At 31.7% G+C, this 143,000-nt stretch overlaps 16 protein-coding genes, 2 long non-coding RNA genes and 1 pseudogene across 27 annotated transcripts in view; 13 read left to right on the forward strand and 6 right to left on the reverse strand.

Annotated features, from left to right (window-relative positions):
- Window positions 1-1,507: 1,507 nt before the first annotated feature.
- Window positions 1,508-8,875, forward strand: LOC100785057 (embryogenesis-associated protein EMB8). The gene is made up of 13 exons (XM_003536330.5): window positions 1,508-2,067; window positions 2,201-2,262; window positions 2,687-2,787; window positions 3,977-4,066; window positions 4,759-4,881; window positions 6,070-6,147; window positions 6,658-6,743; window positions 6,903-6,951; window positions 7,381-7,437; window positions 7,533-7,663; window positions 7,756-7,839; window positions 8,068-8,137; window positions 8,341-8,875. The coding sequence occupies exons 1-13, from the start codon at window positions 1,706-1,708 to the stop codon at window positions 8,782-8,784; spliced, it is 1,737 nt and encodes a 578-aa protein (XP_003536378.1). The 5' UTR covers window positions 1,508-1,705; the 3' UTR covers window positions 8,785-8,875.
- A 5,783-nt stretch (window positions 8,876-14,658) lies between these two features.
- On the forward strand, window positions 14,659-16,456 carry LOC100809458 (GRAS family protein RAM1). Its single transcript, XM_003535492.5, has one exon. The coding sequence runs from the start codon at window positions 14,842-14,844 to the stop codon at window positions 16,237-16,239; it is 1,398 nt and encodes a 465-aa protein (XP_003535540.1). The 5' UTR covers window positions 14,659-14,841; the 3' UTR covers window positions 16,240-16,456.
- Window positions 16,457-25,951: 9,495 nt separating this feature from the next.
- Window positions 25,952-31,337, forward strand: LOC100809992 (FHA domain-containing protein PS1). Of its 4 annotated transcripts, XM_006589387.4 has the most exons (7): window positions 25,952-26,466; window positions 26,705-26,892; window positions 27,429-28,779; window positions 29,035-30,146; window positions 30,239-30,374; window positions 30,480-30,838; window positions 31,081-31,337. In XM_006589387.4, the coding sequence occupies exons 1-7, from the start codon at window positions 26,217-26,219 to the stop codon at window positions 31,267-31,269; spliced, it is 3,585 nt and encodes a 1,194-aa protein (XP_006589450.1). In that variant the 5' UTR covers window positions 25,952-26,216; the 3' UTR covers window positions 31,270-31,337. The 4 variants fall into 4 exon arrangements, with proteins under 4 accessions (XP_006589450.1, XP_006589448.1, XP_003535541.1 ...); XM_006589385.4 differs by having other exon boundaries at window positions 27,429-30,146; XM_003535493.5 differs by having other exon boundaries at window positions 27,429-30,146; window positions 30,242-30,374.
- Window positions 31,338-32,702: 1,365 nt separating this feature from the next.
- STOP1 (C2-H2 zinc finger protein) lies at window positions 32,703-35,468 on the reverse strand. Its single transcript, NM_001250770.2, has 2 exons — window positions 35,283-35,468; window positions 32,703-34,392 (listed from the first exon to the last, which is right to left on the reverse strand). Exon 2 carries the CDS (start codon window positions 34,365-34,367, stop codon window positions 32,844-32,846), a length of 1,524 nt encoding a protein of 507 aa, NP_001237699.2. The 5' UTR covers window positions 34,368-34,392; window positions 35,283-35,468; the 3' UTR covers window positions 32,703-32,843.
- A 1,751-nt stretch (window positions 35,469-37,219) lies between these two features.
- On the reverse strand, window positions 37,220-41,455 carry LOC100785939 (tetratricopeptide repeat domain-containing protein PYG7, chloroplastic). 3 transcript variants are annotated; one of them, XM_014763323.3, is made up of 6 exons: window positions 41,144-41,455; window positions 40,539-40,626; window positions 40,376-40,427; window positions 38,554-38,837; window positions 38,169-38,315; window positions 37,220-37,781 (listed from the first exon to the last, which is right to left on the reverse strand). In XM_014763323.3, the coding sequence occupies exons 1-6, from the start codon at window positions 41,347-41,349 to the stop codon at window positions 37,494-37,496; spliced, it is 1,065 nt and encodes a 354-aa protein (XP_014618809.1). In that variant the 5' UTR covers window positions 41,350-41,455; the 3' UTR covers window positions 37,220-37,493. The 3 variants fall into 3 exon arrangements, with proteins under 3 accessions (XP_014618809.1, XP_014618810.1, XP_006589453.1); XM_014763324.3 differs by having other exon boundaries at window positions 38,554-38,803; window positions 40,376-40,431; window positions 41,144-41,437; XM_006589390.4 differs by having other exon boundaries at window positions 40,376-40,431; window positions 41,144-41,197.
- A 1,425-nt stretch (window positions 41,456-42,880) lies between these two features.
- Window positions 42,881-47,304, forward strand: LOC100786455 (dihydrolipoyllysine-residue acetyltransferase component 5 of pyruvate dehydrogenase complex, chloroplastic). Its single transcript, XM_003536333.5, has 7 exons — window positions 42,881-43,773; window positions 44,108-44,377; window positions 44,875-45,066; window positions 45,177-45,264; window positions 46,466-46,536; window positions 46,653-46,736; window positions 46,851-47,304. Exons 1-7 carry the CDS (start codon window positions 43,174-43,176, stop codon window positions 46,953-46,955), a joined length of 1,410 nt encoding a protein of 469 aa, XP_003536381.1. The 5' UTR covers window positions 42,881-43,173; the 3' UTR covers window positions 46,956-47,304.
- A 5,132-nt stretch (window positions 47,305-52,436) lies between these two features.
- Window positions 52,437-53,749, forward strand: LOC100786996 (uncharacterized). Its single transcript, XM_006589391.4, has one exon. The coding sequence runs from the start codon at window positions 53,083-53,085 to the stop codon at window positions 53,566-53,568; it is 486 nt and encodes a 161-aa protein (XP_006589454.1). The 5' UTR covers window positions 52,437-53,082; the 3' UTR covers window positions 53,569-53,749.
- A 4,493-nt stretch (window positions 53,750-58,242) lies between these two features.
- Window positions 58,243-59,640, reverse strand: LOC121172902 (uncharacterized). The gene is made up of 2 exons (XR_005886709.1): window positions 59,504-59,640; window positions 58,243-58,533 (listed from the first exon to the last, which is right to left on the reverse strand). It is a non-coding gene; the product is annotated as an uncharacterized lncRNA (long non-coding RNA).
- Window positions 59,362-61,445, forward strand: LOC100787536 (isoliquiritigenin 2'-O-methyltransferase). The gene is made up of 4 exons (XM_003536335.5): window positions 59,362-59,907; window positions 60,361-60,674; window positions 60,794-60,858; window positions 60,998-61,445. Exons 1-4 carry the CDS (start codon window positions 59,474-59,476, stop codon window positions 61,292-61,294), a joined length of 1,110 nt encoding a protein of 369 aa, XP_003536383.1. The 5' UTR covers window positions 59,362-59,473; the 3' UTR covers window positions 61,295-61,445.
- Window positions 61,446-62,110: 665 nt separating this feature from the next.
- LOC100810524 (uncharacterized) lies at window positions 62,111-69,922 on the reverse strand. Its single transcript, XM_006589392.4, has 7 exons — window positions 68,970-69,922; window positions 67,775-68,548; window positions 65,800-66,152; window positions 64,209-64,420; window positions 63,088-63,344; window positions 62,824-63,002; window positions 62,111-62,701 (listed from the first exon to the last, which is right to left on the reverse strand). The coding sequence occupies exons 1-7, from the start codon at window positions 69,244-69,246 to the stop codon at window positions 62,618-62,620; spliced, it is 2,136 nt and encodes a 711-aa protein (XP_006589455.1). The 5' UTR covers window positions 69,247-69,922; the 3' UTR covers window positions 62,111-62,617.
- A 4,096-nt stretch (window positions 69,923-74,018) lies between these two features.
- Window positions 74,019-76,846, forward strand: LOC100788068 (uncharacterized; annotated as a pseudogene).
- A 470-nt stretch (window positions 76,847-77,316) lies between these two features.
- On the forward strand, window positions 77,317-81,188 carry GASA15 (gibberellin-regulated protein 15). Of its 3 annotated transcripts, none has more exons than XM_006589393.4 (4): window positions 77,317-77,334; window positions 78,688-78,764; window positions 79,738-79,786; window positions 80,866-81,188. In XM_006589393.4, exons 2-4 carry the CDS (start codon window positions 78,705-78,707, stop codon window positions 81,045-81,047), a joined length of 291 nt encoding a protein of 96 aa, XP_006589456.1. In that variant the 5' UTR covers window positions 77,317-77,334; window positions 78,688-78,704; the 3' UTR covers window positions 81,048-81,188. The 3 variants fall into 3 exon arrangements, with proteins under 3 accessions (XP_006589456.1, XP_014618322.1, XP_014618321.1); XM_014762836.3 differs by lacking the exon at window positions 77,317-77,334 and adding an exon at window positions 78,318-78,439 and having other exon boundaries at window positions 78,695-78,764; XM_014762835.2 differs by lacking the exon at window positions 77,317-77,334 and adding an exon at window positions 78,336-78,439 and having other exon boundaries at window positions 80,866-81,187.
- Window positions 81,189-82,359: 1,171 nt separating this feature from the next.
- Window positions 82,360-84,049, forward strand: GASA16 (gibberellin-regulated protein 16). Its single transcript, XM_014762838.2, has 3 exons — window positions 82,360-82,483; window positions 83,269-83,317; window positions 83,503-84,049. Exons 1-3 carry the CDS (start codon window positions 82,424-82,426, stop codon window positions 83,682-83,684), a joined length of 291 nt encoding a protein of 96 aa, XP_014618324.1. The 5' UTR covers window positions 82,360-82,423; the 3' UTR covers window positions 83,685-84,049.
- Window positions 84,050-85,118: 1,069 nt separating this feature from the next.
- On the forward strand, window positions 85,119-91,201 carry LOC100788598 (uncharacterized). Its single transcript, XM_003536336.5, has 11 exons — window positions 85,119-85,673; window positions 85,869-86,203; window positions 86,285-86,362; window positions 86,466-86,568; window positions 87,243-87,331; window positions 87,845-87,956; window positions 88,330-88,383; window positions 88,454-88,502; window positions 89,331-89,431; window positions 90,507-90,622; window positions 90,742-91,201. The coding sequence occupies exons 1-11, from the start codon at window positions 85,347-85,349 to the stop codon at window positions 91,097-91,099; spliced, it is 1,722 nt and encodes a 573-aa protein (XP_003536384.1). The 5' UTR covers window positions 85,119-85,346; the 3' UTR covers window positions 91,100-91,201.
- A 2,840-nt stretch (window positions 91,202-94,041) lies between these two features.
- On the reverse strand, window positions 94,042-102,057 carry LOC100789138 (actin-related protein 2/3 complex subunit 1-like). 3 transcript variants are annotated; one of them, XM_006588378.4, is made up of 16 exons: window positions 101,977-102,057; window positions 101,767-101,856; window positions 101,189-101,274; window positions 100,229-100,305; window positions 100,006-100,100; window positions 99,361-99,430; window positions 98,617-98,686; window positions 98,115-98,188; window positions 97,988-98,030; window positions 97,476-97,557; window positions 97,072-97,160; window positions 96,874-96,959; window positions 96,590-96,653; window positions 94,683-94,789; window positions 94,397-94,452; window positions 94,042-94,294 (listed from the first exon to the last, which is right to left on the reverse strand). In XM_006588378.4, exons 2-16 carry the CDS (start codon window positions 101,834-101,836, stop codon window positions 94,233-94,235), a joined length of 1,131 nt encoding a protein of 376 aa, XP_006588441.2. In that variant the 5' UTR covers window positions 101,837-101,856; window positions 101,977-102,057; the 3' UTR covers window positions 94,042-94,232.
- A 13,678-nt stretch (window positions 102,058-115,735) lies between these two features.
- Window positions 115,736-120,946, forward strand: LOC100811057 (NAC domain-containing protein 30). The gene is made up of 4 exons (XM_006589394.4): window positions 115,736-116,042; window positions 117,446-117,620; window positions 117,818-118,089; window positions 119,957-120,946. Exons 1-4 carry the CDS (start codon window positions 116,022-116,024, stop codon window positions 120,527-120,529), a joined length of 1,041 nt encoding a protein of 346 aa, XP_006589457.1. The 5' UTR covers window positions 115,736-116,021; the 3' UTR covers window positions 120,530-120,946.
- A 9,465-nt stretch (window positions 120,947-130,411) lies between these two features.
- LOC100789661 (uncharacterized) lies at window positions 130,412-133,739 on the forward strand. The gene is given in 4 exon segments (NM_001254160.2): window positions 130,412-130,824; window positions 130,934-131,204; window positions 131,307-131,477; window positions 133,160-133,739. Coding segments are annotated over 4 exon segments (816 nt in total). The 5' UTR covers window positions 130,412-130,582; the 3' UTR covers window positions 133,292-133,739.
- A 961-nt stretch (window positions 133,740-134,700) lies between these two features.
- On the reverse strand, window positions 134,701-137,751 carry LOC100527321 (uncharacterized). Its single transcript, NM_001251219.2, is given in 5 exon segments — window positions 134,701-134,938; window positions 135,906-135,980; window positions 136,068-136,169; window positions 136,994-137,074; window positions 137,416-137,751. Coding segments are annotated over 5 exon segments (642 nt in total). The 5' UTR covers window positions 137,704-137,751; the 3' UTR covers window positions 134,701-134,842.
- A 3,409-nt stretch (window positions 137,752-141,160) lies between these two features.
- Window positions 141,161-143,000, forward strand: part of LOC102666628 (uncharacterized) — a 2,378-nt gene continuing 538 nt past the window's right edge. Inside the window, exons 1-3 of the long non-coding RNA XR_416518.4 lie at window positions 141,161-141,437; window positions 141,925-142,011; window positions 142,385-143,000. The exon at window positions 142,385-143,000 is cut by the window's right edge and continues 538 nt beyond it. This is a non-coding gene — a long non-coding RNA (uncharacterized lncRNA). The remainder of the gene's footprint in view (window positions 141,438-141,924; window positions 142,012-142,384) is intronic.

Consider the following 143,000-nt stretch of genomic DNA (forward strand, 5'->3'; position numbering starts at 1 on the left):
AAAGTTCATTAAGATGATGAGCTTGTGACTAACTAATGTAATTGTTGGTGTAAGTTATATGAGTGTAATTGATTCATTCCCTATATATTTAGGTATATTTTTTTTGAATTAATAGAAAATGAAACTTAAAAATCACATCGTTGTTTCGTAAAACACTGAAACTTGTGCTCCGGTCTCCTCGGGACTTGAAGTTCTTATGGGCACTAACGGCATGTTCTAATCTCATTGCATCACCAGTCAATGAAGCCATAGACAGATATCACATTGTTGGTGAAGATTATGGTCGCAACTGTAGTAAAACTTTGACGATAAATTAATTAATAATTATACAGCACAACGTTGACGTTTTACAAATTACGAAAATGCTAATCTTCACTAAAGCACCAAATCGTTATAATTCCAATGCCTTTGATTTCCATCAAAGGCTTTCTTTTATAATTTTTTTGAAGTTCTTATTCAACTGATATTTTTTTTTTTAAAGATGAAAACAATTTATTAAATAAGAGCAAGGTTTGAACACAAGGTATGCCAAAACCAAGCCAAACCAGAGTTACGTAAGATATATCAGTTCAAACAAAAAAATAGTTCACCTATCTCATGCAGATGAAGCCACACGTTAGCAAGGTAAATAAACTCTTCCTTAACGGCAATATAAACACTAAGAAAAATGTTCACACGAGTGACATGATTTTATTTAATAAAATAATTTGTATTGTATGTAAATTTTTTTAGGTCAATGGTAGTTCCATATCATAAATAAAATTAATTTTTAACTCAATGGATTTAAAAACTTCGGTAATCTTTAATTCAGGGAAAAAAACACTAAGAAAAATGTTAATAACAAATAATATATTCTTTTTAACGCATTATTATGATTTTTAAGACTTATACTTTTTACATTTTAGATTATTGTAAAGCAAACAATTACTTACCGAAGTTGTGTCACGGTAAGTTTGTATAATTCATTTTGCTAGATAAAAAATTTAAGGGTGACTTTATTTCCACTCGCACCAATGAAAATGGCAGCACTGAAACAGCTTATGAATTCTCAAGTATCATCACCTGTTAGAAAATACTTTGAACATATTTAGTTTTCAGGTATAAAATCATGTTTGTGGTAAAAGTAATTTTGTCAACGGATAAAAATTCTTATTTTTGTATTAATTTTATCTTTATCAGTTGAATTTTATGTTATAACACACATTATAATATTATTCATAGCAAATCAAACATGCATTTTATCTATGATCGAAGTAGATGCTGCGTTGGTTACTTGATAATTAAATTTTATATTAAATGAAGATACTTTAAAGTGATTGCAGTATTTTACAATTACTCGTATTAAACTCTATTTAATACGTGCCTACTAACTTTAAATGCTGATTATTTTACTTTGTAATACTACTACAGGGCATCTTTTATTACAAAGTCTGAAAAATAAAATTTCAACGGTTTGACCTTTGACATTTGACATGAGGTTGTAGCCGGAGTAGTATTTATTGAAGACGGCGATTCCCATTTCCCATTTTCACTAGAACGGATTCGAATTCGATGCGGTTAGGATTATAAATAGTAAAACGACGACAATGCGATCAAGAAGCGTGGTTGGGTCACGTGGACGTAGCAGAGAGGTCTCTGATTAAACTTTCACGCTCACACCTCTCATACACAACGCAATCCAAATTTTCCTTGCTTCTTTTCTTCCATGGATTTGGATTGGTCGTGTTCTTCCACCACCACCACCACCACCGGCAACCCCTACTGTCTCCTCTTCCAAGCGCTATCACTCATTCCAATCTCGCACTACCTCCTCTTCTCCTCCTTCGTTTTCCTCTCCTTCCTCTACCGTTTCCTGGAGCTCCATTTCCTCCAAGACCTCTTCTCCCTCTTCTCCGGCTCCTCCGTCACCTTAACCTACCATCCCGCTTCCCAATTCTACGACGCCGTGGTTTCCAAATGCAGGATTCTCCACGGCACCTACCTCGCCACGCCCTGGCTCTCCAGCCCTCATCTCCAGACCGTGTTTCTCAACTTCTTCGGCAGACCTCCCTTCTTCAAATACAGAAGGTCGTTAATTAACAATTTAACATTCCTCGATTCAATTGTTTTACCAACTGATTCTCGATATGTAGTGTGTGTGATTGTGGTTGGTTTATTCGATTCGTCTAACGACTGCGCTTGTGTTATGTTTCTCTTTCAGACAACTGTTTACTACTCCTGATGGCGGAACCGTTGCTTTGGACTGGCTGTTGAGTTCTGACGGTATTATTATTATTATTATTATTAATACTAGTTGAAAAACTCTATCTTTATTTGAGTCGACTCATCTTTGAGTTTGAGTGACTAAAATCAAACATTGCTCTAATTAAAGACACTAAGCATATTTAATTCATAGTTTTATTAGTCCCTTTGGATTTTTCATTTCTGTTTCTCTATCTAGTGATCTCATGGCTAATGGAGACTAAAATGAAAATCTCCTAATTGGAAAAATAATAATTATAGGGGCCAAAATCAGGATTTTTTCTTCTTCTTAAGAGAATCAAAACGAAACAGTCCTTTATTATAGGTACTAAATATTTTTTAAGTCTTAAGTTTACAATGGCTATCAGATTAGAAACCTCTAGCCTAAGTACAAATACAATTCCACGGTTGATCTTTCGGACTTATGTGTCTAATCATGGTACAGTTTCTGCTGGTGCTATCCATATGGAAGATGTTGTTTCTACAGATGAATCCACTCCCATTGTTGTAGTAATTCCTGGTCTAACAAGTGACTCTTCATCTGCGGTAAGTTATATTATGATTCAGTTTACATGTATGCTTAATGTTGTTATTTTCCCCGGTGCTCACTGTACAACTTTTTTGGAATTTGGAAAAAGCACATTACTTATCCCCCTCCCTGTGAGCAATTACTTGACTGCTAGGTCAGGGCTTGTAAATTTCCTAGCCTATTGGCTTGGTAGATGGCAGTTATGTCAAAGACTTATGTTGTGTTACTGCTAGTGTTATCAACTTAGCATTGCCTATATACATACTAGTCAAGATAGGATTTTGAGTGAATGCATTTAGCGGAAAAGTTGGGGGTAGCTCCTATTATAAAAAAGATGGTAGAATCTCTCCTTAGTCCTTAGGTGGTTTGGTCATGTGTGGCAAAGTCTTGTAGAAGCCCTAAAAAGAAGAGTAGATCAGATGGAGGATAATGTAGCCACTAGAGGCAGAGGTATACCGAGAAAAACTATAAGCAAAACAATCAAGTAAAACTTAGAGGTCAATAATTTGTCTATAGTTATGATTTACTGCAGAATATTATGACATCGTTTTGACTCATGTTGATGACTCCACCTAATGAGAAAAAACACTTGATTGTTGTTGTTGTTGTTGTTATCATTGTCACAATAATTAAGTATGCAATCTCTATACACATTTTTTTGTTGTTTTGTATGATTTCTCTCTTCTAACCACATAAACTACTTTGCAATGCATGTTAATGGGACTTACTGTGCCGTTGATTTGATTTTTGGTGGAGGTTCTTCAATTTCTCAAATTCAGAATATATGTTCACCTTTTTGATGCCTGTATAATACATATTGAGAAAACACACAAAATAATGGCACACATTAAAGTTCTCCACAAAGCCTGGGCCTGCCATTAAGTTTTTCCAAGTGCAAGTGGAAGGGGAAGTGAGCCAAGAGCGATATTAGCCTGATATTTTATAGATGCTGAGGAATTAATACTAAAAAGATTGTTTCCCTGAATGATACTAATTGCCAAAATGGGGGAAAGTGTCTCACACCATCATTTTACTTTATCTATTTATTCTGTTAGACTTGAAGTATGCTAGACATTCCCTTGTACCCTTATGAAATTTTATTAATTTCTAAATTTTCACTTCTTTTGTTGTTTAGGAGTTTCATTCATATTATATTGCTGTCTTACAGTTTATTATTCCTTTTTCCTTTCCCCCCTTTCTTTGTAGTATCTCAAACATCTTGCATATCATACAGCAAAGTGTGGATGGAAAGTTGTTGTCAGTAATCACCGAGGACTTGGAGGTGTTTCAATCACGGTTAGTTTTACTGCAAGATGGAAATATATAGATTGACAAGTTTGATTCGATTTCGAGATATGAATACTGTCAATATACTTATGAAGACTATCAACATCTATTTATTGTACTTACCCATAATCATTCTAAAATTTAAAGTTATTAGATGATGACTTGGATTGGTCATATATCTCTAAACTTAGGCTTGGCTTCCTACCAATCAATTACTATTACCAATATAAAATTTAAGGTCAGTAGGTGGGCAAAGCTTGTCAATCAAATTGCATGTCAAGAAAAAGAGCTCTTGAAATAGTCATTGTTTAATAACCATAAAGAGTTTAAGGATCTGTTCAGTCTGAGGAAATGATTTCTATTTGCATTTCTTGTTTTCAATACGACTTCACAATATGGTGAAAACATCAATTTCCTTTTAAACAGGGAATAAGATGACATTTTGTAATTATTAGGGAAAAGTGGAAATGAAAATAAATATAAAATACTAAAAAATTTCCTCAAACCAAACTTGCCCTAAGGAACCCAATTTTTCACATGGGAGAGGCAACAGCTGAAAACTGTCCTTAAATTTTTTTTGCATTCCTTTTTGTCAGAATATTAGGATTATTGTGCATATTAATACTGTGATCCTGTTGTGGTTTAATGGTTTTCTTGTTTTGTTCCTCTAGTAATGCAATTTCTCATTAAAACCATTTCAGTCTGATTGTTTCTACAATGCTGGATGGACTGAGGATGTCCGCACAGTGGTTAATTATCTACACAAAGAGAACCCAAGGGCACCTTTGTTTGTTGTTGGGACTAGCATTGGAGCTAATATTCTGGTAAATTCACTGCTTGAGTTTGTTTAAACTTGAAAAAAAGGATTTGTTATGTATATAACTCTTTCTGTAAGATATTATTTTCAACTTTTTGACAAAAACACAAACTTTTCTTTTCTGAGGTTTTTGCTTTTTTACCCAAAAAAATTTAACATAAAAGGAGACCTTGTGTGCACAAGGCACCCACCAAATAAGGTCTAGAGAGGATAGATGTATGTTGCCTTACCCCTGCAAGTGGAAAGGTTATTCCCAGAATCCCAGGATTTAAATGTCTGACCTGAGGTCACAAGGCAACGACCTCGCTATTGCACCTAGGCTCGCCCTCTATTTTCATCATTGTTATAAATTAAAAAGGTTCTTTCTTTAGAACAAGCATAAACAAATACAACCTTGATTAATTAATTTAATTGCTCACTTCATATGATAACCTATAAATTTCCATATCACATATGTCTCGAAGTGCCATTTATAACAAGTACCAAGGAGCAATTGATTCTCTCCTGGTTTCTCACTTCCTCATACTGGTTTAGGATCTCATATTTGATAAAAACTTTTTACAGTCATGGATATAAATGTTTCACCCTATTGACTTTTATTTTCCTCTTAAATATGCTTTCTCCTTGCTGGAGATGATGAATTTTTCTAATTTCTTGTATTGGTTTAGCATAATCTTTGATAAAAAACTGTTCTCAGTGGTAGATATTCTCATATTAATCTCTCATCCCTGTTCATGTATATGCTTTATTAATTTTAGTGAGATCGGATATTCAAACTTGCTGTGATTCATGTAAATTTGTTGACTCACTGCTTTAATCCATTTCTCTGTTAGCTTCAACAATTTTGAACTATTCTTTGTAATAACTTTAAATGACCCAAACATATACCAATTTCTAAGGTGTAATACATACTAATCTAGAGAACCACTGTAAAAAATATTTGGGAAAAGATAAAGAGAAAAAAAATAAAGAAGGAAGGAAAACATCCTGCTGGTTCCCTAGCTATATTTGATTGATAAATTGCAACTCTTGTGTCAATGCTTAAATTTTTTACTTATATTATGAGCCATTGGTACATAGTCTGCTGCTTTTCAAACTTCAGAAAAACTTGGAACTGTACAATTCTTAACTTATTCTCATATGTTATGAGCTTAGTTTCATCACTGCACTGTTTGATTTGGAAGATTGCTTGCAGATAAAATATCTTGGTGAGGATGGTGAGAATATTCCTGTAGCTGGAGCTGTGGCTGTTTGCTCTCCTTGGGACCTTTTGGTTAGTATTTTGATTTGAAAATCATAAGAAATCTAGTTAGTTAAATTTTTAAATTAACATGATTATATAACATATCCTACAAGATAAAATCAATAATAAAAGGCTAAATGTTGTCCAGCTGTATGTGGACCTTATGCATGTGAATTTTTTTGTTCTGTAAAAATATTTTGTTCAAAAACAAAAGGATGATTGGTTCAAACTGGTTTTTATGGATTTTGAACTGGTTCTCAACTGATTTTTTATTTTTATCGATTGTGGTTTTTGGGTTGTCTAAACCAGTGATGTAATTGGTTTGGCCCTTTTTTTGGACGAACTGGCCAATCCTGTTTGGTTTTATATCCATTGCTTCAAGGATTTTAGCATACAAGGTGTATATGCTTTTGGTTCAATTTTTTTATATAATCTATAATTTTTTTTAAACATGATCAATAGAGTTTAATTGAATTTGCACCAATTCAACATTACTGTAAGAGAAAGTTTGATCACCTGTTTATTGTTTGCACTTTGCAGATAGGAGACAGATTTATAACCCGTAGGCATGTGCAGAAGTTTTATGATAAAGCACTTGCAATTGGACTTCAAGGTTATGCAAAATTGTATGTCTTTATCTTTCCAGTAGAGTTTAAATATATTGTTGATAAGATCTTGATCCTTCATCTATTTAACTCTTCATATGCAAACAGTTACTGCAAAATTACAAAATTTCTCTAGTTCGCAATGTGAGAATTTATATGATTACCAAATATTCATTGCAGACATCAGCCTCATTTTTCTCGCCTTGCTAATTGGGAAGGGATTGAAAAGGTGCCTTTACTCTCTAGAATTCGTATTTACTACTACAAAGTATAAAAACCAAGACATGTGGTTATTTAAAATTTGTATGATTTGGACGTGTTTAATCCAAGTTTACTGTTATTTGATACTCATTTTTATTGATTTGTTTTCCAATGGAAAATAAAGTCATGTTTTTATTGTGGTATCAACTATCAAGGCAAGTTACTAGTGTGTACTCTGTACTCTTTAATACTTTCGATTGTGCCATGTTTTTAGAAGTCATATAGTTGTTACTTGCTACTTGTCAATTACCTGTTTGGATATAATTTTTTCCATAACATATAGGGCTTCATTATTCTAATTCGTACAACCTATTAAATGTTATGTGCCACATTTTCTTATTTTAAGTTCTTAAATTTTAACCTATTATGTGTGCATATACAATCTTGTGCTTTGCAGTCAATTTCCATTCGAGATTTTGATCATCATGCCACCCGCATTGTTGGGAAGTATGAGGTTTGTATCACCTAAGATTTTTAATATTCTATTTTCTTGTCTTATCTCTTGTTTTTGATTCATGTAGGTTAACTAAAAGCATTTTGTTTCCTTAGACTGTTGACACGTACTATAGACGCTGCAGCAGTTCTACTTATGTGCAATCTGTTTCGATTCCACTTCTCTGTATTAGTGCTCTGGATGATCCAGTCTGTACCAGGGAAGCCATTCCCTGGGATGAATGCAGGTACACTGCTTGATTGTTTTTCCTTGGTTCTAATTATTTTGATTTCTCTTTCATTACTTCAGCATCAATTTAATGTTCTATTATTTTGATAGGGCGAATAAAAATATTGTCTTGGCTACTGTAAAACATGGAGGACATCTGGCATTCTTTGAAGGGATAACTGCATCTGGCCTTTGGTACTTGAGTCATTTTGTTCATCTGATTCTTCGGCATTTTCTTACATGATCTTTCCAACTTATGCAGTTTGCTGTCCCTCAATTATTGCAACATTTTTTTTTTGTTTGCAACATTCTAATATCATCTATATCATTCCTTGGCTGGTTCAAGTTGCAATAGAATATTCACGACATCAACTGAATTCTAATTATAAAGAAAATGAAGAGCAATTTTCTTCCATCTTGCAGGTGGGTAAGAGCTGTTAATGAATTCCTTGGTGAATTACGTGCTAGCCATTTTATGCATGTACAGAAGAAGGTAAACATAAGCTACTGTAGTTACTTAGTTGCCCATTGAATGTTTATTCATACTCTTGTTCTGTACTATTTTAAAAAGTCGTAAACGTTTGGGTATCGCATTAAAAGATGCAATTTAGGATTGTGGTAGACTAAGTAATATTTACGTGGAGCACCAAGCAGAACATTTCTGGTGGCTGAAACTGCTGTTTTTTTCTGTTGCAGATCACTAAACCAACCATACCATTGGACTCGTCAATTGATCAAGGCCCTTATGTTAATGTTAAGGAAGATGGAATGGTGGCTGCATTGAACAATGAGCCAAAAACTGACAACGTGGAAGAAATACAGGTAATACAGGATACAGATAATGACGGTCTAGAGATGATTCCAGAAGAAAAAGTGGTTAAACAAGATGAGCTTGAGACTAATGCAAAGATTCGAGGTTCTCCTGGCATTGCTCAAGCTTGTGTTCATGATGCAGCAGTGCATGTAATAACACCTTTCAAAAGAGACCTAGGCCAGTTATCTCGACAAAATCGATGGTCCATCTGGTTGCTAGTTTATATTGCTATTACCACAAGTTGGCCTCTGGTTGGTTCGGCTCTATATATTGTGTTTGGGAAAAAGATAAGGGATATCCTACCAAATGGATTAGTCAGAAAATAATTTCTTGATTGCTAATATTATTGTTGTATTTGTCTGTGTAGATGTATAAGAATATACACACATCATTTCTTTGCCCTGCAATCGGGGGAAATCTGCATTTCTAGGCTTGTGGAGAACTTAATTCTCACTTTCAGTGGTTTCTTGTTTTTCCTTAAACCCAAAAGTAGACGATTCATTGATGGAATAAAATATTATAGTCAGAAAACTAACAAGTGACTAGTCATAGAAGAAAAACAAAAAAGAAAACCAAAGGATGTTAGACAATTAAATGTCTGAGATATATAACTCATCATATATGGATTTGAAATTATACAACTATATACTGGCTTTTCAAAATCAAATATTCACTCATTTACAAGATATTCAATCGAGCACCGTTTGATGTCAGCCAACTATTGGAACCACGGAATAATAGTCATTGGTTTGAATTGGAACTTCTATTTTAGGTAAAAGAAAGGATAGACTCTACTGTATCAAATTGGCGTTTTAATTTTACAATTGCTTGGAGAAACATGACATATATATGAAGTATCCGATATATATTTGCTCTTTGATTCTGGACAAAAGTATTTGGTAGGAGAAGTGACGTATTTCTTATAAGGAATATTATCAAACCAGAGGAAGACAAATATGACATCCAAGTATTTAATAAAATCTTATGAAAAAATAGAAGTTTCTTAAATAAGAAGAGGACCAAGAAAATTCAACAAACTAAATAAGAAAAGCAAATCATAAGATAGATTAGCGTCACATTGTTTTCTCAGCTTGTGTCCCTTGTCTAAGGCTTAGACATACATTGTGCTTTTATACAGAGAGTGAGGGAGGGAGGGAGATTGGTAGAGCACATATCTAAGATTTTTATTAATTACGAGAAAGTGAGAGGAATAAATTTTTAATTATTAGATCAAATTATGAAGTATTAAGATTGAAATTTAGATAAAGTCATTTAATTTTTTCAGGTGATAATTTGATTATCAAATAAATTTTAATTTTAACTATTTATGTATGATTATCCAAATCACTTTTTTCGTTATCTTATATATAAATATTCGTCTTAATTACCTAATTACCTCGTTAAGTGAAAACTTTTCAAGAGGAAGATTGTAAGAGGTAACTATTATCAATCAATATAAGTATGAAAAAGTAGACATTTATTTTCATTAAAACTAAACATTCAATATTTTTTAATATTTATCCACATGTTGCCTGACAGGATCCAAATGAGACCTTCCACTCAAAAATATTCTTGTACACATTCTTATCCTACATATTAACTTAGTGACCACTAGACCAACCCCTTAGGTAAACTAAAATATATAAATATGATTTAAAATTAAATCTAATTTTAAATATTATCAATTTAGTTATGAGAGATACTACGTACTGTCAATATAGAAACTAGTACGACTCGTTTTAAATAAATACTTTACTCATGTATTATTTTATGAAATATAATTTTGTTTCTTTAATTTTGAATGTTGTAATTGTTGCTCTATTTTTTTTTAATAGAAGGCAGATATGTGTCTTTATAAAAGATAATTATGTTGGAATAAGATTAATATTAGATATAAATAATAAAATTCTTCTTTTAAATATTTAGTATAGTTACATACAAAACTTTAAAAAAATTTAGTTAAATTAAAGAACTTTGTACTAGTTAATTTACACTTTTTTGATATAGTACTCTTCTACAGTTATATTGCTTTCAAGTAGATTGATTTACTTTTACCTTTCTGCTACCTTTGATCCTATTTTGTAAAAAGACGACGAACTCGCTTTCTTCTTTGGCCACCTGCAATATATTTCATGTAGTAGTTTTAAGATGTAGACAGATTTTGAGAATCTTTTAAACACATTAATGGAAAACGGATTGACAAAAACTTCAATGTGTTAATGTGCATGGCAATTGAAAGTGTGCAAGAGTGAGAAATAACCAAAGTGTTCTGAGTGTTTATTAAATATTATTGCAATCTCCAAGATAACGATCGAGAGAACAACTCACTACTCTTCTCCTCTTGCACAAATATATAGCATCTTCCTCGCTAATGATAATTATACAACATACAAAGTCATCATTGCTATTTAGAGAGTGTCAAAGATGCTAAAGAGTTGGAGTGCAAGAATCGTAATACCTGGAAGATCCCCAAACGTATTACAGTACTGTTCATATATAATTACACCCACGATATTCCTCAATCAAAGTAGTATTAATGTTTTCGAGAGAAGACAACAGCTGTAGAAGCGAAACGTTTGCATCTTAGGATGCAGACAACTAACATCTAGATGCTGGTGTCTCTAATAAAATAAAGATATTCCCTGTACTCAAAAAACTACATAGCCATGATTTCACGGATCATGTCAATATGAATGTGAGGGTCTCACAAGATAGATAACATTTTTTTGTGTGTGTGTGCTTAATGCTATTATTTTTATTTCAATATGACTTTTAAAATTATATTATATAAATAAGGATATTTAGTTTCTTTTATTTTATTTTACTTTCACTTTCAAGTGAACTCGGGTAATATGTCCTGGTCATATATATATGGAAAATTGAAAGACCAGAAAGAGAAAAGAAAACATCAACGAGTCTTGAGTTTTTGATATATAATGAAGATAATGAAATTTGAAAACCTAGAATAATTTTATACAACTTATTTAAACTCTTCATTGCTAGATTGGTGTGTTATATGTGTGTTGATTTGAGTAAAATGATGTTTAGATTCTTTAAATATGTAGTTTTAAATTCATTTCAAAATCCATGTGTATGGTATGATAAAATGCTACAAAGAAGGATCTTTAATTTACAGCTTTAACACATAATTATATTTTGAGAAACTAATCTCTCTTATATATGCCAAGTGAGAATATATATAATATTTATATAGGAAATAAAAAAGGCAAGTACGTATATATACCTTGAAATAAAATAATAACATTAAGCACACACAAAAATAAAAATACAATGATCAAGACAACACGTGCTACGGATCCATGGATGCACACGTATATTTGTACATATCTCCAAACTATCATGATTCTACTTAGGACTCCTAAATTATTGAAAGAGAAAAAATATTCTTATCATTTCATGCAATGGCATGGCAATAAGTTACCACCATACTCTATATTTTATCTATTTCCTTAAATTTTTGCAGGTGTGGTGATGAATTATTATTATTTTTTTGGGGGGGGAATGAAAATGACTAGTGGATGAGTCTGGTTGATGAGTGATGACTTACTTACTCCACTGCTCTTTCCCCATCCATCAATTTTTTCCTTCTGATGACTGACACGATTGCTATGCAGAACCGACCACACCACCTTTCTCTCTTCAACCCCTCACCACTCACTACTTCCCTTCTTTTTCATCTTGGCACGCAAAGAGGGTATGCTCACGCAAAGGGGAAAAAGGAAATTAAAGAGAAAAAAAAAACATATATAGATTTAGGAGGGACGTGTTTGTTTCTTGATAAAAGAGAGGTATGAAAAAACCCTCACGTGGGGTTGTCTGACAAACCCCATTTTTTTTCCACTAACCCGAATGAGAGATTGAGGAGAATGCTTGCCCTATTGAATTGATCAAGTACCTGTCCTTGCATGGCACCTTTAATTGTTTCTAACACACACACCCCATCCTTTCTCTTTAGTCCACTTCATGCTATCTATTACACGTACCCTTTCGCCTTTGTTTTTCTTTTTTTTAATTTTTAATTTTATGTTCCTTCTGATTTATTTTCTCACGCAAAAGGGAATTTAAAAAAAAAAATGATGCAGAGGGGCCTCACGTGGGTTTATCTGACACCAAAGCATGTTTTTTCTACCTTACCACTTTTCCTCCTTTCCTTCCTCGTTTTACCTTTCCATTCATCAAGTTGAGACAAAGAGGTTTCTTGCATTTGGGTTTTGGTCTTCTTTGTTATTGCTATTTTTCTTGTTTTAATATTCCCTCACTCCTAGATTATTTGTTGTGGATTTATATGCAGAATTGGAGGTTTCTTACTTTTTATATTAATAATAATAATAATAATAATAATAATAATAATTAGATGCTTTCTCTTTTTCTTCAGTTATCAGCTGCTCAGCTTTGGATAACATTATACTTAGTGTATCCAACAAACTGCCATATGTCAGCCTCAAATTGCACGTTCATTGTGTGTGTCCTATTTGGAGCATATTAATAGTAAGTTATGTGTCCACCATTAACAAGACAATCAAGAATTAAGAACTTTCCCATGTTTGATGTGACCTTTAAAGGATCCAGCACTGCTACCTATGACTATTTCAATCACCGATACCAACGCCGATTAATATAACTCATTCTCTTCCTTTGTACACGGGAAATCATCTTATATTTTTGTTTTGTTTGGAAAGTGACTGATAGGCACACAATTATATATTTCACAGATTCTTCATAGATAGAACTATATATAAATTAATTTAATCAAATAATATAATTGATTGTTACTAAATTATAACCATTATATTCTTGCTTAAACTCACTGATTATGTATACGTACTTATTAATTAGTTAATACAATATTTGACAAACAAATTACTAATTAATTATTATCCCTTACATTAAATATACATCTATATTAATTAGTCAACAGCATTTAATTGATTATGTATGTATTTAAAAATATATAAAAAGAAATATAAATCTTATATACATCATTGTTCAAGAGATATTGAATGAAGTGTGAAATCATATATATGGATATAGCACATGCTATATTGTCTTCAATGAATTAATATATGCTACAAAAGTTAGAGATAGCGCAGAACGTTGAAATACATTGCCTACGTTGGTCAAGTTCCTAATAAATGTTCCCCATGGCAGATGCCTTGTGGTTTAAAGTAAACCTTTTCTCTCATTCATCCTACATTTTACTGCCAAAAGGAGAAAAAAATGAAGTTGAACAAGCATATATTGATACAGTGCATCCATATTCATAAAAAAATATAGTCTATCACACGGGTAAAGTGGTGTCACTTTTTGTTAGCATCCATTTGTCTTCGCATATTATGACGAGAAAGTGTCAAAAGTTTCCTTGCAGAAGATCCCAAAGTACTCGAGGAATATATGCAAAGAAAGCCAAATCCTTGTAAATCCTTCTAAATCGTGCCAATTAGAAACCATGCTGAGAAGACTAGGATCCAAATTTCTTTGTTTCCATCACAGCCAATACAAATAAAGTATCAATTAATGTTGCTTATAACTAACAAGCTACTTGAAATGCATGTCATTGACTAATGTATTTATTTTTAAAATATATATGACCGAAATTATATATATTCAATGGCTTGACAGCAGATAGAAATAGAATATAGCCCATGTATATATACACAAATATAGCGTGTATTTGCATTAATTCCTAGTTCAATCACCCATATGGAACTCTAAGTAGGTAATTGATCAAAGGGAAGGAATATGTATGGGGGAGAAAAGGAATAGGATGATGAAGGGTAACTTGTTAGGGCAATATTTATTAGAAGGAAAACTGTGTAAAGACAATTCTTTCAAGGACGGTACGTTTGATTCCCCATTGACAACGCTGTCTCTTGTCCAATTCATGGGCATCTTCCAAGCCTTCCTTCCCAGCTACCAAAGGAGTAAAAACCCATATACAGGAACCCCTTTAATAATTCATAAAAAAAAAAAACCCCCTTTAATAGATTTGAAAAGCAGTCCAATATAATAATAATGAAAAGATCAATGTAGTGTTTTTTTTTTCCTGACCCAAGACACTGATTCTAAAGAATAAAAAGATACCCTTCTTAATCTCTCCGTCTTATTGGAAAATATATGGGAGAAAAAAAAAATCTCTCTGATATCCTTCTCATCTCTTTCTTGATCTTCTTTTGGTCCTATATATACCCATGTCATGACATGAGGGAATTTTTGTGAGTTCTCCCTCATAAAAGTCCACAAGCATATCAGGTTTATGTCATAGATTACTCTCCCTCACACACACTCTCTCTCATCATACACAAACAGCAAAACAGGTTTTGTTGTTTCTTCTCTTTCTCTCCTTTTTTATTTTTTCTTCAGATATGGAAGATTCAGAGGAGGATGAGCTTTTGAATCTTAGCCTTTCAGTTGCTGCTAATAGGGAAAGGAAAAAGAAGGGAAAGACTACGATTAGGGAACATCACGTTTCCATGACTACTACTACTACAACTAGGAATTCCTATGAAAGCTACCATGAAGGGAAGATCTTTAGGCTTCTCCAAATGAGGGAGCAGATGCTGAGACAAGACCATAGGAGGAAAGGTGTTGTGGAAGATGGCAATGGCCTCCCTTTGATCCATTTGTTGCTCTCAACCGCAACTTCAGTTGATGACAACAACATGGACTCATCCTTAGAGAATCTCACTGATTTATACCAAACCGTTTCCGTAACTGGTGACTCGGTTCAACGTGTTGTGGCCTATTTCGTTGATGGTTTGGCAGCAAGGCTTCTCACAAAGAAATCTCCATTCTATGACATGCTCATGGAGGAACCTACAACCGAAGAAGAGTTTCTTGCATTCACGGATCTCTACAGGGTTTCACCTTACTTCCAATTTGCACATTTCACAGCAAACCAAGCCATTTTGGAGGCCTTTGAGAAAGAGGAAGAGAGGAACAACCGTGCTTTGCATGTCATTGACTTTGATGTCTCCTATGGCTTCCAATGGCCCTCTCTCATTCAATCTCTTTCAGAAAAAGCAACAAGTGGAAACCGCATATCCCTGAGGATAACTGGTTTTGGGAAGAGTCTCAAGGAGCTTCAAGAAACCGAGTCTAGGTTGGTTAGTTTCTCAAAGGGTTTTGGAAGCCTCGTGTTTGAGTTTCAAGGGCTTCTAAGAGGCTCAAGGGTCATCAACCTAAGGAAGAAAAAGAACGAGACCGTGGCTGTCAACTTGGTTTCTTATTTGAACACTTTGAGTTGTTTCATGAAGATCTCTGACACATTGGGATTTGTTCATTCCCTTAACCCCTCCATTGTTGTGGTGGTGGAGCAAGAAGGTAGCAGGAGTCCTAGGAGCTTCTTGTCGAGGTTCACAGACTCCTTGCACTACTTTGCAGCCATGTTTGATTCACTTGATGATTGTCTTCCACTTGAGAGTGCTGAGAGGTTGAGAATTGAGAAGAAGCTTTTGGGGAAAGAGATCAAAAGCATGCTCAACAATGATGTGGATGGTGGTGTGGATTGCCCCAAGTATGAGAGGATGGAAGCATGGAAGGCTAGAATGGAGAATCATGGGTTTGTTGCCACAAAAATAAGCTCAAAGTCTATGATCCAAGCAAAACTGTTGCTGAAGATGAGGACTCATTTTTGTCCTCTTCAGTTTGAGGAAGAGGGAGGTGGGGGTTTCAGGGTTTCTGAAAGAGATGAAGGAAGGGCTATCTCTTTAGGGTGGCAAAATAGGTTTCTGCTTACTGTCTCAGCATGGCAATCAGTCTGAGATGAGATACAAACCCTTTTCATCATTTTGGTAATATAATCTACACTCAAAATGATGATTTTATTAGCTAATATTTTTGTGGTTTTCTTTAATTAGTTTGATTTAGCTCGCTATCTTTTATTTATATATGTTGAAATTATGAAGATCTTTCAGTAGTTAGTAGATTTGTTCAAGTAATGATTACGGTAAATATTTATATATATGAAGCATATATCTATTTTTAGGATCGGAATGTCTGCTTTCTCTTCCTCATTGTTTTAGCACGATGAACCCTAATTTTCCTCTTTCTTTTGACTTAAAGTGGAAAAACCCTAGTTTATGTCATCAACATATATGTCTAATATGAAACTTAGGTTTACCTGAGCAAGATGCGGTTTCTTGTTATCCTAAATTTTATGCATAATCAAGGATTTTATATAGAAGTTGCAGATGACTCATCAATCATCTGCCAGCAAAGAGTTAAAAGAATATTATATATATTTCACTTCTACATGGGAACTGATATTATCCTTGACGAGAAGTGTGAGTAAAAAATAGTATTACGGAAGATAGTCAAACAAGAAGAAAAAAAAGACGAAAATATTTATAACTATCAAGATTCGAGTCATTTAAATTTATGAATTTTTGAAGATAAATTATTTGGAGTTTCAAAATGTAGAGGAGTCTTGGAATGATTAAAGTAGACTAGCAATTATTACATGGTCATTTTCAAATTAAAATATTTAAAATTGAAAGAGAAAATTTGAGTAAAATACAAAAATGTACATATTAAAAGAAAAAAAATATTATAAAAATATACATAATTAATTAACTTAAAAAAGATTTAAATCATAATAGAGTGACATGTCATTCTTTAGAATTGAGTAACCTAAGAAATTAACTGTTTGATTGTATTCTAGATTTTTTTAAGTGTTTTTTTGTAAAAAAAAAAATATGAAAGAAAAAAGAAAAGGATGTTTGAAAACTTTTTAGAAACAGTTTCTAAAATTTCATGACTAGTGTTCTTTAACTTTATATACTAGTATATAACAAACTTTTATTTTGATCTTCTAAGTAGACTTAAGAGTTCATTCTCTTCTATATATAAACCTTTTAATGTTGTCTTGGATATGACAATTTTAATGTTTTAACATTGTAGGATGAAAATGATCATATGGCAGCTATGTTAAAGAAGAGTTCGAGAAATAATCGATAAAAAAAATTTACACTTAATAATAAACACTCATTAATTTAATACTTTTGTGGTTTTGCTCATAAGTTAAAAATAAATAGTTTTCAAAAATTAAAAAAAAAATAGTTTAATCAATATTTAAGTTTAAACAAACATATGTTTTTTACCATCTCAATTTGTACATGAAATCAACAGATCAATATTAAAAAAAAATCCAGTACACATCAGAAATTGACTCTGATCACTTGAAGCCTGCATGGCTGCATAAAAACAACTTTATTAAAGACCATACTAAGAAGATGCAATTTTGGTTCAAATAATGACTAATCAATTATATATCAATGCAATAATTTGGATTGCTATATTTATAACTAAAAATTTAATAACATATTATCTATATTCAACTCCTTTTAAGTATGAAATATACTACTCCTTTCTAATAAAAAAAATATGAAATATACTTTTAGAGATAAAATAAGATAACAACCAATGATTAAAAATTTAAGATTATAGGAACCTCTATATTTTAAATACACATAACATATTTTGTCGTAGTCTCAATTTTAATAAATTATTCTAATATATTAAGAGTACTTTATATCAAGTGTAATGAGTATTAATCAGAGATGTCGTTACTTCTTCATTGAATATGTATGACCACATATTTAAGAAATGCATGAAGTGCGGCCTAATAAGATTTCTCGCAATTGAACACGTAATAAAAAGAGTTACTCTAACATAACTTTTAAATAGTTTCATTTTAAATATAAACGTACGTAAAGAATTTTAAATTCTTTTACTGCCATGTTACATAACCCAAATGGACACGAAATGCCTTCCAGAAGCTCCTCTGCCTAGCTACGAATGCATAGCATGTACGCTATTTTGGACTTTGGTTATCAGCGTTGAATCGATTAGTACCCACTAAGTATTATTGTTTTGGTTATATCTTCTGAATGCATGCCACCATGGTTGTTATAACTATTAAGATATTTTTGGCAATTGTCTCATGTTAATTTGTGCAAAAGACGATGTGTATAGGACTATAGGTGTTATAAACCTCTCATTCTAATTCCATGTATAACTAGTGGTAATGATCAGCACATATTGCTGTATAGCAACATTTTCATTTTCATGTCCACTATACTATAGCTACTAAAAACACCAAAAAAGTTGCATTTATTATAGCTTGTAAATCACAATCTGCTATCTCTATGGGGGATCGTGACCCATGAGGGAGTAGTTGCAAACACACTCTCTTATGTTAATGGAATCTCTCATGTGTCAGGGAAAAAGAAACGCAAGATTTTTAGCCATTTAAAGCAATGAAATAGTCAGCAATTTCCCGTAGAACTTCTTTTGCTTTAAAGGAGGTGAATCTTCTGCCTTGACAACCTAGGTTCAGAATTCAGATATTAGGTTAGCAATAGTAAATTAATTAATTTTCTGAATATATCCGATATGTATAGGGATACAGTACTCCTGATAAATTCGTTAATTGGTGCAGAAAATGTTTATTGCTTTAACAAATTTTGTTGAGTTATACATACACACTTTTTTTATAACATTTTTTTCTATTTTTTTTCTCTAATTTTATTCATCATATTTCATCTTTTAGTTTATACTTTTTTTTTCTTTTTTAACCTTTTTCCTAATTGTTAAAAAAAATACAAAATATTATTGTACTTTTTTATCAGACAAAATACAAAAAAATCTTAATTTTGAGATAGAATTCCCGTTCTTTCATTACTTCAATTTGTTTAATTTGTTTTTCTTATTTTCTATACTCATAGGTAAAGGTTTTCAATCCAAAACTTGATTAATCACATATTCGTTCAACAAAATAAAAGAATATCAATGTTGATGGGAAAGCTTGCTGTAAATATATTTCAATTAAAAATGATTACACAATGGAAGAGCTAGCGGATATCCAAATTCTCAATACTTGAGGTTTTTCACTTATTTTCTATAAGGGGAGAAAATAATGTTTGTTGACACATTAGAAATTTTGTTGAATCAGAACCTCTATTTATAAATTTAATTTACAATATTTTTAATTTGACCTCTCAACAAATTACAAATATCACTTTAATTTATTTTCATAATAACTATATCGTCGTAAGCCTTAAAACTTTATATTCCAAAATAGATCATTTTATTTAAATTTAGTTATGTGATGGCAACATGATAAAAATTAATACTGTAAATTATATGTTGGCAACACATTTTTAACAATATATATATCTATGGCCCCCATGTTGAATTTTGTTCTAATGATTGGAAGTGCATGATTTGTTATATTATTGCTTCTTCCTACATAGAGTTGTCATTATCAAATGCTAAATATCTCTCTCTATCTATCTGGATCTCACCACATCAAATCCAGTTAGCTTCTCCTATTGTGACCACTCAATGCTACCTCCAAGGGGGGGACGAAGGAAGGAAAAGTGTATTTGCCAAAGACATTTTCATGGTTAAGTGAGCAAGAGCCTCACAATAACGGATGATTTTACCCATGGAATTTACCCATTTTATGTAATATGGTTAAAGATAGTTAAAATAAATATAAAAAGTTGTTTCTCAATTAAATTGGGTGACCATTATAATCGTGCAAAATTTTGGTAATGATGATCATAACCCCAAGAGGATCATTAAACACAATCATAATTAAATGAAGTAGTGAATAGTGAATCTAATATTCTTATAAATGATAGATAATAATGCTCCAAAAAGCATTTCCGAAAGCATTTGGAAAGAAAAGAAACTAAATTAATAGTAAAAACTTATATCTAAACTAAAAGTAATACAATATTATTATAAAAAAATGATGTGAATCCCCCTTGTATTGTTTCAATTTGGATTAATTATAAGATGAAATTTGCACATTAATTGAGTAAGAAATATATTGTTAACTTTTATTTGGTTCTTAATCTACAGAACTTAGATTGAAATGATTTTAAAACGAGATGAAAAAGAACATTCTAAAATGCAATTTAGGCAAAAAAAAACACAAAAAAATGTTAAGTAAAACAATAGATACGCAAATAAGAAATTATGACAGAATTACATAATTAACATTGCAGAAATTAAATAAGAAAACAAAAAATATGAAAGGAAGAATAAGATAGGTGTCACAAAAAATGATGTTTGATAAGCCTTGAGGATCACCATAAGAATTGAGCAATTCTTGATAAGATCAAATGGTTCAAGGAAAAACCCTAGTAGAGACAATTCTCACGATAAAACCCAATAAAAGTTCCTTGTCTATTCGCTTCAAAAATGATTTATACAAATCAATTCTTATGCACTTGGTAGAAAACAAAACAAAAATAAAATCTCAACATGGTAAGTATAACTAAAATGTCTCAATGGTTAGGTGAGGCCTCTATACATTGGGTCCTCTCATGCAATTGAATTGTTCTCATATTAGATTAGTTAATATATAATGTAAAACTTCTAGGATCTTTTTTGTTACTCTTGTCATGGGTCCTCCCATATCTTACATTGGGTCTTGAGTTTTCTTCTAGACTTGGGTCTCATCTTTAATATTCTCATAAAAAAAATAATTACAATATTCATAAATTAAATTTAGAATATGCATACATTCATTCATTGTTTGAATGTCAAAGAGATGACCATAGTTAAAAAGATTTAAAGGAATTGTCCCGTTTAAAACAAATCACATATTCAGATAAAAATTACAATATGTACATTCATTCATTTAAAAGAATAGTTACATCATGTGTGATTTTATTTCTAACACGAAGATGAAAAGGGAAAACTTAGAAAATTGAGATCAAGCAATGCGTTAAAATGTTAGTTCGACCATAAAGTAATGCATGAGCTAAAATATTGCTGAAATGGTAATACGGCCCACGACAAATTTGTGCGAATATAAGATTTTGTGTAAACTTAATTTAATTTCCCAACCCTTCACCACAAGATCAATTTTAATGGGTTAAAATTCATTTGATTCTTTCACTGCATCATGGATCGTTTAGAATTTACACTATTTCATGGACAAATCTATCTTTACTTCTAAAGATTAAAGACAGTAATAGATAGGATTTGATGGAATGTTATAACGTTTTTACCGCACCGACATTTAAAAAAATGTATTTGGATCCTTTTTTTTTTGGACAGCAGATCCATATTTTCTTGAAAGTCAGATTAAATGACTAGACTTAAACCCTGTTGCATTTTAGTGGATGTTTTTTATGGTAGATTTTAGTGGATTAGAATATGACATTTTGTAATGTATTTATTTAACAAACTAATAAAATAAAAATGTTATTATAATGATAGAATTAACAATAAAAACCAATAACTAAACAAGAAAATGTAGATTAAGGAATATGGTTCAGTTGATTAAACAAAATACATAAGTGTTATAAAATTCTCTGTATTATGGTCATCGATTCTTAAGAATAAAAAAATATAGGCTAACATAGCATTAAGTAATTTAAATGAAAATGTTCAAACATAATTTGATTCTTAATTATAAAATGTTATAAATAAAATATTTAATTAATTAAAAATTATTTATAAATACTTAAGTTTTAATTGTAAAATATAATAATTAATAAGTATAATATATTTTTTAGTTCATGTAAACAAATTTAGTATATTTTCAGTTCCTATAAAATCAAAATATACCACTGTTTAAGTTGGAGTTAAGCTTTGTTAATTCAAATCTAATTATAGACCAAACAATAACGTATTTCAATTTTATAGGGACTAAAAATTTACTAGAATAAAAAGTAAACAATTCCAATTTTATAGGAAAAGAAAAAATATTTTAATCTTTAATAAATAAAACCATGCACATTACATGTATTTCTACGGATATCTATATGCATTAGGTTTATGTCTGATTACCATCCTTACAAAAGATGTCATTACAAGAATATATACTAGTTACCCTTCGTACCTTGAATTTAGAGGACACACAAACTTGAATTATCAGTAAGTCTAGTCCAACAATTTACTACCATCAATGAATTGATTAAAATTTTTTAAGTTAAACCGTTTAAAAAATTATTAAATAAAATTAATTAGTTAACCCAACTCGATAAGTCTGATTGATACACACACAACACACGAGTTTTAAAAAATAAATACTAAATAATTTTAAGTGTAGAATTTTATTTTTTTTATCTTATAAATCCAACCACCCAATTTGATTCAATTTATATATTCTCAACTGGGTCATATAGTTTGATTCAAAATATAAAATTAATATTAATTAAGTAAAATAAATTCAAACCTAATTTTTACATCTTCCTATTTTAGTTAATTAATTCAAGTATTTTTATCGTTGTGTAGTTAACTGTGATAACTAGAACATTAATTTTACACCTGCAGATGTATATGCAAAACGATGACATTTGGAGAATGCACGTTCTTTCTTCTTTTTTTTCTTTTTTTTTTCTACAACCCAGATAAAGAGAATGCATGTTTTTGTTAAGTTAAAATGTTATTTTATTTTCGTTTTTAGTTTTCTTATTTTTAATTGAGCCATTTTATTTATATTTTTAAAAGATTGGTTAAATTACTTAATTGGTTCTTTTAGTTTCATGATTTATATATTTTTAATTCCTATAATTTGAAAGTAATTTTTTTAGTCCCTATGATTAAATTTTAATTCTCTTTTAGTTTCGATGGTTTGAAACTGATAAATACTATATTAATAATTAATGTAATAATTAATGTAATGACCTAAATAAATTTTAAATTAGTATAAAAAATAAGATTAAATGATAAAACATTATAAAAAATTCACATTAAAGACACTTAAGTTATGTTTAATTTGTATGTATTAATCTTTATATAACACTTTGAATGTCAAAATATAAATGTGAGTCTAACTTAATTTATAAAATTCCCTTTCCACCTCCCCTAACTTATATATATATTATCTTAGCATCATTTGTATCAAATGTAAAAGTTGGCTTTTTCTTAATAGATAGAACAAAAAAAATTGTTGTTACTAATGGTGTTTCTCCCTCTTTCCTCAAACTACGAGAGCCACACCCAGCTAGCTACTGTCGTCGCAAGCCACCACACACCAAAGCTACCCACCTTGCAAGTTGTCGCCATCGCTACACAAAACTTATAACCAAGAGTAGAATCAACAATCAACAAAAAGCAACTAAGAGAAATTAAGAAAAGAAAAGAGAGAAAATATAAAGAAAAAGTCATTGCCGTCATACCTGCAAATGTTGGGAGGGAGAGGAAAGATTTAGGCAAGAGAATGAGACGAAAGAGTAGGGTTGTTGGTGGTAGCTAGAAAGGTCATAAAATTAGCAACTACAATTTTTTTTTAAAAAAATATTCATTACCAAAAGTCATTAGATTATGCTCGATAAAATTAGTTGATAACTAATCGTTTGAAGTTAACTTATTAAATATTATAAGATTCGATAAAATTAATTATTGAAATAATTGAAAAATATAAAATGAGAAAAAAATAATAAAATTATGATTTATTTTAAAAAAATAATAAAATAAATAAATAAATATATTAAAAATAAAAGTGAAAAAAATATGAAAAACTAAAAATTAAAATTAGTGTTTTAAAAAAATTTACTTCAAATAATATTTCAAAAAATAATAAAAATTACTTAAAAAAATTTATTTATCCAACAGTTAAATAAGTTTTTTAATAAATAAATAAAATTTAAAACTAACTAAAATAAATTGGTGAACATAACCTTACAAAAAAAACACTTTTTTGGAATTATTAATTTACAACTATTTAATTTACCAACGACTTGACCTTCACTAATTGGGATTGCCTCATGCCTTATGCTAATTAATTGTCCGTTGTTGGTGATATTAATTTACAACAATTAACTGACAACTTAATTAAAATATATTGAAGATATGATGATTTTTTGTTCTTTCATTATATTATAGATTATTTTATAAGAGTTTAATTTTTATGTAGTTATAATATAAAGAAAAGACAAGGACGGATACGGGGGTAGCACGGGCTTCAGTCCCCCTCTCTCTCAAAAGCTTTTTATTTCTTTTAGTAACCTTTTCTTAAAATTTTTAATTAATATATAATAATTAATGAAATATACACTATTTATAGTAAAAATATATATACTTATTAATAAATCTAATAATATATATATTATCAATGATTATATATTAATTTTTAATAATATTTGTTATCATTAATTATAATTTAACTCAAAGAAATATGTATACTAATTAATAGATACGATAAGAGTGACATTTTTATATTTTTTTTATCAATTGTTATTAAAATTATATTATAAACATATTAGTATATAATGTTTATATATAATTGTTATAAAAATGGATGACTTTTGGTTATAAGAATAAAATATGTTTTTAGTTTTTATAGTTTCATTCAATCTCGTGTTTAGTTTTTGAACATTGAGCAATTTAATTCCTAAATTTTAAATTATTTTTAGTCCCTCTTTATCCAAGTTTAAAAAAAGTACAAAAATTGGGGAGCAAGCCAAGAGACTAAAATCATTTTTAAGAAAAAATTCAAAAACTAAATTGCATGATATGAAAATTCGGGGACTAAAAATAAAATTCATCAAAAATATAGGTGACCAAAAACTTATTTTATCCTAGTTATTATTATATCTAATGAGTTTGTTTCTTTTTTTGTGATGAAATTATTATTTGTTTGATTGCTATTGTAAAATAAAAAATTCTTTCAAAACTTAAACAAAAAAAATTAATATGAATTATTTGTTTCCTATATCATTTGAATGAAAAAATGGTTTGTTTTACTTAAAAAATTAATAAATAATTTTATAAAATTCATTGATTATTAAATATTTATTTGTTAGAAGTTAGATATTTAAATAATTAAAGTAAAAAAAAAAACAACCATTTTGATGCATTACTAGATCCGTTCCTGTTTAAAGAGTTTTAAAGATTGTAATTTGAAATCATAATCAATGTGACTTATAATTATTGTAAAAATGAGCAATTTTTTATTAGATGCCAATATAATTTTTTTTTTACATAATTGATATATAGACTATTTTCTCACTTTATAGTTACAAATTATTATTTTTAATAATAATTATTTTAAAATATTTACTTAAATTGATTTTTTAATTAGTTGTCTATGTAAAAAAAAATATTGGCAACATAGAAGACTTTCACTCTTACAATTAAATGTTTTCATTAGTTGGGAATGAAGTTTCTTGCGTTGAATTTTCAAATGACTATATTATGTAGTGAAAATTCTCTGATGCATCGCTTCCTCTCTTTTTAAGATATTTCTCTCTTCTTTTCAAATCATTAGTAATTAAAATTAGAAACCTCAGATTACAAATTTACAATTTAAATTATTCATAATGAATATGATATATAGTTTCTAAAATAATTTTATATTATAATTAAAATATAATTTATATTAACAAATTATTTTTCATAATTTCAATTATATAAAAAAGCAATTATATATCTTATGTACAATTCACATAATAAAACATTACAGTAGTTAGGATTAATATTTCCTGTCAATATATATATATATATTCACAAAAACAAAAAGAAAAAAGAATCCCATTAACAGGTAATTTAAAAACATATTTCATAATATTGTTTCCTTTAACAAATGGATCAAATATATAAAATTTCTTCTCGTGGAGTTGTAACGGTTGGAGAAAAAGATAGCCGTTGGACACAACACAACATAGCCTTCTCCAAATATTAAAAAATATATATATATAAAATCCTCTCACACAGTCTCACTCACTCACTTCCCAAGTTTCAACCAAAAGGATAATCTTCTTCTTGTTCTTCAATGGCAGAAAAGAAGAACCCAGAACAAGAAGAACAACACCGATTCCCAGTTCTGACAGTGCTCAAGAACAACGCAATCCTCAAGAACATCTTCATCGTACTCGATGAACACGACGAGGATCAGACGGTTCTGATTGGACGACACCCTAACTGCAACATCGTCCTCACGCACCCCAGCGTGAGCCGCTTCCACCTCAGGATTCGCTCCAACCCCTCTTCCCGCACTCTTTCACTCGTTGATTTGGCTTCTGGTAACTTTCTCGTTATTTTTTTCTTTTATCGACAAATGTTAATCATTGGTTTGTTAGTCTTTTGTTAGCAGGAGAGATCGAAACCTTTCCCCTCCTTTTATTCTTTGTTAATCACTCAACCAACCTTATATCTGCTGTTAGTCATTGATTATTGATTAAACGAATCGTTTCTTGTTGTTTTTACTTCTGTTTTCTTGCTTTGAATCTTGATGATGGGTTTTTATTCTGTGTGGGGCAGTGCAGGGTACGTGGGTGCGTGGGAGGAAGCTCGAGCCAGGAGTGAGTGTAGAATTGAAGGAAGGTGACACCTTCACTGTTGGGATTTCCACTAGGATTTATCGTCTCAGCTGGGCTCCTCTTACCCAATTGGGTGTCGTTGTGCCCCAACAACATCAAAAAGAAGATGAACAAGAAAACATAATCAAGGTACCTTTTATTCTTTTTTTACTTTCGGGTTAAACTAAACCATTCACTTGTGTGTACAATAATTCTCTTTGTTACAAGTTTTAATCTTGTACAAGAAAACTGTGATTTGTCCCTACAAATGTATAAAGGCTTACTTTTGGTCCTTGTCGCTAATATTATTAGACAAATCTTTCTGGCAGTATTTTTTTTTTTTTGATCAGCATCTTTCTGGCAGTATAAAACCATTAGAAAACCAAAACTTAATTTTTACAAATGTGAGACTAAAACTTAAAATGAGGACAACTGCAAGGACTAAGTGAATAGTTTAACCTTACTTTTATCAGGTGTTGGTGAAGTTTTCTTCTTGTTCGTTTGGAATTTTGGGAATTTTTTAGGATAGTGAATTTTTGAGAATTGAGACATTTAAAGGGATGCAGATGTTTGGTAAAAATGTTGTCTAAAAGCTTGAGGAGTAGCTGGGTTTATTTATTCAGGGCGTTTGTTTGTTATTCGTTAAGTAATGCTTGATTTCTCTCTCTTTTGGTTTGGGCCTGCAGGATGAGAATTTGGAACACACTGCAGAACAAGATATTCCGATGTCTGAAGACATTGTTTCTGTTTGTTGTGATGAAGAAAGGAAGATCCATTCTGAAGATGAGGCATTGGGAGTACCCAATGGAACTGAAACATCATGTTTTCCTACAAACTCTTGTGTTGAAAACATAATTTGTGACTGTCAATTATCACCCCCATACATACAATCACCCCCTTGTGCACAACCGGTTGATGAGCTTGATAACACCAAGAAAATTGAAGCTCGTCTCGAAGTGGAGATGCCTGGAGAAACTAATTTGCTTTGCACATTGAGGGAATATTTGAAACACAACATATGTCTGCCAGTTGTGGAAGCAGTCCAGGGGACCAAGATGCAGCAATTTCAAGCCCCACATGATACTTTTACCGGACAACCACCTTCCTTGGAAATGCATTGGTCCAGCTTTCAAATAAATATTGATCCTTCGTCTTTTGATGAAAAACATGCTGCTGCAGTGCCTGTAATACCTACAGAATCTGAATTTGGATGCACACATGGAGATATTGACAAGGTTGAAGGTATTTTAACTACTGCACCAAGAAGTTTCAATTCTGAGAACACATGTTTGATAGTTGACGAAGATATCCCTGATTCTGAATTTCATAAAATGGAAGTTGTTGAAGAAGTTTCTGTGGATTCAGTACCTGATGGAGAAAAACAAGATGAAATGCATGGGTCAAGCTCACCTACAAATCTTGATCCCGCGTTTTTAGATGAAAAACATGTTGCTGCAGTGGCTATAATACCTACAGAATCTGAATTTGGATGCACATACGGAGATAATGACAAAGTTGAAGATATTTTAACTACTGGATCAAGAACATTCAATTCTGAGAACACATGCTTGATAGTTGACAAAGATATTCCTGATTCTGAATTTCATCAAATGGAAGTTGTTGAAGAAATATCTGTGGATTCAGTACCTGATGAAGAAAAACAAGATGAATGCGATGAAGAGAACCTGAATGGTAAATCTTGCCGTGAGGAAGGGTACTCTCTAGATGAAGTAGTTGAAGATAATGGAAACAAATGCATTAAAAACATAGATCCTGCATCTTTTGATGGAAAGGGCTTGACTGCAGTAACTGTAATACCCACAGAATTTGAATTTGGATGCACACTCGGAGATAATGAAAGGATTGAAGATATTTTAGAAATGGAGTCAAGAACTATCAATTCTGAGAACACATCCTTACTGGATGAGAAAGCTATTGCTGTTACCAAATTTCAACTAGTCAATATTGTTGAGGAAGGGGGGTACTCACTGGATGAAGTAGTTGAAGATAATGGAAACAAATGCATTAAAAACATAGATCCTGCATCTTTTGATGGAAAGGGCTTGGCTGCAGTAACTGTAATACCCTCAGAATCTGAATTTGGATGCACACTCGGAGATAATGAAAGGATTGAAGATATTTTAGAAATGGAGTCAAGAACTATCAATTCTGAGAACACATCCTTGCTAGATGAGAATGCTATTGCTGTTACCAAATTTCAAGTAGTCAATATTGTTGAAGAAGTTGCTATGGATTCAATATCTGATGGAAACAAATGCATTAAAAACATAGATCCTGCATCTTTTGATGGAAAGGGCTTGGCTGCAGTAACTGTAATACCCTCAGAATCTGAATTTGGATGCACACTCGGAGATAATGAAAGGATTGAAGATATTTTAGAAATGGAGTCAAGAACTATCAATTCTGAAAACACATCCTTGCTAGATGAGAATGCTATTATTGCTGTTACCAAATTTCAAGTAGTCAATATTGTTGAAGAAGTTGCTATGGATTCAATATCTGATGGAGAAAAAGAAGATAAATGTGGGAAGGAGTTGGAGTCAAAGTTGCCGGCTTCCCTGAATGCGAAGTCCTGTCACGAACAAGGTAAGTCTGTGGCTGAAATAGCTGAAGATACTGGAAAAAAATGTGCAAGCAGCATCTCCTCCACATCATTTCAAGTAGAATCACCAAATTCTTCGATGCCTCGGGAACAGACCCCTCAATCTCTCACTGCTGTGACAAGATGCTCTGGAGGGGAGTTCCTTGAAAACCATGTCAAACCAACAGAGAAAAGCTCAGCCTTTGGCAGTATCTGGTCAAGGTGTAAGCCTGCTAGTGCTCCCCTAGTTCAAGCCAGAAAGAGTAGATTTATGAGCACAGCTAAGGTTGGCACTGAAGTTAAAAGGAGTAATGAGAAGAATGTTGTCATAAATAAATTAATGCCGAAGGATCTTTCTGCTGTTTTTGATGAGGAGAAAGAAGCATTCATTCTAAATAAGGAAAATTTAAGCCCAAATACCTATCACTTGCAGTTTATGAGAAAGAAAGATAAGCCAGAAGAAATTAAACATTCCATATCACAAAGGTCACCCAATTTGAGCTATTTTAGTCCCAGGATCTATTTAGACAAAAGAATAAGCAGTGTTTCAAACAAAGTGAACCAGACTCCAAAAGTAGCTCAAGAATGGAAGTCACAAAGAAAGCCTCTTCAATGTCATATCAACTTGGTCCATGAGCAAGATATGATGGAGTTAAAAAAGAACAGAGTGGAAAAGGTAGCATCCTTCCCATCACTAATGAACTCAGGAGGGAACCATAAATCAGTGACTGTTTCTGCTGCAAAAAGCATTGATGATGTGCCTATTTGTGGACAGATTTCAAATAAGTGCACTAAAACTTCTGTAAGTCAACATATATTCATATATCATTCTTATTGTAGATGGCTCAAGAGTTCATTTTAGCATATAGATGCTTACTTTTGTTTTGTTTTCAGCAGCATACTAGTAGAGAACAAAAGAGGAGCTGGGACATGGTTGTAGACACTGCTTCTCTTCTGAACAAGGAGTCAAGGAAAGCTTTGCAGCTTCTACAAGGCCTCAAGGGGACTCGTTTAATCATTCCAAGTTTGGGTAATGAGTTTTAGATGCCTTGTTATTATCTTTGTTTGGATTGGAAGTGCTGTTGTTTTTCACAGAAGTCAAAAACTGGTTCTCACACTCACACTTTAATGTCAGTCATAAGGGAACTCGGCAGCATGAAGCAAAAATTTAGAATTTTCAGAACAACTTCAGAGGCTTCTTTGGCATTAGAGTGGATTGAAGAATGCTTGGAGAAAACAAGGTGGTGGATTCATATCCAAAGCTCAATGGAGGAGTTCAGGCTGACAGCTCTAACCCATCATGCTTCTCCTCAGACTCGGTTTATTGAAGAGAGTTGGGCTTTTCCTGGTTTGAATACCTTGAAGAAATGTGCTTCACCTAAAGTTGAAGATCACATCCTTGACTCTGCCCTTCAATATGGAAGAAAGGAGAATGTTGGACAACTTGTCCTTCTTAGTAGTGATGTCTCATTGAAAATAAAATCCATGGCAAAGGTACTTCTTTCTCTTGGACAAAAACCATTAGTGTGTTTGAATTAGATTCAGTTTTCTCGGATTCAATTCCAATTTCACGTAGAAAGCCAAAGCAACAAATAGTTGTTTTCACCTTTTGAATTTTTCACCATGATTTTGGAAGCCGGAATTGAACTGATTCCGGTAACTATCCAAATACACTATATATCTTGTCATATCTCATTTTCCTAACTCCTTGATTTTGGAATCTCTCACTTCTGCAGGGGTTGCTATGTGAGACAGTGCAACAATTTCGGCAGAGTTTAGTGAACCCCTTCTCTGAGAGGTTCATGTGGCCAAAGAGCTCTCCTCGAGGACTGACTTGGTCTTGCCAAGATGATTTAGTTTTAAGGGAGAAATATTGTGGATTGCCATCAAAAGCTGGTTTGAAGCTCATTACTTTCCATGATTAGTTTCTTAACTGTAATAATAATATTCTCATTTTTCAGTTTTCAAACTTACTCTTAAGATTCAGTTTTGATAATTGGTGTCACACCTCGGATTTAACATGCCACATTGCATATCCATCAAACTAAACGGAGAGTCGAAGACAGACGTGGGAGAAAGTGGTGATATCCTCTATAATTTAGCTGATAAAGTTGTTTTAATTGATTTTTAATTCCTTTATAAAAGTTATATTCTATTAAAAGAATGTTATTCAATAACTATTGGTACAAGTGATAACAATTTATGTCTTTAAAGTAGGTCAAGATTTGAATCTTGGTTGATCTTTGAATATGAAATAAATATGTTGAAAAGAGAATATATTTTATGTCCATTCAGTGTCCAAAAAAAAATTTGTTACTACTTTCAATGGTAACGACTTCATATCAATTAGGGAAAAAATATTGTTTAATTTCATATAGTAACTTTTTATAAAAATGTCTTCACATTCACTTTTTTTCTTTTTAATAATGTATTTTTTTTATCCTGTATCAGAATTTTTAAGCAACTGACCCCATGCATGTTGAATTAAAAAAAAAAATCGGCCACAATCGTAAGCCACTGAAAAAGGCGTTGTTTTGCAATACAAGAAGTACAAGACTGAATGAATGACTGAGCTTGGAACACGGTACCGAAATGGTTTAGAAATTAGAAGGCACCTTTACGGCACATGCCATCCACATGAGCAAGAAAAATGATAAATGTATCTTTTTTTTTTTAATGTAAATGGTGGGAAAAAAAGTGATAAGAGAATGTGGTAAAGAAAAATTGAGGTAAAGAAAAAGTAAAAAAATTATGTAAAACTAATTGAAAGATTAACTGATAGCTAAAATTTTAAAAAAAATTGTTAAATGAAAAGTATTTGATAAAATTATTTATTAAAGTAGATGAAAAATATAAAATAACAAAAAAATAATAAATATAAAAAGATAACAAAAAAATAAATAAATATATCAAAAATAAAAATAAAAAATATAAAAAGTTAGAAAAAAATTAAAAAAACTTATTTTTCAAATAAACAAATAATTCTTTCTATTAATAAAAAAATTAAAAACTTACTTAAATGTCTTATCGAATATAATTTTAATATTCACCTCTAAGTATGTATTATAAGTGTAAATATGATTAATTTTATTTTATAAGTAGTTAAAAATAAATGTAATAGTATATAATTATTGGTGTTAATAGCATTAATCGCCTACTGTCAAAAAAATAAATAGTATTAATCACCTACATATGGAGTTTTACACCAAATGTCCACCTACATGTGATATTTTTTTAGTTGTACTAATGATGACAAGTGTCACTTCGTTTTTTACTTCATTTTTGAAGATTTATATTGGAAAACAAACATTTAATGCACAGTAAAAAATGATATTTTTTTTTATAAATACAGATAAAATTTAAATATAAAACTTATCTTTTTTCAATATAAAGAAAGGGGGAGTACAAGATATTACCTGGATTTACAAATTAGACAAAAACAAAAGGATTATTCGTTAACAGGGGAATAAAGAAAACATAGACATGTAGAGTAACATTATTATAAATTGTCGCTGTCAAATTTGGGAGCATAATTATAGGATCCCGACATGGGGAAAGAGAAAGAAGCTTCTGAATCTTCAAATGGAGGTTGGGAGAATTCATTAAACGCCCCAAAGTTACAGCCTTCGAAGTTCAACGATGAGAAATAATTCATGGGATCATCAATATTACCTTTCATGTCCATGATGTTTTGAACTACGTTTTCAGTTGAAGGATTTGATCCAAAACAGAAATTAATACTTTCTACCTTATTGTTGCTTTCTCTGTTCTGGATATCAGGTGGCTCAGCCACTCCTTTGGTATCATCCAAAGGAATAGCAGGTGTATGGCCTTGGAATAGAGCAATGTGTCCAAAAAGCTTGTCTTTCCTTGAAAATGTTGTGCCACATGAACAAAGCCATTTATCCTTACCACAGTGTTTTTCATGAGTTTTAAGGTCTGCCATGACTGAAAACTTCTTGGTGTTGCATCTGCTGCAAGTGTAGCTCTTGTCACAGTGTGTTCTCTTGTAGTGGTTTTTGACACACAAAATGGTCTTTAGTGGTTGGAATTTCTTGTGATCCTTGTTACGCTTGCAGCCGGCATAGGGGCAGGAATACCTCTTGATAAGCTTTGGTTCAGACCCGGTTTCTTTGTGTGGTTTTGCAAGAGCTGCAGGAGTTTTGTACTTGTCACCATGGCCACGCATGTGCATTCGGAGATTTGCATCCCTCTTGAATCCTTTCCCACATATTGTACAGAAATGTGTATGAGGAGCGAGGATTTCTTCTTTTTCTAATTGCAAAATCTCGTAGGAACCGGGTGGAAGATTTTCTCCCTCATCCGCATCTTCTTCATCTTTTGGCTCATGCTCTTCCATATTGTAGTTTTGTTCCATTTCCAATTTATTTGGTAGATCATTCTGAGTGGACTGATCAAACAGTTTATTTCCACTGTTATTTTGTGGCCTAATACCACTACTTGGTTCTGATCCAAAAGGGAGGTTAATCCCATGAAGCTGGTCAAGCTGGCCAACCAAGGGATTTGTGTTTGTGAGGGTGTGCCTAACAGAGGGGAGAAGACTACCAGCAGTAGAGATCAATTGAACAATGATCGATGTAAGATCGGCTGTGATGAGCTGCTGTTCCTGAGTCACCAGTTCATGAGGTTGTCCAAAAGGTTGGCACTTTTTATTAACAATTACATGCACTAGATCCTGAAGCTGATGAATCTTTTCTTCGAGGAAGGAAAGGTTATTCAACATTGCACTTGGATTCCAATCTTGGAGTTTACTGGTATGTGATGAGTTACTCAGTGGACAATTTTCCTGGTCAGGGATATCAATATCTGCATTAGATTCACCTGGAAGTACAGATTGAGTTGGAGGAGAGGGTTGGATGAATTCTTTGAAAGGTGATTCAATCCTGACCCCATAGAAAGAGGGAGGATCAGAGGACAAATTTGTTTGTAGTCCATTCCCAGGAGAAGTTAAGGAAGAGGTCCTTGTGCAGTTTTTAGCACATAAGCTTCCTTTTGGATCCATTTTAAACGCAGAGAAATCAAAATCCCTGTCAATCAAAGGTATCAGTGTAAAGAACAGGTGATTTACATCAAATATTTTATAAACAATTAACAGTAAAATAAAGCCATATGGTATTAGATGTTTGCTTAAAGATCCAACTAGCCTAGATGCGATCACTAAAAGGATCTGAAGTAATAAGATGAAGTGGGAAAATATACATATGATCCCCATTAGAAGAAATATACCATTCAACATACGTTTCCATGCAAATATACAAATATCACATACCATAAGATAGACAATTGGCATCAGATTCATGAACTCAAAACCACTCTAGAAAATCAATAAACTATTTATGGTAATATGGCCAATTAGAGTGTAAAAGCTAAGCCTTCAATTTAGTCAATACAATTACCCACAACTCTCAAGATCAAGCTAGCTATCTTTCTCTTCAGATCCAAAAATCCATATTCAAAATTTTCCCCTTTTATTTAATATTTATATTTAAGTCATCGTACAATCAGGAAAAAAACAAACAAATAAATAAACAAGCCCTCACCCATCACCCTTCAGTTCTTTTATAAGAAGCTGCATATTCCAATACCCCATTTGTAGATAATCAATCACCAAATCTCTTAAAGGAAGCACTCAAAAATCTCTACATTCACTCACTCTCACATCTTGTTCTTCCAATCATTAACTATCCCTATTTCAAAAATACCAAAATCTGTTGCAACAAAACACCAATTCAGATTTTGACACCACAAAAGAGAGTCAATTCAGAAAAACCCCATCAAAAGATTCGATTTACCAATATAAAAATTCCAACCCCCCCCCCCCCCCCCAAAAAAAAAGGTGCAGAGAAAAGATGCATGCTTTCTGACCAAACCCTGGACATAAAAGTAGCAGCAGAAATCCAAAGAATAAAGAACTTACAGCCACAGATTGAAAGCCCAACGGAACCTGAATGCTCCACTTGAGAGGAAAATTAAAAGAAAAAAGAAAAAAAAATTGCGATGAGGAAGAGAACATGGGAGGGGGAAGTGAAATGCTTATGCGAAGAAGCTTAACTCTGTGTCCTTGCTGTTGAAACACAGCAGAAGCATATTTGGTCAACCCCACTGTTACTACCGTCCATTTGGAGGGTTAATGTTGTGTGGGGCCACTTCTTATCGCCTCGTTTCTGCATCCGTCAATCAGAGCCGTTGGTTGGGTGGTCCTTCATGGATCAGGAGAGGGTCCCACCGCACAATTCTAACTGGGATGAATGAAGTTTGTTCTTTTTTTTAATCCTGTTTATTGATATGAGATTATTTTCGTAAAAAAAGAAATAATAAATCTTCTATGAATAATTATTTTCGTTAAAATTAATTAGGATTGAAGAACCAAGAGACACAAGGCTCTATGTCTTATTGTTGGTTAGTTTGTTTGAATGGACATGCATTGCATATGAATAATTTGACTTTTGACTTTAAAAAATGAAAGCGTGTGTTGTAAATGGTTGAGGCAGGTTCCTGTAGAGGCAACTGAAAGCGGTGAGCTTCCATGAAGGTACGTTGCTCCCTACAAATGTGGCTTTGTTTCTCCTTTTCATGTACAAAGTTGGCCACGTAAATACTAAATACATAGATTGTGTAAGTCAAAATAATGTCTTGAGATTAAATTATGATTTATGTGGATAGATAAAACATAATTGAGAAAAAATATATCACTACACATAATTAGATAGGATTATGCAAGATTAACGACAAGCAAAAAGTCGATAGATATATATATTTCATACTACATAATATGATTAAAAACAAACGAATAAGTTGAAAATTCTCATTCATTGAGACATCGCTACTAAATGAAACTAGTTGATGGTGTCAAATCAATATTTCCTTGGTAACATTCCTCTTAAAAGTATATTAAGGCATTATTAATGACTAAAAACTAGTGTTCCTATAACTAGTCCATTGAAAAGAAAAAAAGAAATTGCTACCACTAATATTTGGCCATTATTCGTTGAATCTGTTGTCTCACCTAATGGGAAGTTTCCACTTTGTGAAAGATATATTTTTGTCTTCTTCAAGCATGTTAGAGTCTGTTCATCTCCATTATTATGTAAACAATGATAAACTGAGGCATACGCGTGTCTTGATTCAAAAAGAAGCCAATGTCCAATCATTTAATCCGAATGGGGGAAGATAGAGATAGGAATCGAAGATTGAGGCTGAGAAGTGCTGGAACTGTTGAGCTGAGGTGAGAAGTGAGAATAAATAATCTTCTATTGAATTTTAACCTTATCATATGAAAATAGTGAGTTTGTTTTTAACAAGTTTTTATAATTTGTAATGACACCTCATTTTATATATCTATCAATAGAAAAATAAATACTTTACAAGACCTTAATGTAATTAAAAATTCTCAAGAACCTGAAGGAAATATAATTGTATCTTTATTTTATTATTTTGTGGCAGTAGAAAGGAAGATAACACAAAAGTGAAGTTATTGTTTTTGTAAATTATTTAAGTTTTACTATTAGTCTATTTTTGTGGATAAAGTTCCACTAACATCAAACATCCGTCAAAGAGATACTTTTTTTTTCTTTTTTTAAAAAAAGTTCATACTTTTACCCATAAATTATAATATATAATAAGTTCATTAATTTTTAAAACTACTTAAAAGTCATACGGAGTACCTAATTTCTAATTGATTATCGGTGTAAAAAAAATACTAGAAATTGAACCTTTTGTTTTGCTAGTATAACAATATTCTAGACTTTTAGTGGTTGAAGGACAAAGTGGAGGCCCAGATCCAGAGCACGGCCATCAATGATTCAAACATATGATATAAGCAATGACGAAATGACAAGATGATGAAAGAATCACTTTAACCAGGCACAAAAAGGACCATTTAAAAAAAATAAAGGAATTTTCACGAGTTAATACAACATCAGCACCAGAGCAAAAAGCTTTGGTAACCCATTAGAGAATTGAGCACTTTCAAGTTTCAATTTCAACTACATTTCCCAGCACTAGTATGCCTCAGCTAGTAATTAGTAACTACACCAATAGAGCCAAAATTCCTTCCAACACAACCCAGTTATTGAAAACTATGTATTTAACTAAGCCATATTCATAGTGTGAGTTGATACAGTGGCACTCATTTCTTCTCTGTTGACTTGATGACAGTAACTCCTTTGGTTGCATCAACAAGTCCCTTCAAAGAATCTCTTCTAGGCCGGGCAACCTTGTTGTTAGGATCAAACAGTAGGACTTCTTCAAATGCCTTCAGAGCAGACTTGTAGTCTTTTTTACTCTCAAAGGCATCACCGAGATTGTTCCAAGCTGTGACATAGCCTGGTTGAAGCTTGACAGCTGTCTCAAATTGAGCAATTCCTTTGTCAACTTTCCCATCGCGGACATAGCTCACACCAAGAGCGTTGTAAACCTATAGATGTGTTGGATGATGTGATCATTACCAAAGTTATTAACAAGTCATATCAGAATCATGAGCAACATACTAACTGACACAATCTTTATTTAACAGAATCTTCATTGTTGATAAAAGTTTATTGAAAACTACAAAATCATGAGTGGAGACTCATTAAATAAAGAGTGAAACCTACATAATTTTGTGATTTCAGTTAATAATAGTGTGTTTTAAAGAGTATATATACTAAAGAATGTTTTACAAGTATTTCTTTATAAGAATAGGTCAATAGTGGTAGAATATTATTGACTAGAACTCAACGGCAGAAAGATGCTATTATTCTCCTATTTTTAAAGTAAATTCAAATTTAATTTACTTTGTTAGCAATCAAACAAGTCATCTAACCTGGGCAAGATCCGGATTATCCCCATCCCATTTCTCAATTGCTTGAAGCAAGAACTTGGTAGCAGCAGGGTAAAATTTCCTGCGCAGCATCACTGCACCAAGTTCAAAAAGCTCAGTTGCACCAGCATCACCACTTCTTACTTGCTCCTGAGATAATGGCAGAAAATGAGTAAGGACAAACTGACAAAGGATCATAAAACAACTAGTTCCAACTGGCTTGTCCAGTTGTGCTTGTGTATAAGCTCTATTATGGTACCAAACCAGAGAAAAAACCTCATACGTCTAACATAAAATTCAGGGTATAATATATTTTGAGGTTAGTACTTAGTACCATATGTCTTGCTCAAGATCTAAAGGACCAAAAGGAAGATGCATAGGCTCTTACCTGCAACTCTTTGGCAGATAGGTCGAGTTCTCTGCGGACAAGAACTTGGCGAATCACAAAGAAAGTCCCACTCCCTAGCAAACCCAATAGCAATATCAAGTATATTAGTTGGATGCTTAAATCAAACAACTCTCCAACCTCATATATCTCATTTATTCTTGCTGAGCTGCTTGCACATGAAACATCAGGAGAAATCACTGATATAGTTTGTCCAAAGAGGAATGCTGAAACCCATTTGGATGATCTTTCCCTGTCATCAATATCTTTGGTTGTAAAGTCACTCACTGAAAATCCAGCAAGGCAAAATTAAAATGGGAAATGTCTCAATTGACTATTGCAATTTTGAAACAAAATTGAAGACATTTGCCCAAATGTTAGAACCAAGTTTAACACAATGCTTAGTATTAACAAGGTGCACAAATTTTTTATTGATTTTACTCTCAGCAATTTTAATATTAACAATAATCAGTATAATTAATTTTAATGGAATTGGAAATATCACAATTCTTATTGCCACCTAGAGCTGTCAAATTGAGTCAAATCCATTTCAATTGTTTGGCCCATTGTAGTTTGTACCTTTCTTAAAGACAGGTTCAATCCATAAATTATTACCCACCTCCCTAAACCCACAGGTCGTTCAAGTTGGTTGGCTATCTTATCCAACAAAAGAATGTTAAAATAATTTTTATGGTGGTTAAACTAGGCCAATTATGCAGGTGAACTTCATGGCCTGTTCAACCAAGTAGTCTAGATTTAGATTTACTTTTATGACTTATTCAAGTATTGTTCTTAATTGAAATCCTAATTCTTGTTTATACTGAATACCCTAGAGAAGAAGAATTATACTTTTATGGTCTTTTAATAGTTACTGATTGTTTTGATTATTTATCTAGGTGGACCTATTTAAATGGGGTGAGTTAGACAGTTTGTTGAACTGCAAATTGAATTGGAATTACTTGTCCTCTTTTCTGTCTATCCAAATAAAACATGACATGCAATGAAAAATAATATTTTACTTCCAAGCTGTTAATTTTTTTGTTTTTGTTTTTGGAGAAGAGATATTTTTTAAATTGGTGGGATAGGAAAGAGAACAAGAAATGGGGACAGGTGATATGGTTCCCTGCAAATTAAGATGGCCACCCATCCCCAAACCCATGATGTATCATGGATGGTTGACTCATTGAGCAGCTTGAATGTCAGCTATAAGAAAAAAGAATTCAAACATCCATTATCAAAAGATAAATTAAGAAAAGAAAAGGATAGGGGGTATCAAATTACACAAAAAGGGTCAGTAAAATACTTCAAATAAGTTAAATAACATAGATTAAACCAAGTCAATTAGTAGAACATGGTCAGACACAGATGGGGATCCTCTCAACTAGAAAACAGGTACGTCCATTTCACTACATTATATACAGTTAAATCAACCTACAAACTTTTGTCAATCTAAATGCAGAGCTGACACGATATAATTTATCCTGTGGTTCATCCCAAGTCCCAACAAGGTTCATGATCATTTCCTTTATGTTTTTTTTTTCTTTTATCTTGGCATAATATTGGAATATTTGTTGATCATTATATAATACAATGCTTCAGAGATTTATCAAAATTTGAGCATGATAACATCAGAATCATCAGATGGCCAATTTTTACAGAAACAACAGCCTGCACGGAAACTTGATATCAGCAAAACCATATACTAGTACTTTGTATCATGACAAAACTTGCCATTTTTTCTATAAAATACATGACACCATCTCACTCATGTTATGGAAAAACATGTTAAGAATAAGAAAATTAATAACAGAGAACAGGGAATTACTCATAGATTGCTTGTTGAAAAGGAATACCGTTGGCATTTTCCTCTGAAACTTCTGTCTTCGTCCACGATGGAAGGAAAAGTTAGTATCCAGAACTTAGGTGTGAAAAATTACTGATAAATAAAATGCTAAATTTTGCTGTAAAACACGTGAAAGCTAAACAACCTGCAGCAAACTCCTGCTATTCATTGCATCAAGGTTGTCTCCATGTCGAATGGATCCTGTTTGCTGACTTCCCGAAGCTTTTATCTTTCTGTAAATAGTTTCAAGTTAACAATCACCCATGCCATCATACCATACTAAAGAAATAAGAGACTCTAAGAGGGTAACAAAACTGAATGTCTTGAATACGAGAATATATATCACACTACAAGTCTGGGAATTCATTTCCCTCCACACTCCTACATAAAACACTCAATTAAAACAAGAGAAATGCTAGCAACACACACTCTAATACACTATTTCTAACATACTCTCTAATATTAACTGAAATTAGTTACAAATCACAAAATTATATCAGTTTCAAGATCCTTATTAGTAGTCAATGAAACTTGGAGAAAAAAACTTAGTAGTCGCCAATTACACAGTTACCCAATTCAGTACTCCCTCAAACAACATTAGCCACTAACACTAACAGTTTTAAATGAAGCATTGAAGAAAGAGCAGAATGAAGCACCCCATTAACCCACGATACTCAAGCTCAAATCGTTTTCAACCAAGAGACAAAAAAAAGGTGGAAAATTAAAGAAAGAGATAGGAAATGAGATTACTTTACAGAGCATGAGTAACTAGGAGGAGCTGAGAATTGGGAAGGCCGCGAAGTAGTGAGTTTGGAAGGGAATTGGTTGCAGGTAAGGGTGAAGGGAAAAGATTCATTGATGGGTCTGGTGGGGAATTTGGATGGGAAGAGAGTGGAAAGAGAAGGAGTAGAAGAGGAGGGGAGAACGAGGAAGTGAGTGAAAACGGAACCACCCATCTTCGTTTCTGCTTTTGCTTCTGTTCCGGTTTGGGTTATCCTGCTCCAGCAAGTAATGCCACCTCGGACGGGAACATCATTGTTACACTACCTTCTTCATTTATCCTTTTTAGTTATAATAATTCTTCAATAAATCCTCATACAAATTGTTCTATTACTTATAGAAAAAGTATTAAAGAAAAAATAAATATATTTGAAGTTAATTGTTCTATTATTTTATATAAAAAATTTATTATATTGATTTTTTTTGTCATTCTACATTATCACAGATATAATCAATTTTATTAATAATTATTTTTTATTAAATAATCTTACAAATCATCTTTAATAAAAAAAAATTATTCTTTAATCATGATTTTTTATTTATAAAACTCAAATCGAGATTTTACTTAAAAAGAAAAATCAAATAAAATTCCATTATATTGGTTGAGATTAAGTTTGATGTTACTAGAGTTAATTTCTTTTAATGAAGTTTAAATATTTGAGTACCATGTTAATGATAAATATATAAATAATAAAATTGGTTAAACCCTTCCTGCTTTTCGATGGGCTGGAATTGCTCTCCCGAACCCAATTCAATCTATAGCCGATATATGGCAGTAATTGTTAAAGGATGTTACTATTTGTAATTCCTTGTATTACTTCTTCACCTCCCTTCTATATTTTCTTAACAAATTTAACATAAATAGCCTTAATCTTACTAATTAAGGCCTTTGTTAAATGATAATTTTTTTCTGTAACCACTTAATTAAGGCCTTTGCATATCCAGTGAGATCTTGATGTATCTCAATAAACTTCTAAGACTTGATTATACTTAAAGATTATTGCTTTTTTCCAAATATAAATTGCCAATTCAGCTACATTTATTGATGCATTACTCAATATAATAAGCTCCATTCCTCCCCTTTTTTTGGGTCTTAAATAGCCTTACTAACATTTATGTATAAGATACATTTTTTTTAAAAGACAAAAATTGCATTATTTTATTTATAATATAAAATAAGAGCTTAACGATTATATTATAATTACCATGTTAAAAATTAGCATGAAATATTATTCTAAAGTAGTTAACAGTTATAAATTTTTATTAATTGTATTATAAATTATTCATATTTATTGTGTAATGTATGCTTAGAATTTAAAAATAAATTTAATTAGACTGTTTAATATTATATAGTTTTTTTTGCTTTAAATGTTATTTTTAAGTCAAAATTTATTAAATACTTGTTTTTGATTTTAATATATGAAATAAAGAACAAATGAGAAGTAAAAGTAATTTTTTTCTCAAAACTAACTATTTTAAAACCTCATTTTTTTAAAAAGTTTTTCATTTAAATAAACTATTTATTTATTTATTTATGACAATAATTCTTACATTTTTTTATACATACAATACAATAAATTCGTATACTCTCGAATGTATGATAATTAAAATCTTATATTATTAGTTTCTTAATTTCTTTTTTAATACAGATAATTAAACTCTTATAATTTATACTCTCATATTTCTCTTTTTCTTTTCTTTTTTTCGATACAAATTTCTCTTTTTCTTCTATAAGAACAAATTTAGTGAAGGAAATAATAGTATTAGTGAGAGAGTAACAGGATCCAAATCAAAATGTTAGAGATGACCCATTATGGACTATGGTCCAGAACAGTGAATAGACGTTAGTTACATTGAGCGCTATGATGGTTGGAGTTGGAACCTCCGTCTTCTTTCGATGAATTCGAGGAAATCCTTTTATACTTAATTAACACTTAACAAACACACAATCTCATTTTGTTTCTCTTCAATCCAAACGCATTCACATTCACATTCAATCAATGATGGCTCAGCTTCTCCACACTCCCTTCATCCCTTCCTCCTCCTCCGCGCTCCGCCGCGCCGCCACCATTCCCCACCGCAAAACGACCTCTCGCCTCGTCGTTCGGGCCAAGATCCGGGAGATTTTCATGCCGGCACTGAGCTCCACCATGACCGAGGGCAAAATCGTCTCCTGGACCAAATCCGAAGGCGACAAGCTCTCCAAGGGCGACAGCGTCGTCGTCGTCGAGTCCGACAAGGCCGACATGGACGTCGAGACCTTCTACGACGGCTACCTCGCCGCCATCGTCGTCGAGGAAGGCGGCGTCGCCGCCGTCGGATCCCCCATCGCATTCCTTGCCGAGACCGAGGACGAGATTCCTCAAGCCAAGTCCAAAGCCTCTTCTTCTTCCTCTTCCTCTTCCGCACCTGCACCAGCACCAGCACCAGCACCAGCACCAGCACAAGCACCGCCAGTGGAATCTCAACCGGAAAAGGTTGCGGCGCCAGTCGCAGCTGCGGTTTCAGCTCCGGTCATTGCGTCCAGTCATCCTGCTTCGGAGGGAGGGAAGAGGACTGTTGCTTCACCTTATGCGAAGAAGCTTGCCAAGGAGTTGAAGGTAGTTTTATAGTTAGTTAGGTCTCTCCATGAACATTTATAAAGTTAAATGAACCAAACCTTTTTTATTAAGTTAAAATTAACGTATGCACCTTAGCATTTAAACAGGAGAACTTTTTTAAAAGTTGGAGAGGAGAAGTTGGTTTTAACTTGTACGACAAGTTTAATTTATTTTGCCTTCTTATTTTCTTCTCCCGTAAGTGTTTACGAAGAAAATTATCCAAACAAGATCTTAGTTACAATTTTTCTCATTGTATCACACGGACATTTTATACTTTTTCTGATTCTTTTCAATTCTCTCTGCTTGTTTGGGCTCTTCACTTGTTTCCCAACAGGTGGAGTTGGGGAGGATTGTGGGGACTGGACCGATGGGGAGGATTGTGGCTAAAGATGTTGAGGCATTTGCGGCGGCAGGTAATGTTGCAGCGGCAGCACCGGCACCGGGGAAGAGTGCAGCACCTGCCGGGATGGAGTTGGGATCCGTGGTGCCTTTCACCACAATGCAGAGTGCTGTGAGTAGGAACATGCTGGAGAGTTTGGCGGTTCCCACTTTCAGAGTTGGTTACACCATCACCACGGATGCACTCGATGCCTTGTACAAGAAGGTGAGCTTTGAATGTGCAATGCATTGACTCCTTTGAGGGTGTTTGTTTTTAGTTGCCGTACTAGTTGACTAAATCACATGGATAATGTTGGTTTTCTTTTCAATGCTTGTTTTTTTTTTCCTGTGTTGTTGTTTGATGTTGCAATCACATTGGTACCTTTAGAGATTAACACTCACCTGAAAATATTGGTGAAGTGAAAAAGGAATTCACAAACTTTGTAGTTTGTATGTAGTACTATATGTGAATATCCTATCACAAAGACAATATCATGTCATATGATTGTGATTGTTGTTAGATGAATATCACATTGGTTCTTTTGAGATTTCAGTAAACTTTGTGTCTAATATCACATGTTATTTGAACATGCTGCTGGCAGTTTATGATAATTTGATATCTTCAGTTTTTCAAACGATTTCTATGAGTACCTTGGACTTCCGGATTCATACCCAAACTGTTAATATATGTCTATTGATTGATTCTATTTTATAAAATTTCAGATCAAGTCAAAGGGAGTCACAATGACAGCATTGCTTGCTAAGGCTACTGCACTTGCGCTGGTTAAACACCCTGTTATGAACTCTAGTTGTAGAGATGGTAATAGCTTTACATATAATAGCAGCATCAATATTGCTGTTGCTGTGGCTATAGATGGCGGATTGATTACACCAGTGCTTCAGGGTGCTGATAAGGTTTACCAATACTCTAATTTAAGCAGCTTCTAATCTCCCCACCTCCTGCTTTTCTAATATAAGATGGTTCTTTATTGTAAAATGGTATATTTATTTGATGTATATTGTAGATTGATGTCTATTCATTGTCAAGAAAGTGGAAGGAGTTGGTTGACAAGGCCAGAGCGAAGCAGCTTCAACCTCATGAATACAACACTGGTATAGTAATTACATACTTGTATTTTATTGGGTTTCTGTTGTATATTAATGAATGAATTTTCCAATTTAAAATTGAATCCTTAAAAATTGTAGGTAGGCACTAGGGATATTGATAGTTGATTTGATATTAATTATCTTAACAGGGTATCGTTGTCCAAAAGAAAAGAATAGCTCAGCGCTTTAAAAAATGAATGAAAGTAGTGGAGTTCAAGTTCAAGGACCCTATTGAAACAAAAAAAAATAAAAATTTAGGGACCTATTTAAAAATGACACAGTTTCAGGACCTTATTAAAAAAATATGAATCTCTGCAGGCCAGTATCCTCACCCCTGCAGGTTCTAAACTAGTCAGAGAACCTAAGAATACTGAGTTTAGAACCTTTAGAAGTGAGAATACTAGCTTGCAAAGGTGAGAATACTGGCTTGCAAAGGTTGGTAATTTTTTAATTATATCCCTGAATTATTTTTCATTTTTAACTAGATCCCTGAAGTATTCTTTATTCTTCAATTGGATCCCTGAACTTGTATTTATTTTTTAATTAGGTTCAAATGCAAGTTCAAGGACTCAATCAAAACAAAAAAGAAATAGGACCCAATAAAACAATTGGTAAAAGTCCAGGGACCCGCAGAGTTATTAAACCATCTTAAAATCTTAGGTCTGACTTTACTTGAGTACAAGAAACATATTTATAAACTTTGGGAGTTCCCGCGCCCCCCCCTCCTAATCAGACATTATAGTATTATACAACTGTAATTGATGTTCTACATTCTATCAGTTCTTTTGGCATTTGAAATTTCAAATTCAGTTTAATTAAAATTGGATTTCTAACTGCTCCTTTTACCACTACATAGAATTATTGCCCACTAACTGCTCCTTTTACCACTATATAGAATTATTGCCCACTCTTTCTCTTATTATTCTGTGACATTGTTTGCAATTTAATGGAACCACTGGAACTCATGGTGCTGTTGTTGCCTTGGTCCATCTTGTGTGGACTATAAGTGTTGACTAGTTCAGTTCTCCCTGATATATTTGCTTGTATTGTTCCTGTCATGTGGATCTCTTGAAGAAGCAGGATACAGATATATGATATTTACCCAGAGAAAATATCTCCTTGTTATGGTTGAATCCAATTGGGCCAAGTTAAGGAGTCTGATTCTGATATTTTCCAGGCCCCACTGATTGCTTTTTATTTTTTATAGGTACTTTCACTCTGTCCAATCTGGGAATGTTTGGTGTTGATCGCTTTGATGCTATTCTGCCACCTGGAACTGTGAGTGTTTTACTCGTGCTCAAATATGGCAAGAGATTGACTAGTTGTTCCAATTAGAAGTTTAGAACAGTGATGGGAAACACGAATATGATCCTTCTCTGGATATATTTCTGTAGGGAGCAATAATGGCTGTTGGAGCATCGGAGCCCACTGTTGTGGCTACAAAGGATGGTCGCATTGGAATGAAGAACCAAATGCAGGTATGAGAGTCCAGACATTTGTGTATCTAGGAGTATGACTTATTTATTGTTAGAAAAATGTAAATCCAGTTCCAGACTTCTGTTTACCATAACTGAAGAAATGCAAATTTGCAGGTCAATGTTACCGCTGATCATCGAGTAATCTATGGTGCTGATTTGGCTTCATTCTTGCAAACCCTGACCCAGATTATTGAGGACCCCAAAGATCTTACTTTCTAGTCTCATTTTCCTAACAGTGAAAATGCGTTCCTTTTCTGGGTATGATTCCTCTCATCATGGTTGTGGGATTATTAATTGTTGACAAGAAGAAATCGAGGACTCAATTGATATTCACTCGGGATTTTGCGAAGAACGGAAGAGTTTTGAATAGGAAAAGCTGAGCTATAGTTTCTTAAAATGATATTTTTAGTCGAATATGTCATTTACATTTTTCTTTAATGCTGCCTGATTTTTTTTATTTTGTTTTTTGGGATGTTCATTATTGTCTAATAATGTCCATTATTTATGTAAGCTTATTTTTGGATTCTAAATCTTGAAAAGTGAAACTCAATGAACGTTGATTCTGTTATGGAACCAGGAAAGGTTAGTGATAAAGAAAATTGGTGCTCCAATATGATTGTCAAAACATATTAATTCGATGGCAAAGACTAATAAAAGAGTAAATACGCATTCAATCTGGTTGCACTTAATCGAGGGAAACTTGGTATTGTTTCAGTACTGAACATTTTTCAATGGAAAAACCTCTGTAGTCTGAGTTACTTGTCCAGAAATGTCGAAGGTTAGTAGAAAAATGTGAAAGAGTAAATCATTCAATTTGGTTACTTAAAAAATGTTATTTATGTTATTTTGGTTTTTGAAATTTTTTGTCTATATAATAAAAATATTGTATTTAAGATTTTAATTTGCTAATAAGTTTATCCCATGGGAATTGTTAACTCGTTCACAAGTTTTTTTTTTTTTTTTTTCTGGACTGATTTGCATAAATAGAAAAATTATCCAGTATACTATAGTAGTATTTATCGGCTAAAGTGACAAGTAATTTGTGTTGCAACTGAACAATGTAGGATACGTGATAAAGATGGACATTCGTCTTACAGGGATTATTAGCCAGTAGTTAATTTAATTATTTTTTTTAATGTTAGATATCTTAAAAGTTGAGTTTTGGCCGGTTTATTAAATTTATTTGAAAAAAGTGTTCTTAATAAAAAAGTTGCTGATGATTTTCAAAATATCATATACAGTAAGTCTAAGCATCAAACTTTCAAATTGATTATTCGTTACAACAATAACATAATGTAACATTACAAAACACAACTTTCTAATTGTAGGCCTCGTAATGCGTTGTGTAACAAATCTTGTCATTTTCCACTTTTTCTACCATCAGAAAATCTCCATTGGATGCATTCCACTTTCAAGATCGCATACCAGGAATATCACACAAATAAGAGACTATCTTTCTACAATGATTTCCATAGGATGCATTCCACTGTCAAGATCACGTTCCAAGAATATCACACAAATCCAACAAAATCCAACATTTCATACAACTCTTTAGAACAAGAAGGACAAAGTAATGTTTCATCATCGATGAGGGCTAAGTTATTGGTTTAACACACTCCTTTCGACGTCATTCTTCATTGATTAGCATTGATTGAAAACTACACAATCATGAAATAGTTTATTAATTAGGAGGTGAGACTTGAAAAATTTTGTATTTTGTAATAAATACCAATAGTAAATAATAATGTATCAAATAATATATTTCAACATTTTTTTCTTATATTCATCATCGCTTGATGTATCAACCACACTGGTTATCGTGGGATAGCCTAGCATGCATACCTTGCACACCCGAGTGATGTGTCTCCTTGACAACTCTGTTTTTGACGATCATGTACTAATCTTTTAGTTATTCTCAGGAATATAAAAAAATTATCAATAATCTTAACAATTGATCAAACACAAATTTTTAAAACACTTAGAAATATGAATGTTATTCCCAAAGATAAAATTACATAACTTGAAATAAACTTCCAGTCGATCTAGCACAGTGTGGTTTGAGAGTGTTGTAGGAACTTACCATTAACACCCAAAAGCCTTGTCTCTTCAAAATGTTTTTTTGTTTTTATAAGAACTACCTAGTAAATGCTTCATCTCACATAGAGTTGTAAGTTTTTACATCCAGGAATACTTTACTTATTTGTACTTGAGTTTGTCTTTAATAACACACTTCAAACCAAACCATCATGTTAATATTATGCTTGATAAGGTCCAAGCACTAAAGATTACCTTGAACCCCACTGGTCAATTGCAAGAAAGCATAATCAATGATTTTATCATCTAAAGGTGATCAACATGATATCCCCACAAAAGCATATCATCATGAATGATAGAATGTAGAGATTTACACACTTTTTCAACAAGATTAGACAACCCACGTAACTAAGAGTAAGTCCAAATCTTAAGATGATATTAATCCTCTATTAATCCAATGTTGTCTCACATGCATTGCCACACTTCAGGTTGGTAGTCCTAAGGTGGATTTTCTAACTCACCTTAATTGCAACCTTTTCAGGGCCAATCTTAAGGGTGGTGTTTAATCCAATATCAACTGCAGGTATGTATTAAACAAAGATAATAAAATAAAGTTTATAAAACTTGAGCAATAATCACATTATAAGTAAAATTCTACATGATTGAGTTAAATCTTAAGTCTAAATTAAAAAAAAAATGAAAAGAGTATGATTAAATATGGGTCATAAAAAAGATATAAAGAAAGGAATAAAGAAATAAATGAAAAAATATGAACATATTCTAAGAGTAAATTATAGGTAACAAAAAAGATTATATTTTAAGTATGGAAAGTCCAAGGCATTTGGATTTAACCATGTTACTAAGATTGTTTAAACTTTTATTTAATGTCAATTAGATGTTTCCAATGCATTAGTATTCAATTATTATGCATTGTTGATATTATTTATCCCATATTTCTAGGTTGATGATTATCGAAAGCAACAATCGGGAAACACACAAAGAACTATCACACTTCTTAATAATTGATTGAAAGAAAATGTAATAATATCCTCTTCAGCCCTTAACTTTCACTGTCGTATAATTTCATCAAACAACTGTAATATTATAGTTAATCAATTAACTAACCAAGAATATATTGAGAGTAGTAGACTCACAACATATAATTCAAAAACAATAAAACAAACCCAATAAAAGGAAAAATACGAATTTTATTAAAATTGAGAAACATATAGTTCAACACAAAGATCCACCATAACACCTGTATTGATTTTAGTTATACATAGTTATGAACAGATAACACTAACATAAATCTATGGTAATGAAAGGAATTCCTTTCAAAAAAACAGATCTGGTACTATGGTTAACGGGACCATAAGCAGGATGCAGAGTCTAAACCCAACTCACATCAGATAAGAAGCGCAATAAGATGTACAACCACACTAGATGCTCCCATTGCCATCCGCATGAGTTACACAGACATAGCAAATATGTATGACAATAAACCGTATTAATTTGTGTGGACATACAATTCTGGATGACCATGCTAACTTTAGCATGATCATATTTAACTTTACCATGACATGTTCAATTTCAGCATGATTCATGAACACCAAATTTTAAAATGTCATTACTTTTTTATCTCTAATAATAATAATAATAATGGCTACCTAGACATCTCTAGACTCTAGTATATATCCAAATTAAGTTTCTTTTTATAGCATGATCAAATTACGTGTACTTTACCAATAAAGAACCCACACGTAAATTTCAATTTTATTAAGGCAATTAGTAACTGTGCTGAATTGTGTAATATGGAGAGTTTTGAGTCTTCACTAGGAGCTTTATCTGGGGTGTGGCTCCTTGTACGGGATATATGACATATTAAGGGAAGCTTCGGTGGAAAGGAAGCATTTTGCAGTACATACATGTCTTATATTTCCTATCGTGCTTGCCTTGGGATGGTTAGCCATATTTTTGGCTCTGTCTTTTCTTGTACATTCTGGACGACAATCTTGGACACTTATGTTGTGTTCCAATTTTGCTTTTCAAAAACAATAAAAGAAGTACATAAGAACCTACACGTAAATTTTTCTCATGATTTCCCGTCTTCAAGTTGCCAATCGATATATAGAACCAGTGAGATTGTTTCCTAACAAGTGCAGGAATAAGGCTTGACAATCACCTGACATGACTTCTAAGATGATGCACATATTATTGTTCAAAAATACATAGAGATAAAGTCACCGTATGTTGATTTAAGTGGAAGAGAATCGGATATTTTAAATATATAATTTTAAATTCAATCTAATATTTTATATAAAAGAGAAATTAATTTAGATCAATATAAATTATATTAACTTTTACACTATTTAATAATATTATATTAAATAATTTGATCTCAATTCATCAAAGAGAAAGGTCAGTCTCTTGAAAAATCAGACCTGCATGAAGATGACTTAATTTGAAAGGAGGCCCAGTCTTTACACTCTAACGCCGTTGGCCCAAGTTTTTGTTGTTGTATAAAGGTGCGTTGAGTACTAATCACATTTGGCACAAGTTTATGTTACTTAATTAAGTAGTCTAGAATTTAAATTCTAATTGATCTTTAATATAGAATAAATGTTGGAAGGAAATGTCTACCTGTATGCGTCCGAGGATTAGTCACCAACATGATTTATTCTAATAATTATTCTAATAATTACACTGTTTTATGGCCACAAATTTGGTTGTGCGTAAAGTGTGATTTGCTGCCTTGAGTTATTGGGAGGAGCCAAATTCCAATAATTATACTGTTTTATGGCAACAAATTTTGAGAATAGAAAAAAAAGCCAAAACTCTTAGAATAATTTGTACTTAACAAATTGATTTGGATGTATTTGGTTTGTATTTTCATTTTTTGTTTTTATTTTTTGAAAATTGTTTTCATTTTCAAAAAATTAGAATTCTGAAAACATGTTTGGTTTGACTTCTTGTTTTCTGTTTTCATGAAATAAAAATACTGAAAATTTATGATATATTGATTTCTTGTTTTTTTGTATTTTTAGATTTGTTTAAAATTACATTTTTTGTCACCGTAATTTCATTTTACCCGATGAGGTTTCTGTTCTCAACTGAAAAACACTGAAAACAAGAATTTATTATTTTTTATTTTCTGGTTATTTCCTGTTTTCATTTTTACTAAAAATGTTTTCAGAAATCCAAACAAACACATTTTCATCACCATTTTTTGTTTTCAGTGAAAATGAAAATAGAAAACAATCAAACCAAACACTCCCTTATTTTAGATAAGAGGGAATAAAACGTGGAAAAGGAGAAAAGAAAAAAGTTAAGTTAAAAATAAAGAAAAAAAATTGAAAATATTTTTTTTAAAACTTTGTTTCTTTCATTTTCTCTGTATTTTCTAGTTATGTAAAAAAATGTGTTTTTTTAACTCTCCACCCAAGCATAGGCTAAATAAAGTTTCTCAATTTAACTATGTTTGTTGTCAATACTGATATTCATGCATTCAATATGGCTTGTTTGGTACGCACCAGATCAAATTGAACCGTGTATCTGAGGACCAATTGGGCGTGTGGAGCCCTGCCCCAACTACACTTGAGAGTTGAGATAACATAACACAGTTCTATAGAGATTGAATAATAAATGTCTTGGACTTAATTATGCAACACCCCTTCATGATTCATTTTGTCAACACCACTGTTTGAAAAATAACTAGCATAGAAATCACTTGCTGTTATCAATCTCGAAAGGTTTAGGCTGCTAGCATTATTACATCAAATATCACATATTAAAGGCAGATATAGCATTATTCTGCTTATGTCTGCTGCAGTGTTATTATGTATATTGCATTTAAGGTATTGTTTGTTTGGACTCTTGTAGATCTTTATGATTTTCTCCTTTAAAAAATGTCTCAGTAAATTATGGGAAGTTCGTTAATTAGCCTTGATTCCTATTCGATGTTGGTCGGAACAAGTATGATCTCAAATACTTAGTGAAACCAAATTCCTGGTTATCAATTTTTTTAAAACTTTTACCTTTCTTTTTTAGTGTTTCAACAGCCAATAATTGTCTTTATAGTAGATGAATCTTGAATAAAATGGGTGAATTGGTTTAGCCTTTCATAACAGATGAATGAACCCCATTCTTAATATGTAGTGAAAAAATAAGTGTACCTTTGTGCAGCAGTTGAACTAAAACTCTCCCCAAAACAAAAACCTGCTCCAAGTCCACCCCACAAACCTCACCCAAAAGTCACACATCATTCTCATCTCTCTAATATCTGAAAACAGTTCTGATTTGCCAGCCAAAGCCAATGGATACAGAGGACTTCAGCTTCCCCAAAAATGGTGGCACTTGTGCATATAGCATTGATTCACCTCCTCTGTGGAATATATCACCAAAAGACCCTTCTAATCCAAATCAAGTCCCTAGAGAAGGAAGCAAAGCAGATGAAAAGGATTACTTTGAAGCAAAAGTGGTCTCTAAGGGCCACAAGAAGAGCTTTTCATGTGTCGAAGATCGAAAGAAAATAACAAGATTAACCGATGAAGCGGCTCCAATGGACTTGTTGTGGGAGGCTTTCAATGAGGACCTGTCTTCAGCAGTAAAGTTTTCTTCCTCTTCTTCAAGGGAGATGGTTGAATTCAGATGCGCTACTACAGCCTTAACAGTTGTCAAGACCAACAAGGCTCTTCTTCAAACAAAGAATAGGCCCGGTATGGTGGTGATTGTAAAAGTCTTAAAGAAGTTCTTTTCTCTCAACAATTCTCATGTAAAGTTATTTTGGCAATCAGACTAATGGCTTTTGGGCAAGATTGATTGTGATCCTTCTCTTTTTCAAGAACAGAATTGTTTGGTTAATTGGAAGTTTTAAACTGTTTTAATTCCATGAGGAGCCTAGTGGGCTAATGCTGTCTCTTCCAATGTAATGTTGTATATAAGAGTAAATATAAATCACGGAGAATCTTTCTTTGATTTAATATTATGAGTACCTTTTGATTAAGCAATTCTATGCTTTATATTCTATTATGGATTCTTTTGACATCTATTGCTTATAAGGTTAAAATATTTATGTAATTACAGCTTGTATGTGGAAATATGGTTCTTAAGGTTTGTGATAAATAAGATGAAGTAATTACTTATTTATATGTAGAAATTGCTTTCGATAAAGTGCTCCAAAAAGCTTATTCATTTATTGTCGGAAGAAATGGGCTCTGCTCCCAATTTGAAAGGTTAAACCTCCAAAATATGTTAGTGAGAATAGCATCTCAGAGTTGGACATCAACGATAAATGCTCCTTCAACCGACTTATCTACCTTCTCATGATAATTCAAAAGTGTCAAATCCCACTGATATATGTCAAACTATTCAACCCCTCACCATTATCTACACTTACCCTTCTCCACCCATATCTGATCCAATTTCAACTTCTCCACCATTTCGGGTCCCACTTCTCCCATACATTCACAGGTAACGATCCCAAACTCATCAATTCTTTCAAGGTCTAGCTTGCAAACAAGTTCTCTCTTAAAGATCTCGGGTCACCAAGTCACTTTCTTGGCATTGAATTCGTGATCTACTGCACAAACACAACATGCATGATGCAAAACCAGTTTCCACACCCTCTTGTTGGGTCCCTTCAATATCTAGCTCTAACTCGGCCTGATGTTGCTTATTGTGTTTCCAAGTTATCTCAATTTATGCTCCAACAATCGTTCATATGCAGGCAGCAAAACGCCTTCTCCGTCACTCAACATATCTTCACCTAAGGCCCTTCTGTGATTCTGATTAGGGAGGCGATTCTGCTGACATGAAATCAATTGCTGCATACACATTCATCTAGAAATTAATAAGACCTCAGCACTACTGTTTCTATACAAAGCACGTATATTTCTTTGTCGAGTTGGACACCTTATCAATATATTAAGATACTTCTTTCACATTTTTTCTTAGGTTAGTGATTGAAAAATTACCTTTTATTGATTTAAACAGTGAAGTAATCATTTTTACATAATTGATATACTTATATATAGTTTTGGGTATCCTTTGTGCCTTACACTCATAAATATATTTTCATTTTGCTGGTTTAAAAAAACACTTAAAAAATATAAAAGATTGGTTTAAAAAAATAAATTTATCATTAATTTAAATATTTTATTATATGCTAGTTTTTTTTATTTAGTTAAAAAATTTCTATTTGTGTGTATGTATTATGTTATGTCTTTTAGATCTTATATCGTGAGTTTAGGCCTAACTCAATTTAAAAAGCGCTAATTCCAGGAGTGAGGATTGTCCCTCATTTATATATTCTAATTTGATTTTATTTTTAGTTAATGTAAGACTTAAATTTTTTATAAAAATAACACTTTACTTTTGTCATCCACACTAGATAGACATGCAATTGGATTTGCAACTAATATATTTGAATCCACGATTTAAGGTCCAAGAAAAATATTTATTTATTTTATTTCTTATAAAATAATAAGTATTCAATAAATAAAAAAGTAAATATTTTTAATACTTTAAACATATAAAAAAATATTTTATATTTTCTTTATCTAATAAATAAGAAAATAATTAAAACTATAAAAAATTATATAATAGCACAAATAACAACACATTTATAGATAAATATTATAAAAAAGAATTGAAATTATTCTTAAGAATATATATATATATATATATATATATATATATATATATATATATATATATATATATATATGCGCATAAGAACTGCAGTATATGATTGTATTCACACAAAAAAAAGTATATGTTTTGGTCTTATTAATTTAAGGTGAAAATGAATAATGTGAACTTCGAATATTACCTCTCTTTTTCTAAAGAATATTACCTTTTTTTTAATAACAGAAAACTTGTGCATTACAAAGTATATTTGCAAATATTATGTCCAAATTTAAAAATATTATAATTTTATCATGATTTTTTTTAAAGCTATGTTACTATGATATTGATGTCTAATACTTTGCTTTTGCTCGTCACATTTAAGAAAATTCTTCAAAGGCCTTGAGTACATGGAATTATAAGATTGTTTTGATGATGGAAGAGATACAAGAATAAAGAAGACATGAGTTGAATCCATTGCACTAAAAAAAAAGAGTTAACAATTAATATTCATTAATGAAAAAATATTGAAGTTGAAATCTCTAATAAAATTGAAATAAGCTTGTTCTCCTTGATCCATACATTTTGTGATTGATTAATTTATATATATATATATATATAATACTTGATCCATACATTTTGTGGTTGACTAATTTCAAAAGAACTTGACCCTAAATTGGAAGGATGAAAAAGGAAAATCTGATATTTGACATTATTTGAATTTTGAAGACAAAGATGCGGTGTAATTAGACCACCTTAGGAATTTTTCTTTGTCCTTTTTATGTGGTGGTTATCCTTCCTTGCTTCATATTTGGCAGGCTAAGGCGCAAACTTTGCCATCTAGGCACGTACGACAGCCCTTCCTTTTTATGAAAAAGCAAAACAATTGCAGATTTGGTCACAAACAAGAAAAAAGAGAGAGAAAAAAAAAGGATGTTATCTTGTTTTGGCATCTGTATTATTGCCCCCCTCTCTGCCACCTTTTGTTGAATAATAATAAATGCGTGTTCCGGATTTTTTCATATTCTGTTTAGCGCCCAAAGCTTATAAAATTGTCGTGACACGAAAACTCAAAGAAAAAACAGTAAATATATTGTATAGCTGTATTGCATTACCAGCGTTTTCACACACGTCCATGGAAGACAATGGGAAGAGTCTAGATAGAGTAATGTAGTATTATTTCTATATCCGTATTCAGCCTTATATTTATATTTATTTGTGTGGATTGTAACTTTAATTTTATTTTCATATTTATTAGGTATCTATATATTTATATCTGCACTCGTAACTTGCACTTTTATTTTTATAAAAAATTAGCATATCAACAAAAAAAATATTACGATTAAATTAAAAATTCACATCCAAACATAATATTAAAAATATTTAAATATAACCTAAATTTTATATACGTAGTTTATTGACGGTTAAAAAACCAAAAATTATGATGATTAATTGATTAAGATCAATTTTTAACTACACGCTCACTCACTAATAAGAAAATAAAGAAAAAAACATCAAATAAAATATGATTTTTTTTAAAATTTGAGGCATAAAAAATTATATTATAGGTAAATCCATATGATACTTTGTGTAGTACTACGAAAATAGTGGTAATTTAAGATTAAACCTAATTTAATCTACAATATTTTTTAAATGTATTGATCCATAACTCACTTAAAGGCATGATATTTATTTGTGCATCAATAAAAGCTTAGGTTTCCTAGCAATTCTCATATATATATATATATATATCTTAAATAAACTAATAAGTACCGGATGGACAGGTTGGGTACTATAATATTTCATACCCGCACCATCCCCATTCAATTTTTATGAGTAAATACTCACCCTCGATCCATCCTTAATAGACATATAATTATCTTATCCATTTGTAGATATTTTTATAAATATCCATAGAATTCAGATATATATTGTATAGGGCCAGCTTAAGGCCCAAACAGTCTAAACAGGGGCTTTAGACCCCAAAAAAAAGGTCTAATATATCTCAAAAAAATTTATTATAAAATTATATTTAAAAATAAATTTTAATTAAAATATTATAAGTAACTGTTAATTTTTTTATTGATACCATTTTTCACCAAAAAAAATGTTAAATAAAATTAATTACAACAATTTAATCAATAATTTTGTATCATAAAAAACCCAAAAAATTAATTTTAAATAAAATAATAATAATTTTAATAAATTATTTTATAAATAAATAAAAAATCTCATTTTTAAATTTATTTTGAATCTCCCTTAAGCACTCCTGCCAAACATTTATATCCATGTCCTCTGCATGCCAACCCATGAAAAAAACGTGGGAACATATCCACAGAACCCCAAGAACGAGAATATTGGTACTAATATCAGCTATCTTCATGGTAACAACAGAGGGAATTAATCCACACGATCAAGCAGCAACAACTTGATACAAATTTACTTTAGATTAATAAACAAAGCTAGCTGGCTAGTTCAAAAACTGCCTTGTATGAAGCCAACAAAACTACCAATAAGATGTTTCTATCCTTTGCAGCTTAACTTTTTTTAAAAAAAAAAAAAAAACGTTGAATTTCAGCTTGGACTATTTTCAATTAACATTGTTGTTCCTTTAGTTGGGCACTTGGGCAGCAATCACCTAATTACATGTATGTATACTAGTCACCAAAAGTTAAGTGTTCTCATGCCCCAAGCACTAGTCACCACCTCATGCTTCTGAGATAATATATCTGCCTATTTGTATGGTTATATTATATTTTATTAAGTCTGTTTATGTAATTTCAGTTAGAAATTGATGCTTTTATTATTTTAATTTTTTTTCTTTTTCCGCCTTAATACGGTTGGAAGCTTATTTTGTGTCATGATTGTTTTCATATATCAATTCATTAAATGGAAGCAAATAATGTTGGGGTAGATAGAAGAAGCATTGTACCCCCCTCTTATTTAATCACCTAATCCCTAAAAAGAACTTGTTGTTGCTGTTTAACCTGACCCATAGAATCAAGGAAATTAGAATCACAAATCAAGCAGCAATACCTTTCTTTCTCCCAAGTTAATAGGGCTGTTTTGTTGAATGGATGCCGCCTCTGCTCCACAGGGGACAGCTATTTTTTATTTTATAATTATTTTAACCTCTTCCCTGAAAGAAAAACATGGTACATAAATCAAAGACGCATAGCAATATTCAAATTAAACACAGAAAGAAAACCTAAGACAAGCCGCAATCAATAAAGCATCAAACCTAATGTCCTTCTTCTAGTCAAACACAATATACATGTTTTTTCTCGGTTATGCTTTAGTATTCTATCATTCTGAGAGTATATAGGTTTTAAAGTGATACGACGACTAGGACATAGTATTAGCGCCCAAGGGAATCATAAGAGGCTATACAGGAACATTAAATGTTATTGAGAAATAATAGTCTTTATTATTTTCGTTTTGTACACTTTTTTATTAGATGAAATTTATATAAGTTTCACAAAAAATGTAAGTCTTATATTTCATTAATGGATCTCTTTTTTAAACTAACAAGACTACACAAATTTAATATACTCACATTGTTTTATCTAGCTCCTTTTTCATTTCTTTTTATTTTTCATCTCATCTCCCGCTCTATTTTTTTTCTTTTTCTTTTCATTTATATATTTCTCTCTTCTGATACCCGTTATTCCATATCCAATCTTGAGAAATTGAGATGTCAAAAAATCATTTTTGTTGGGCTAATATATCTATTTGGTAAAAAAAAATCAATTTATCTGTCAAAGAACATTAATAATAATTAAGTCTAGTCTCTTTTTATTCATTGTTGATTACATGAAATTAATAACATAGAGAGTCCTTGACTTGGTTACTAGCTAGTTATTCCAACACCGCACACAGAAAACCAATCAAATAAGATTAAAATGAAAAAATCATAAGGAGTGGGTAAAGCCCCCCACTAGGACTATCCACCAAATTAAGTTGCATAACATCTTAGGTAAACTGTGCCTATAAAAAGGACACACTGGAGAGCAACTAAGCAAACAAACACATCATTGATCAAAACAAAAAAAAGATCATCAAAATTAAAAGAAACAAGCATGGGGGATTCCAATGTCACCAAGAATCACCTGTTTGCAACTTCTCCTCAACAAACTGAGGATGATGCTTGCCTATCTGCAATGCTGCTTTGCACTAATCTAGTGTACCCTGCAGTACTGAATGCTGCTATTGAGTTAAACTTGTTTGAGATCATAGCTAAGGCAACACCAGCTGGTACTTTTATATCATCCCATGAAATTGCTTCTAAGCTCCCAACACAACACCCTGACTTGCCTAATAGGCTTGACCGCATGCTGCGTTTGCTTGCTAGTTATTCTGTTCTTACTACTTCCACTCGCACCACACAACATGCAGCCTCTGAGACAGTTTATGGACTCTCACAAGTTGGACAATACTTTGTTCCAAATGGAAGTAGTGGCTATTTGGCTTCATTCACAGCATTTGTCTGTTATCCACCACTCTTACAAGTTTGGTAAGTGATTTTAATTCCTATACATGCATATATCATATATATATTTGACAAATTTAATCATAATTGTCTTTGGTAAATTTTAAAATGAAAATTAATACCTAAACTTTTAATAAGAAAGATTACGGACAGTAAGTTTGAAAGTTTAAATTATGATTGATTGATCGTGTGGATCAGATCAATTCGTATGAGGTTGTTTCAGTATAATTAATGATCTTAAGTACATACAATAAGTATCCACATGAACAAGACTGCTTCCCATAAACATAATAGATATCGTGGTCTAAAAAAAAGTTCTTTTTTTGGGGAAAAAAGTTAAAGACTAAAATACACATTTTTTTTTGTAAATTTCATATATTTAGTCCATATGACCCAAAATTTAGGTTCTAATTTACATTTTTTCCAAAAAAAGAAGGAAAGAATCTTACTTTGCTCCACTGTTCAACTTCTTTTCAGGTTGAACTTCAAGGAAGCAGTGGTTGATGCAGACATTGACTTGTTCAAGAAACTTCATGGAGTAACAAAGTACCAGTACATGGAAAAGGATCCAAAAATGAACCAAATTTTTAACAAGTCAATGGCCGACGTGTGTGCAACAGAGATGACCAGAATACTTGAAATATACACTGGGTTTGAGGGAATATCAACATTGGTTGACGTAGGAGGTGGAAATGGACAAAATCTAAAAATGATATTGTCCAAATACCCTTTAATTAAAGGAATTAATTTTGATTTGCCCCAGGTGATTGAAAATGCACCACCCCTTCCAGGTAGCCTATTATATAGTAGTGTTTTATTTTCATCACAAATATTAAATGATATAAACATACTTCTAATTTCAGCTTTAAACTTTGTCAAATACTAATCAGCAAATAACCAAATTGTGTAGGGATTGAGCATGTTGGAGGAGATATGTTTGTAAGAGTTCCACAGGGGGATGCCATAATACTAAAGGTTAGTACACATATAGTAAACACCCATATTTCTATATGATCATCACTTAATACTTGATAATTGATATATTAATCTAATTATTTAATTGTTAAGGTGGTAAGTGGTAACTCTTTTTCTGTCCTTGATGATATTTTTGTAGGCTGTATGCCACAATTGGTTAGATGAAAAGTGCTTAGAATTTTTAAGCAATTGTCACAAAGCATTGTCTCCAAATGGGAAGGTGATTGTGGTGGAGTTCATATTGCCAGAAGAACCAGAACCAACTGAAGCATCTCGACTTGTTTCCACTCTTGACAACCTCATGTTTATCACTGTTGGTGGAAGGGAAAGAACTCAGAAACAATATGAGAATTTGTGCAAGCTCTCTGGATTTTCAAAATTTCAAGTTGCTTGTCGTGCCTTCTCTAGTCTGGGAGTGATGGAATTTTACAAATAGCTTAGAATTTTAAGATAGAAGTATTAAGAGCAAAGTAACAATAAAGACCTTCATGTGAGGTCAAGTTTACCACCTTGTTGTACTTTCTACTTAGATGTGATGTAAACGTTCATATGTAAGCTATTATCGTGATAACCAAAGCTTATACCTATCTATTATCTATTTGGACCTCTCTCTTTCCACATCTATCTATCTATGTATGTAATTGATTAATAAGGGCAAAAATAAACTATTTATTTACCTTAAATTTTAATTATGCATTATACATTTAGTTATAATTCATTTTAAAACGTAATAAAATCCCCAAGTGAAAAAATCAAATAAAGATTTTTCATAGCCTTGATGTATGAAAATGTAATTTTTTTAAAAATGAATAAAGAATGACTCATATTTAAGATAAATTAAAGGTACGAATTTATTTTGTTTGTAATTGAATTCTAACTTAATAAAACGAATTTTTTGCAAGAAAAATAAAGTTTAGGAATCAATCGCTATTGAAATTAAATCCTTATATGCCTATTTACAAAAAAAAGAAGCAATCAATATAATATTAAAATTCAAGACATTTATTTATTAAAAGAATAAAGTTAAATAATTGAAATAAAACTAAAGTCAAATAAATTATTAGAGGTATAAAGTTTAAGAAAATTAAATTCTCTTCTCTATAAAGAAATGGAGAGATGCAAAGTGCAAACTAAGACTATCTGCATGGCACCAAGTAGTAACCCAAAAACAAGGGAAGATAGAGAGAAGGTGGAAAATTTGGGGAGGGAAAGAGTTTGAATTAGGCATTAGTAGAAAGTGGTACACATTTAATTTAACAACTCATCCGTGCTAGTATAATGAAATATTTAAGTAATAAAATCAATAAGAATCACGAGACAGATTTCTAACGTATGAATGGCCTATCAAAAATTTCTACATACAAACAATCCCAATTTAGAGAGGAAATACGAGCTGGGGCCATAGTCGTGGAAGTGATGGTGAGGGAGCTTTGCTTGTCTCCCCAGGCATAAATGAATTATGTCACTAATGGATGGATACAAGAGAAGGGGATATGATTAAAAGCATAACCACAAAATTATGTTTCCATGGATGACACAGCAGCACTGTAGTAGATCATACTTTGAGAAACACTTCACTTCACTTCCATGGTAAACACCTGTGCTGAAGCATAAGTCACTGAATCATCAAGTGAATTGTGACAAACTCTGCAGCAGATGGCCAGCAGGGAATCACAACTTCAACAGATATAGAAAAGACTCGTGACCAAGTACATCATATCAAGCTCAATAGCAATAAAAATGTTAATAAAAACTCGCGTTATTCTGGTGTTTTTTGACGATTTATCCTCTTCTCATCCAACCTATGATGGAACAACTTGGCTATGTGCCTTCTTTCACAGTCCTGGACATAAAAAGACAAGAAAAACCATTAAATGCTACTTTCCTCACTACCACTAGAGCATCTACTGTTACAACGCAACTCAAAGAAATTATCTACATGTAGCTGTGTTTAAGATTCCTCACCTTGAACATATTCAGATGAAAAGGTTTGTCTGGATTCATCCTTCTCAGCTTCTGATAAGTATGTGCAAAACTCAGCTGATCACGAGGGGTAAACCGGTCAACCTCATTGAACCAAAGACAGGAAAACAAATTTGACATCGGAGTGTGTGCTCTGATAATAAAAGAACCTTCGGGTACATCTGTCAAAAGATATTAAGTCATTTCAGTACATTTGATCAACAAGTTTGAAGAATTGACAGAAAATAAATCCTTAACAGAACATACTGCTTGGAAGAAGTTTGTTGGGATCTGATGCATCAAATCTTTCCAGTCCATCGGCCCGGTAAAATGCAAATTGTTCATCTATGACTGTATGATTATACTTGTTCAATTTCTTGTTCTGTGCTACTTCTTCCCACACGCAATGCCGATCGTAGTGATTGGATATTGCAAATTCATAACCCTTTCGCCACAAAAAGTACTCCAAGATAAGTAAAGGATCAAGCTGCAGCCGTAACTTGCTATCCAACCAAATCGAATACCTGAAAAGAAATTTGAAAGAAAAAAAAAGTCATATATAGAACACATAAGAAAATGTAAAAAATAAAATTGTATACAAAATGACAGTAAGTAACTAAATAATCAACTTATAACAAAGAAAATCAATAAGAAACCTATCTAAAGATTTCAGATACCCATGTACAGAACACTACATAAAAATGGATTTGTAATTTTGTTAATCCCCAGTGAAATAAGGACTTGACTGCTCCAAAAAACAAGATTCTAAAATTAGGAAATGCACAAAGATTCATTTTCTAAGTCAGTTTAGGCTAGAAAGGTTGGGGAACTTAAAGAATCAATAAAATTTAAGCATTAATTGTAAATTTGTAATTACATACCAAGGCAGTCTGGAATTTTCATAGAAACACCTCCAACTTTTAAAACATTGGAATACACAGTAGCATCCCCAAGTATAATGAACCCATAAATCCAAGTATATTCAAGCAAAAAATCATTAATCAAAATAGACATAATCCTCTACATAAATCTCTTTCATCATTCAATCCCATCAAGGATTCATTCATCATGCAATAACCTTTTAGCTTTGTGCAAGTATAAGGTACTTCCTCAGTAGTAAAACCTAACAGTTACATCTATACTACTGTCACACTCTTTAGTTTCTACTTTACCTTCCAACTTCCAACACTAACAGTAACAGTTTGGTCTACATACATAGTAAAGAATCAAATGTCAAAACCATCTAAATCAATTTTTCACCATTTTATCTTTTAGTGATACATCAAATACATATCTGTCTTGGTGTTTAATGCCACTTAGCAGTTACCATGATTAAAGCATACTCTGGCAAATTCAAAAGAACACATGTTTTATCATATCAGTCTCACCTTGCAAAAGGAAAAAGTCGATGCGGCAATAGCTTAGGTATTTTGCCCACTCTCCGCATATCATCATAGGGTAGATTCTTCACTACCACTAATTTCCAAAAACCAATGAAACCCATTCTATCAGGCACATGACCTTCTGAAGAAAGGGTCCGTATTGTAACTTCATCAGTAAACATCACAAAGCAGACATTCTTCCTTGACAATCGAGTCACCTGAAATCATGATGACTTATATCAATGCAATTAAACATGTTTTGTGGTAATTACATCAAAAGTTTATGGTTAGCCACATGTAAGAAGCTTTGTCCTTAAGATTTCATTAGTTCTAACAAACAACTTTCAAAACCAAAACACTCAATGCTAATAAAAAAAAAATCAATTTTGGGAAAGATAAGTAATTATTATATCAGTTGGTGATGCTTAAAATATTCCTGGAGTGAGGATAAAATCTTTTGTACCTTAAAACTAGGCGATTTACAAATTTGGAGTATGAGAGTATCCATTTTTTCCCATCTGTGAAGCCCAGCATCTAATACCCAACTCTTACAGGGAAACCTATTTTTCTCCTACTGCATGTTAAGTGTTGCTAAATGTTAATGCTGAATGCCTTTCAGTTTCTGCAAGCAATTATAGCATTCCAATCAATTTCCAAAAATCTGCTTATTATCTTATTGTTGAAAAATTCATGTGTCTTTGTTGGCCTATGATAAGAAACTTGGGAGGACCACACCACAAAAGTTATTCGTTAGAGTTGGAGAGCTCAGGGCCTTATATTATATCCACACTAGAATCCCATACTTCCAATGTGGGATTCTATACCTTGAAATGGGATCCTAACATCCCACCACACATTGCAGCCTTGGAGCCTATGCAGGCCAGCTGTGCACTTTCCCTTTTATTAGTTTTGGGCTAGCATTGTAATGCCAGTGTCGCCATCCACACCATTTGTTTGCAGTTGGACATATGGTGAAAAACTATTGATACAAAATTACCAATTGATAAGAACATTAGGAGAACCACACTGCAATAGTTAGCCGTTATAGTTGGACTGTTGGAGAGTCCAAGGCCATATACACCTCACACTAAAATCCCAGACTTCCAACATGGAACTCAAGTCCCATACCTTGCAATTGGATCCCAACAGCTTACTACAGAATCCTCAAAAGTCAAAACAATGTTTAGCCCAGAAGTTAAGGACAGAACCTACTAATTACAACCTATGACCTATCATGTCAAATGTCAGGACCAGCGAAATTCCTTGGGGAGGAATAATCCAAGCAACAAACACAGGCATATGCTTAAAACCATGCCAAAACACAAACAGTTGGTGTCCAATTCCTACAGACTACAGAGACATTTGGGCAATCTTATAATAAAAAATCACAACAGATTTAGATCAGAATAATTATAGATGCAGCACAGAGAATAAAACATTGTCATTTTTATGTGAATGGAACTTGGAATAAATATTTTACTAAACCAACAAAAAATTAATATTTTACTGGAAAATTCACACATGATTTTTCACCTCCGAAGCCCAAAAATCTCTCCAAGCCCACAAACTGAAATAAAAGATAAAGTAGACGAATTACCGTTTTGGTGGTTGGGGTCCTCAAGCGATCAGAATTTCCAAATATGCATGAAATCACAGCAATGTGGCACCTGCTGATGTAATTTGCATCATCTTCTGTCAAGTCAAATCCAGTGCTTTGAAACCCTTCAGGACCTTTAACAAAACCACAGTTTATTTGCTGGTCACGTGCCAAAAATGAACTTTCTCTCTCTTCTAAGCTCTGATGACCAGCAAATCTGGGCACCCATTGTTCATCTCCCTGGGGCTTCTCTTCTGTCTCTGTGTACTGTAAGTTAAATCTTGAAAATTTTCGACTTTCTAGTGGTTCTACAAGCTGTGAAGTCGAGTTTAACAATTTCATATCACAGGATCCTGTAAAATAGATAATATGTCAAAAAGAGCTTCTTTCTTTTCTTCGTTTTATACTTTAGAGGAAAAAATGGAGATATCATGAACAAAACCACCTCTAGGAGTGTTTGGAAAATCTAAAAGTGGCCTTAAAACAGACTAAAATAAAACCAATTAGATATAGCTATGTAAAATTGGAACTATATTAATTTGTCTAAAAAGTGGTTTTAAATCAATTTTAAGAACGTAATTTAGTAAATTTTGTCAAACTTAGTTATATGAGAAAAAAAGGTGACAGCAGGAAGTGAAAAGAAAAAACTAATCTAATCACACATAAATCATATTTGTACACATTCCTATGCAATCAATTTAAACCAGAGATCTATTTAAATAAGAAAAACATCATAGTTTTTAAATATTGTATAATACTTAACAAGTTAGAAACCATCTTGATTAGACCTCTTAGAATGTGGGTTTGACCCTAACTCAACCCTACAAAACTGGCTTGTAAGGTGAGGATTGCCCCCAACTTATACACTCTATCTTGACACTATCTCTAGCCGATATAGGACTTGGGTTTTTCCCAATACACATCCTCATGCTTAGCACTCTTGGACTTGGTGTGTGGATAATATGGTAGGTGGCCCGTAAGTGGATCTAAGATAGACTCTGATACCATTTTAGAATGTGGGTTTTCGTATCAGAGCTGTGTGATCTTGTTCAAACACACATTCAGTAAACCTTGTATATATAAGACCAATTTATCTGTTATTTTTAATATAATGAACATGCCGTCCTGTCCTCAAAATATTGCACATGTAAGATATAATTTAAACTTGTGTTCGCCTGTGATTTCATTTTAACTTCCATATCTAGATAATCATCTCCTGCTTGACAGACTAGAAATGAAAGAAATCATAAACACTTCTTATAAAGGCACTAATAAATAGAGTATTCGCATGTTTTGTCTTTAGACTTCAAATAGACCCAGAAACTTGCCACTTTTCTACTGATAATCAGCCTAAAATATTTGCCTCCAGTGTTCAGATGGAGTGATCAACAAATTCAGAACCACTACATTAGTAGACCATGAGTATTACATTAATTTAATAGTACATAGTACATCATAAGCTGAAGATTAGACAAATAATCAATGGACCAATATTCGCTGTAGCTCACCAAATGGCATAAAGCAGGTAATCAATGAAGCAGAAGAACAATTGTGGAAGCATAATACAAATTCACTTACAAAATTTGTAACCACTGAACCAAATAATAAGAATTCAAACCAACTATAATTGAAGACTGTTCCATTTTTAATCAGAACAGTTGACCAATTATTTCAGCATATTTTGATATATAACTCAAGGTAGTTTATGATGCTGCCACACTCTAATTCTACGGTTGAACAAATCCAAGAAATGAGATGTATTTCGACTAAAAAGATTCCAAGTATTCACTGGTTTGGAGATAAATCACTTCCAATTGTAAAGTTCAATGGTTCAGTCAAGTCCCATGCAAGTAATATGGGTAACAAATAAATAGTGATAATGAATACGGATACAAATAACTTTTGAAAGGAATTCAATACAACATATATAACTTGCATGATCTACTAAAAAACCATCAGAAAGAATGAAATTCACCTGAAAATTTGTGTCGTTTGGCTTTCTTCTTTGTTTCAGGATGTGATTTTCTAATTGATTGTCCATTAGAATGATTTGCATGTTTAGAATTTGTTTTTCCATCATGAGAATTTTTTTTATTCAAGGAAGATGCCTCTTCAACATCTTCAGAAGTAACATCATCGTCGTTTTCCTCATCAAAAGAATCATTAGATGATTTCTGTTTCTGAACCTCATTGTCCAAGCTTAGCACACTGGAATTAGAATGTTTTGCTCTCATATTTTTGCTATCACCAGAATCTTCCATTTGAGCATCATGAAAATCAAAAAAATCATCATATTCATCATCAATATCATCAGCTGCATTCTTCTTTTCCAGATCGGTATCATGCAACACTTTCCCATCATCTTCAGTTGAGTGTCCCAAATTCTTCAAAGAAGCCTCATATTCTGCCTCATACCTTTTCAACTCATGACGTCCAGCTTCATTATACAAGCCATCACCTCTCCGCTTTAAACCATCCTGAGAAGACTTTGTATCGTGGTCCGTCTTTACAGAAGCATCATCTTCAGCATTTTCATCTTCAGGATCCTTACTTGTCTGCTCCATCATATCCTCGTCGTAATCACCATCCCTTCTCCTATCATCCCTATCCCAATATCTCGAATCCCGGCCATGTCCCCCAGAGCCATGCCCAAAGTCAAGGACTTTCTTCCTCTGTATCCGTGGTACATTTGTAAGAAAATCAGAATCACTCTTTAAATCATCACTATCATCGCCATTGTTACTTATTTCTGCAACCAAAGATTGACAATCTTAAAAACCCAGGAAAAAAAAAAACCTAATCTAGAAAATAGTAACAACAAAATGAACTATGGTGATGAAGCAAAAACAAACATTTGGTCACCGACACAACAAATGAAACCATAGAACTCAATCTATTACTTCCCCAAATAAACCTAGCCCCAATTCAACCAACTGAAAAACCCAAACTAAAACATGAAACAAGAAAAATCACAGATTCAAAAACTCTGTCCCACTCAGCAACTCTCCCCCACCCCGGCAATCAAACTAGAAGCCACACTCAAGTTCATGCAAAAGCCACAATGTTGACTCACATACGTGCTCAAGAACCCCAAAAAAACAAAGGCATTGTGATCAAAGAAAGAAATAAATAAAGAGAAGGAAAAAGACTAATTGAAAGCAGAACTTCACCGTCTCTAGAAATGTAAGAGAACACGAGCAAAGTGACGACAAGTACGAGCAAGAGGAAAACGAGGATTGCCGCCACCGAAAGGTGCGTGGCCCTGTCGGATCGCGCCGATCGCCGGAGCCGCGGCTGCTTGAGGGCTGCGCAACCGCGAATCCCGACGGCGACGTGATCGCCAGCGCCGTTGGTGTGGTGCAGATCTCTCACCCCAAACCTCTCCATTCCCGATTGCCTCTGCTGAGCCATACCATAACAATGATTCACAGTTTCACACACACCCATACGCTGTTTTTTTTTTTTTTTCTCTCTCTCTCTCTAACAAGCACCACTTACCCACGTGCTCGTTTTCCTCAAAGATTCAAACTTGGATACTTTGGTGTGATGGGGTGGTGTGGATTTCGGTGGGTGTGAGGTGAAGAAGAGTGTGAAGCAAGCGATGGAAGACGAAGCTTGATTTGTGTGTTTTTTTATTATGAGAAGAAAAAAAAATGGTTGAGTTTTCAATTTTTTATTGATGCAAACAAAAATGAATATATATGAATGAGCAAGCAGAGGAAGAGTAAATAAGAGAGAGAAAGGGAGGCCGGCGACGGCGTGCCGCCGGGGACTTGGGCGGAAACGGGTTTTATTTTTCCCCTGAAATAAGAGGCCAATAAAGGGTATAATCTTTTAATGATTGGGATTCAAAGATTGATATACCAGAGAGAAATATGTGTGATTTGATTAATCTGTTAATTATTAGTAATTGTTTGTTCGGTTCAATTAAATATATTGTGTTTTGATCTAGTTTTAGAAGAAGATCTCACATAGTAGAACAATTTCTAGTTTCGGAAAATAGATCGTGGTTTAATTTTTTTAATCATGGTTTGGTTTGATCCAGTTTTGGAAGATCTCGCATAATAAAGTTTTATTTGATTAAACAAAGATGAATTTTAGTTGCGGAAAGAGAAGGGATTTTACTCTACTCAAATCTTGAAAATGATGTAAAATAATAAATGAAGCAACTCCTGGAAAGCATCATTTTCCTTAAAAATAAAAAGATATGACGTACCATACGCGATAAATAATTTTAACATAATACTGTCACGAGTAATGTCATTTATTGTTATTTAAAAATATTCCATTCGTCAAGTTTAAACTTTAAAGTACAAAATGTATTACCGACGGTGTAATAAAAAAATATTACTAACGTAGGTAGATCAAGTTAATAAAGATTAGTCTCCTAAAAAAGTTTAATAAAGATTAGACTCGTATATTTATATTATAAGAGCATGAATTTATTAAATCTTGTGAAAACTTTGTTGATAAACAATTTTACATGGTCTACATAAATTTTTGAAACCTAACTCATCTAATTTTTTTAATAAAAAAAAATTATTAAATCTTTGGATTTAGTACTAATAAAAAAGATTTGGGTTGTTCTAACAAATATATTTCTCTTTTTTATATACATATAAGAAAATATAATTGATAAATCATTATTTGATTATATTTGAATTCCAATTTTTATCTTATTTTATCTTGTTTTTAACTTCACTTTATTACTAGAGCTTATAGATACATGTTAAGTGTAAATAATTCAGCATGAAAGTGGATAAAGTGATAAAAGAACCAAAAGATAGAAGAAAAGTAAATTTTTGAGCATTTTCAATGAGCATGTCCTTCCTGTGCTAGGCTTGCATGTCAAGCTATTCCAACATGGTCTATGCCAATTTCTTAAGAATTTTCTCAATCAGCGTCACGCATTTAAGCACAATCATGTTGACCTAACATCATTTGTATTACTTAAGAGCCAAATTTGGAAATTAACGTCACAAGTTTTTCAAAGTTATTCAATTGATTGTGTTGTTTTATTGTTTTCTCTTCTATGTTGAAATTGATGACTCCATTCATAGTTAATGATGTCTTAATGGTCATCTACTCATAATTAACTGACATGTAAAATGATAGGGTTTATAAAACTTGCATGAATAAATTGGTGGCATGAATTCATTTTTACAAACTTCTATGTAATTCATCCTTAACCCTATATTAAGTCTCAAATGATCAATTGAGGATTAATTTAAGAAGAGTATTTTCATACCTTGACCATAGGCTACCATTAAATTAAGAGGTAATAGGCAATTGATTGTTAACCAAGGATTCTTGATTGTAGTAGGAATTAGAGGAAAAACGAGTAGATGCAAACTCATAATTCAAGTTTATCTCTACGCATACATCTCTTTCTTAGAAACTATTATTTATCTTTAATTTATTTCTTTGACATAATTGATAAACAATTCCTAACTCAAGATAAAAACCCAAATTATTTAGTTTATGTGATTTGAATTATTTAATAACACAATCAGTCTCTTTGTAGGGTACGATAACAGAACTTTTGAGTTCACGATACTATTGCATGAGGTTCTTACTCTTGTGCGAGCATATTGTTTTCATCACTAACTAATATCTTAGAACATTGATTAAAGAATCAATAAATATAATTCTTTCACTAACAAGTTACATTAAAAAAAGATTTATTGATATATTTTCTAATAATGTGTCCATTTATTTAAACATCAAAAAATTATTAAAAAATATGATATTTCAATAACTAAATAGCAATTGCTTTTTAAAAATAAAAAAAAGCAAGAAACTACTTTTTTTTATAAAAAAAAATTTAGATAAGCACACAAAATAGAATTCTATTTTGTTTAAAAAGTATTTTATTTAAAAAATCTTAAAAAATAGGCCCAAAATAATTTATGCTTTTGATTCTTTATCATTATCCTAAGGATTATTGGTTAACATCACCCTAACCAAGTACCATAATCATTATCTTCTCATCTTCTAACCAACAATCTCATGAACAACATCACATATTCACCCTAGGTCTCAAACTAAGAACACGTTGAAGCTCATCATAAATCACATAGACTTCTTACTTTTTATAAACATAAATGATAATCAAAATAAAATTTTAAAAATATAATATATCAAAATAAATAAAAAAACTAAAATATAAATGAACAAAAAGTAATATTTAACCTTCATAAGAACTTGAAAAGTTTGTTTAAGCTAGAAAAGACTTGTTCAAAAAATACATATTTAGAGATTGAGTCTAAAGAGACTTGTTAAAGATAATAGTTAGTCCAAGAGATGTGTAAAATAAATACTTGACTTTAAAACATATTTTAATTTATAGATAAAAATTAACATCATAGGTATTGTTTTGTTTAAAATCGACAAAAAAAGTTAAAATTATTTGAGAGAGAAGATACCAGTGGTACCAAAAACAAACGACACAAGTCAAAAGTTGATTATGCTATATTTAGATCATAACAAGATCAAATATTTGATAACCTACTTTGACTCCAAACAATATTATATCTCCATACTAATTGGAACTGCAACAACAATTTCCTCTTCCAATATCCTGCTTACATTTATGTGCCCCTCACCCATATGAATTAGTCACCACTTTAAACTTGCTGTCATTTAGCAAACTAACCCCACGTGCATAGGTGAATCTCCATATCCCAGACTATAATCATCAAATTGTAAGCCAACTTGTGATGATCAATCCTCACCACCAAAACAAGCCACTATATTACTTGTCCACATAGCAAAAGAATAATGAAAACCAGGGTGCTTATTATGAAGCCAAAACCAAGTGACCAGGGTGCTTATTATGAAGCCAAAACCAAGTGTGGAATTTAATATCTTCAACCAGAGCAGCCATATCAAGTTGGATTTGTCTAAAAATGCAATCATTTCTACACTTCCAAATACAATAAGTGACTGCACTCCACAATACCTGAAAGAATTGATAATCACGACCATTCTATGCCAACCTCATGAACATGTTGAAATGAGACTCAAGAGATCCTGGAAAAACTGATAACGAAGATGGGGATAGCCAGGAAAAACAGACCGTCCATACTTGCCACACCACTAGGCACGTGAGGAAAAGATGTTGAACTGACTCACTATGAAGCTGACATAAACAACAAAGAGAATCTTGATGATTAGCGATGATATTCCTGTGTAAAAGATTTTCCTTTGTTGCCAAACGATCCTCAGGAATCTCACAATAGGAACGCTACTTTGTTGGGAATCTTTATTTGCCATAACAAGGAGAATAAATCTGAAGGTGGCAAAGTTCCAGCATCTTCAATTACCAACTTGTATGCCGATTTTGTGGTATACTCCCCGAGGGGCAGCTTTTCCAAATCCAAGAATCCAATCCATTCCTTTGTACCTATACAAGATTTAAAAGTAAAATTTAATTGATGTATTAGTTCATTTTCCCACTCGAAAGTCACCCTTCTCCAATTAAACTCCCAATTCCACCTATCCTCCCGCCACATCCCCATATCACCAATAACATCTTTATTATTTGATAGAAGATATAGTCTAGGAAAACTATGAACCAAACAATTATAACCATTCATCCAACCAAAATCTTGTTTTTTCTCTGCTACCTACTTTCCAATCAATTCCTTCATCAAACCATCTCGCTCTCCCATTACCACCACAAATTTTCTTCAAATCCTTCCACCACAAGGATTTCGGCAAAAGCTCACCCTCCCTCAAAAGCCCATGCCAACTATCATATTTTGATTTTAACACCTCACACCACAAACTACCCTCTTCATGAAAAAGTGACCACCTCCATTTCCCTAATAAGGCCTCTTTAAAATCTTTCAAATTCTTTACTCCTAGCCCACCCCTTTTCTTACTCTTGCAAATATCCTTCCGACTCACCCAAATAATTTTTTATTTGCCTCATTCCCTTCCCACAAAAATTTCCTTTGAATCCCCACTAAGGCAGAGTGAAAGCTCTACAATTCAACATGTCTTTGAATCCCCACTAAATTTCCTTTGAATTTGCTTTTTTTGGGTGTCATTGATTTTTTGTGACTCTTTTAAAGAGTTGACTTTGCTTTAATCTTAACGGTGTAGCGTAGGTGGGAGAAATTGTTTTTGCTTTTCACTTTCTTATCTCTTCCATGTTGCAATTTACTATTGTTTACTATAATCAGATATTTATGTGTTATTTTGCTAGTGCAGGGATGCTAGGAAAGCGGTAGAATTCCCCTTTACTTACTATTGATTCTGCAGCACAGTTTTGCTATTGCAAGGTAAATGCATTTTATAACATCTTTCTTTTTTTTTTTTTGGCTAGTTTTATGTGTATGTTTGCTAGGAAACGGTTGGTTAAATTTATCTGGGATGATGGATAAAACAAAATTTAGATTTAGATTTCTCTTTATGGGTCTTTCAAGGGAGAGATTGAAAACGGTTTTGTAAAAAGTTAAGAATGGATGTTAATCAGTAAAAAGTGTGTTATAATTAGGAAGTTTTGGGGGATTCTTTTGTTCTGTCATCAGTAAAAATGTAAGTAGTAATGATGTAGGCAAGTATAGAAGACAGCTTCTTTCAATTTTTGCCAGGACAAAACTTAGATGCAGTTCTATACGCATTTTTGGTGCTGTTCTTCAATCGAAATTCTCCGTGAAATAAAGATTTGCATTAAAGGTTAACATAGATTACTAAAGTGAAACTCCAATTCTGATTGGAGAACAACACCAAAAGCACCTAAGAAACTGTATGTAAGTTTTCTCCAGCTGGTTATTGTGTATCTGTATGTGTTTGCTTGATATTGCCATGTGGAAATGGGAGAGAAGTCGATTGATGGAAAATGCTTGCCGTTGGCAAGTCAAGGGTGTAAAGTTTGCCATCTTTGCTTTGGATAGGACTATGTTAGCCTTTTCATTGTCCATAATCCATGAAGCTGGCTGAATGATGGGTGTCTCACTGTTTTCGGATGGTTATTTATTCAGAGAATGGGTACTACTTTATGCTATAAACCAAAGAGTGGATTCTATTTGGTCCTAATTCCTAAAAGAGGAATCCGTCAGTATGCATTCATTCTATCATCATGGAGATTTTGTATTGAATAGTGTGCTGACATGTTTGACTTCCCATAAGGCGAATTTTGATATCCAGATGTCTTTCTTCTAGGATTGAAGTGTATAAGAATGCTTTCATGGTTTGGCACTTTTGTTGGTGGAATTTCAGGCTTTGCACAAAATGCTTAGATTACCCAACATATGTTACATTTCTTACTCCCTGTCGTATAACGGCTAGCAAGGAACTTTATTTCATATTTTGCACATTCAGAAATAGATCAAGATCCAGAACTGAAAATCCAAGACTTTGAAATGTTGTTAGAGAATACTAGTCTTTTCACAACTTAATTATTAATATCAGTTTTTAAAATATTCTGTGTAGGAGCTTCAGAAAAGTAAAATTCACTGTTCTTTGTTCTATGGCGTCTCATCCTCATCTTGCTTCTTTAAGAGTTAAATATCAGAGTTGAAGGCCTAAGTATTGAGCTCCCATATTTTATTTTATTTTTTAAAATTTATACACTGTATATCTGAACCTTTCTTAAACTGTACAAAAGTCATGTTTTGACAATTCTCCTTGAGTTACAACAGTGTAGACGTTTGAATTTAGCTACGGGGCAGTTGGGCTATTTATTCTGTCTTCACAGACAATATTATTACGCATTCATAAAATGTATTTCAACTTACATTTCTGTGTTTTTTATCCTAAACTTGTGTAAAAGTTTCATACACAAGGCTAATAATGGTTGTCCGAGTCTGAAAATTGTAATGATCATGCAGGCTGATATTGCTGCTGCATCATCAAGTATTCCACTGCCAAATATCAGATTTTCTAGTAGATTTTCGCCAAGTGTAGCAACAGCAACATGGACCTCAAATCTTCCTCCCAAACAATGGATATTGCACTCAACTGCACAGATAGAAGATATAATCACAAGTAGTTAGGATCAAAGTATGTGGGAAGCTTGTAAACAAGCTCTTTCTGCATTTAACTTCAGTGATGAAGAAAAGGACTAGATACTTGGAAAAGCATTTGGTCTTATTCATTCCCCTTATTGGAGAGAAGAACGTAATAAGGAAGTTTTGAAATTCAAGACCGTAAATGGAATATTAGACTACATGAGGAGTTTAAATCTTTCTGATAATGATCTGTCCAAGTTGCTTAAAAAGTTTCCAGAAGTTCTTGGATGTAATTTGGAGGAAGAGTTGAAAGGTAATGTAAAGATCCTGGAGGAGCAGTGGAGTATTAAGGGAAATTCTCTTAGGAAACTTCTCCTTAGAAATCCAAAAGTTTTGGGTTACAATATTGATTGTAAGGGAGACTATATTGCACCATGCACTAGATGCTGGGCTCGCTTCTAGATGATTGAATGAGATGTATCTTTTTGCAAACTGTTTAACTGCTGCACAATTTCTTTGTTCATTCATACACACTCTTCAACTTAAATAGAAGGCAGAGTTGTATGTGAAGAAAGGTTCTCATTTTCTTGGATGCAAAGTGGCAAGAAATACTAATTTATTCTCAAGTTACAGAGGTTGATTTTGCAATTATGATTATTGCTGTAGTATCCAGACCATGGAATGAAGTAAATCTTAATATTTGATCTTATCTTGATATAATTGTAACTATAATGCAGATCTCCTCTCCCTATGAAAGGGAATATATTAGAATAAAATAAAATGATTATAGGTCTTTGTTGTTTGTATTGCTTAAGGTGAAATAAAATGGTACATGGTGTAAGGCATTTCATTCTGTTTCATGCCTCTCTTTTTCTTTTCTTCCAATGGTATTAGGTGGATTTTTTTTTTTTTATCTTTGTTTTCATTCTCATGATAATATTTGCAAATAATGGATGGTAACTTAATTTTATTTCCTTTTTATTTTGATTTTATTCATAATTAAATATTAAAAGATAGCATAAAGGGAATGGTTTACAACTTTTTTTTTGTCAGCAGGGTTGTCACGTTTAATTTGTGTAAAAAGAATATATTTGCAACATAGATAAAGAACTAAAAGAAGTGATAAAAGAAGCATATTCTCTAACATTTTTTAATATATTTCATTTATTATTTCAATCTTAAAAACTATAAAATCACAAGTGAGATTTATTAAATGGAATATATTCCATTCATCTTTCAAGCTTAAAAAATTGGCACATACAATGCACAAACCAAACTGAAACCTTGCATGCAGATTTCGTTGGGTCATAGCATCCGCTGTTTTTTTGCAATCCAAACACATCATCAATCACGGCACATCTTTGAGGGAGAACATTTATTTATACCAAACTTTTCGTACAGGGAGCATAATTTAATTAGCTGCATTGACGTAACTCTTTCATTCAATTCTTTTGAGTTTTTCGGTGCATATATGCATGTTGGCCTTATAAATCTGCTCTTGAGAGTTTGCAGTAAACTTCCCTAATTCCAAAAGCTACTTTGGGCACGGTGACTAGGATTTGTCATATACTATATAGTAAGTTATTTCGATTCTTCAGTGTAATTGGTTATATTCATTTATTTGATTTTTCTTAATTTGTATATTTTTTCTTATTATATAACATTATCATGTTAGTAATATGAAGCAATCTATTAAAAAAAAGTAATATGAGGCAATCTAAATCCTATTTAAAGTGTATCATGTGACTCTACACGTGTGATTGCTTGGGCGTTTAATTAACATTTTGCTCCATTCATGCATGATTAACAATTAGCATTCAATATATATATATATATTCTAATATATTTATATGGGGTGATGTAGTTGATAGATAATATTTTTTTAAAATACATGATTAAGAATTTGATTGTCATTCTTATGTGTGTATCTATATATATATGTTAGGAAATATATGTCTCTTAGATTAATTTTCATAGGTCTGGAATACCTGGGCACCGAAATAATTAGCATTCTTATCTCTGTCCACAGAATAATACATTGAATCGGTTAGGCTTTGTTCAAACATGATGCTATTAAACCCCAACAAGTATCGAAAGGGTATTCAAATAACAAAAGAATGATCATTTATCAATAAATCAAATTTGAAAACAGGAACCAACATTAGGATTGGTGGGATCTAATTCAACTCCTAAAACTAGTTGAATTGGTTAATTGCCTAAGTCGTGACAAATAACATTTTTTTGCCATTATATATATTCTACTAATGTAAAATCTTAAGAATAATATTATGAGGAAAATTCTAATGAATGCTCTTAGAACAGTATTTTTTGGTATTAAATAAAATATTTTAAATGTTCTCCGATACCTTCAAAGTGTTTATTATAGTAATTTTGATATTTAGGCTTTACATTCGGTAAAGACAAACTAGAATTCGGTGTCAAAGTTATAATGTCATTTTTCTTCATAGTTGTCCTATTGTGACGACAAGTGTTACCTAGCATAGTGGCCTTATAATACTCCAGGCTTTTTAATGTTTTATATATTGAACTAAAATGCAAGTCTATATGTACAAGAGAGGGCGGCGTTGTAATAATTAATTATTAAAATAAATTCCACTTAAGGTAAATACATTAGCCAATAGGTTTCTATGTCCTCAGACAAAGGCAAACAAAAAGCTCAGGTAATATATCATAATTTACTTAATCTTATTCGTTCACGGCTAGAAAATTAAACTTTCCAAGTGCATTCATATGAATCGGGTTGTTTGTTGGGGATCACATTATCTTATAGCTAGAACCTGTTCTTTGAAAAATGACCTTTTTTTTCCCTTATAAATATTTATGATCGAGAGCCTCAAAGCTTCAGTCACAGAATTATCTCTGTCACTGTCTCTTTGTCTTAAAACCTTTGTTTTGCTTGTGATTCAAGAAAGCAGGTAATTAGCTATGGCCCTCACTAGAAGCACAGTGGTATTGGCTCTTCTCTGCTTCATCCTTATACAAGAGGTAATTAATTACAGTAGTGTTCATTCATGATGTGTTTTTTATTATCTATCTAGTTCATGGTGAGTTTTTCCTGGATTATTGGCCATTATATTATTCCCCCATCTTTTTTCATTTTTCTTGTAAGAAAACATAATTTTGATGACAAAAATGAGGCAAGTACAAGATGTACAAAGTTCGGCAAATACTAATGTTTTGTTACAATAGCCTGATTAATAAATAACACCATCATCATGAGATAGAAATAAAAAAAGGTCCCTCACATACCAAAGATAGAATGCATATTATAACAATTAAAATACACTCCCACCATGTTTGACACATTAAAAAACCAAAAAACTCCTAGATAAAGCATGTAGCCTGTGAAGCCTTTCCAGACAACTTTAAAATGCATAGCAGAGGATGACACTTGTTTTTTATTATCAACCTTTCCAAATAACTTTCGTGTATACTTTACAAGAACTATTCCAACTTGTTAGAGCGAGCTTTCCTCCTGCAAAATGTACAAGCAACACTCCCTCTAGAATTTTATGAAACATGCTATATATGATGATTAGAATTTACTGATAAGAAATAAGCACATGCTGCAAGTGATTTCTTATATAGCACGTGGTAACACAACATGACAACAAACAAATTCCAGCAGCCATTATATTACTCTAAATGCAGTGATCAACCCACCCACATGACAAATTTCCAAACCTACAACATATAGCATAACATTGTTTAAATTTCTTGACAGCAAGCAAATTTCTTGTATACGGTTGGTATTTATGTGGAAAAGTCGTTAATTCAATGTTGTCTTATTTATTTGCTTTTTACTGATCTCCTGTCTTTCTTGATCTTGCCTAGCTCGACAGAACTTTTGAACCTTTCAAGTATAGTACTCAGTTTGCTGATTTTCTGACTGGTAAAAAAAATTAAAAGATTGCTAATTTTATCTTTTCCATTTTTCTTAATTATGGAAAATTTTCAGTTGGGGATCTATGGTGGAGATTCGCACAGGGTTGCTTCCAATAAGATAGGTAAGATTGAGAGTAATATTTTACATATTCTGAGCATTTTATTGTTTGAAGTTTAATTTGTTAGTTTACTGATGATAAAGTATGTTTAAATGGATCAATTAAACCAAAATTAATCTAGTAATTAGTCGGTATAATATATATATATATATATATATATATATATATATATATATATGTATATATTTGGATTTAATTTCTCCACTAAAATAATAGTTTGCTTTTAAAAAATAAAGAAGATTGTAACAAATCTATAACTTAATATATTTTACTTTAAATCAACTAAATCATTAATTATCTAATAATAATTAAAACAATTGTTTATATATGAATCGGTTAATAGCCTAATGAATCATTGAAAAGGGCTAAAAAAGAGATAAATTTTAATTTATATTTTTCAAAATTGAATAATAATATTAATTTAATGTAATTAAACTGCGTTTGAATAATCTAAGGATATATATTGTTTTATAGAAAAGAGAAGGGGGAATATTTGTTTTTAAATTTAGAAAGTTATATGTTAATAAAACAAATAAAAGTTTGGTACATTTTTTTAAAGAAAAAGATTAGGACATTAAATTTATGTCAATATATTATTTTAGTTTAAAAATGATCAAATTGCAGAATATTTATTAGAAATGAAAATTTTTCCTCTTCTCTATTTTCGTCTAAAATCAAACTCCTGAAAACATACAATAATTGATTGAAATACAATTTTATTCTATATAATATAACCTGCGAGTTCTATACAATTGGACTCACAATTCTTGTTTATACAATTATTAGTGATTATAAGTAACTAAAAATTGTGCTAAAAAAAACTAACTAAACATTTGATCGCTCAACAAAAAACACACTAAACATTTGATCGAGTAATTAATTATCTGGAAAGCAATTCATTAATTAAAAAACAATTTTATATGTGATATATATAAATTCTACTATTGATAATCTTTTGATCACTTATTGAACAACAATTTTGAACTTTTATGTCCGTGTAAATTTATTCTCTTTGACTTAATCATCCCAACTTAGGGAACAACTATATAGTATATGCTTATATATGAATATATATGATGCAGATTGTGTTGGAAAGTGCAATTACAGGTGCAGCAAGGCTGGGAGGAACGTAATGTGCCTAAGGGCATGCAATGCTTGCTGCCAGAGGTGCAACTGCGTGCCACCAGGCACTTCTGGTAACCGAGATTTGTGTCCTTGCTATGCTAGACTCACCACACATGGAGGACATCTCAAGTGCCCATGAACAACATAATTTATGTAGCTGATGAGTGTATGAGGCTATAGCAAACTAGTATTAAATATTCAAAATATTCATCAGTTATCACCATATATATATATATATATATATATATATATATATATATAATATGATTAAGTAATTATGTAAAAACATTTTACATTATTATTACATGTCTTATTTTTCTTTTATATATTTTGCTGATGTAAAATATATCTTAGTATAATATTTCTCCGTCTAAAAATAAGCATTATTTTAGGTTATTTTTATACAAATTAATAAATAAATGGAAGAGATAATTAGTTTTACAAAACTGAACTTGTTAAATAGATATAAAAGAATAGTATTAATATTAGATTAAAATATTAAAGTAATATTTATTAGGAGTATTAATAAAAATGGGTTAGATATAACATTTATTTTGGAACAAATTATTTTTTCAAATATGACACTTATTCTTGAAATTATGAGAAAAGAAATATAATGAGTGTTCTTAGAATTGAAACATTGGTTAATTAAAGAAATAAAAGATATATTTAATGAAAACAACATATTTATTGAAACATAACATATCACCAACAAATATTGTTAGTTTGAATAAAGCTAAAATTAGATCTTGTTGATACTTCACACTAATAATTAATGTGATGACAAAAACAACATATCATCAATATTTATCTTTTAACAATTAAAAATATTTATTGAAATATATTAAATACTCTCCAATACCCTTATAGTACTCCTATTTAAGAATCATATATTGGTCTTGTAAAGAAAAAAGGGACTCGTATATTAGTGCAACTTTACCAAACTACTAATAAATTATTTAGGGTTATACATTCAGTGAAGACAAATTAGAATTCAATGTCAAAGTTATAATGTCATTTTTCTTCATAGTTGTCCTATTGTGACTACAAGTGTGTTACCTAGCATAGTGGGCGTTATATTTAAGATTTTAAGGCTTTTCAATGCTTTATTGAACTAAAATCATGCATGGCCATGAAGAAAAGGGCGGTGTTGTAATAATTAATTATTAAAATAAATTCCATTAATGGTAAATACCTTACCCATGCCAATATGTTTCTGTGTCCTCGGACAAAGGCAAACAAATATTTCAGGCAAATTAATAACATAGATAATTTGCTTAGTCACATTCATTCACGTACGGCTAGAAAACTTTCAAAGTGTGCATGCATATGAATCGGGTAGTTTGTTGGGGATCACGTTTTCTTGCTACAGGTGTAACCTGTACTCTGAGAAATTACCTTTCTTTTCCCATATAAATAATAGTGATGAGAGCTTCATGGCTTCAGACCCAGAATTATATCTGTCACTCTCTCTTTGTCTTAAAACCTTTGTTTTTGCTTTGCCACTAATTAACTATGGCCATCTCAAAAAGCACAGTGGTCGTAGTTATTCTCTGCTTCATCCTTATACAAGAGGTATAAAGTAGTTCATTCATACCTCCACCAAAAAAAAGTGGTTCATTCAAATTATGTGTTTTTCATTGTTATATATGTTCCTATGTTTTTATGATATCTATATATCTATCCAGTTCATGATGAGTTTTTCTTGGATTAATTTCCTCCATTATTTTATTTCCGATTCATGCAACTTTTCATTAATTTTTCTTATAAGACAAAACTATTATTGAGAAAAAGGAGGCAAAACCAGTATACTAATGATTTGTTGCAATAGCCTAATAAGCTACACGCCTATATATATGACTAGAATTTTCTGACATGAAATAAACACCTGCAAGTGATTTCTTATAGCCTGGTATGTAACAGAACATGGCAACAGACAAATTTCAGCAGCCATTACTATAAATGATCAACGACCCTCCCATGAAACCTTTCCAAAAACCAACATATATCATACCAACCAGCCAAAAGACCAAAATCATTCAGGGAACAAATTTTTCATATGTCATGAAATCTTGAATTATAATCTTGGTATGATTTTAATTTCCGAAAACGTTTTTCATGTATACTACTGTTATTTAATTTATGCGGAATAGCTATGAATTCAGTGTTGTTTATTTTTTTACTTTTTACCCTCCTATCTTTCTCTTGACCTTGCCTAGCTCGACAGAACTTAAATTTGAACCTTTCTACTATAGTATATTGTTGCTATTTTTCTGACTGATATATATATATATATATATATATATGAAGATTGCTAATATTCTCTTTTCCATTTTTCTTCTTTGTGGAAAAAATTTCAGTTGGGGATCTATGGTGAAGATCCACACATGGATGCTGCCAAGAAGATAGGTAAGATTGAGAGTAATATAATAATATATAATTGGATTTTGTGTTATATATAAATTGTAATGTTCTTTTCACTTATTCAAAGAAAATTTTGAACTTTTATGCCCTTTTATTCTCTTTCACAATCTTCCCAACTTGGGTGAAGAATTATGCTTATGTATGAATTTAATTATATATATATGGTGCAGATTGCGGTGGCAAGTGCAATTCCAGGTGCAGTAAGGCTAGGAGGCAAAAAATGTGCATTAGGGCATGCAATAGTTGCTGCAAGAAGTGCAGGTGCGTGCCACCCGGCACTTCTGGGAACCGAGATTTGTGCCCTTGCTATGCTAGACTCACCACACATGGAGGAAAGCTCAAGTGCCCATGAAATGATGACTCGATCAGAGACGTCTAGCTAAGACTAGCACCATATGCATGCATGCAGTTAAATAAATGCAATTAATAATATTTTGTCTGAACGTAACTACGTGGTAATATGGTCGTCGATCGAGGAATGAGGCACCGAGGGAAGAACATAGATAGCACCAAATTAACGAGCTCCTTGGCCAGCAAAGTGGGAAAATGGATGACTAAGATCTTGATGTTGTTTTTAATTTTTATGCTGCACTATATTTCCTTTATCATATATATATATATATATATATATATATATGATAAAGCGAATGTATGATGTTAATTTGAGGCTTAATAATAATGTTAGTCAATGTTAGTACTAGTTTGCTTCTTTAATTAGCATAAAAATTTCCTTTATCATATATATATATATAAATAAGTTTGATTTTGTGCATATATCCTCTCTAATATTTATTTTTTTTAAAATGATATCGTATACTTTTTAAAATAAAAAATTATAAATTATTGTAAATACAATTTTTTTACTTATATATCTAGTCATGCAATAATGTGCCTTGAATAAATAATTTAAATAAATACTTACTGGCCACTGATAATAAATAAATAAATACTTACTCAAGTCTCTTCTAATATTTTTTTTCTTACGTTTCAAAAACAATAGTACTTTTTTTAAGTATATCTTTTCTAATACTTACATCTAAGGTTTGTTGACAATTTTTATTATCAAGACTTGATGAAGAGTGCTAAACAATTTTGTTGAAAGCATAATAACTTTTGATCTCTGTTAAGAGTTATTTAAATCATTAACAAGCAAAAGTGCTATATTTTAAAATTAAAGGGATAAAAATGGATAGAAAATTTTAGAAAGAATAATAAAAAACTTAATTTTTTTTATAAAGACAAAAAATATATTATACCCTATAAAATAAAATGTCTAACTCATTAAGTATAACAGAAAAAACATAAGAAAGAAATTAACAAATAATAGAAAAAAATGATTACATTAAAAATTTGAAGTGAGTGAGATCAATTTATAAAATTAGCATGAACAAAAAATAACATTAATAATATTAAAATAATTAAATTCTACATCGTTTTTTGTTTTGAAATATAATCAATTGTATCTGAGCCTACATGAAAATTTGTTGGAGTTAAAAATCAATACAACTTCCATAAAAACTACCACAAATTACAAACAAAAGAAGATTAAATTATAATTTTTGATTGATCTAATTTCTCGAATTCATAATTTTAATTCATTTTATTTTTAATTATAATATTGGTTTGTAATTTTATAAATCAATAATTTTTGTTCGTTTTGCTATAAGGTATGTGTGTCCAGTAACAAAAATTAATCATTGAAAAAAAGGAAATCATATTTTACCCATAACAAATATTTTTTACTAAAAACTTTTATTTTCTTATCATCATTAATCTGTGAACAGTTGAATTGAATCACACGTTTAGGAGGGGGGGGGGGGGGGGGTTGGGAATTTAGAAAATTAATGGGAAAAGCGGTAAAATACGAGTAAAGATTCTAAAGTTCTAAAAAATAAATAGACAAATAAATAAATCAGCCATGAAAAATCGATTGAATTGATTTTGATTCGTTGTTCCTCTCTTCTCCTGAATCATATGCAGTGCGGATTTTGGTCCGAATCGGTGAATCCCCAAAATGGGTAACAGCAGAAAGAAGCACCGTCGTGTGCAAGACTCGCCGTCTTCTTCATCCTCTTCGTCCTCGGACTCCGACCACTCTTCGCGGCGGCGGCGGCGGCTGAGGCGGCGCGAGAAGGAGCGGCGCAGAAAGAGCGAGGGAAAGGATGAGCGAAGGAGTAAGAAGAGAGACAAAGAGCGCAAAAAGAAGAAGAGGAGGCTCCACGATTCCGATGACTCCTACTCTTCGGAGGAGGGGGAACACGAACAACCTAGGGTTCAGCCTGAAACTGTCTTAACCGAAATGATGAAAGAGTTTCCCGATGTCGGCAACGATTTGAAACAGGTTTCACTTTAATGTCTACTCTCACACTATGTCAATTCCATTGTTAAGTGTTTTTTTGGTGACCACTATTTGAAATTGAAATTGGTTATTATTGCACGCTCTTAGGTCAATGAAAGTATTGTATGATGCATATATATACATATGCTTGATTCATTTGGTTTTTAATGGTCTTGTTGCTGTTGTGTTTGGGTTTAGCTCTTGCAAATGATTGATGATGGACAAGCTGTTGACATAAAGGGTATATCAGAAAAATCTTTAGCGAAGCGTTTGAAAAAGCTGTTCCTTTCGTTAAACCTTAAGGAGAATGGAGATAGGGTTTTCTTGCTGCGTTCTAAAGCTCGCCCTACTTTGGATGTTGTTGGCCCTCTGATTCAATCCTATATGAATATGAATCCCATGAATGAGCTAGCTGATACTTCGGCACCATTGCCTGAATCAAGTTCAGTTCCAATAGATTCTGGAAATGAACAGATGGTGGATGACCATGCAACGGCAGCTCCAGAGGATCATTCTGTTGGTCCTCGAAGAAGGTGATGAGTGATAATTTTTTTTGTCATTTTGTTGATATTTATTTTTTATTTTTCGAAATTATCACTTACTTTATTGTGCAGGGTGATTGGCCCTGCAATGCCATCAGCTGAATTACTCGCTGCTGCTGCGAAATTAACAGAGGCACAGACTGAGCTCAGGTACCACCCCATTTAAGTTCTTGTTGATTATGTTTCCTGGCTCAATTGAGTCAATTCACATCTGACAACGGCAATGATGATACTTTGATACTAATGTCTTTAGAGATGCCGAATTGGACGACGATTCTGAACTATTTGTAGGACCTCCACCACCAGCTCTAGTTTCTGAAGCAGAATCAGCTAATGAAGCAGAACGCTTTGAAGAGGTATTTAATCCCAATAGTCGTTAATCAGGATTATTTGTTGTTTCTTCAATTATTAAAATAAAATAATCAGATTTAGTGATTGATGTATGGTATTCCACTTATAAGATAAAGATTTTATTTGGGGAACATGAGAAAGAACTTCAATTTGGTGGCATATGCTTCTACTGTCTCCTTTGATTATATAGCCTCCTTCAGCTAAACTGAACAATCAGTCCTCTGAATTCGATGAGTCATAAATTGCTGTATTTGGATTAATCTTTAATGATCAGTTTTGTTATGGGATAAGATAGTTTGATTTCCTTTGGTCGTGGAGTCTCTTGGGGAGTTCCATCTGTTCATCTTTAGCGGGATTATTTTGAGTGGCAGTGGTGGTAGTTTGGCTCTTTGAAGATGGGAATCTTTATATTTTTTTATTTAATCTTTTTGTTTTACACAATTTGTCATTTGCGTTTTTGTAATTTCTATCTTTTCTTTTTGTAAATAGTTTCTTATAAAAAAAAAAAACTTCGTACCCCATTGCCCAGAGGCTCTTCGCTATGCGAAGGTATGGGGGAGGGAAAACTGTTCAATTCTTAGATTACTTGTTAATTTATTACAGAAATAGATTTTGGATATTTAATTATTTATTTGTAATTGAATGTGGAGGCACAAGTCATCACCTATTTATTTCTCAGGTAACCAGGATCATGGAAGTTGAGGCAGACAGCCCGTATGATGTTCTTGGAGCTAACCATAATATGTCCAGTGACAACATGAAGAAAAAGTATGTTCTCTCATTTGCTTCTTTAAGTAATAAAAGTTTCGGGTTAATTTTGTTTTTGAATTAATTATTTTAAAAACTGATTCAACTTTGTTGCCCCCACAGCAGAATTAGTTAAAAAAGCATTGCCTGGATGATTATTCAGTATTTTGCCGCCTACTGCTCCAAAGAAGTTATTAAGTTCTTTTGGAAATCTTCATGATCCAAATCATTGTATTATCATGTTACGTACAAAATGTAGACTATAACAGCCTGTCTTGAACTCAAAACATAATTTATCATGGTAAATAATATATTAAAGATGTGATGAGAAAGAACTGATTTTCTTTAACTTTTAAGGATGTACTCAAGGCATTCTATGTCTATACTGGGAACTGAAAAGGAAAAGCTACTAAAATATATTTTTTGTATTCTATGCAATAATTGAAAAGAAATCCAAACCTTATCCCATTATAACGACTACATATAAGCAAGATTATTTGGTTGGCTAATGTTTTCTTGATTAATTCCCCTTAGGTACTGGAAGATGTCACTATTGGTTCATCCAGATAAATGCTCTCATCCACAAGCTCACCAGGCTTTTATTAAGTTAAATAAAGCTTTCAAAGAGTTACAAGATCCAGAAAAGGTGAGCCTGCTAGAAGGATGGTTTATTACTGAAGTTAATGGTGCTTTTTGTGGGACATGCTTACAGCTCTTTCTTTTTGTGACATATTTGATTAATTGCTTTATCTATATCTGGGACTGGGTTTTCTTTTGTTTTTTTCTTTTCTTTTTGGTTGATTGTTGCTTAATTTATTTCTCATATATTTCCTTTACCTCTGGTTTTTCCCTATAGAATTTCTTCAATTAAAATTGCTGTTTTGTTTTGGCATGTATTTTTTTTTCAAAAGATTTTTTGTTCTCAAGTTTGGGCATTTGGCATATAAGTTAGATACTTTTCCTTTCTGATATATTTGAATGCTTTTTGTTAACAAGAAGATGTTGTGTGGTTTTTGTAGAGGAAAGCAATGGATGAGAAAATCAAACTCAAACAAGAACAAGAGCAATTTCAGGTACCTTGAACTTATTTGTGTGGCTGTAATAGTGGTGATTGAAAATCTTAATATCTTCGTTTGACTGCAGGCTGAACTTAAAACCATGCGTGAGGCTGCACTGTGGAGAAGATCTCAAGGTGAGTTCCATATTGTAGAGCATTCTTGTTAAGTTAGTTCAGGTCACTTTTCTGCATAACATGCTTAATATATCAATGAGTGATATGAACTTAACTTTGATAAGGGAAAGAGTTGGAAAGAGGATGGAAAAACTGAAAGGGTTATCTTGTGATAGAGATACTTGTAGCACCAGTCCCCCCAAGTAAAACATGAAAAGAAGGTTGTTGGAGTGGGTGTGGAGGAAAATTAAGAGCAAAATTCAAATCTGTCCATTCCATTGGGGCTTAATGGTGGTGGGGATTACATTTTCTGACATTCATAAAGCATATTGCCTCTTTTATGTAAACGAAAGAAAAATGTATTAATATTTTGGTATTTAAAGGTTGTAATACATGAACTAAAGGAGAAATTTTTTATGGTTGTTTCAAGTCATACCTCATGTCCTAGTTTTACTTTACATTATGATTACACTCATTTTGTAAGCCTATTTTATTATTATTTTCTTCTTAATTCTAATGATCCATCCTTTTGCTGGGAGAAGGTACTTTACTGTCATATGTCAATAAACCAACACAAAGTGTTAGTGCCAGATAATTTGGTGATAGTGTGCTTAATTTGTGGTCTTTGGAATGACTTTAGTGGGATGTACTTTTGCTTCTTGCTGGTATTGAATAGTTGTCTTGTGACATTTGAGGTTGGAAAATTGGTCTGGCATGAACAAACATGTTCCCCCCCCCCCCCCCCCATATTTTTAAGGTTTTACTTTTCTTTCTTGAAATGAGAGGACGTGCAGTTGGTTGCTATTACTTGTGAACTTTGTTATCTTATTGCTAGGAAATCTGTGGCAGGTATTTCCATGGAGGGTGATGAAGAGCTTCTGGCACAAACAGAGGTTAAAGTAGAACCAAAAAGGGATGAGTGGATGACAACACTACCTCCAGAAAGGAAAGTAAGTCCTGTGTAACCCATCTATATGGTATAATATATAGTAACTTTGAAACATGGTTTAATTATGATTATGATATAATATAGAGTCACTTTAGCTTTATATATATGATCTTGGATATATTTTAGTTGATTTTGTAATTTGTAGTTACCACTTACCAATTAGAAGTTTTAAACTGGCTTGGGTTATGTTATATTGGGGCTTAGTGTTCATATATATTTAGTTTTCTTTGTGGGTTGAGGTTTTTGGTAGTGGGATGTTTCTAAATCCTTGAAATGAATTTCTAAGCATTTTAAGAAACTGCAAAGCCATTTTCTTTGGGTTATATGATACAGTTTCATCTTAAGTTGTGATGCCTAAAGAATTAGGTCTGATGCTTAGGATCTCACATCTCCTTGCTTTTCTGATAATTTGTTCAAGCAAGTCTGGACCTCTTTTTTGGGGCATACATCTGAAGTAATTCTAGAAAGTAGAAGCCACTAATCCATCCTGCTTTTTAACATATTGAAACTATAAAGCCACATTTTGTGAATTCTGTTTAAAATTGTAGAAGGATTTTGATTGGATTTTTTTATTAACTTTCCTTTGCTCTCGAATGAACCCTAATTTCTTGCATCCTACGTAGGCCTCAAGTCCTTAGCATAGTCCCTGGTTCCTTGTTCAATTTCTGGGTGCTTTGCTCTCCTACCCCACAATAATTATCACAGCTCAACCATATCTAACATGTCTTGTAATTCTAAATCTACATTGGGACATATCTACATGGGGAGCTTTCATGTTTTCTTTAACAGTTATATGCTTGACTTTCTGGTTGCTGTTAATAGAATTATTCAAACACTGAATAGGAGGGGGGAATTTTAGACCTGCAGAATGTCTCCTACTGTTTCAGACCCACACTATGACTTTTTTTGTTAGTTTTTTTAGTATAGTATAATTCTCATTATTAAAATCTGTTTTAATATTCTCTTAATTAAATTTGATTCTAATTTTAAAAAATTGCTTGAGACTTATTTAATAAAGAAAGAATTCAGTTTTTCTTCTAAATAATACCCACTTATTTAATGTATTTGTGTTTCAGCCTGGTGGTATGACTATGCAATCAACCACTTTTAGCCGGGGCCCAAAGGAAGGTAGAGGTGATACTAGTGTTTGGACAGACACCCCTTTGGACAGGGCCCAGAAAGCAAAGATGAAGTATGTATCCTCTTTCATTCTAGAAATGCTTTGGTTGGACAATTTCTCTTTCTTACAACCTATCTAGTTTACTCCTTGAAATCAAGAGCTTTAAAGCCAAAATGACATTTACATGGCAGTTATTTGGAAGCATACAATGAAGCTACTGCACTAGCTTCAAATGAAGAGGATAAGAAAAGGGCTAGTGCGGATGCAGAATTGGTGGACAAATACAATAAAGCAAAACGGTCAAAAACATTGGTGCAGAAGTATCAAGAAGAGGTTGCTAGCAAATCCAAGAAAAAGTCCAAGGAACTGAAGGAAGTGAAGCAACAGCCGGAGAAGGAAGACTGGGTGGGTCAACATCCATGGAAGCCATGGGACCGTGAAAAGGATCTGACAGCTGGAAGGAAAACTGTAAATTTTGATTCAGAAAGCATGACTAAGAACTTATCTTCAAGGTTTTCTTCTGGAAATTTTCAGAGGAACTTCCTTTGATTTGATTGAGTTTACGTTTCATATGATGAGCCCTTTTGCCTGGACACATCTGTTTGATCTTTGATGAGCTTCTTTGAGAAATTGAATTTTTCTTTTTCCTGATGGTTAGTTTCTGTCATTCTTCACGTATATTATGTTGATTTTCTTTTCTTGATCAACTATATCATAGGCTAACTGATTTTATAACTTATACAGGTGTATATCTAATTATCTACCAAGCTTGTTTATCCGAAGTATTTATGTTTGTTGCACACGTGATTCATATAGTACGGCATCTACGGTTAAAGTTTGAGAATTAGCTTCTATCCATGTGGAAATAACTTTTAACCTGACTGTGAATTTTTAAAAAAATATGATTCAGTTAAGAGTTATTAAATGGTGTAATAGTACCCATTTATTTTGTATATTTAACTATATACATCTTATTATGTTATGAATTTTGAATTTACATTGTTTTTTAACTATAATTTGTATTATTATGTATTTTGAATTCACATTATTTACTAATTGCAATAATCTTATCATGTATTTTTTTTCACATTATCTATTAGTTATCTTATTATATTCTGTATTTTGAATTCACACAGTATAATAATAATGTAAATTATATAAGATAATTAATATTTAAAAGTTATTTTAGTATAATTTATATTATTTTATTTATGTTGTTCATTGTTTGTCAAATAATATACATGATAAAAAAATTTCCTATAATTCAAGTATTTATTGTGTTCTCTTTATCTTGTGTAATGTAATGTGCGCATCAAAGAATTCCAAGAAAATTAATAAGAAATAAGACTTAAAAAAATGTTCATATATAACAATTTAAACATTGAGGTTTTAGGTTTAAGGGCTAAAAAAATTGGCACAAATATAAAAAAAATGATTAATTAAACCTAAAAAATACAAACTTAAAACTAATCAAAATATATTTTTCATATAAAGTTTGAGTTGAGATCAAACAAATACGTGTAGTTCAAATTTAATTGTCATGTATAAATTAAATACAAGTAATCAGAATTAAGGGAAACCACAATGGTTTGTAAATTAAATTAGAAAGAAAGACAAAAAATTCAATAAGAATAATTTTGTTAGATTCTCACCGATTTTGATAAAACTTTGTTACGGGAATATTCCTCCTTGAATAATTCTATAAGATGTCATGGCATCATAACATTTAATTATTTTATTTTCGAAAATAATTTGATTCAAGAATATCAAGTGCATGATACTTTTGGGAATAAGCAAGGACGGATCTGGTGGGGGCAGTGAGGGGCTTTAGCCCCCCTCCCTCAAATTTGAACAATAATATATAATATTAATTAATAATAAATATACTATTTTCAGTAATGATATATACTAACTAATAATTAAATACTACTTACAGTAAAAATAAAATAAATATATATATTAATTAATATATGTTAGCACTGATTATATAATAATCTTTTTAATACTGAAAAATATAATATATATTATCACATATTATAATTTAACTCAAATATATATATGTATGATAAGAATGACATTTTTATGGTTTTTTTAATTTTTATTATCTAGGCTAATTATGCTTTGTATATTATTATAAGTCTCATTTATCTATCTATATATCTAATTGTTAACATTAATTATGATAAATATATTTATATATAATTGTTATAAATTTTGATGACTTTTAGGCATAGTTGTGAAACCCAATCCCATCATTGATCCCAGTTGAAATAGTGGATTAGTGATTCAACCGATAGGCCAGTCGCTGACTTGGTTTGACCCGATTTATATTAAAATTTTAAAATTATATATGTATTTATTATATATAAGTATATAACTAACATTATTTGTGTAAGAAAAGTTCATCCATACACCAAAATTCAAAATAATAATTGATAATAATGAGATATCAAAATGATGTCGTAAAGATGATCTATTTATTATTTTTTTTGTAAAACCAACCGAGTCAGATCGGTCCAACCAAGATCTGGTGACCTAACCAACTAGGTCTCGGTTGGACCGGTCCGACCAAATCAATTGCGTGATCGATCCAATAGTAAAACCAACCTAGTTATGCCACCAGGTCTCGATTTGACCAGTCTGACCAGTCGAGCCGAATCGGATTTTATAACTATGCTTTTAGGTATTATTATATTTGATGAGCTTTTTAGTGAGATTATTAGTGTAAGTGATGTTTGATAGTTATTGTGCTTGTGGGACAAAAAGATATTTTAAAATTTGAAAAAAATTGTTCAAGTTATAATCACACGTATTTCCTTCTTGCATTATTTGAAATAATTTTATTTTTTTAACTTTATCGGTAAAACTAATAAATAATTTTATAAAATTTATTATTTATTAAATATTTATTTGTTAGAAATTAGATATTTAAATAATTAAAGTATAAAAAAAATTCAATCCCCCTTTGATAATTAAAGTATAAAAGAAATGTTCTCAACGAGTAAAATTCAAAAATATAATCGAAGATATATAAAATTAAGGAAAGTTATACTCTTGTCATTCAAGATTTTTGAAAAAACAATTTAGTTCTTTAAAATTGACTTTTATGTTGCATATTCTATAAAATATAGTAAATGAAAACTAGTATTTAGAAAAGTCAAATGAAAATTTGTTATATTTAAAAGGACCAAAAAAGTAAATAAAAAATTGTACTTAATGGACAACTTAAACTAACACAAGAATTATACGAGAAATAAAGTTTTACAATGGCTAAATTTTAACAACTGGAAAACGAAGGACCGAATGAAAAAAATGTCATGTATAGAGAAAAGGAACAACATTTAAGTCGTCTTCTTTCTTTCTTTTTTTTTGGTATTGACATTTAAGTCGTCTAAAGATAAACACTTCTATTTTATTGTCAGAATATATATTATTGGTTATATATCTTTTCCCGACAGAGTCGTTGCATGGGAAAAAAAACAGCCAAAATATAGAGAAAGAGAATACATTAACATTAATATCCAGGTACAGTTTATAAACATTCAAGGGGCTGATATCTGACACTTTCAAGCCTTGATTATAATGATTAGAGATCACTTCAATCACTCATAACCAAATTAATTTACAAGGTATAATGCTGCATGAGACAATCAGTTTCAGACACTTTACCACGAAGATGAGCTTATAATTCCAACAGGTCTTGCTCATTTTCCAAATCCCATACAACAATTCTTCCATCCAATCCTGCAGATTCAATGAGTAGGCATTAGCAAAAGCAGCCTAGCAAAGAACATTATCAGCACAAAAAATAACAAATATTCAGATGACCATCCACCCTCCACTAACCTGATGTGCTGAAACGCCTTAGCAATGTGCCATGATCCCCAAGAGGCATAATACAACTACAAGCCAAAAAATCAACCAGCCATTAACAGTTTATATGAACTTTAAGTTGCCTGAATCCCACTGTTAATGGAATATCCATCCATTGTGTTGTGGGTAGGAGCATAATAAATTGAGCCGAACAATGGAAACCGCTACCATATAATTGAAAATCTCAGCATTTTAGAAATATGTAACATAACCAATAACATTTGGAAAAAGTACGGAGGTCATGAAAGGAGATATATACTTTATACAGTTTTCGTGAACAGTTCCACGAGTTCTTGAAGTTTCAACTGTATCATTGCTCACTCCATGCTTCGATTGGCCATAAAACTTTCCAAATGCTTCAGAGAACTGATTAAAAGACACAATTTGACAAATGAAGGAAAGAGTAAACCTCCAGTTAACAACATAAAGAGTAATACTACATGATTTAGCTATGCCAACTAATGACCTCGTGCCAACCTATCTAAAGCTTGATTTAGCTGTCAAATTTCACATCACAATATGAGTTTTAGATAATAAGAAAATATACTTAATTGCATTTTTTGTCTAGTGTGCAATTTTTGTCCCTCACTAATTTTTTGTTCCGAAGCCTCAGTAAAAAGGGAGGGCTATGTTAAGACCATCGACAAATCAACATTACCTAACGACCTTGTTTTGATTCATGTAGTTGACCTTACCTAATGAAATAAGACTATTGTTGTTGTTGTTGTTAGTCCCTCAATATTTTAATTGCTACAATCAAAATCCTTTTATCACTTTTTCTTTACACAAAACCCTCAAATCCTTGTTTTTCACTTAAATTAGAGGTCTTGGATGAATTTGAAATAGAAAATTATTTAAAAGGTTCAGAAAGTAAATTTTTGTTGAAATTTGAAAGATTTTGTAGGGTGTGAGCTTAATATATTGAAAAGGGAAAATCTAGGACTTTTTCAACTTAGGGTTAATATGATGTTTTGATTGGTAGATTTTGAATGAGATTTTAAAATGGTTCAATGGGTTCAGTTTGTGGAGATTTTGATGAAAAAAATGTGAACTCAAGTGTTGTATGTAGAAGAAAGTTGACTAATGAACTTGATTGTAGCAATCAAAAATGTTGAAGGACTTGTTTTTTAGCAATATAAAAACAAAAATGAGGGACTTGTTGACCAAAAAATTAAAAGTACAATTAAGCCTAAGAAAAACAAGTCATCAAGCAACAAGTAAATAAGGACACAAATGAAACGGCACCAATTCAAACAATTAGCCATGTAATGAACACATCAAGAATGTGCTTAGCCACAAGAAAGGATATTTTTGAAAATCATAATTGATATTCTGATTCTAGTATTAATTACAGTTTATAGGGATATTATCTTTGATTTAGAGGAAACAGAATAAGATTAACATTGATAATCCGTAAAGGCGTGTTTCAAGTTTAGAGCCTAGACAATGCTAACCACCAATTGAATCATGCTATGTCATGTGTGCTACTGAAGTTCAGAAAAAAGATTATGATTGTTCTTTTGACAATGAGGTAGCTAGAAAGGCAAAGGGATGCTTTAGTCAACGATGGATCAGTTCATTTTCCATTTGACAATTTCTTTAGAACCAGTGATTTTGCTTTTACGAGATTAAAAAGGAAGTGCTATGGAAACCTTTCAGCTTGTGTTACAATTAACAATAACTACATACTGTATTGTTCTAATTTTCAGCAGTAACTTAACCCTTCCATTTTAGAGGATATATATCCTCTGCTAATTGTATTTTCCCCTTTTTCCTAAAAAAAATTTAGTTTTCTTTTAAAAATCTCAACCATAGTGTCTTATCCTTGTACCTTAGTAACTCTTTTTTAATAATTTGTGGGGTTCAACTAAATGTAGTCATGACAAAAGTATCTTCATTAGACATCAAAATGGAGTTATGTCCCCTTGAGCTAACAGCATTATTTTTCCCTGACATTTCTCTTTGATCTTTCTAATTGGTCTAATCTAAATGTGTTAAGGATTTAGGAGGATCAGGAATTCTCTCTATATCAAGCTAGCCATGCTACAACTCCATCAGTATTTCCATGTTAGACATTAAGATTAATGAAATTGTTTTCCGGCAGGAGATTCATGTTTCTCATAGCTTAATCAATATTAAAGAATCTTTTGCAAGAAATTCAGTTACCTGTGAGCCATATCTTGATCCAGAAGATACTGCTTTCCGTTCTGCCAAATATCTGACAAAACTCCTAGAATAAAAACACATCAAAAGAGAAGGAAAAATAAATGAGGAACCAAAATAATCACTTTTCTTCCACCTAGAAAGATAATTAAAAGCATCGTTATTTAGAGATGAAAAGCCTCAATAATTCTAGCTCTACTAGAAAGTAGAATGATTGCACACAAATTGGCCAAGTCACATTGATAAGGACAATCTTAGGAAACAAAAATATCTGAATTTGCACGTACCAAATTCCCCTTTCATCTGCAGCAAAAACCATTGGGTTACAATCAAATCCCACACCTATCACTTTTCTCTCAGAAACAAATAATACCTGAAAACATGTCATACAATGATCCACCAATTCCAAAAATATATCAGTAAATTATCCACAAAAAAAGCCATGGGAAACTAAAAATGGTTAGACAGAGTGGATGCTGACCCACATCACGGAGCGGCAAATCACGGAACACAACATTTTGGGCCAAAGGAGAAGGACCAACATCATCAACAAAATATATCATAGAATTATGACCTGTGTAATATCAACAAATACAGTTGGTCAAAAGACACAGACTTAATAACGTATAATGACTTCACAAGCTCCCATGATTTAATAGAAGAGCCTGATAAATAAATACATTTTATTACAATGGGTCAAGATAAATAAATCAAATCTTTTGAGCACCATGAAAACCTAAATACCTAATAGTACCAACATGTTTATCTTTAATAACTCTTGACATCAGAAAGAAGAAAAATGAAAACAAACAAAAGGAAACATTTAGCCTGCTGCCATAATATAAGCTAGCAAAGTGCACAAACCAGCCAGAGGAGAGAATTTTCACACCTACATACGCTAGAGTATTGCCACTTGGTGACCACTTGACTCCGAATGTCCAAGACGATGAGAGATCAAGCTGAACAATTTGCTGTTAGACAAGAAAAATATTATAAGCAGATGCTACACTTATCCAACAGGTCTTTTCATGTTATTTCTCTATTTTCTGTGGTTTTTGAGGAGATGGAAGAAAAATTGTTAGCAAGAAAACTACTTAGAAACCATTATTCAGTTCATTATTATAATTATAATCTTATTCAAATCAATTCTTTCAGCCACATTCAGTCATTGATCGATATGCTAAAAATGTTGAAATATATAAATACAGACATCAAGACCTTGACAATTTTTTTTTATAAATAATATCAGTTTCAACTTTACAATCAACAACAGGTGAATAATATATCCATAAACAAGCTTCACAAGCAATGTATTGCAACATGTGTGAAAATTTATTATACATTAAGCTGATCATAAATATAAAAAAAAAATCATATGAGGAATAAGAGTTAAAATTGAACCTCTCCAAATTTTGAATCTGGTGAAGTACCCTTTTTCGAATCCCTGTGCCAATTCAACATTTAAACTTGAATGATTTAAAAAATAAACAGAAAAAGTCAGCCACATTCAGAGTTTCTTTTATCATACCTTGCATCAACGCCTTTTATAAAGGTGGAGAATACTCTGCATTTCCCATCTGTGGATGTTGTAGCAAGAAGAATCTGCAGTTAAACGAAAAACAAAGATGATGTGCATAGGGATTTTTACATCACATAACAAATATATTTCAAAACACAATTATCTAAAATTTGATTCTGAAAGCAAAATGATCTAACAGACCAAGACATTATTTGGGTGAAACAATAGAGGAAACAATTTAGAAAAAAGAGGGTGAATAATATATTTAAAATATTGATGATTACAAATAAATCATAATAGTAATCCACAAATATAGCCATATAAAAAAAATCATTTCAGAGAATTTCTCAACAAGCCAAGGAAGTGCAACCTAACCTGGAGCTGACTTGGTATACAAGAAAGGCTTTTAATAACTACTATAATAAGAACACTTGGAATATATATCTATCTATATATGTATTTACATAAGTATGTATGCAAGGATGCATGTATATGAGAAAATCAGACTAACATTATCGGGATGCCAAGAAACACTTGTCACAGAAGAATCATGTCTTTTCCTGATAAGTTTGCTGACCCACCTGCAAAGTAGATACAAATATATAAAATAACCAATGAAAAGAAAAGAAAGATCCATGAAATTTTTTGAAATTTTAAGGTTCCAAATATATCGACTATGGGTGTCCATGGGTAAGGTTGGGTTTGGGATTTTTTGGACCCAACTTGCTCATGAAAGCAGTGGATTGGATTCGGTCAAGTTAAGGATAGGCCATTAAGGAAATACTTTTTTCCTTCAACCTAATCCAACCAACCCACTCATGAGTGAACTCTAACTGAATACAAAATGGAAAATTGATTACACATTTTACACATAACAACTCTAACTAAAGTCAACATAAATCCCAAATTAACTACAAAGTAGCACACCCCATCAATTTGAATTATTAAACATTATCAAGGTCAACATTTATGAACGTGTCAAGGACATGAACTGGCGGCTATTCCAGTAATAGAAGATTTATATAGCGGGGAACTAGATGCCTTGTAAACCAATTAAAACAATCCTTCACATGTTAGGTTATTTTACTCAACAAACTATTGTCTAAACTCTAAACACACCTTTAAACAGCCAAGTCTAAAACTACAGTCTAAGCAGATCTAAGGTGAATCTATAATACAAAAACTAGACATAACCATTATATTGCCAGGATGCAAATGAACTTGGGAAATAAAGTGCAAGGGAACACTGACAGACCAGTTGTTCTCCTGCTCATAGTAGCATATACAAACAGTTTTGGCTCCACTTCCCACTGCAAATTTGTTTTCTGCCAAAACAGAATTTGGAAATGCATCAGAACCATATAACTTTTAACAACAATTTCACAGAATAATTAACAAAAAATATTTAGACAACTATTCTAGAAAAACCAAAATAAGAAAAAGGATATTACAAAGAAGGTGAGCAAGCACCTGAGTAGTGAAGGGCAAAAGTGGCCCAGTGGAGGATCAAACCTCCAATATTAACATTACACCCAAGACTAGGAAGACTTGGGTTGGCAAAAATATGACAAATATAAAATTGCACCAGACATGCATGACAAGGGCATGACTAGAGTTAGCTTATATACTATAGCATCTTAGCCATCATAACATCTTCCAACACAGGCACTAAGTGTAATCCAACAGTGCAGAGGGTGGAGAAGGAAGCAGAGATTTCACTCCTACACATTTGGTTTAAATTCTGAGATGACTCAGACACCAAAAATATGCTTATCTAATTCTAGAAGGCAGACACAACTCAACTTTATTTGCCCTACACAAAGGTTCATGAATATATAAACATATCCTCACTTAAGAAGAGAAGCATAGAGAAACTGAAACATGGCAACATGTTTCAAACCTTTTGGACTCCATTGAACACAAAGAGCAGCACGGTTTAGTCTAAGAATCACAAGAGTTGGCACCCATTCTGATCCTTCCAGGTTCCAGACATATCTACAAAGACCACATGGTTTGTCTTTTAATTTGTTATTTTGTATAGTGTATATATATAAAGGCAATGCTAAAAATTCACCAAGATCTAGGGTGATAAGTATAATGTTCTAAATCACATAGGCACTCACGAATTCCGATCATGGGATGCAGTAACTATTCTATTTGATCTTGCACTCCAGTCTATCCCAGAAATTACCTGGTCATGCTGAGAAAAAAGCCAAGAAATGACTTAGAAACTATTCATAAATTCTCCAACCAAATTAGTTAATCCATTATACACAGAAATGCATTAGAAAAAGAAAATAAATCATTATATTATTCTTATCAAGGTTGTGGGGATCCTTTGGGGCAAACCCAATCTATTCTCTTTCTTTATCATCAATCGAATCACTGTTCAAGACCCAGGATTCTATTTTATCATCAATCCAATCACCATTCGCGCTTTATATTTTTCTTATCAAGGAATAGATTGCTTTACTTGGATGCCAAAAACACCAAAGAAATTATTCCATAGAAGAGAGATTGCAGAGCAATCCAAAAAAACAAATCAGAAGCTTTTTTCAGAAATCAATTCTGTTGAATTTGTAGACTTTGGTATATGGTGAAAGGAAGTATGAAAATTGAGAGAAATTCCAAAGAGGGAGAACCGTGGAAATAGGTTAATTTATGTATTTTGAAGTAAATTGAAAAACTAGGTGAGTTTCACACAAGTGCATTATATAAGCTCTTGACTCAACTCACTATATAACAAAACCATTATCTGAATATAACAAACAAATCCCTAAGCAACTTCAGCAATTGATCACATGAGTACATGAGTTCATGGACAAAGAATCAATTGCTACTAGACTCAGATATTCATATAACAGTATCATATAAAGTAAAATTATAATATAACTTATTGCAGAAAAAATTGCATTCATTCTCACAGTCTGCCCAATCACTTTTGACAATCTAAATTAACTTTATAAGCACCAAAAGCACCAATTTTGAATATCTTCTACTGTGATCACATACAGAAGCAAGAGTACAGAATTAATAGCATTGTTTTAATTGAGAGAAAAAAAGGAGGAATACTAGCAGAGTACCTTTTGAAGAACATACAACTTTTCCCATTTGTCTTCAACCAACCTATAGATGTGCACTTCATTATTGTTTGGACATAAAGCAACCACTACAGAAGGAGATAAATATATTACAATATTTCCTAGACGAAATTCAAATCAGATTCAAAACAGAAACGAAATTACTCAAACTGATTATCAAAACAATCAAACAAGTTACAAATCTTTAATAGACGATTAAACACACCAGCATCAACAATTTTCCGAATTTTAGGAATCCAAACGATTCATAATTCAAAGCAATAACACATAGAGATTGCCAACTTCGCCACAGCTTCGCTCGATTACAAGTGAAAAACTTAAAACGCATAGAAGGAAACAAAAAATTAGATCCAATCAAAATCGCATCTACAAAAGCGAGCAACTTCCACAATCCATCAAGGAACGGAAGAAATAAAAAAATTGAAACCACCGTCGAATCAAATTTCCTAAAATTCGTAAAAGAAAAAAGAAGAATCGAAAGGCCTATTCTATTCTCTCTGGAAACAGTAACAATTTTCTCGGAATCCAAACAGAAAAAAAAAATAGGAGAAAGTAATTACTGGATTGATCGGGGCTCCAAGCGTGGCAAGTGATGCATTGCGCGAATTGGTGAACCGCCATCACCGCCATATTTTCTTCTCTTCTCTGCACTGAGCAAAACAGAGTGAGAGTGAGAGTGAGATCTGGTGAAGTGAAGTTGGAAATCAAATCTTTCTATGTTTGGAACTTATTAAAAAATGAATTTATGTAATATCATGTTATATTTTTACAGTTTCACCCTTGCAGTAAGAGATTCATCAACTTGTGTTTATATGTAAGTACTCTATATCTTCTTGGCTAACAGCCTAACAATACTAGGCACTTTGCATGTAAATGTATATATATTACATTACATACATGCTTTTTCCTCATAGCTCAAAATTATTATGAATAACACACTAAACTACTTTTTTTATATATAGAAATCACATTAAACTACTAAAGGCTGTTGTATATGATTTTCTTCTCAAACAGGGAAAAAAATAGGGCAGTGGCAAGAATTCAGAATCTATATTGGAGAAAAGATTACTATATTATTAATCAAGTTAAAAACAGAATGTCATACCAAAACATAAATATCCTCTCATAAGAATACAATTTTGGATACTTCATAAACATATTTTTTAACCAAACAGAGAAATCCTGGAGCAGGAAGAAATTTGAATATTAGACATTACGACTCCATAAAAGACCAGATAAGGGCCATCTATTTTTCACAGCATTAAGCAAGTTTTTTGCTTCAACAACTGAGCATCAAATATTGCTTCTAGAAAACGAAACATCAAACTTTCTTAAATATCCACTGAACTGAACATTTCCATGATTGGTTTTAGAATCTTCACAAATCACAACTTGTTTTTCAATGTTGATATTTGACAATTGGTTTTAGGTTGCTACTACTTTAGATGACTTGTGCAATTTCCTTGGTTATTGTTTTAATATCCTGAACTCCTTCACTATCAATTTCTGTAATAAGAGTCTTCCTCACAAATCACAATTACTTTCTTTCTAGACAGTAGACACACTCATTGATTTGAAGGAGAATTTGCCAAAGATAATTGGATTTTTTTTTTCACAATAGACCTCATTCCTATAAATGGGTTTAATGCCTCGAAATTAGCAGTGTCAATGAAATCAATGTCTTCAATGCATACTTTCCACCTTTGCTTTTTCACCCTCATCTTTTATTTCACGGTCCAAAATTTTGGATTGGTGTCTATCTTTTCCATGGATTTTACTAGAGATGGCAAAAACAAGTTTGACTCAACAAGTCAACTCATAAACCCACAAAAAATGACAAAGTTGAGTGGCAGCTTATGTAAACCAATAACCTTTCATATTACCATGGAGTCAGTTTTATTGTCTCAGTCAATGTTGTTAAATTCAAGATTCTACCTTAAGATCGAGAGGGAGGTGGACACTCTTAACTTGGGGATTGTCACCTAGAAGTATAGAACGTAAGTTTCACTTTTTTTACTTAAAATGAAAAATTACACAATATTATCTAAAATAATATCTAAAACACAATATCCTAAAATAATATCTAGTACATATGCACTCAGCAAAAAATAAAAATCTAATACATACGCAAAAAAGAACATAAATGAAGAAAATAATATCTAAAACACAATATAAAAAAAACTTGAAATGAAAAATTATAATCATAACAAGTCATAATATCGGAATTGTATAATCAGAAAAGTGGGACAAATACTTTTTTTTCCTTGTTGTTGATATGAATGTTGTGTTGTTGACATTGTAAGGAAGTAGTTCTTGAAAAAAAAACTTGGGCCGAACTCTTGTTTCACAGTTGGGCCAAGCCCTGATCCAATGGATCTTGTAGCAATACGAATTGGAATGGCTCCAGAACCTTGTGGAAGACAAGCTGAAATTACAAAATTTCTTCCTTTCTCTCTTCAATATTGTTTAGGTTGCATAGAAGTATTTAATTTATAAGCAGAGCTTACAAAATATTTGAAGTGCAATCAAGTTAAGTCTAATGCTATGAGGAGTTTGTGAACATGTTACTGAACTTCAGTTCCATCATGTTTAATCTTTTTCCATTCAGTTTAAGACTAACATACAAATTAATTTTAGTTTATCTTCTATTTAGCCCGTTTGCTTATATATAAACACAATTGTCTCCACATCGTTGGAGTTTTGATCTATTATTGCATCTACTGGATATTCAATTCTGACCAAATCTATAACAATTTCTATCACTTGGAAGGGTGGGGGGCATGGTGGAGGAGAACAAGGTTTTCGGTGAAGGCTGATCATTCTCCCAAGACTTTGGAGATATAAGACGTGTTGGAGGGTTAAAAAAGAAAAAAAAATTCATAAATTTAAATCTTTCAATTAACAAAATTAATATTTTAACAATAAACATTTATCGATAAAAAAAATCTCCAAAAAATTTACTTTCAAGAACGTAAAGAGAGAAGATAGAGAAGTCCGAGATGAAAAAAAAAAGACACCTTACATAAGCATAATGATTTATATATAATTCAACGACTATAATTTCTTTAACTGTACCTACAATTGCCTTCAAAATGGGAGAGAATTCGTTCCCACCTACAAAGTTCCACCCTGAATTCCAGACTCAGCTTTTATTGTCTCTGTAATGTCATTCTATTGAATACCATATGAATCCACTTAGTTTCAAAAGGTTTGGAGATAGAGATTTTCATGGAAAAATTTAAAATTTGGGAGTTTTAAGTGAAAGAAAAACGATGTTGTAACTAAGTTTACTTGATTTAAATAAAAAAAATATTAAATTGGGTAAGAAAATTGTAGACCAAACACAATTTAAATTAAATAAACCAAGGTACATTTAAGACACAAATATTTATATAATACTACATAGTATTGGCTTTTAACATAAAACCAGTAATCTTTAAAATAAGATTATTTTCTGTAAATATTTAAAAAGTTGATATATAAATTCGCGTAATATATATGATAAATATTTTTTTTCCAATTCAACATTCTACAGTTGTAGAAATTTTAAATAAAATTGCACTTACTGTGAGTTATTACCACATCACTTAGTTCTAACATTTATACTTGAGATCGAAACATTTCATATTTTTTTATAGTTTATTATAAAATCTAGTTATTTATATAATCTAAAAAAACATAGTTTAAAGAGTCTAGTCTAAAGTATCATAATTATATCTTTTTACTATTAATTACTGAAAAGATTTATAAAAAAGGAATTACCCTGTCAATAATTTATGTAAATAATTATTGAAAAACATTAAACAATAAATGAATTCAAATTGTTACTCACAATAAGGTTTCTTCATGTTATTGAAAAATAATAAAGTGAGAATAATAAAATTTAGTATGATGAAATAATTAAACGATAAATTTATTTATTCACTCTTTTTATTTATTATTATTTTAAAAAAATATTAAAATCATCAAACGTGAATATTTTATAATTCTTCTATTTTTTTTTCACTTAACCAACTTGATCACTCCACAAGTTAATCGATATATATGTAAAATTACATTTTTTATATTTTAATTTTGCTTCTTCTTTAATGTTCTCTTTGCTTCAAAATAAATTATTGGCATTGTCAAGAAGTAAATTTGGCGAAGAGAAGGTTTGAAAAATAAATAAATTTTGAGATAATAATGTATACTTAGAATTGGAGGTTGCTTGATCATGGGAAACTAAAATAAATTTCCATTATAAACTCATATATATTAAATTTTATAAAAATATATTTATTTTTTTATATTTTTCAAGTTTTAGATTTAATTTTTAAAATAATAAAAAATTACTTCCCCACACATAATTTATTCTTCTGATCGCACGGGTACATCAATTAGTTAAAAAAAAAAAGTAGAAGGCAGGCTTTCAAGCGTCTTATCCTAGAGCTCTCCCTGATTTAAAACTCTGTTGTCTTTTGTGTGTCACCAAATGAAAATAGCATATATAGAACACAATCCAGGTAGCTTGGTGGCCATAGAACAACCCAAACTAAAAATAAATAAAACTTGTCCCAAGCTATTTATTAAATATTATCTAGAGCCATAGCCTATAGGTTCACAATAGACAAAAGGCATAATCACCAAAACTAATCATCAATTCTTCTATTGACACAATATTCTTAGGAGAAATTTATTAAGGGAGACAACTTGGGTTGCGACACAAGGCATGTCGTTATCAAACTTGGTTTAAGCTTCAAATTTCCTATCTAGAAGGTTTGCTCTTAAAGAGAAGCACGTAGTGTGATCAAAGAAAAAAAAAAGAATACAATAAAACAAGAAAAGCACATAGATAAATCGGTACATAGAAAATATATCTTATAAAAAGAAATATTTATATGAAAATGAGATGATTAAATCTAATTTGTATAATTATATATGTAGAATTAAGATTTAATATTAAAAAAATATAGGACTTTTAAGTAATCATATAACATTAAATTTTAACCATCTATATTTAATTATACGATTTAGATTTAATCATCTCATTCTGATATAAGATATTTTTCTCTTGTATGTCCTCATTCTATATATATATATATATACACACAATGAAAAGAGTTGAAAATGTATGCTTTATAAATACATTTAATGTGTATGTGGGACTCAGCAGCCCAACCTCCTCTGCAGTCCCACAAACCGCCCCAAATACCTCTCTCTCTCACACCACTTGCTTGATTTGCACTATTTCTTTGTTTGATGAAGCAACCCCACCACACACCCCTTATCAAAATGATGAGAATTGCATTGTAATATAGTAGGGTCCATCATCCCCCATTTCACCTTCCAATAGTCTCAGCTTCAGTGAAAGAGACCCCAAATAGTTGTTCACAAAGGTTTGGTTCCCTACTACTACTCTAAAACAAGAGAAGATGGTAAAAGACTAAAGAGAATGATTCTCCTTTGTTCAGTTTAAAAAAGGACGTGATGAGAAAAAAGTATTAGCTACTTAGGTTTGTGTTTGTCTTTTACTTGAAATTTGTCGCAAGAATTTTGCTCTATTTGTAAGGGTCACACAATATCTTATATTTCAAAAAATTAGTACTATATATATTTCAATATCAAGCATACAAAAGTTGTCAATATCATACAAATCTATAATTAGCTACCATATGTTCATGATCAGAAACTATATATGACATTTTAATATTTGTGTCAGTGCTAATTACTATAATTAGCTACCATATGTTCATGATCAGAAACTATATATGACATTTTAATATTTGTGTCAGTGCTAATTAAAGCCAGCCCCATATTTTTACAGATTACAATCATACCGAGCATGATCATCATTGCCAAAATGATATTTTTACCCTAAATAAGCAATGTCAAGCAAATTGAATAAAGTCAAAATTGAGTTGAAGGAAGGTTAATATTGCTAGTTCCTATTAAGACCACTCTGGTGACATATCACTGGTCAGTGGTCACTGCCTCACTGGTGCCGTCCGGTCACCATAGACACAACTTGGTTACCGGCCATGATAGTGACCAATTGATGATCAATCTCACTTACTACAGATTTTGACTTCAATCGATCTCATTTTTGCTTACTGGCTGAAGTTGACTAAATATATATATGAACAGAGATGGGTTTTTAATTATTCCACCCTTTTGAACTGAGGTTAATTTTATGCTTCCTGAATTAAAAACTTATTGTCTTAGCTCTTTTCATTTGGTATATATGACTTACATTACACCTAGCTAGCTACAACAAAAATTTAAGCGGGACAAACTGCAGCTTTCAAATTAGTGTGAATAGTACGTTACATGCTTTTGGCCACAATATATGACTGAATTTATTGCAAGAAAACTGATCATGTCTATGAAAAAGTGGAAGAGAGAAATAACAAAAGTGAAAAACGTAAGATGTTTTCTGTTGTTACACTACATATAACGAATAAAATCAGGGAACAGGATACATACACATATCACAATGATTATCCTTTCTTCCTTATGTTGCATGCTAAAATAATAATGGGCCTTTTCTCTTTCAGCCAGTGAATTTTGCATCTCTTTCACACGCAAGTCTCATGGTGCTTGCACTGAAACCTAGATTCTGGATTTTTTTTTCCCTTTCCTTTTCCCTTCTCCCCAACTCAGAATTATAGCTATACTCATTTAACAAAAATATCTAGTGGTGGACCTGGTGGGCACCTCAAGGCCATTTTGTTCATAATTGCTTTTGCAAAATACCCTCATGAGATTGAGATGACTACAATCATAATCCATAAGAGACATAGACTATATATAATTTTTAAAATATACATATGAATATATGATCATATGACATGGAATTATGTATCACTTTTTTTTTCTGACAAAGCCTAGCTTAAAATGCATATAATATTAGGAAAATTAATTGATTGGTGTGTGAATTTTAACTCCATAAATTGATATATTTACCATGGACTTGAAATTTATATACATATATATAATAAAGAAGGTCATGTACATTGGGTAGAAAAATATTATAGTCCTGCACATGCAGTGTCTGCATCATAGTATTTGATGAGCAAGGTTTCTCTAACAAGCTTGATGTGGAAGTAGAAATGTTTACATATAGAGCAATGGTTGTCCCACCTCAATAGTAGAGTCTGTACTTGAAGCAATTGCTATAGCTATAGCAGAGGTACTTTCAGAGGGCTACGGTCACTTTCAGACAGTTTGAGTTAAATCAACCAACAACAACAACAGCATCTAGCATAAGATCCGAAGATGTTAAGCTCCACCACACGCGTCCATAATAATAATGACATTTGTTTTGCTCCTCTTGATTATTAATTGTCCAGTATAATTACCCTTTTTGTCATGTTGCGGCTACCTAAGTACTAATTGATTCAACCCTTGCCTATCTGAAATAATTAAAGACAAAAAAATACAATTTCAGACCCATTTAGCGTTAATTCTTAATCAAAGATTGATATGTACACTTGATAGATGCACCCCCCTACCTTAAAAAAAAGATTGATAGTTCAGCCAATTAGAAATGGAAAATCTATCTTGGCCAATAATTACAGCATTAAAATATCATTGAAAACGTAAAGTCGGTAGATCATATCTGTTTGTGATGATTTTTTCAGATTGGATTCATGATTTTCTGTGAACTATGAGAATTGAGACGGGACCCACGATTTTTATCTTCCAATAGTTTCTTTTTTTCCCTTATTTTTTGAGGGGTGGTGAAACTACAATTGAAAATTAAGTAAAGAAGATGGTTTTGGTAGTTAAAGCAGTGTTTCATCCTTGTAGTTAACTAGTAGTAGAAGATTGATAAGGTCATAGAAGTTCCTGAACATTAGATTCACCTTTTGTTTCTTCGTTGAAAAATCAGCACCGACTATCTAAGAAGATGTGGATAGGTTAATCTTAAAAAGAGAGAGAGAGAGAGAGAGAGAGACGATCACATTTGAAGATACTGATTTGACAATTATGGAAGTGGTAAAAGTTTCTGTGGCCATTACTTTCATTCTGTTTGATAATTTAGTCCTTGTACAATTCTTCAACTTTATTTCTATTGCAGATTAACATGTTGTTTACGTCATGTTTAGCGAATTGAATGAACATGCCTTGTCTGATGACAGTTCTGTAGATCATAAAAATAAATAACAGAAAATTATAGACTTAGTCTAAAGGTGTGTGTGACAAAGCATTTTCAATGTCAAAACAATTCTCATTAATTTCTCAAAATGTATCCTACATCGTGGGAGCATTTTCCGACCTCTGCATGACTGTGTTTTACTAGCTAGCTATATATCACTGTGTTATATATATATATCCTAGCTCCTTGACTTCATCACTACCACAAGTAGTGGTTAATGTTAATACTGAAGATAGTGCCATGTGTTTTAGGTTCTTATTATTACCCTAAGTCTATTCATAGTTACAGTTGACATTTATCGTTATGACAAAAAGGTGCGACCCAGAATTTTGACCGATAAGCAACGTAATATGTAAGTTGGTCTAAATTTTTAACCCAGTTAATTTCTTAAATGTATAAGTAAAAAACATAAACGTAGGTAATAGATCAACTCTCGAAAAACTTAGACAATAATTATTAATCACAAAGAAAAGAATAAAATTTTTAACTTAGGAAAAACTCTATCAACATATAAAAAAATAAGGCGTATTATGTTTTTAGTATATTTAATTTGAATTGTAGGATTTTTGTCTCTTAAATATTTATGAATCAATTAATTTAAAAAAAAAATCTAAACTAATTTGGTTTTGCCATAGTTTTCCTTCTACTTAAATCCTCAAATTTTCATTTTCTTAAATATTTTCATTGAATTGTTTTAAATTTTTTTCTAAATGATCAAAACTAACCAATTAAATTTCACATAAAAAATCTCAAAATTTCCATTTAACCACTAATTTTACATCTCATTGCATATAAATCTTTTAAATTTTATCCAAATTTCACTAAATTTATACTTTTGAGCTTTTAAAAGTGAGTTCATATTTTAAATATATCATAAACCCTAATATTTAGATGGAAAATAGTATTATTATAATTTTACACAAAAATTAACTATATAATCAAAATACTTAATTTCAAAAGTAAAAGTAATTTAATTGGCACGTTTTATGAGTAAAAATAGCATGGTATTGTGAATTTTATATGCAAATTTTTGTAGCTCCTTGAATTATTGAATTTTTTAATTTTTTGTTGAGCTATTTTTTTTCAAATGAGTATTGAAATTATATTTGTTTTTTAATTAAATCTTTCCGTATAATTGTTGTTAAAAAAAATTAACTACCTAGTCATTTGTGTGAGTTTGTAGCAAAATTATTGTAAATGATGCCTGAAGAAGTTTGTAACTAGACATGCAGATGTAAGAACATTGATTGAAGTTCACACTTCACACCCTATATACACAATTAAAAAATAGTTCAGAGATTTAATTAAAATTTCAAATTGTTCAAAACCTACGAATTAATTTAATAAGAAAATTAAATGAATAGAAAATATAATTAAATTATAAGTAATGTAGAAAAATCATGATAAACTATCAAAACCTGGTGAGGTATGATTTTGCAATGGGAACAAAACTTTCCTCCATCTGCAGTCCCCACACCATTCCCCTATCCCCTAAGCTGTTAAGCCTTCTTCCATTCTTTGTTTCTTCTTTATCATTGATCATTGGCTGTTGGAGGTGGGGTCGGAAATAGGAACTTTTGAACCCCTAAGTGGGTCCTCTAAAAGGTCACGTGTGGGACCTTAACAATCATGAATTCTATACATTTTTAATTGATTTCCCTCTTCGTCGTCTTCTTAAAGTAAATTAATAACGAAAGATGAAACAAAATAAGCCAATTTGATTCTAGAATGAATCAAACCATACCATTTCGATTCCAAGCTTTAAAGCTTTAGTGCAGTTGTTTGCAAGCTAATAAACGAATTCACAAAATTTCAGGGCTCATACACAAGCAACCTGTTCCACACCACTAGATAAAATATACATGAGATATATTTAGAAGCAAAGAATACTTTTCCAGCATATTTGTTTAACTTCTTTAATTTCCTGAATTTCTGATTGAGGGTTAGTGTCTTTCTGTTCAAGTGGTGCATATATAATATAGACTTGAGAAAACTACATTCAAACAAAAACTGAAACCTAAGCTTGTTTCATAATATGTAAACCTAAAATGAGGTTCAGAGATGTGAAACTTAAAAGGTGATGAATTGCAGGATGTGAACATTGCCTTTGATTGTGTTTGTGTTTTTGCTTCTTTGTTTTTTCTCTATCCTGAAAAATTAAACTAGCAAACAGTTCCCCGTGTCTAATTTTCTTTATTTAATTTACTTTTTTATGAATATTTCTTGCAGTAGAACTACGAACATCGTAAAAGTATTTTTCTAGCTATTTCTTTCACTTTATGCTCCTAATTCTAAACTTCTTTTTTCCTTAGATTGGAACCTAGATGTTAAATAGCGTATATGACCAAGCCACGGGTCTATTATAGCCCTAATATAAAGCAACAACGACAAATTAATTACATTAGAGTTTAGACACAATAATTTGGTCTAATATATACAACATTCTTCCTAAGTCTCGGTCAAACTAAAATAATATTATATCATAGAATTATAATTGAAACGCTAAAAAAATAATCATATTTTGGTGGCTCCAGTGATTTAAAATCATATTTCTATCCTATTAGTATCAACACACGCATTTTCATATTTCTATAATACTACCAAAAATATTTAAAAAAGAAAGTCTTATTTTTCACTTGAGGTTTTTGAGCAGTTCGCGTAAGTTGATTAAAGACTTTAACAGTTATGCTACACTACAGGTATTTGAAGCAGTGAGATACAAATCTTGGTCATGGTGTAAGGCCGATATCAAGGAGTTTAACTCATCATTGTATGTGTGGAATATACAACCACAGCACTGCTTGCAACATATCAGATAGGGATTAATGAGAATATGCAGGGGAGTGGTATTTAAATTATTATGGCTCACTGTATAAGGCAATATCTGGACCACTTGTGTTTTATTTATCGGATTCTTATTACTGTAATTGTTTGTGGCTATTGTAACTACTTGTAACAATGTCACTTCTTATTAATTTAAAATCCTTTTTGCCGGAAAAAAAAAAAAAAAACACTACAGCTATGAGCTTAATCTGCATCCCTCATTAATAAAAAAAAAAAAAAAGAGTCAAGTTCTGCTTTTGTTCGTCACTAAATTATTGTTATTTCATTGCGATTAATTATTATCATAAGTAACCTATTACTATACAAAATACTTTCTAACCTTTCATTTTTTAAATAAAATAATGGAACGCAACCATATAAAACAAATTTAACTAAATTTATATAAAAGTATATAAGGTATAAGTAACCGTTCCGAATATATAGTGAACGTGGTATATTTTCATTTACTCTCCACACATTTATTTTTTAATGGATAATACCAAATAGCTAGAACCTCTTCGATAAAAATAAGTTAACAGTTCTATTATTTTAACAATAAATAATTAATTTAATTAAAATGCACTCAATCATATATTGCTAATTAAGTATGATATAAATTTGTCAAGTTTTTCAGTACCAAAAACAAAATGACAAATTTTATATTAAATACTTAAAAATGATATTTATGACAATTTATAATTAAATATTATCAGTGTAAAATATTTTACTTAGTGTATCTAAATTAAAATTTTAAATAATTGATATATATTGCGTATAATTATTTCTACTTCTCACTTTTTTTATCCTTTTATATATGCACACCTCTCAAAATTGTTCTCTAAAATTAAAATGGAGGAAAGAAGTTAGACCATTTAATTGTACAAAAGACATTTTTTATAGACTAATTTTATAGACTAATAAGTTTGATGACTTTTAGGGAATAATTGATTTTAATGATTTTTTCTCATCCCGTAACTATACATACTTGAATAATCTAGTTGAATTTTTAATTAAATTTTGACTAATTTTCTAGCAACGCAAATTTTTTTATTAGACTTGATATATAGCTAGAACATACATGTCGATTTGGTCCATTTGGTATGGATCTTAGCTAGGTTTCCATTAGATTGACAACAAAGAAATTGTCATGCACCAAACACCACTACAAAACAAAACAAAATCTATAAACAAACAACTACAAGGTTTAATTTAAATTCAACCAAATTGATAAACTCCCTAACTGAAAAACTAGATATAGACACCATGTTTGGATTGTGTTCACACGAAGTTCAATACATTCTAACGTCACTGAATAAGTGAATTGAGGTTCAATGGGATTAATTTGTAACAGAAATCCAAGGACACAGAGTCACTAGGCACAGCAAAACCATGGTCCACTTATCTAATTAAGCATTTATTTAAAACGAGTAAGTAAATAAACAAATAAAAGTTTCAGTAGAGTATTAATAAAAAAGTGGATAGTGAGGGCATAAAAAAAGTATATGTAAGCAAGGGTTGGGACAAAATGACGTCAATGTCAGCAATGAACCCTTAATTATTTAATTAATAGTTGACAAGTTGCTGGTTAAATATTGCTATTCTGCCAACAGAGTCCCTAGAAGGTTGTATTCAGTAGGTGTAAAGGGTACCCTCTGGTATAATAATATGGTAACAGTAAGCTTTCTATACAAGCTTTCGGCTTTTGGTCACTACTCTTTCATATAATATATAAATGGAATTTATGTACTAGATTTGCAGCATATTTATTTATTAAATTAATGGGTCTACTCTGAATAAGACAATAAACCCTTGAAAAGTACAATGGTTGGTAATCCCAGCTTATCCAGGCTTTATGTGTACGTATAAAACAAATAAACTTAATCCTTTGTGTATTTCTTATATATACCCACATATAATACAAATCCCAAAATTACCTTTTCGATCAACATATTAATATATACTTCATTATTTTTTTATAATATACCAAAAGAGTGCATTGTTCTCAAAGAAACCTGTTAATCAGTTACTCTTACTTTAGCAAGGGATAATATATAAAAGTGTATTCTTTCTCAATAATCAAGTCATTTATCTGGAACTTTGTTAAGAGAAAAACGGATGGTCTTCTAACTTGAACTGTCAAGTTTGTTTCTTATTGTCCTGTGTAGACTACAAATCCATGAAAAGAATTAAATTTAAATCATTTATAATTATTAATTTATATTATTTTAATATTTTTGTATATAGTAATTAATATACTATACCAATTACTCTGATAACTCATTATTAAGTTTTACATGTATGTATATGTATATCAGTATATGAGTTTAATTAATAAATATGAGTAAAAAAACACTATTGGTTAATCAAAAGTTAATTTTATATAATTTTCAAAATAATTATTATAAAAGTCAATAATTTTAAATTTTTAATATACATAAATATGTTGGGATTAAATCACAGTAAAAGGCATCTATAAGTTATTCTAGAGCAAATTACATGGACTGCTTCTTAAATATTTTGAGATTGCACTTGACTCCGATTCTTAAGGTTTACCTTATCATCTTATAAGAGTACATAGTGTAATGTGATTTGAGTAATAGCATCACGTTTTTCAAACAATTAAGCAAAGTTAATATAGGGTAAAAAATAAGAGATATTAGGAAAAATTTAACAAAATCTCCTGAAAGTTGGTGTAATTTGCTCTTTTATATCATGTATATAATGCTTTATGGATTGGACATACTGTTTATAGATCCAATGTTCTGATTATCTGATAATAGTTAATTACATATATAGAACAGAAGATGAATTATGGTGGAGGTGTTGATGGCTTGATGCAGAGAGTGCAAAAACCAAAACCACACCTGCGCTAAACAATAATCGGATAAACTTTGGTGGAGGTCTTATGGTATGCATATGAAAACACTAAAGCCACAAGACACAAATGATTAACATGTTGATATGGACAGCTTAGGAGTCTGACATAGCTTTCACATGTCAAAAAAGCAATGGTGCCAAATGTAGAGGGACGGCGCACCAAACAAACAATTGTGAAACCTCACTTGTGAAGGATCGAAGAGGAGAATGTGAGAATGTGACATGCATGTAACACACTCTATTTGTGTTAATATGTTAATTAGTGAGAGGGCCTCTGATCTAGTGCTCCATCAAATCATTAGCATATATAGTATATAATACCAGTTTCATATGATTTTATATGATTTTAAATTACAGTTATCATGAACCAGAAAATCTTTATATTATGAGAAAATATGACTTATATAATCATAATTATAATTGTAAAATGTCGAAATACCTTAGCGTTGGAGACTGTTATTTAAAACCATGAAAAGTTTATAAAAACTATATATGATCCATATTACATATAATAATATAAACAGTAATAGTATATGGTTAAAATTAACTGAGCACTGTACAGTAGCTAGCATTGTTGTTTAAAGTGGTGGAATTGAAAAGGCTTAGGGTACAATATAACGGTGGAAGGGGGGGGGGTGGCGTGAAAACTCGGTGTCACGCCGTCCAAACAAAGACCTTTCCATCTATCTGCCACCCCACGCGCAATCAATAACCTCATCTACAATATGTTTCTATATATGTATATATTTTTATAATATATATTATTCTTCTGCTTCTTTTCTGTACAACATTCTCTGATCTCTCTCTCTCTTGATACCATGCTCTTGCAAATACATATATATAACTCTCCTACCTCTCTTTAAACAAACATTCGCCTTCTCCTTACTTCAACACATCTCCCTCTCTCTTTCTCTCTCTCTCGATCTTAATTCCCTTAATCTTATTTTCAGTGCGCCTGTAGCTTGCAAACTCAAGAAGATGTCATTAACCCAAATTCCTGTGAGTATTCTATGTATTTGTAGTGTCCATAATGTAACGGTTATTTCTTTTTTTCTTTTCCGAACAGCATGTCAAGAGAAGTCTGAAACATCCTTGAATCCATTTGGTAACGATAACCTTTTGGAGGGTTTTTCTCAAGGGAACTATATACAGCTTTTTTTTAATTTGTTTTACAAAAAAGGGGAACTAAAGCTTCTGATGATGTCTTACTGTATTATATCCATGTCTAACTACAAGCCTGAAAATGTTAAATGGATCTCTATAGCTTGCTTTTCTTTCACATTTGTTAGTTTTCTGAATAAAAATGAAAGGCATGCACCAATCCAAAGTCTGATATGTTTTGGTTTTTGTCAACTGAGAACGTGCGTGTATCGTGATCTTAACAGTGTAGAAAGAGAGAATGATATGATTAATTCGAAAATTTTCAAACCATCAATGAAATAGTTTCCCCCATTACCAAGAGAAAATTAAATATTAAATCTATTAGTATTAATTACTTAGCTAGTTAGGGTTGGTTTGGTCATGTCAAGGTTTAGCAAAACCATGGGTAGTGAACTAACTAGTGATTGTGTCCTTGGAATAAAATTATGAAAATTGGCTTAAGGTGATGAGTGGAACTTTATCTGTATCATGGTGGCTACATGTGTGTGCCTGGTGGTCGTGAATTTGTGATCACGACAGGGGCAGGTCTTTCTCCACCACCAGCAGGCGTAGGGAGTGCACTGCACTCAAAGAAATGTGACATGCTTGTGACAGCTAAGTCAAGCTTTTCGGCCAACTTTTATGTTCAATATACTTTTGCCAACTTCTCATGTCATGCAAATAAAGGCATAATCAAAAGAGCTTCTTAGGATTAATCATAGACCTATCTTGTTAGTTAATTTGTTTTACTAATGGTGGGTTCCACACATGGTCTGCCAATTTTGTCATTGCACATGCTTCACAATTGTTGGGTCCAATAACAAAGTTATATATACATCATCATCATCATTACTTCTAAATATCTCATCCCTAGAGTTATTTTTAGAGCTAGTATAAGCTTGTAACCTATTATGACTTTGATGAAGAGCAACGCATAACCAATGGCCACTGAATTTTTTTCCTTATCTTCCAGTGCTGCCTTTACTCTTAGGCCTTGGCCAAAAGAATGAGTATCATATTTATATGTTTGATAATAATAATAATATTTTTATTTTTTTTCTTGATACATGTAAAAGACAACAACATAACATAAGTTAAAAAGATTTAATTTCAGTTGATTGAGTTGGATATATGAGTTATTATAAGTTTTTTAATTTTCACGGATAAAAAAAAAAAAGAGAACTAACACAAACTTTTATATATGCATATCAAATTGAAACGGTAACATAATGACTCCTTTTCCTTTAATTTGCTTCTTTCAGGAGAGATCATCATCAATTGACATGGAATCATGTGTGCCTCCAGGATTTAGATTTCATCCCACAGAAGACGAGCTTGTGGGGTATTACCTCAAGAGGAAGATAAACTCGCTAAAAATCGATCTAGATGTTATTGTTGAGATTGATCTCTACAAAATGGAACCATGGGACATACAAGGTATATATATATATTTAGTTATCACAATGCAATTTGCTTGACACCAATATGTTCACTTAAAGGGACATAATTAATCATCTTTAAGTAATTATAGTTCAAAAAAACAAAAGTCAACTTTAGAAATTTGATAAACTCATGGAGCAAAGACATATCATGCATATGACATTATAGTTACAAGATGTGCTTGAAATATGCAGATAGGTGCAAGCTAGGATATGAGCAGCAGAATGAGTGGTACTTTTTCAGCCATAAAGACAAGAAGTATCCAACAGGGACAAGAACTAACAGGGCAACTGCTGCTGGATTCTGGAAAGCAACGGGAAGAGACAAGGCTGTTATGTCCAAAAATAGAATCATAGGAATGAGGAAGACCTTGGTGTTCTACAAAGGACGTGCTCCTAATGGAAGGAAAACAGACTGGATTATGCATGAATATAGGCATCAAACTTCTGAACATGGCCCTCCACAGGCAAGTTTATTTCTTCTCTCTCTTGAATCATATCAACCATTGTCAATTGTTGAAGGTCTTTATATAATTCAATGGTAGTTTCCAATAATGCGTTTACTCTAATATTATGTATTCGTATGCATTACGTAAGTTTTGTTTTTTTGGTTATTATGCATTACGTAAGTTAAGGAGAAGGCAAACATGTCATTTTTTATTAAATAGGGTCGTCAAACACTGCGTTTCCTGTTTCATATTCATTTTCAAACATACACACTATCTTTTTCAAATTGCAGCATTATTAATGGTATCACACTTTTGAACACATTTTTTCCCACGATTTTTTTATTTCTGTTTAAAATTCTCCATATTAAATAAATATGGATTTCACGCTTTGTTAAATAAGACTAATGAATTTAATTCAATAATAAACAGTGTATTAGAAAAACTATCAAAGATTATTACTAACTTCTTTTAATATCGTAAAATCCTGTCACTTTTCTATATATATAATATAATTCTTTCCTGTCATAATTTCAAACGTTAATAGATTATCTATAAAATTATTTTTGGGAGAAATTCTATATAAATGCTTCATTTTTGTATTTCTTTCGTTTCAGTATTTCAATTGTAAATGATCTTTTTAATGAGTATTATAAAATATACTATTTAAAGTATATAATATTTAATATATTATATTAAATTATTTGTGTAGTTACTTTAAACTAGTATTAAATAATTTTAATATTTTGAAATAATGAACACTTTTATTTTTAATAAATATTTTTAATTTAATTTTCTTAATCATTATCGTAATCGCACGAGTTAAACATTTGCTGTTAAACTGTAGTGATAATTAAAAGCATGCTTATTAAATTTTTTATGACAACAATCATATCAGATTTCTTATATTATCAAATCAAACAAAAACGACGTGTTAATGGTTTTTTTAATATAATAACACATCTTAATAGAAGCTTTTTTAAAATAAAAATAAAAGATATTCAACATTGAAAAAAATGAATATATATGTCACATGATATGAGGATTTAATTATAAAAACTGAGGACCATCATATGCTTGAGTTATATACGCAACACGTACGTATATATATCCATTAATATATATAGAATATTTCTTAAGTTTGGAAAACTTTGTAGCTAATTAATTATTGCAACAAGAGTTGCTTTGTAGTTCACCTCTATTCCTATGATACAAAGTAACAAAAGGATAGTTTCAGTAATATTTTTACACTTATCATAAAACGCAATTTATTTATTTTTCTTTCTATATTGATGTGACATTTTATTGTGAAAGTAGTGTGAAAGACTATTAAAAATTATGTAAATATAATATCTTTTTTTTACTAAATTTTGTTTATAGTAAAAAAATTAATATTCACTCTTTTTTTTCTTTACTTTTCAATCACTTTTTAATATTATAAACTTTTCAAGAACGAAGCAATACTTGATAAATAAAGTTTAAAAAAATCACACTCCAACTTCTATATTATACTTTTAATTACTTTTTATTTATTTTCTCACTTTCTATCCATAACAAGTACATGAGTATAGAGGTAGGGTATAAAATTTTGGATAGTCAAAAAAATATTATTAATTTAAAGAGGTAGTACATAGAATGCATCTTTAGGAATCGTTACATTCAACAAAATTTCAAACATGTAATGAAAAGATATCCTCCACTTTCTCCAAAGGCACTTTGCCTTTGATAAAGCTCAAAGTGGCAAACGCAAATTACGACACGCTTGTCCTTCTTTATACTATCTATGTTAATAATAATACAGAGAACGTATCTCATCTCAATATCATGAAAAATTATATATATATATATATAGGTAGCTGAAGTTGGTAGCAAATTATTTATATTGCAGGAAGAAGGATGGGTTGTGTGCCGAGCATTTCGAAAGCCTAGTCCAAGTCACAGGCCAGGCTTTGACCACCCATGGTGCAGTACTAGTAGTCAACAACAACACTTTTTCAGAGACCAAATTCAAAGCTATTCATCAAGACCCTTATCAATTGCTGACATTTTGGATGAAACAAATAATGTGCCTCACCCTAATGCTGAAGGTACAAGTTTTAGTCACCCCTTCAGCTCGGATCATCAGCAACACCTGAATAATCTTCTATCAAACCAAACTGTGGCTATTATGGACAAACAACTCATTGAGCTTCCACAGCTAGATAGTCCCACTGCAAGTTTGGCAATCAAAGAATGTAACCAACAACAACATAATGGCTTAACAAATGAGGAATATTGCAGTGATGAAAGGAGTAACAATAGCAATGCACAAGGGATCGATTGGAAGAGCTTGGACAACTTGTTTGGGTCTCAATTGAGTGATAATGCAGCTTATTTTTCACATCCAAACTTGCCCTTGATGATGCCCCATAACCATGATCAAGCTAGTCATATCCTTGGATGCTTCCCTGATTCTTCATAATTAACTTGTGTGTCACGTACCAACCATAATCCATAGCCAAATTAATAAATAAAGTCTCTAAGTAAGATATGATGGATATATAATATTCATTATATCATAGTTTTCCATTTATCTTACCATAAGCTAATTTAGAAGTTGTTGCTGGGAGATTGAATATTACCAAAAAGCTTTTTAGGTGATGATGATATTATATATATTTTTACGTGATAAAGGAGATTTGCTTGAAGAGTGAATCTCTGATCCTTTGTATTAGAGTTCAGAAGATCATAAGCCTTTTCTTTTTTTCTTTTATGGGTATAAGCATAACTTTTTACTGTCCTACCTTGGTTATGTCACTTATAAATGTACATTCTCTTTATTACATGCATAGTGTGGCTTTTCTTTGCTTTAATCAATTATACGTAATCATCTGTATTTTGTGAGAGCATTCTGTGTTATTCATCAATATATATATATATATATATATATATATATATATATATATTTAACATAAGGGCATAATATCATTCTTTCGTTATATATATGAGACCACCATCATTCTTTATTACTTCAAGGGCATAATGCTCGAAACATCAAGTATGAGGACTATTAATTGTGATTGTGATGAAATTTTTAAAAGTAATGCTAGTTTAACAATACCTTCCAACTTTTACAAAATTGAGAGGGACAAAAGAGAGGAAAGAAATGAGATAAAATCAGTGATATGCAAGAAAATAATAAGTTACTTGTTTTATAAAAAAAAATACATGTAAAAAATATTGTGAAACTTTTTAACGAGAAATATTACTCTTTTATATATTAGTAATAGAACATTTGACAATATGTTGTGTTAGAGGGGCTGGAATTAATAATTTGTTCCTATTTTTCAAATCTGAACCTTTAGTTGTTCCTCTAATTAAAAGATAATGCATCATTAAAAATATCATTTTCTTTCTTAATTGTTATATTTTTTTTATCAATGTGTTAATTTTTAATTATAAATAGACGTAAAAGGGAGATGCGATTAAGATTTTACTCAACATCATATTAGCCTTCCCCTCTAAGTATTTTATTAGAGAAAATATTATTCCTTTAATCTAAAGTGTATTTTTTACTGTGTGTTTAAACAAAAAAAAAAAGGAGACACAAAATTATATATAATATCACACATAGTATCAATCTTTTTTTTGATGTAAAAATAATGAAACTATTTTATTAATCCTTTCTTGGTTTTTAGTGTGTTTAACGAGGTAATTAATAAAACGTAGGCTTCAGTTTTGTTAAAGTTTATTTCAACATGATCTACTGGCTAGGATATGAGATACCTACTATATCCTTTAATTCTCTCTAGTGGTGAGAGGTTGAGGACCACATCCTTTAGCCGTTTGGTCAGACCCCACCCCTAATCAATTAGTATCTTGTGAGAGAAAGATCAATGGAGAAAAATGCTAATGTCACTGGTATATTGACTTCAGCATTGTCAACCAGACATCAATCACGAAGGTATGTTTTCAAAATGTATTTTATTAAGTGTGGGACATGACCAATATTGTTGAATGAAATTACAGACTTTATTCTAAAAGAAAAGGTGCGGGACATGTGTGAACTGAGAAATATGAATCGTTAAATAAATTAAAAGTAGAAATCCAATTATTAGCTAGTGGTCTGAAACAAATTTGCATGTAAAACATGACTATATATATATAGTAAGAAAGTATCATTTTCTTTAGTTTATTAATATTGCATACTATTAGTAGTTTATGAAATTTTGAGAAAGCCTGTACAAAAAAAATAGAAAGAAATTAAACTGGGCAATATAATGTTTCGTTCTTGTAAATGGGGAGGCTATGGCTAAAGTGCGGAACATGGTTGGAGGGACTTCAACCAATCTTTGATGATATCCTTTTCACACTTCTATTATCCATATATTAATAAATAATATTTTTTATACAAAATAAACAATATTTTATATGGACACGTATAAACCTCTTATACAGTACTGTAGTATTTATTTTCCTGCTAAAAATTCGTTTCACACCTTCTTACTTTTATTTTTATTACCAATAATAATAATTTATGTGTCAAGTATTTTGTTTATTAATTAAGAATACATAAAAATTTCTCTCTGTTAATAAATATGGCATCAATTATTTTTCTAGTGAAGTGGATATGTAACGTATGATAGATATAAGCTCAATTTTTTTTCCTGAATAAACTAACCCAACAAAGATTTTGTCCAGTCATTACTTTGGTCCCATAATTTTTTTTTTGTCTTGTTGTGCTCCAAATATTTTTGCACCAAAACATGAGATTGTTATTCTCACTACCAAAACGTTTGAAATTACAAGATTATCTTTAGTTTCATTTCCACACACCCCTTTGTAATGCCTTTAATTGTTCCCACAAAATGACACAAGATTTTTTAGCATGTTTTCTCCTCACCCATACGTTTTTTGAAAAAATTCTCAAAAGGTTGTCATCCCATAACTACTCCAAGCCAAGCAAGCTTAATTGTGAAGTTCTTAAGTGATAAGCTACCAAAAAGTAGATGCATCTTGTTGGTATAACTAATACCAATTAATTCATTTAAGTCATCCTCAATTGTACAGTCTCATACCTACACAACATCTGGATTCCTAATTCATCTTTTTTTGGTGTGATTCATCGAGATGTTACATGCACATCAGCTTCTGCTCGGCTCTCACACTACGATATTTCACGCGATGACACTTCACTCAACTTTCTTATTAATCAAAACCTTTTACTGATCAAAACCCTCTGTAAGTAGCCCTTTCCGAGACCTCGATAATTTGTTTCGACTACTTTCAAGATCAATAATTGTCCCCACAAATCAACACGAGACTTTTCAGCATGTTTTGTCCTTACTTGCACATTTTCTGAAAAACTTCCCAGGAGATCACCCATCTCATATCTACTGCAAATCAAACATACTTAACTATGAAGTTCTTAAGTGATTAGTTATCAAAAAATAAATGCATCTTGCTAGTATAAATAGTACCAATTAAATCTTTTAAGTCATAACCAATTGTATAGTCTCATACTTACACAGTCTTTAAATCTCTCTCTTTCTAGTGTGATTCATCGGTATGTTACACCCTCCCCTTCTCCTTTTTGTTCAGCCACTCTCCCCCAACTTTTCATTTCTATTTTCTCACCCTAAACAACTCCATCGTCCTGCTAATGCTATCATCCTTTCCTTTTCCAAATTTGATTTGAGAAAGGCGAAAAGAGAGAGAGACATAAAACGTCAATAAAGAGAGACCTAAATCATCCCTCAAAATGCAACAAGTATGACACCTTCGTGTTGCGCCAACAACCTTGTGCCTGTCGAGATATGTGTTGTGGCACGTTGCATCATGCACACCACGTCTCGTCTATGTTGATGGTTGAAATTAGATCTAGCACGAGAGATGGTGGTTGTATGGTTTATTCCTATTATTTTGTTGGATTTTGTTGTAGGTTTTGTTGAGGGGTTTATGGGTTTTGGTGTGAGGTGTGAGGTATTTTAAATGAGTTTGGGATGGTGATTAGGGGGATTGGGATGCCGGAGTAGTTTGTGTTTTAGCAAGTACAATTAGAAAAATAAAACAATGAAAATATGATTAAGTTGAACTATTAATTATTATGCAACAAAATTATATTTTTGTTATTGAATTGTATTTTCGTTATTTAATTTTTTTCACCTTATTAATAAACAATAAAAATATGATTTTATTATACAATGTATAATAAAATTGTGTTTTCATTGTTTAGTTTTTTTTTTCACACCCAACTATATACAATGAAAGCACGATTTCATTATACAAATGTGTAATAAAATTGTGTTTGATAAAAAAGAATATTTTTGGAAAAAAAAAAACTAATATAGATAATAATAATAGCATTTTGGGAGTAAGAATAACAACTCCCCCCCCAAGACATTTGTTCTGTTGGACCAAACAAATGTCTCAAAGATTCGTCCCACACCAAACTATTAAGGGAATTGCTAAATCCACCTTTCCTATTTGTTATATGCACATCCTTTATGTAATTTTATTTATTTATTCTCAAAATTATCCTTCTCTGGAAACTAAATTCTATAAAATATTAAAATTTAATACTTTAGTAAACTAATTTCCAGATGTGTTATAATATTTTTCAAAAACTATTTGTTCGAAGCGATATAAGACTTTATGGAAGCAAAAACAGGGATGGTATGGATTTGTCGAGAGAGACATGAAATAGGACTCCAGAAACATCGTCCTCTCGGAGTCCGCCCTCAATAATCTCATAAAAGCACTTCTTTTTTATGTTAGTCATCTTCTCATTACGCCTTCACCTTTGACAAATCCCTTCATCGCCTGTGATAGTGCAAAGCATAGGAACCTGATTTTTTTTATTTATTACGTAGGCAGGGACGGAACTAGAAAAAACTTGTTAGCGGGGAAAAAATTTAATACTATGATAAGTAAAATCAATAATAATTTATAGCTAAAATTAATTTTTCTATCAAATTAAAAGCAATTTAAAACTCAACGTGTAAATGAGAAAACATACTACGGATTAATTAAAATTGTACCAATTTTTTTTAACATAGTTAATAAAAATTAACATATAATTGCTATAATTATATAGCAGTTGAAATAAATAGTATTACTATAATTAATATAAGAAAATAAAATAAAAGTTTAATGATTGTGCGTGGGTATCGACAATGAAAAACACTTGAGCATGGTGATGATGTTGGCAACAAAATGGTACTCAAGAATTATATACTTGGGGATAAGGGTGAGTATGATCAGTTTTAAGGTATGGCCGGTGAAACTCACATTTTAAACGAATCAGGTAAATTCATTCCACAAAATAAATTATTTTCTTTTAGATTCGTATCTGATTCGCAGACTCAATTAATAATTAAAAAATATATATGTTTTTGGCAAATTGTTTTTATAAAATTATAATTTTTTTCCTTCATTATTTTAAACTAAAATCTATCTATAACACTCAAATATACCAACAAAACATATAAATAATCTCAATACTAAAACTAAAAGCTTCAAAATGTCTTAAGTGAGTCTTGACCATGTAAAAATTCAAATACACAACCAAATGTCAAAGTTCAAATACACAACCAAATATTAATGTTTAAATACAAAACCAACTAAACATAGATTCAAGCAACTAAACATTTGACTAAATGTTTGATGTAGCTTGATAATCCTTCTCAATCTCTGTGATCTTATCTTCTTTTCTTACAACTCATCACAAACATCATAAGTAAAATGTAAGTTAGTTAAAAGGATAAAAATAATAATTCATTGTAACATATGATAAAAAAATAATAATAAATTTACTTTGGACATCAAATCCTAATCTCTAATTTCTAGTACATATCAAAACTTGCACATTTTCAGCAAGAAGTGCAACTCTATATTTATTAAGCACCCTAGAACCAATACTAAATGTTGATTTGGAAGCGACAATTGTAATTTGAATACTTAAAACATCACAAGCCATTAATGCAAGTTCTGAAAATCTAGATCTTATTATTCTTCCAATATTACAAAAGATCCAAATTTGGATGGCATTGAGAAGACAATTTTTGTTCTTCCAAGTATGTGCCTAAATGAGATTTATCCACATCTGACAAACTTTTATCCTCATACTGAATAAACTCCTACGTTATTTTTAAAAAATAGTAAGTAAAGGAAAACAATAAACAAGAATCACAATAAAAAGAATAAAGAAGAACATAAACTTACATTCATAACATTCCACTGTGATGATGAGTTTTCACTAGTAAAAGTAGTAACAGATGAAGTCCTTCGTGATGAAGTTTGACTTGAAGTAGCATTGCAAGTTGCTTCTTTTGAAAACAACTTAACATACTCATTATATAGAGTATACAACTTGTGCTTCACAACTTTCAACTTTGCTTGGATAGCCATTTGATCAAGTCCAAGCTTTGCATAACAGAATCTCAAAAAATTAAACTTGAATTGGGGATCTAGAATGCATCCAAAGCAAAGCACAATGCTATACTCACCCCAATATTTATCAAAAAATTATTCATTTCAATTGTCATGTCTCTAATTGTCTCATCCTCATTATTCACATTTTGAATCAACAAACATTCAATCTTCCATACTTACATGAAATACATATTAGATGTTGGATAAGAAGAACCAGAAATCAATTCATTAATTTGATAAAATGGTTGCAAAAATTCACACATTTTTTCACCTGTATCTCACTCTTCATTAGTGGGACAATTCACATAGCTTATATCTTCAAATTCAAGACTACTAAAAGCATGACGATACAAAAGTGCACTCTCAAGCATAAAAAGGTGGAATTCCACCTAGTAAACCCATATTGGTAGTAATACCACCAACTTTAGCAACACAAGCTCTAAAAAATCCTCATTCTTCCCTTTGACCCTTAAACATACTTGATTTCCCCCCTAATTTTATGAATAGCATGGCCAACAACTTTTGACCCCTCTTGAACTATAAGATTTAAAATGTGAGCAACACATCGGATATGAAAATATTCACCACAACATAATAAACCATCAATTTGCAAACAAAAAAAAATATCTTTCAAAAAGTGTTGCATTTTATTATTAGAAGATGCATTGTCCAAAGTCAATGAAAAGATTTTTCTTTTAATCCCCCAATATTCTAAAAAACCATATATGATTTTGTCAACAAAATGTGTAGTCAATGCAATATAACCCTCAATAGGACAAGAAGTCCACACATTTGCAGTCAAGTTTATTCTATCAAGGAGTTTACACAAAACTTGTTTCAACTTTTGCTTGTCATTCTCATACAATTTGTTTACATTTAAAGTGGAAACACACCTAAAAGGTATTTTAGCTTCAGGATACAAATACAGAATCAACTCTTTAAATCTCATATGTTCAACAAAAGAGTATGGAAGATCATGTTCAATTATAATCATAGAAATCAACTCATTTATCACATCCTAATCAATTATTCTAGTTCTTAAATTTCCAGTATGATCAAGCATAAGTTTTCCAACATCAGACTCTACAATTAAATGTGGCTTATTCTCACATTTTTTCATATGACGAAATAAAGTCAAGATTCCACTTTCACTCCTACCACCCACAAGGTTTTTCTTACAATATTTGCATTGGGCCCTTGATTTCCCATTAGGATGTTTAACATGTTTTTCAAAAAAATCCACATAGTAAAAGATAGATCCCTAGCCTTTTTATTTGGCCTTTCAGGTTCATCATTAAGTTTATCTTCTTCAACATTATTAGATGAAATATTCTTCTCATTTACTTCAACATCAACCTCAACATTTTCATTGAACATAGCTTCAAAAGATTCCATGGTTTAATAATTAAAGCTGAAATAATAAGGAATCATAAAATCATCACAAACAAAAAATCCACAAAATTGAATAGACCAAATTTCAGCACAAATAGACCACAAAATTGAAGCAGAACAACCACAAGAAAAGAAAAATAATCACATTTCAACACAAATAGACTAGATTCACAAAAAAAAAAATTACAATCACAAAACAAAAAGAAGGGTTTATACCCATGAGGTTCCAAGATGGCAAGATCAAGAATTGAAGTTACAAGTTAGTGTCTTAGTGAAGTCATAATTGGTTGTGACAAAGGCACGATGAAGGTAGTGCAACAACAACAAGATAAAGGGGATGGAGGTGGCACGACCAAGGATGATTCAACGATTTGTGAGAGCGGATAAAAACATTGATGTGCGAGTGCAACTAGGGAGGGACTATGCACTACGATGGCAGGAGAAAGCCACGACGACATTGCTAGTGCATTACCAATGAGATATGGAGGTGCATCATGAGTTCGAGGTTGACTGCAACCACAACGTGTGAAGGCGTAAGTAGTGTGAGTGCTACCAGGGAGTGGACAATGTATGAGCATGACAATCAAATAATGCCATGGTGGCACAACCAATGCAGGGAAAAGAAGGTCTGGAGGTGCAACGCGAGGAATAAGGGTTTGTTTAGGCTAGGTTTTGAGTTGTAAGTTTTGACATTTTGAGTGAGTCTTCTCTCCTAGCCTTACAAAACACACAAAGTCTAATGGTTTCGCGGACTAGGCTCAAATTCACCTATTGTTATGGGGACTTTTAGGCCTGTTATCGGCACGATCCATGGGCTTAACAGACTAATCTGTGAATCTAAACCTGTATACCCACCCCTACTTAGGGGAAGGGTTCATCAAAGATGGAGACGTAGTAGGGGGGGGGGGACTAACATCAAGGATAAATGCATCATGGAAATGTAGAGAGTAAACTTTGAGATGACATGCTTAGGGAGTCTTACTTTGTGTCTCTTATGACAAATACATAGAATTATTATTTTTGCTTTGAGAAAGTAAATTCTAGAAAGCATTATAACACTTGCAAAAATTAATTTATTGAAAAGCATAACAATTTTGAAAAGTAATTTTTGGATATATTAAAATTTTAATACTTTTTATAATTTAGTTTCCAGGAAAGGATAATTTTGATAATAAATAAATAAAATTACATAAGAGGATTGTATTTTACAAGCAGGGGAGGCATATTTAGCAATTTCCTTTGAGCAAGTTGAGATTGACACCTCTATTTCCCACAGACCCACTTTATGGTGATTAATTAATGTCTATATGTGGTTGTCAAAAAAAAAAAGTCTATATGTTGAGTTTTTTTAAAAAAATGGTTTGTTCTTTAATTTTCCCTTCTAATATACGGAGAGAATATTCTTCTAAAATTCATTAGATTCTCGTCAAATGTAGAATGCTTTCAACTATATTATATACAACAAATATTATGTATAAATTATCTATAAGAATGTGATTTTAAATTTGGAAGGTAATTTATATATAGTTGAGAGGGACATTCAAATTTGAAGTGATATCTTACTTTGAAGGGTTTTATACTAGGAATATTCTCAAATATGTTTTCTATAGGAATTGTGATCTTATCTTATCTTGAGGGAATTAGAAATAGAGAATAGATATGTAAAATAAATACTAGAAAAACATCAATTTCGTGAATTTCTAAACGTGATAATCATAGTATTTAAAAAGGAAAATTTATACATTTTAATTTATAGAGAATATTGATTGATAATAAGAAAACACTTATAATTAACATAAATTGACTGATTGACAAATGCACTTATGTCTCAAATGTATAAATTATTTATAAGTATAAATAAGTAACTTTAAATTTATTAATTGAATCAAATGTTAAGAGTTAAAATCATTAAATGAAAGGCTAAAATCATTAGTGGAGTTTAGGTAGGTTGTTGATACTATATAAAATAATATAAAATAAAATTAAAAAATTATATATTAAATATTTTTAATCTATAAATTTTGATAATTTAAAAATTAATAATAATTCTTGACTAATGATATATAAAAAATAATGTTAATGTAATTAATTAAATAAAATAAGTGTGAGTGATTTATCACTTTATTTATGAATAAATGATTATAAGTTTAATTTTTATTAAGATATTTTTTTATTATTTACTTCATTTAAATATTATTTTTTCACGTAAGCTCTGCGTCAGCATTTCATGTTAGGAGACTTTACCCTGCATAGCCTTAATATATTTCATATTCATATATATTTTGAATATTTAATTCTCAGGAGATTGGTATCAATTTCGTTACTATTAATTAAACTTATAAATTACATACGTATATTAATGGTCATGATGCCCAGATACTTGTAAATCGTTCAATTAACATACATGATGTTGTAGTATATATTTTTTTCTATTTATAAAATATTAGAAAATTTTCAACAAAGAAGTAGTAATAAATAAAATAAAATAAAAAACACACTATCTTCTTCAATGGTTTACGTTCTTCAAAGTTGAAAAGCTGCCCCCTCCATCAAATTGCATTGCAGCGAAAATTTCGCAGAAGTATCTTTTTTCTCTCTCTCATCCGCGCCCCAAATCTTAGGGTTTTCACCCAATTCAATTCCTGGAACTCTCCTCGATTCGATTCCACATCCCCCCCCCCTGATGAGATTTGTGTGATTGGATCGTACGATGGCGGCGCCGAGGAATGTGACGGCGACGAGGGACGAAGAGAAGGGCGAGGAAGACGATTCGCCCTCCGCCAAGAAGCCCAAATCGGAGAGGTTCCCACTGAACACGTGGGAATTCGCCGTCGCCGTCGCCGTCTTCTTCGTGTTCTCCACCGGCCTCTTCTGCGTTTACCTCTCCTTGCCCTCCGCCGCTTACACCAACCTCAAGCTCCCCCGCACGCTCTCCGATCTTCGCCTCCTCAAGTAATACCCTAATCAATAATAATCCATGCCTCTTTGGTCTTCCTTTTAATTATTTGCTTTAATTAATTTTATGAAATGTTTATTTATTTTATTTATTTTTGTGTTAAAGGGAACATCTTTCGGCGTATGCGAGTAACCACCCTGCGCAGTTCATTCTTGGGTACTGCTCCACCTACATCTTCATGCAGACTTTCATGATTCCTGGGACAATCTTCATGTCCCTCTTGGCTGGGGCGCTTTTCGGAGTTGTACGAGGAATCTTATTGGTTGTTTTCAACGCCACTGCGGGTGCATCTTCATGTTTCTTTTTGTCCAAGTTGATTGGAAGACCTTTGGTTTCTTGGTTGTGGCCTGAAAAACTAAGGTTCTTCCAAGCTGAGGTTTGTCCTTGTCCCTTCCCTTTTACAATGTCAACATTTTGAATTTGTTGGGTGTTGTTGTTAATGTGGAATTTTGTTTTGTTTTTTGGGTGGTTGAATCAGATTGCAAAGCGTAGGGATAGGTTGCTGAATTACATGCTTTTTCTGAGGATAACCCCGACATTGCCGAATCTGTTCATCAATTTGGCGTCTCCTATTGTTGATGTTCCCTTTCATATATTCTTTTCGGCGACATTGATTGGGCTTGTTCCAGCCTCTTATATTACTGTCAGAGTAAGCTTCTGTGTCTGTTTTGCTGTCATTTTAGAATATGCTTGCTTTTATGGTTTATCTGAAATTGATTTTTTTTAAAAAAAAAAATTCAGATGTTTGTATTATACGTGTGCCTTGATTATTTTTCGTTTGAGTTCACTTTAGTTAGTCTGTTGTAGTTGCCTATAGGCTTTTGCAAGGTTGTGAAGATCATGATTTTGCACCTAGGATTGCACCATTCTACTGTTTCTCTTGTTTCTCCATGCTCGAGCCAATGCAGGATTGCCACCTGCATTGGACTAGAATCGATGGGGAAACTTGCAAACCCCCAGTGATTTGGAGCCCCAAAACCGACTGGGTCAGATTTTGCCACCCGGTTTGAATAAAGTATCTGTTGCCCTAATCCCTTTGCTCAAGTTGCATACATGTGATTTTGATTTTTGTGGGTTGAGTTGGGCAAGCCGGATGAGACAAACATGGCATTTTGCCCTGAAATCTCTTTCCTCTTCGCCCAACAGCATTGAAACCTCTCTCCCATCTGTTTCGACTTCATTTGAACCCTTCTATCTGTAATCTCAGTTGCATTTGACTTGAATCTGTTCATCTTTTTTATTGCAAGTTCTGTGGTTATTTTTGAGTCAGAAAGTACTCTAGACTTTGCTAGGTGGGGCTGGGCCATGTGACTAACAGCTGAGACATAGGTTTTGTAGAAAATGTCCTCTTTTGGTAGTACAACTTATATTTATATACATAAATAAATAAAATTGTCTTTTGTATTAAGAGTTATAACGATTACCAAGTTTGTGAGTTATGACTTTCTTATGTACTTCTAATTGAAGTTTTATTTAATTTTATGTATGATTTTAAGGTTATTCTAAGTAGGATCTTAGTTTTGACAACTTTGAGCTTTTATATTTGGAACTTTTAACTTAGAGAGAAATATTTGAGTTTGAAATCTCATCTTCTTACTTAGAAATGAAGAAGAAGAAATGAGGGATGAAGGGTCTTTAATGTTTCTTATAAAATGTATTGGGTGGATGATCAACTTAAGATCCATGTGACTCAGGATTTAAGATATTTTCCTAGTGTATTAGCTTTACATTGACAATCCTCTGGGAATATGAAGTTTTTTTTTATTGTAAACTCTATCTGTTTAAATTGGAATATGATGTTTTTTATTCTAAAGGGAACAGTTCAATTATTGTATTGAAGTAATTCTGGTTCAAATATGCATATATATGAGTACACAAGATAATAGAAAGAGAAACAATATTAAGCTAAGGATTTTCGATGTCATAGAATCCAATCTCAAGGAGAACATGGGGTTGTCCTTGGTTTCAAGACCTTTAGCAAGTGTTTATCTTGAGGGACATTGAGGAATTGGAAAGATTATACTGGCAATGTTTAACATTGAAAAGGCAATGCTAAGGATTCCTGCTGTACATTCTGTAGTTCCATTGAACTGCAATATTGAGAAATGCATCTAAATTCTTTTTTCACAACTCTGCTTAGAATGTGTTTTCTGTTGTCCACTGTTTAGCTGGATTGTGTAATTGAAGTTATAAGAATAATTCCCTTGTTGATTGCTCACATACATTTTGTTTCTTCTTTCATTTGAACGGTCTGTCCATGCTTTTGTTGTAGCTGTGGTTATTCTGCTTCTTTTATTACCCCTCCTAACCTCTCCATTGTTGTTTAACCAGGCTGGCCTTGCCCTTGGGGATCTAAAGTCAATTAAGGATCTATATGATTTTAAGACATTATCGGTACTTTTCCTCATTGGTTTTGTTTCCATAGCTCCAACACTTCTGAAGCGGAAGCGAGTATATGAATAAGGTTTCCTGGCTCAGTTTGCACAATCCATTTTGTCAAAAGGCAAGTTACGGGATCTAATTAGATGGTGATGACAATGGATCAGAGAAGATAATATTTAAGAAAGATATCCATGAAAAGGGATGTATTGTTATTTTGTTATTAACTTAAACAGTGGCATATGCCCCATTTTATTTTCTGTGGTGGAGCCTAAGTCTTTTTGTTTCCCTTTTTGTTTTTTGATTGTGTGGAGAGAGTAAGGGTAGACTTAGCTGAGTGGTGAACAATCAATTCAGATAAGGTTATGAGGCTTTGTTGGATAAATTACACATATACTGGCCTTGATGTCATCAGGAAGGTTGTGGTGATTGTTTAGCCATACTGTATGCATACGTGCTTCTCACCATATAGGATCTGACTTTTCACCCTGTAGTATTCAATATAAGATATGATAGTAGAGAATTTCAACCATTACTCTTGCGGTCATTAAATTTTCCTCTTGTCCAGTATGATGCTCAACATTCACCTAGACTCGACCAGAAAGCCATATCAATGTTGCGTATCAACCTAGGTTGAAACGGGCTGATGTTTATATAATATCAGCAAAATATTGCAATCTGCCCTTGAAGAATTGCTGTTTAGTTCCATTCCATTGCTTTCATATCAAACGTTGAATTTGCTTATTAAATTTTAGCACTGAGAACTATTATTTATACACTTTTCGATATACTATTTATGTTGGATAAATTTCACATAAAATTTTCTAAGATCCCGCTAGTATAGTTTATTCATAATATATTTAAATTTATCTTATGACAAACACGTATATAAATGCTTAAGAAAACTTATGAAAATATCCTATGATGTGTCCACAAGCTGTTTTCAACTTATTTTAATAAGTTATTGAAGATATAATTTGTAAAAACAACTTGCAATTTATATAAAAATAGTTTTAATAATTTCCTTTTTATTATAAAAGTAACTTACATAAAAAAAATACTTGTTTAGTCAAATTGTTTGTCCAAATGAGCCTTAACAGACAATCATTATCCAAGTTTGCTACTAACGTGGAAAGATCCTTCATTTCTTTTTCTTCTCCATCTCCCATTACTAAGCTTTTGGGAAAATTATTGTTACTCCGTTTTTTTATGACACAGAACATGCATCCTTCACAGCATAGACCAGAAGTATAACCAAAATCAATCAAAATTGAGATCCCTGATTAAATCGAAACCCGTGCCAATTAGAAACTAATTGAAAGAGGATAAGACTTAAAATTTTGAAACTAAATAACTTGTTTTTTTCCAGTAATTCTTCTATGGAAGGCCAGTTAACTGAAAATGAAACAATTGTAATTTTAGGCTAACAAGCTCATTATAGGAAGGGTTAAAATTGGCACGTGAAAGAAAGTTGCACAGAAAAATAGCAATGTTTTTGGAAACAGGAGATTACAACAATACAATATTACAATATGCCATAAATTACATTTCTAATTAAAGCAAAACTAGTAATGGCGAAATAATTTCATATTTAAAGAGGAAGAAGCTACAGTATAGGCACAGTAAACAAGGTGTTCATGATCCGGGTTCGTCTGATTTGATGTCGTCCATAGTAACTTTTGGGTAGTTCTCATAGCCCATAATGCTATTTATCCGTATACGTGTATTTGGCTGTCACATGTTAGAAATTAACACAATGTTAAACATTTCAAACACAAGGCCAAAATCATATTTTTAAATAAGCTAAAAATTAAACACAAATCGGACAATTTTTATTGGGTGAGATGTTATTGGAATTTTTAATTTTTGCATCAGATTTAGATAAATCATTGAATGGTTTAATTAACCTAACATAACGGCAGGGTAATATCGCACCATTTAGTATAAGAGGTGAACCATTCTAGATGTGACTATAGCCACCTTAAAAAGCATGGTAAAGTTATCATGACTGCCATGGAATGAGATATCTGGTTCCCAAATTTATGGTTCCAAAGGCCTGGAAAAAAAATTGATGATAACCAAAATTTCAATTTTACTTCACCATTCCTCAAGCTCAGACAGATCATTTTACCAAATTGTCCACTAAAGGGATAAGTTCATCAGTATTTTGCCTCCCCCTGTTATTTTCCTCTCGAAAATTTTATGAACTATAGCAAAACAGAATTTATTATAGAGATTGGCCTTTACTAATTCCTTCATAATGAAGAAAAAAAAAATGCCTAGTAGTGGGGATTTGGATAGTTTGCATGAAGTTCTAAGTTTAAATCTCATTATCGCTGTTGTACAATGAGATAGAAGCTTAATGGAAACAATGAGCATAAAGACCAAAAACAATGCAGGGGTTTATTATTTTCTTCCCTGGATGAATTCTACTTCACTGAAAATAACTGGATAAAAGAAACGAAAATTAAAAACCAAGGATGGTAAGTGCATTTAAAAAATTTCATGCATGTATTTCTGGCCAAGACATATTTACCCTTACTCCCTCAGTCACACATACACAAAGAAAATGCATTCACATATTTTCAAATAAATAGTAGTAATTCCCAACTACTTCCAAGCCATGCAAACTGACATTTTAATTGCATAATATTTGATAAATAATTTCATTGCACATGTAAAAGCAGAGCTGTAGTACCTGTCTGTGCCCAATGTTTCTGCGATAGTGTTTCTTCTTTTTATATTTGAAGACAATTACTTTGGGGTCTAGACCCTGCAATAAAAATAAAATGGTTAGGGTAGAATTTTTTTTCTTTTAATCCTATATCTGGAGAAAGGAAACAAAAAGAAAGAGGTGTACCTGCTCTTCCACTGTTGCATATACTACAGCATTTGTTACAATTGGTTTCCCAATGTAGCAAGATGTATCAGTGCCAACCAGTAAAACCTTGTGTAAGGCAATCTGTCATTCCCAACAGCTAAAATTAAACTAATAGTAAAATAAGATTTGAAAATCACAATAGGTATTTCATCTAATATAATCACTTTAGCCGGTGTCACCCCTAACCACTTGTAAATGATTTCATTCTGCAGCTTAGGCAAAATTTCCTAAAAAGTACTTCTGTGTAGGAAACCTTAAAATTACAGGTAGGAGTCATGGTTCAGCTCATTAATCAGACTCGATTATATATTGACATCATACACGTATAATCAGGTAAATTTTCATGATAATCAATCTTCCAAAAAAGGGAATGGAGCATTCGTATTTTTGCAAGCATCATATGAGCCAATTATACCACAATAATAACAACATATGGTATTTTACTCCCCAAAATTTGAGATACTGTGATTCATGTGTTTGTGCATATATAAAAACTAAACTGGCATTCACCACTATTCAGTTAATTATTATCCAGTTGCCATCACATTCAAATGGAAGAAAATTTTAGCAGCAATGACTACGGAGAAAGTGGTGGTAGTAAACCAGTGATAGTCAAAATAAAATACAAAAAACAAGTAATGAATGAGTTTAAAGAATGACGCAAAACTGTGGCTGATGAGCTACAAAAAAGGGTAGCCTATTACTGGAGGTAGAGAAAGACACACATAAAAACTATTGGCAAAATCATTATGAAGGACTGAGAGGTCAAGGGTTTGTCTATACTATTGACATAATTTCATAATAGAATGGAGCATTCTATTTATTGATAAGAATAAGCTTGATAATTGTTGTTGAAAATTGGTAGAAGTTAAGAACAAGAAGTAAACAACAAGCTATGTAGGTACCTTATCATTAACATTAGCACCTTTCAACCTCTGAACAGTAAGATGTCGCCCCGGGTGAACAATATATTGGCGTCCACCAATCTAAACAAGACAACAACAGCAACAACAACAACATAAGATGCACATAAACAGAAGACAATAATATTAGCAGAAACCACAGAACAAAAAAAAAAAAAAAAGCACCACAAACTGAAAGCGGAACAACACAAACAACAGTTCAAACAATCAAAATTAACCATTTTACTCAATAACTGCCACATATATAAACAACAATTAAAAGCATTTATCTACAACTACATGTACAATCACTAAGAAAAATCATCAATTTCAGACCAAAGCTCGCAACTTTTCCACATTGGCTAACCGAAACCAACACCCAACATCGGAAAAAAGCCATTCACAATTCACAATTCAGCACTCACCATTACGACAGCGAAGAGACCGGGTTCCCAGGAGGGAGGCTGAGCCGGGACAATTTGGTCCGGTTCGGGCTCGGACGAACCGGTTTCGGTTTCGGCAACCGCGGATTCAGAGACCTTAGGAAGGGTTGAAATAGGTGAGCGAGGCGATAAAGTGAGCTTGTAAGAGGTAGAAGGAAAGCGATTGAGACTGAAAGGTTGAGAAAAAAGAGGTTTAGGGTCGTGGGAAATGGCGCAATGGGTTCCGAAGGTAGCGCATAGTGTTGAAATTGAAACAGTGGCAGTGGCCATTGTTGTTCTGCTTCTGAGGCCTATCTATCCTCTCTTCTCTTCCTATCCGTTTTCTATTACCGCAAGGGACTTTTATTATATTCGCCCAAAAATAAATTTTAAAAAGCCTTTTACTTTTCACCAAACTTTATTTTATTTGTAACCCGTTTACCAAGGAGGGTGTGTCAGGTTATAAATTCATTGGTATCTGTTTTGGATTGATATAGATAATAAAAAATTCCTTTTAGTTTATTTTTCTTTTGGTGGAGGGATCTCATAAATTCTCCAGGAAAAATTACAGAAAGAAAGAATCAACATATAGTTTTTTTTTTTGCGTGATTTCATATTTTTAAGATTTTAAACTTTTGCAGTAAAAAAAACCTTTTAGGGACTAACATTTTGCTAAGTTAAATTACAAAACTTAAATATATTTTTATCTTTTATATATACTAAAATTTTATAATTGGTCCCTACTAATTTTTTTTATAAGTCTCTTATATTTGAAAAATGTTATGCAATGTCTCTGGTTGTGAGAAGGGATCTCTTATATACTCATGTGAAACTCTACACGTCAACAAGTTATTTGTGATGACACATCACATTAAATGTGATATATAAATTGATCACATATCATTTGACATGACATCATATTTTAATTAAATTAAAACAAAAAAAAAGATTAAGGTTCCCTATAATGAAAACATTGTCATTTAGGAATAAAAGAAGGGTTGTGTCTTCTTTCCCTAGCACTGATTATCACGATAGAGAAGAAGAGCCTTACAGTCTGAGATTCGCGATGTGCACCTCCCTATAGTGTTGGTTTGGCTTCTTTGAGGAGTGTATGTGCGAGTTAAATGTCTTCCAACCCATAAAAGAGAAAGACATCCATGAGTTCTTAGCGGTTGCTGTATAATGTGCATAAAGATAAGAGGTGTACATTTTGGATTTGGGATGATTTCACAAAATATTTAAACCAAGGTTTTGGAAGTAACATGGAGATTAATCTTTATCTTTCACAAGTAGAGAAGTTGAAGTAGAAGACTATAGCAACTAAATAGAAACTTGCATCACATGAGAAAAGGACTTGTCTATATGATAAACAAATGCAAGAATTGAAGAAGATGTTTGCTTGCAAAATAAGAGGCTCAATCTCGAGGATATGCCAATGGTATTGAAGAATTATGGAAAAAAATAGTGAAACAACATATGAAGACAAATATTGAGATAAAGAGGATGGAGGTCCTGTGATGCATTGTGGTCTTTCTTTAGGGTTTGTTGTATATTGTTAGCATTGCAAATAAATATTTTAATTATATGCAAATAAATACAAATGATAAAAGTTGTGTCTGATGTGCTATCAGATCATGATCTGTATGTGTATCCTCAGACGATGCATCCATAAGATGATTTGTCATGGCATTTAAGTAGTATATTTAAGACCTTCATTTAATACTTTGTGTCTGAGATTCTTTCATCCAGAAAACATTCTCATAGGATCTGTCAAAGTCCTATGAAGAATAAATGGAGTCCATAGAAGACGTTGATCCTCATCAAAAGGGTGCCTCTGTCGTTGCATATTTGTTATGATGAAAGAAGTAACTTTCCTGTTGAAATACAAGGCATGTCCGCCTTCAACATGGACTTTACATGAAGAAAGGATGTGTATTTAATTCAAACATTAAATGCTCCAACAGGCTCAAGACTTCGGACGAAAAGCAGAGTGAAGAACCCAATCGTTTTGAGACAATAAATACTTGAAAATGAAGACTATATATAAAAGAAGCTTTGAAGAAACAAGACACAAATCATCTACGTGAACATATTATTTCATTCTTTCTTATAAATCTTTTGTAAATCTTTTTATAGATACTAAGCTTTGAAAACACTTTGTATACCTTGAGAAAAAAAAGTCTAAAAGTGCGTAGTGATATACATATGTAAGACCATCATACATTAGTCATTGTGCAAACTTTCAACAAATCTCGTTAATTTGTTTAAAGCAATGACTTGGTAAGACAAAGAATACTAATCTAAGTCAAGCTTGGGGTAGAGTTTGCATGTGTAATAGCTAATGAAAAATACTTGTAACTTTGATAAATTAGTGAAAACTTGGTAGGTTGCCAAGAACTGGATGCAGTTTTGGGTTTGAGACGAGCCAGTATAAATCTCTATGTGTTTCCTTTTATTGTTTTAACTGACAAATGGTTTGAATTTATTTTTAGATTTTATATCTTGTTTTGATTTACAACGAAAATTGTTTTTCTAATCATATGCTAGAGGTTACATCAAAACTTTTTTTTTTATCTATTTTTATGTTTATATACATTAGACGATAAACATGTTTTTGTCTTAGAAAAACTTTTAAATTTCTAAAAACATAATTCGATCCATCTTCTTGTATCATTTGCTTCTATACGTTTTCAATTAAGTTGATGATGCAAATTGTTGTTGTTTTGTTGTTTTTTTAGATGTATTGATTCAAAATTGTGTTGTGATTAAATTTAAGGTCATCGGTGTAATGTTTAGTTATTACAAGCACAAGTTTGTAAGAACACGTTCACTAGTGACATTTTTTGGATCAAGTCCATATTAAATTGCAAAAATTTGTATTAGGTTCCTATGAAACCTCTATTTCTATTTGTTTTAATTTAATTAAAATATAGTATCATGTGAGACAACATGTTGTTAGCTTATGTGTCACATTTGATCCACGTGACATCATGAGTAACTTATCGACGTGCAGGATTAATAGCCACATTAACAGCTAATAGATCCCATTTAACCATAAAGACCTCACACAAAGTTTTTCAAATATTAGAAACCTATTGCAAAGAATTTTTTTTTATTAAGGACCATATACAAAATTCAGATATATATATAAGTCATAATTAAGTCATAATTAAAGACATTTCTTACATAGAGTTTAACAGATATATACTGAAATTTTTAAATAATTGTACATATCTTGTAATAAAAAATTATCATGGGAATGTTATAAAGTCAATAAAATTATCATATATAATAATATATAATTAAATAATAATATAATATTATTTTACACTAATGTGTAACATTTACTTTTTAGATCACATGTCTTTTTCATTAAAGACAATCTTATTCGAGGCTAATCATGGTGAGGAAAATATGAAAGAATTTATAAGCTTTATTTCTCTTTCATCATTAAAAATATTAAATTATTCATTATTTTTACATTTTGTTCTCTATACTTACATATATTATTTTTTAAGTTTTAGTTTCTATACTTACATTATTATTACAATTTTTGTCTCTATACTTGCAAAATATCTACATTCTAGTCTTAACACCTAAAAATTATCTAGTTATACAAGCAATTTCTCTTAATATTTTTGTTATATGGCCTAGACTAATTCTTTTATTTTTTAACCCGATGATCAGTTGGGTAGGCCTACGGGCTTCGGATTATAATTTCTGTTTGACCCATAAGTTCCAAATTCCAATCTAAAACAGACTATAACTATCGTATGAAAAATTGCCCATGATTTTTCTTCTATTGTCAAATCTACAGTGTTTTTCTTTTCTCTCTCACACGAAACCCTCTCCCTCCCTTTCCCTCAGATTTCTCACTTCCTTTTCTCCTTTCCATTTCTCACCTTCTCCCCCTCTCTTCATCTCTTCTCTACCCCTTTTTTGGTTTTCCTTACTCTTACGAATCAAAACCCGCAACTTTGGACGTCGTTGGAGGGCTTTCGTCGCTACCCACCATAACTGACGAGGTAAGTACTCTAAATTTCTCATTTCAGGAATTTGAAGCCTGTGCTTTGGCTAAGTTTTTTTTTTTTTACCTTTACTCATTTTTTTACCTCTTCCTTTGTTGATGTTGATTGCGATTGGGTTAAAAATATTGGGTGAGGTCTACATCATAGCTATGTTGCTAGATTTTTGTTGGTATGAAATTAATTGAGCGAAACTAATTGGATGTATATTTGCTGAGTTTTTACAATAATCAATCCATGTTAACACCCGCTTTCCCATTTTGATATTGCTCATTTGAGAAAATCAAATGATTTCAGAAAAAAAATACTTTTCGTTAGGAAAATCACAAACAAACATTTATTCTTTTGCTTTTTCTGAATATTGCTCCCATAGCAGTGATGACTCTTGTCAAACCGTGAGAGAAGAGAAGATTTTCATAAAAAGTCTCATGTTGGTGACCTTCTTTCCCCTCATTCTTCTTTTCTCTCTTCTTCTACACTGTTTCAGGGGTGACCACTGGTAGCAAGGTGTATTAGGTCCAATTCATAGTACCTGAAAGCACACTTTACTCAAATTGGGAGGAGGTGTTAGTAGGTATGTGGTAGCATAAATTTAAATTGATATTTGTTGATTGTTAGTACTTTTTTTTGGCAGTTAATGGGTTGTATTTATCACAATTCATGTTAACTGCAAATTTGCAGTCTTGTTTGATTTCTTCACTGATATTATGCATATAGTCGTGTTTAACCATCTTTCGTGGCATTTATTTGTGTTCTATTTGATTATGTGACTGCTCCGGAATAGAGTATTTATGCAATATCTTGATTTATAGCACCAGAAATGGTAATGGCAACTAACAAAGAAGAATTAATTAACTCATTGGAGTCATTCATTATGATTGTTTCTTTCAAATTGTCTATTGAGTTCAATCATTTGTTGCTTCTATTGATTTTATTTGATATTTTAGTAGGCATGATCGGTCCAGGGGCTGTAGAAATATTAGTGAAGGATTTGAAAGTCTTTGACACATTTAATACTTGGTTGCATTATGAATATGTTGAAGACAAATTATAGAAGACAAAGCTAAGCAGCAATTTTATATATCTACAAGCAGCAAGGGAATATGTTGGAACAAATGGTGGGCACATAGGTTTGGAGCTGTTATGAGCTTAATTTATTTGAGGATGACTTATATTTTAACAGTCACAAGCATTATAAACAAAAAACGGTCACAAGTAAAACATAGAATAAAAGGAATATTGATTCTGTTTGCGTTTTGTTTTGGATACTGGCTTGACTAGATATGTTTTCCTGGTCCGATGGAAATTTTTGGATCGTTGGTTGATTTGAAGTTAGTAATATGCTGAAGCAGGAAGCTACAAGAGGTCTGCATTTCACGATAATATTTCTTTATGTACAAGTTGTTTTCTATTGTTTACTCAGATTTTTGTACTCTCGCATCTGTACTCTGGCTTGGTTTTTTGCACTTGTGCTAAAACTGAGTTTGTCTTTAATAAATACATTCATTTTGCATTTTAATAAATAAAAAAATCTTTTGTCTCTTGCTATTGCTCAATTAGGGA

Source organism: Glycine max, chromosome 10, assembly GCF_000004515.6.
Source record: "Glycine max cultivar Williams 82 chromosome 10, Glycine_max_v4.0, whole genome shotgun sequence".
Lineage (NCBI taxonomy): Eukaryota > Viridiplantae > Streptophyta > Magnoliopsida > Fabales > Fabaceae > Glycine > Glycine max.

Excerpts from the sequence above, each read along its gene's own strand:
- LOC100785057 (XM_003536330.5), top strand. The coding sequence starts at position 1,706 with ATGGATTTGGATTGGTCGTGTTCTTCCACCACCACCACCACCACCGGC. Across the intron at positions 4,067-4,758 it reads TTGGAGGTGTTTCAATCACG|TCTGATTGTTTCTACAATGC; the intron begins GTTAGTTTTACT and ends AAACCATTTCAG. Across the intron at positions 6,148-6,657 it reads GCTCTCCTTGGGACCTTTTG|ATAGGAGACAGATTTATAAC; the intron begins GTTAGTATTTTG and ends TGCACTTTGCAG.
- LOC100809458 (XM_003535492.5), top strand. The coding sequence starts at position 14,842 with ATGGAAGATTCAGAGGAGGATGAGCTTTTGAATCTTAGCCTTTCAGTT.
- LOC100809992 (XM_006589385.4), top strand. The coding sequence starts at position 26,217 with ATGGCAGAAAAGAAGAACCCAGAACAAGAAGAACAACACCGATTCCCA. Across the intron at positions 26,893-27,428 it reads AACAAGAAAACATAATCAAG|GATGAGAATTTGGAACACAC; the intron begins GTACCTTTTATT and ends TTGGGCCTGCAG. Across the intron at positions 30,839-31,080 it reads AAATAAAATCCATGGCAAAG|GGGTTGCTATGTGAGACAGT; the intron begins GTACTTCTTTCT and ends TCACTTCTGCAG.
- STOP1 (NM_001250770.2), bottom strand. The coding sequence starts at position 34,367 with ATGGATCCAAAAGGAAGCTTATGTGCTAAAAACTGCACAAGGACCTCT.
- LOC100785939 (XM_014763323.3), bottom strand. The coding sequence starts at position 41,349 with ATGGGTGGTTCCGTTTTCACTCACTTCCTCGTTCTCCCCTCCTCTTCT. Across the intron at positions 38,316-38,553 it reads TATCTGCCAAAGAGTTGCAG|GAGCAAGTAAGAAGTGGTGA; the intron begins GTAAGAGCCTAT and ends CCATTATCTCAG. Across the intron at positions 37,782-38,168 it reads ATAATCCGGATCTTGCCCAG|GTTTACAACGCTCTTGGTGT; the intron begins GTTAGATGACTT and ends ACACATCTATAG.
- LOC100786455 (XM_003536333.5), top strand. The coding sequence starts at position 43,174 with ATGATGGCTCAGCTTCTCCACACTCCCTTCATCCCTTCCTCCTCCTCC. Across the intron at positions 43,774-44,107 it reads AGCTTGCCAAGGAGTTGAAG|GTGGAGTTGGGGAGGATTGT; the intron begins GTAGTTTTATAG and ends GTTTCCCAACAG. Across the intron at positions 45,265-46,465 it reads ACCTCATGAATACAACACTG|GTACTTTCACTCTGTCCAAT; the intron begins GTATAGTAATTA and ends TATTTTTTATAG.
- LOC100786996 (XM_006589391.4), top strand. The coding sequence starts at position 53,083 with ATGGATACAGAGGACTTCAGCTTCCCCAAAAATGGTGGCACTTGTGCA.
- LOC100787536 (XM_003536335.5), top strand. The coding sequence starts at position 59,474 with ATGGGGGATTCCAATGTCACCAAGAATCACCTGTTTGCAACTTCTCCT. Across the intron at positions 60,675-60,793 it reads AAATGCACCACCCCTTCCAG|GGATTGAGCATGTTGGAGGA; the intron begins GTAGCCTATTAT and ends CAAATTGTGTAG. Across the intron at positions 60,859-60,997 it reads GGGATGCCATAATACTAAAG|GCTGTATGCCACAATTGGTT; the intron begins GTTAGTACACAT and ends ATATTTTTGTAG.
- LOC100810524 (XM_006589392.4), bottom strand. The coding sequence starts at position 69,246 with ATGGGTGTGTGTGAAACTGTGAATCATTGTTATGGTATGGCTCAGCAG. Across the intron at positions 64,421-65,799 it reads GGACCCCAACCACCAAAACG|GTGACTCGATTGTCAAGGAA; the intron begins GTAATTCGTCTA and ends TCATGATTTCAG. Across the intron at positions 63,345-64,208 it reads CGACTTTTTCCTTTTGCAAG|GTATTCGATTTGGTTGGATA; the intron begins GTGAGACTGATA and ends ATTTCTTTTCAG.
- GASA15 (XM_006589393.4), top strand. The coding sequence starts at position 78,705 with ATGGCCCTCACTAGAAGCACAGTGGTATTGGCTCTTCTCTGCTTCATC. Across the intron at positions 78,765-79,737 it reads GCTTCATCCTTATACAAGAG|TTGGGGATCTATGGTGGAGA; the intron begins GTAATTAATTAC and ends GAAAATTTTCAG. Across the intron at positions 79,787-80,865 it reads GGTTGCTTCCAATAAGATAG|ATTGTGTTGGAAAGTGCAAT; the intron begins GTAAGATTGAGA and ends TATATGATGCAG.
- GASA16 (XM_014762838.2), top strand. The coding sequence starts at position 82,424 with ATGGCCATCTCAAAAAGCACAGTGGTCGTAGTTATTCTCTGCTTCATC. Across the intron at positions 82,484-83,268 it reads GCTTCATCCTTATACAAGAG|TTGGGGATCTATGGTGAAGA; the intron begins GTATAAAGTAGT and ends AAAAAATTTCAG. Across the intron at positions 83,318-83,502 it reads GGATGCTGCCAAGAAGATAG|ATTGCGGTGGCAAGTGCAAT; the intron begins GTAAGATTGAGA and ends TATATGGTGCAG.
- LOC100788598 (XM_003536336.5), top strand. The coding sequence starts at position 85,347 with ATGGGTAACAGCAGAAAGAAGCACCGTCGTGTGCAAGACTCGCCGTCT. Across the intron at positions 85,674-85,868 it reads TCGGCAACGATTTGAAACAG|CTCTTGCAAATGATTGATGA; the intron begins GTTTCACTTTAA and ends GTTTGGGTTTAG. Across the intron at positions 88,384-88,453 it reads AAGAACAAGAGCAATTTCAG|GCTGAACTTAAAACCATGCG; the intron begins GTACCTTGAACT and ends GTTTGACTGCAG.
- LOC100789138 (XM_006588378.4), bottom strand. The coding sequence starts at position 101,836 with ATGGCGGTGATGGCGGTTCACCAATTCGCGCAATGCATCACTTGCCAC. Across the intron at positions 98,189-98,616 it reads TTTCTTGGCATCCCGATAAT|ATTCTTCTTGCTACAACATC; the intron begins GTTAGTCTGATT and ends GTTTAACTGCAG. Across the intron at positions 97,161-97,475 it reads CAATACTCTAGCGTATGTAG|GTCATAATTCTATGATATAT; the intron begins GTGTGAAAATTC and ends GATATTACACAG.
- LOC100811057 (XM_006589394.4), top strand. The coding sequence starts at position 116,022 with ATGTCATTAACCCAAATTCCT. Across the intron at positions 116,043-117,445 it reads TGTCATTAACCCAAATTCCT|GAGAGATCATCATCAATTGA; the intron begins GTGAGTATTCTA and ends TGCTTCTTTCAG. Across the intron at positions 118,090-119,956 it reads CTGAACATGGCCCTCCACAG|GAAGAAGGATGGGTTGTGTG; the intron begins GCAAGTTTATTT and ends TTTATATTGCAG.